Raw genomic sequence first — 144,179 nt, forward strand, 5'->3', positions numbered from 1 at the left:
AGCGCCTAAGTATCACATTTCACTTAAATAGTTCCATAGATAAAAAAGTTGGCACTGCGCATGCGCAAAACCAAATTTTGAAATTGGCGTTTGATTTTCCTTTATCCCAAGTGCCTATGTATCAAATTTCATTCAAATACTTTTATAAGTAGAAAAGTTTGCAATTCGGTTTACAAATGGTCGAGATGCGAAAAGGGCACTGTGAATTTTGAATCGATTCGATTCAACTTTTAGCATTGCGTATTATATGGCTAAATCTATGCCCATATTGAATTTCATGCAATTCAGTTCATAACTAACGGAGATGTAAAAGCGATCGAACATTCTAAACAAAGTTATCGTTCACACGGACAGATAGATGGACAGACAGACAAAGGAACAGACGGAGAGACCAACCGGCAGGCGACAGATAGCAATGCAAAATTATAAACGGGATCTAGGATCGTTAATAAACGGCAAAAGTGTAAAATTATGGAACATGTAAAAAACGGTTTTTTGTTTTTTTTACAATAACTTTTTTTGTAAGCGGTACAGAAAAATTCCTTCCTTGGTACAAGACTCGACACCATAACGAACCAAATAGCGAAAAAAGTAGAACAATAGCTCTTAAGATAAAAAACTAGTAGCGTCGCAAAGTTAGCGGACGGACGGACAAAGTGGCCACAATAGCGCATTTTTTTTTATTTTTGTGGAAATGCGCTAAAAAAATAACCGGAAACCGAAACGCTACAAACGAGGTGTTCCAAAAATAAAAACAATGTACAAAAAAGTGTAACCAAACAGGGATAAAGAGACGGAACGAATATGGAGCAGACAAAAAGGGCGTAGAAGGGAGAGATAAGAAGAAAGAAGAGGAAATGCGACAGGGAGGGGAGAGGATTCCCCTTTCTTCTACTTTCCTGCTACCTCTCTTTCCTCTTTTATTTTTCCCCCTTTTTCCTGACTTTCCACACTTTCTTTACCAATTGTCTACTGTTATCTCTTTCTCAACTCTGGTCTCCTTTCTACAATTTTCCTATATTGTATCTCAATTGTATATATATCACATCATTCTTTTTATCTCCCTCTATTCTTTTTATTTGCACTTTTCCTTTTCTTCTCTTTATGTCTTCGCCTTCCGCATACTATTACTGAACTTTTCCTCTGTTTTCCTTTTATTTTGGTCATCTTCTACTGTTATTCACGCAGATCAATTTGCACTAGTACTTGTACTTTGATATCTCGAAGCTAAAATTGTGACCTTTAGAAAACTTTTTCTTTTGCAATAATTACAGAAATGTAGGTGCCTATGTCTACGTATTTTAACCTTCTCAATAGTGTCTAAGATTAGATCAAGTTAATCAGGAACTTCAGCCCTATCAAACAATAAAGCAATTCACATTCAAAGGTATCAAGTATTTTGTTTATTTTATACTGCGTCTTTCAAAAATAGAGATGTACAGTTTCTAAACTACTTCTGTCGTCAAATAAATAATGGTACCTACTTCAAAGTACGACGTTGTGGACCCGTTCAACGGGGATGGTACTCTATCAAGAGCGTCTGGAGAATGAGGGAGAGTCTACACAAAAAACCAACTCGGTGTTTTTGATTCATCATTCCATTTTCTTGAGATTTTCCTGTTTTTCTTTTCAGATTCTGCGGGTTCATCAGTTCTAAAATTTTCCATTGCTGCACATTTCCATTTCTGAAGTTTTCCAAAATCTCCAAGCGGTAAAAAAAACGAGCGGAGAGGGCAGTCAGATTTTAAGTTGTGACCGAACCAGGAAACTGATGAGCAAAAACGAAACTAAGAATCGGGAGATGGAAACAAAAACAGGAAACGGGGATAGAACCAGAGACTGGAGGGAGGAAATGAAAACAACCAGAAAAGAAAACAGGAACAAAGAGTAGTGAACACAGCATCACTACCACTACCCATAATATGTGCTTATTAACCAACTGCCTGAGGAATGTCCACTCATTAAATCTATCCAAAATGCACTTTATCTGCACAAGAATTGTGCCACAATATTTATACTTGTTTCTTTTATTCGTTTTTCTGCATCGATCTCCATATTCATCCGGTCTATACCTACATCATATTGTCTATCGCCGTCTGGGTTTCCTTTCGGTTCCTGTTTCAGTTCCATAATCCCATTTCATGTTTGTATTTACCGTTTCCACTTCGCCGTATGTCAGTTCTCGTTACCTGTTTCTGCCACCGGTTTTGGATATATTTTCTGTTTCCTGCACACGTATCTCGTTTATCGAATTCATTTGTTTCCGTTTCTTGCTACTGGGTTCAGATTGTTCTTTTCGGTTGTATTTACTTCCACTTTTCCGTCCAAGTTTCTGTTTTCCTCACTGGTTGTTGCCATTTCCTCACTTTGATTCCCGATTTTCGTTTCTATCTCTTATTTCCACTTTTGCAGTGTTTCCCAGATCGGCCACAGCTTTAAATCTGACTACCATCCCCCACTCGTTTTTTCCTATCCCGGTCTCCCGTGTCGATTTGAAAATTTTGAAAAACTGCCTTTTTTTTTGAGCCCAAAAAAAAATTGTCTCAGATCGACCCGGAAAAAAATTTTCTTATAGAATGTGGCCTGTAGAATCCATAATTTCAAACAGTTCCAAGATTGGGCTACTAGTTCAAAAGTTACAGCCCTTTGAATTTTTTTTCGAAATTGGTTTCTAGTCTATAACTTTTGATTGAGAAGTCTGATCGAAAAAGTACGAATTGATTTGGATTCTACGCACCCAAATTAATAAGAAAAAGTGTTTTCCCGAGAAATTTTGGTGTAGTCGATTTTTGGTAAAAAAGGAAGGTTATACACTGCCTTTTTTTGAGCCCCGAAAAAAAAATTGTCTCAGATCGACCCGGAAAAAAAATTTTCTTATAGAATGTGGCCTGTAGAATCCATAATTTCAAATAGTTCCAAGATTGGGCTACTAGTTCAAAAGTTACAGCCCCTTGAATTTTTTTTTTGGAAATTGGTTTCTGGTCTATAACTTTTGATTGGGAAGTCTGATCGAAAAAGTACGAATTGATTTGTATTCTACGCACCCAAATTAATAAGAAAACGTGTTCTACCTAGAAATTTTGGTGTAGTCGATTTTTGGTAAAACAGGAAGGTTATACACTGCCTTTTTTTGAGCCCCGAAAAAAAAAATTGTCTCAGATCGACCCGGAAAGAATTTTCTTATAGAATGTGGCCTGTAGAATCCATAATTTCAAACAGTTCCAAGATTGGGCTACTAGTTCAAAAGTTACAGCCCTTTGAATTTTCTTTCGAAATTGGTTTCTAGTCTATAACCTTTGATTGAGAAGTCTGATCGAAAAAGTACGAATTGTTTTGGATTCTACGCACCAAAATTAATAAGAAAAGTGTTTTCCCGAGAAAATTTGGTGTAGTCGATTTTTGGTAAAAAAAGGAAGGTTATACACTGCCTTTTTTTGAGGCCCGCAAAAAAAATTGTCTCAGATCGACCCGGAAAAAAACATTTTCTTATAGAATGTGGCCTGTAGAATCCATAATTTCAAACAGTTCCAAGATTGGGCTACTAGTTCAAAAGTTACAGCCCTTTGAATTTTCTTTCGAAATTGGTTTCTAGTCTATAACTTTTGATTGAGAAGTCTGATCGAAAAAGTACGAATTTATTTGGATTCTACGCACCCAAATTAATAAGAAAAAGTGTTTTCCCGAGAAATTTTGGTGTAGTCGATTTTTGGTAAAAAAGGAAGGTTATACACTGCCTTTTTTTGAGCCCCGAAAAAAAAATTGTCTCTGATCGATCCGGAAAAACAATGTTCTTATAGAATGTGGCCTGTAGAATCCATAATTTCAAACAGTTCCAAGATTGGGCTACTAGTTCAAAAGTTACAGCCCTTTGAATTTTTTTTCGAAATTGGTTTCTAGTCTAACTTTTGATTGAGAAGTCCGATCGAAAAAGTACGAATTGATTTGGATTCTACGCACCAAATTAAAACGAAAAAGTGTTTTCCCGGGAAATTTTGGTGTAGTCGATTTTTGGTAAAAAAGGAAGGTTATACACTGCCTTTTTTTGAGCGCCGAAAAACAAATTCTCAGATCGACCCGGAAAAAAAATTTTCTTATAGAATGTGGCCTGTAGAATCCATAATTTCAAATAGTTCCAAGATTGGGCTACTAGTTCAAAAGTTACAGCCCTTTGAATTTTTTTTCGAAATTGGTTTCTAGTCTATAACTTTTGATTGAGAAGTCTGATCGAAAAAGTACGAATTGATTTGTATTCTACGCACCCAAATTAATAAGAAAAAGTGTTTTCCCGAGAAATTTTGGTGTAGTCGAATTTTGGTAAAAAAGGAAATATAACATTCAATCATTTATAATTAAAATAAAATACCCTGTATATTAATCTTCGCCCTTCCCCAAATGATGAACTATCCCCGACGTCAAAACTGGATAAAAAAGCTAAAAGAATTTTCCACAGCTCGCGATTCCTATATAAACGTAATAGAATTCAATGGTAATAGTATGTGAAGGCCCAGCCATCCCACCCGTCTTTTTCTGATGTCAGAGTGCTGCGCTGTGATTGGCTGCGCCATTTTGTGGCGGTAAATTTGAATTTGTGTGAAGATTTGAATTTCCGAATGTTAGGCATTTTGTCGCGGTAAGTTTGAATTTGTGTCGGAGATTTGGGTTTAAGGATGTCGGTCATTTTGTTGCTGTAAATTTAAGTTTGAATTTGTGTGGGAGATTTGAATTTTTGAATTTCAGGGTGCCTGTCAATTTGTTGTGGTAAATTTTTCTTTACCACTAATGTGTTGATGCTCATTTGTAAAACTGTTTTAGGTTGATGGATTTAAGGAATAACACAAAGAGGTCTAGTTTAGTATCATTTGCATTACGTAAAATTGACTATCAATTTCAGCACCCCTCGATTTGAAGTAAAACACACCGGACACGCTACGCCACATAACGTCCATATTTGGGGAGGCAAATGCCACATGGAAAATTATATGGGCTTGGAGGGCAAATTCAACGTTAACAACAAAATATGTAAAAATTAGTGAATCGCAACCGACAAAGAGTTTTGTGTTAGCAGAGTTCCACCCCTGTAACAGGGCCCTGGTTGGGGGAATTCCCAGTAAATAGTCGAGATCAATTACAGCATTATGTGTCGCAACTAATTTGGCTACAGTTATTTACCACCCCTGTGAACATCTCATTCAAGACGAAAATGTTAGTTTAAATACAACCCGTGTAAATTGAGCAAACATTTACACCAAAAATAAAAGCGATTTCAAAACAATAAAGGCTAACGGTATCAAATACGTGATTCTGCATTGAGGTTACATCAAGTCACTTTCAAAAACAAAGATTGAAATTATAAACAATATAAAATGTTGCAAATAAAACCGAAATAAATTAAAACGAAACGCGAAGACTACTACCTGCATTAAATAACACAAAAAAAAGTAAACTATACATGATGCTTTCTCAAGTGCTGTTAAAAATAAAATGGGCGCTACCGTACGAAGCATTCGTGCCCGAGACGGCCCAGTTCAAAGTATATATGTTTTTATTAAAGTAGAATAGTTTGAAAAAGGGTTGTTAAAATAAAACAAGTAAATTTTGATATTTTATTGAAGTCTTGAAAATCTGCGCGACCTTTTTTCTTTCTTGGTGTTCCAGAGATCCAGGCGAGATGTGCAGCAATTCCGCTACCTACAACAGAAGTCGGTTAATTTTGTTTTCTGCACAACTTATCCAAATGTTCAACAGGGAATAAGAAGTATCGTTCAAAATAAGTAAGTTTTTATTATGGAAGCCAAATTAACGGAATGAGTGCGTTACAATTGAATTTAACATACATTTTAATCAAAATACTAATAAAGGTTGATACGTGGAACCGTGTATTAGGTAACCAGCCACACAATCTTATTAGCATCTTTTAATTGCCGTGAATGGTCGCTAAAATAAAGTCAATTTAGTTATTTTATTGAAGCCCTGAAAATCTGGGTGACATTTTTTCCTTCTTGGCGTTCTGGAGATCCAAGCGATCTGTGGAGCAATTCCCGGTAAGTACCTACAACTGAAGTTTGTTAATTTCGTAATCTGCGCAACTTATTACGATAGTTAACAGGGAATAAGAAAAGTCTCGTTCAAAATAAATAAGTTTTTATTATGGACACCGAATTGACGGAATGAGTGCGTGAAAAAACGATTGCATGCAATAACATTCAACATTCATTAGTCTTAAAATAATTTAGTTGCGTGCAATCTAATAACAAATAAAAATCTAGGATAAAATTGGTACATTGTGCTCCCTACAATAAATAAATGCTTCCTTTACACAGTACTCCTTATCTTCTAATTGTTGTATTGCTCGGGTAAAACGTACGAGATGTCATCCCATGGATGTCTGTACAGTCCTTGCTTTAATCTCTTTTGATCCATGAAGTGACCTATGAAACCGATCGAACGCCCTAAAACAAACAGGGAATTTATCGCGCCGATGTTGATGTATTCCTGCGCCTCTTCTCTGTGAATCACAAAATTAGTCGGGACGTGCGGGATTGTCGAAGTTACCTTGTGAAGCTGCCGCAGTGTCTCAACATGTCTACGAAGCTGGTCGCGATAACGCCGTCAACATTTAAAATGAGGTTAGGTTTTTTGCTGGTGGTGATCTTCTCGACTTCTAAGGCGTATTTTAGCAGTGGATTGGCGGGGAAGCTCTCCAAGACGTAATCCTTGATGATCTGGACTCGTTGATCGGGATTATTGATCGATTTGACCCGATGTCCGATGCCCATAATCAACTGTCCTTTGTTTCGCATTTGATTCACGAATTCCGCCGGGTGCATCCCGGCGTCGTAGCCCTCGCTGAACTGACGCGCCGCACCGTCGAGCGCGCCGCCGAACCTGTCCCCGATAGTCAAAAGGCCGGACACCACGCTGGACACGAGGTCTTTGCCCGCACGGGCGCAGACGATCGTGTTGTGCGCGCCGGAGACGGCGGGACCGTGATCCGCAGTCACCATTAGACACATTTCGAAGAATTTGCAGACGTATTGCGGAAGACACCGTTGGAACCACAGCAGCGAGATCACCCCTCCGATTCCGACGTTTTTGTTTAGCACGTCAGAGATTGGCATGCCGGCGTAGAGCAACTCCTGGCCGCGCTCATCGCAAATGGAAGTCATGAAACTGGCGGGCTTACGAATCAGACCGAGCTCTCTGGCCCAATTGTAATCCATGGGAACCGTCGGAGGTGGAACTTCGGGTTTGGGCACGATTATGCCCTTCTTAACCAGGCCGCTGTAGACGTTCTCGATGATGTCGCCCAAAGTGTCGAACGACTCGGGCACGAACGCCCCAGCTTCCTTAAGGGCGGCGTTCTTGGCGGATGCGGTTTCCCTAGTCGATTGCGCGCAGGATCCGGCGTGCCCGAACTGCACTTCGGATGTGAACATGCCGGCGCACGTGCCTATACACCAGGCGACCAGCGGTTTCGTCAACGTCTTCGATTTCATCGCCTGGCAAACCTCGTACTCCTCCACCCCGCCGACCTCGCCCAACAGCACGATCATTTTAATATTCTCGTCCTTCTGGTACCTCATTATAAAGTCCATGAAGGTCGTACCCGGGTACCGATCGCCTCCGATCGCGACGCCTTCGTACACGCCGTCGGTCGCCTTCGAGATGATATTGTTCAGCTCGTTCGACATACCGCCCGAACGCGAGACGTAAGCGACACTTCCCGGGCGGTACAATTTGGAATGCAAAATGTTATCCATCATCCCCCCTGTATTGCCGATCTTAAAGCAGCCCGGTTTTAAACCGCCGACCGTAGCAGGCCCGATAACGTTGACGTTCTTCTCGTTCGCCAGCTTGATCAGTTTACGCGTCATGTTCTCGGGGATACCCTCGGCGATAATCGCGATCGTTCGTATCTGCGGATAGCTCATCGTCTCGATCGTACTCTGATAGGCGGAGCGGAGCGAGGCGAAATTCACCAAAACGTCCGCGTCCAAGTGCTTCTTCATAGCGTCCTCCATCTTCTTATACACTGTAAATGTAACAATGAGGCGATGATAAACCGCTAGCGGTATCTACCGGCAATGAGCACCTCCTTGTGCCCCCAGTAGAACTTCTGCTTGTGATCGCCAGTGAACGGGTAGACGATCGCGACAACGCTCGGCTCCTCTCGCCTGCAAACAAAGTCGAAATCCAGCATGCTCTGAACGGCGCGAGTCTGCATCCCCCACACGATCGCCTTGGTATTGGCGGAGAAAAGCGGAACGTGACTCGAAACGCCGTCGCCCTGCGAACATCGATTGCAACACGTGTAGAACCTCCTAAATAAAACCGATACGTACGCATGCAAGTGTCTACAATGATAATAGCACCGTAATAGCGTAAATAACAAAATTCGTTCACTTAAATTAAATGATAGGCCAATTAATAATTATTTACCTGTTCCATCGGTTCTGGAAGGATTAATTCTACTAGTCGGTTTGGTCCGGACTCCTAAACAGTGGTTGCAAATTCACTTAAGCGAATCTAAACTATTGTGAGCGAGCAGTTTGTTAAAAGAACAAAAAAAAAATTAATAGAGAAGCAGAATTTGCGAAAACGTTAAAGACAGTAAGGCAGAGGTGATGGTGTGTCGCTTGAGGCATCACAGTATGAGAGACACTCGAACACATCTCGCACCAACACGGAGCGCGCGCAAAACGGCCGACACTGACGGTATGCAATCCACAACACCCTGTATACAAAGAACATAGCTCGTTAAAAACAAACGAGAGAGAGAGAGAGAAAGAGTGAAAAAATGTGAATGTAGAGAGGAAGGAAGAGATGTCTCAAGGTCTGTGAAAAGAGTATGCCATGAATAGTTTGGAAAAACCTTTATGGTCCTTAAATGCTCTTTAAAGAATCGTAAAAAGGTTTATGGCCGAGGTAAAGATCTTTAAGCTCTTTGGAAGCCCTTAAGGAAGCTTAAAAGCTCTTAAAAGTTCGACTTTTTCAAACAGTCTGAAATACTAAAGAAATTTAAAGACTCTCTCCAAGGTCTTCTCTTAAGAGCCTGTTATGTTTCATCATGTAATTTGATGCTTCAAAGGTCTTAGAAACCGTTGGCAGCCCTTAAGGCTTTTAAAGGCCCTTAAATACACTTAGAGATCCTTAAATCTCGATTCGAATATTAAATGTTCCTTAAAAGCGTGTTACAGACTGTAGAGGCAAATTCTTCCACGAAGGAACCCCAATATCAATTCACGGAATATTGCTTTCCTGGTATGCATTTACATGGGGGGGTATTCCATGCCCCCCAGACCCTCCCGGAGTTAGACTCTCCACCAAAAATGATCAACCTTTAGAAGAGAGCAATTGAATTATTATTTTTGGACAAAATTATGGAAGGTTTAGGGGAGGGGGGGGGGGGGCCCACACAAGTATGCTCCGGGAAGGAAGGGCTTTTGAGACCAACAATTCAGGGATACATGTTTTTGAGACCAACAAAAATTTATAAACCATCAGTATTTTTGTGATCATTTTTCAAGAAAGGCCATTGAATTATTATTTTTTAAACGTTTTGGGGGACAAAATTAATACGGGGGGTCCATTTACCTGCGGTGTATTATTTCATACCCCCCAACCCCCCCTCGTATTTGACTATTCTCCAAATCGATACACCCTTAGTACTTTTGTGATCATTTTTCAAGAAAGGCCATTGAATTATTATTTTTTTTAACGTTTTGGGGGACAAAATTAATACGGGTTTAACAATTTCGAGGGGGTGGGGGGGGGGCAAAACCGGGGGGTCTGGACAGCATGGAATATCCCCCAGCCACAGCCAGGTATTCGTTCCATGAAGGAAGAGCTTTTGGGACTCCAACAACGTCTCAAGGAATATTTCTTTCCTGGAATGCATTTACCTGGGGAGTATTTCATACCCCCCCCCCTCCTCGTATTAGACTATTCCCCAAATCGATACACCCTTAGTACTTTTGTGATCATTTTTCAAGAAAGGCCATTGAATTATTATTTTTTTTAACGTTTTGGGGGACAAAATTAATACGGGTTTAACAATTTCGAGGGGGGTGGGGGGGGGGCAAAACCGAGGGGTCTGGACAGCATGGAATATCCCCCAGCCACAGTCAGGTATTCGTTCGCTGAAGGAAGAGCTTTTGGGACTCCAACAACGTTTCAAGGAATATTTATTTCCTGGAATGCATTTACCTGGGGAGTATTTCATACCCCCCCCCCCTCCTCGTATTAGACTATTCCCCAAATCGATACACCTTTAGTACTTTTGTGATCATTTTTCAAGAAAGGCCATTGAATTATTATTTTTTTTAACGTTTTGGGGGACAAAATTAATACGGGTTTAACAATTTCGAGGGGGTGGGGGGGGGGCAAAACCGGGGGGTCTGGACAGCATGGAATATCCCCCAGCCACAGCCAGGTATTCGTTAGATGAAGGAAGAGCTTTTGGGACTCCAATAACGTCTCAAGGAATATTTCTTTCCTGGAATGCATTTACCTGGGGAGTATTTCTTACCCCCCCCCCCTCCTCCTCGTATTAGACTATTCCCCAAATCGATAAACCTTTAGTACTTTTGTGATCATTTTTCAAGAAAGGCCGTTGAATTATTTTTTTTTTAACGTTTTGGGGGACAAAATTAATACGGGTTTAACAATTTCGAGGGGGGTGGGGGGGGGGGCAAAACCGGGGGGTCTGGACAGCATGGAATATCCCCCAGCCACAGCCAGGTATTCGTTCGCTGAAGGAAGAGCTTTTGGGACTCCAATAACGTTTCAAGGAATATTTCTTTCCTGGAATGCATTTACCTGGGGTGAATTATTTCATACCCCCCCCCCCTCGTATTTGACTATTCCCCAAATCGATAAACCTTTAGTACTTTTGTGATCATTTTTCAAGAAAGGCCATTGAATTATTATTTTTTTTAACGTTTTGGGGGACAAAATTAATACGGGTTTAACAATTGCGAGGGGGGGGGAGGCAAACCGGGGGGGTCTGGGCAGTATGGAATATCCCCCAGCCACAGCCAGATATTCGTTCCATGAAGGAAGAGCTTTTGGGACTCCAATAACAATTCACGGAATATTTCTTTCCTGGAATGCATTCATACCCCCCCCCCTTCAAACCCCCCGATGTTAGGCACTCCCCCAGATGGCTACGCCTTCATCACTTTTTTAATCATTTTTCCAGGAGTTCTTGATAATGACATATGGGTTATTGGAGGCATAGTTTTAAATGGTTCTAAGAAACAATGAAAAATAATGTCTCTAAAAGAAGGCCAAAGAAATCACTCTGAAATGATTTCTAGACTAAAAGTGAATGCTATAAAGAGTTCCAAGGTAATAAATTCGAATTGGATCTCAGAAATATCCAAAATATTCCAAAATTTCAAAAATAGCGTTCCATAAATATATGCCCAGATGGTTCAAAGTGAACCTAAAATAAAAATTAGATTCGAATTGTGTCAGAAACGAAGATCCAAAACAAATTTCCTCCAAAGAAATGAACTTGAGAATGCTTCCAAAACTAAAAGAGAAGATGCCATAAATTCTAAGAGTAGTTCAAAAAATTCCAAAATGACTAAGAATTTGACAAAAATAGACGGAATGATTTAGAGCCCTGGCCATTTCTAGCGAAATTCAGTGGCAAGTTAAAAAAAAGAATTAAAAACAGATTCCGGGTAGATTCCAAAATCATAGCATTCCAAAAAAATCTGAAACGTAAGTCTTCACGTTTCAAAATATTTGAAAAATTCCAGTTAAAACTTTGGAAAGAATTCCTAATTATTCCAAGAGTTTGAAGAATTCCCAAGATTTTCGAAACATTCCGTGAGATCTTGAGAAAATCTTCGGATATTTCAAAAATTTCAAAAATATTAGAAAAACTTTCTCGATGTTCATTTTGCGCATATCCAAGTGAATCACAAGCACTTCAGTAACACTGTAAGATTTAGACAAACCACAAATAAATACATATTCCAAAATTCCCTAGTGTCCTGGAAATTAAAAACAATTTTAAAAGATTGAATAGTTAATTTCAAAAACAAAGATGAAGATTCTAATTCCATAAAATTTCTACACAAAGTTCAAGACAAACTCGGAAACAAAAACAGTTTTAATCGCGCATGAGTATTTCAAGGATGCCTTTCGGCTTGAAAAATGCCCCCATGATGTTACTCGCCCAGAAGTGCTTACCTGAACACTGTCTTCGCCTTACTTTCAGTCGGTCGGCCAATATTAGTGGTTATCTTAGTGCTCACTTTCTTGCAAAGCCTAAGCAATGACACCAAACGAAATAAAACGCAAGCGTGAATGAAGAACCAATCACCAAATCAAAAAAAAAAAAAAAAAAACAAGCCCGATCGCGCACTTACCTCAGTTCGGCGATCGCACAGGTAGGTGGACGTCGTTCCGGTCATGTCGAACGCGGGAACCTTGTCTGTCTGTCCGCCTGGCAGTAGGAAGTTCGCCGTCGCAAATTCGGTGATGTTATTTTCGACGGGTATTGGTTTTTTGCCAAGTGCCATACCGCAAATGGACGTCATGTGCGTTTCCGGACCGAAAACGTACAAAGGAATACCTAGGAAATCGTTCAGATAAACAGCGGCAACACGGCGCCGACTCACCTAAGCTCTGCCCGACCTCGCGCATCCTCCTGAGACCCTCCTGGTAATTGGGGCCCGCTCTCCGCACGAAGATCGAGATTTTGTGCTCGACGAGTCTCGGCTGGAACTCCTGCAGGGCGGTAATGATGCCCCTGAAGGTGGCCGCGACGTTCGTGAAGTTGGCGATACCACCGCCCGTTATTAAAACCTTTCCGTCGGGGTGCTTCTCTTGCGTCATGAGGGATAAAATCGTCTTCGCGTACTCGTAGGTCTGCTGTTCGGAGGGGGCACCTGCAAGGTGAACAATTAGGACGCGCGTGGAAGCTGAGGGTTGTTACCGGAATATTCGCCGTAGTTCGCCAGCTCGCTCGCGCCCCCCAGATCGCAGATTGTGTCACTGTAGATGACGGAGGCGCCGCCGCCGGCGACCATCGTCCATATTCGGCCTGACTTGTTCAAGATGGTCAGCTTCAAGCTCGCGCCGGATTTCGCGTCGAGGTCGGCTATGTACGCCTCTTCGGGGTAGGCGTCGCGTCCGAAGGGAGGAGGATAGTCGATTTCGCCCCAAATCGGCTTGCATATAAAGTCCGCGGTCGCGTCGAGCTTGGCGGCTAAGTCCAGGACGTAGATCTCCCTGTCGGTCACGACGAGTGGATTAATTTCGAGGTAGGTGAAGTACAGGTCGACGTAGAGCGTGTAGAGATTGTGAATGAACTTGGCGATCATCGCCCGTTTCGTGGCGCCCACCTTGCCGAGCAGCACCTTTTCGATGGTGGCAATATCGACTCCCTCGTTGACCGGTATGTCCAACTTGACGGCTTTGGCGTCAACGTCGCCAATATCGACGCCTCCCTCGTGATGGAAGAGGATCGTGTCGGCGTGTCGATGCGAGTAAATGCAAACGTAGACCTCCTCGCTCTCCTTGTGGGGGACGAACGGTTCGATGATGAAATTGCGAAGCTTCCCGACGGCCGCCCCGATCTTTTGGTCCTTGTTCATGTGAGCGCCAATCCATTTTTGGACCTCGGCGAAATCTTTGTTGACCGCAATCAGTCCTGTGAGCAACAAAAAAATAATTCCACAAATTCGGTCGTTAATAAAAACGCGAGCGTGATTTAATATCTATTTATTATGGTAACAGAAAATCGTTATTTATTATTATTATTATCATTATTATTCGATTAAAACAACGCAGTTTCGTAAATTATCTGATACAAAAAACGCGTTAATTAATTTTATCACAGACCGGATACAATCACATTATAAAGTAACAGCCGATTGTGGCAAGGCTCTCCACCATACCCATGAAAAAGGGAAAATGGCATTTTCTATCAAAGAATTCGTTTTCATAAGATTCAATCCAACTTTAATGTACAGGGTGTCCATTTTCGGCACTTTTACAGCTCCGTAATATAGTGTGCTCTTTTTGAGTCAAACTTAAAATAGAAAAATCAAAATTTGAACATATTCGCTTGCTGAATAATCTAACCCCATTTTTTTAACGCGACACCCTGTATATTAGAATCTAAAAAGATAGCATATTAAATTCTCTTGTCCAATAATATCACACACTGGGGATGACATTCAAAAGAGATTCAAGTGGTTCCAAAAAATTCAAAGATTCAAAAAGAATTTAAAAAACAGTTCAAATGATTTCAAAAATTACAAAATAATTTTTTAGTGTTACATTTTCATTTTTTTAATGTAACACCCTGTATATCTGAATCTGAAAAATAGCATATTACTTAAATTATTTTTTCAAAACTATAAAATTATGATATTCAAAAAAGATTCAAGTGATTCAAAGAGATTAAGCGGACATCAAAAACTTGTTGTTTAAATTATTTGTAAAAAATTCAAACAAATTTTCGAATTTTTTTAAATCATTGGATCAATATTGGCGTTTTTTGAGTTTTTTTAGTGTTCTATTTTTGAAAATATACAGGGTGTTTCATTTAAAAAATGAGGTTAGGTCCGATAACTTTTTTGCCCAACCCCTTATTCTTAAGGTTGTACGTTGCGCGCAGAATCAACTGTGTACGGGGGTAAACAAATCTATTAAAGAATGGGGAAGTGGGGGGGGGGGGTTGATAAACAAGGAAACACACTGAAGAGAACGATGGAAATGAAAGGAAAAAAGATGTAACAATTTAGGAACTTAAGAAGGAAAATAAAAAATACAACAGGAGGGAGGACGAGGGGGAAGTTGGGACACTATCCTTTAAACGACCTAAATTCAACAGATTTCTTACTTGGACCAAGAGGAATAAGGACAGACAGACCCATCGAGATTTTGTTTGATTCGGATTCCTGGCGCTTCAAAACGTGTTTCCGTAAAAAAAAGGGGGGGGGGGTCGTTTTTTACCCCCAACATGTCTTAATAAATAGAAGACTTTAAAGACTCCATAAGCCGCCTAAAGACTGCTCTTGATGAATCTCAGAATTTCCGAGAATTTCTTAAAAAATTTTAAAGTTCGTTGAAACCTATTTTTAAATATCAAAAGCCTCGTTAAAAGCGAGACATAGAAGATCCTGAAATCTTTAGAGGGCTGTTGAATACCCTTAAAAACTCCTGCACGCTACTATAGACTCTAGAAAGCTGTAAAACCGTTTAAAGAAATTGACATTTTAAAAACTCTTAAAGTTTCTTTAAAATCTTTAAAACTTCTTAGCAATTAATAAGAAAAATTTAAAAACTCCAAAAGATTTGGAAGCCCTTAAAATTTAAAGATACTTGAAACCTCTTTTTAAAAAGTCAAAGCGAGACACAGAATAACTTGAAACCTTTGGAGAGCTCTGGAATCAATGAATCTTCAAAGCTCTTGACATTTTGAAGATCCTTGAAACCTGTTTTTAAGATAAGACACACTTACAAAGCTTCGAGATTTCAAAAAATCTTAAACCTCTAAAGACTCTTCTTAATGAATCTTGGAATTTCTTGAAATTATTAGTACACTCTAGGAGATCTTAGGGTTTGAGATTTTAAAAACTCTTAAAGTTTCTTAGAAAAACGTTGCTAACGATTAATACAAATTTACACCCTTCTTAATGAATCTCTTGAAATTGGAGATCCTAGAATCCACTTTTTAAAGATTAATAGCGAAAAAGAAAAGATCTTGAAAGGGGGGCTCTTGAGTACCCTTAAAGATTCTTTCACGTTAAACCTCTTTTTAAAGGTTAAAAGCGAGCCCCAGAAGATCGTGACACCTTTGGAGGGCTCTGCGATTATCTTAAAAATTCATACACGCCATTATACACTCTAGACTCTTGTAAAACATAAAAATAAGTTGCATATTTTAAAGAATAAGAAAGTTTATTAAAAAATCTTTAAAATTCCTAAACGGTAAATAAAAAAATTGTAAAGACCGAGGTAAAGACCCCAGAAGACTTCTAAAGACTGTAAAGGCTATAAACAAAATGACGGAAAAAATTAAGAAAAATTGTTTTCAAATGAAAATTGATGTAGTGGGTCTTTTGGGGGCTCCGATTATGAATCTGATGTTAAATTTTCGAAAAACAAAATGGCGGATCCAGTATAGCGGACAAAAATTTGTTATTTTCAAATGTAAGTCGGTATGGTGGGGTTTTTGGGCGCGCCAATTAAGATGCGAATCCGATATGGCGGGCAAAATTAAGAAAAATTGTTGTATGGCCTTTATTTTTGAGTGGGCTTCGGCTCAACTGCGCCACACGCGGGCAATCTTGAAACCTCTTTTTAAAGATTAAAAGAGATATACAGACGATTTTGAAACCCTCGGAGGGTTCTTGAACAACCTTAAAAATCCTTACATGGAAAGCTGTAAAACGTTTAGAAGTTTAGAGATTTTAAAGTTTCTTAAAACTCTTTAAAAGCTGAAGATCTCTCAAGACTTTTCTAGATGAATATTGGAAGCTCTTGAAATTACTCTTTGAAGAACCTCATTTAAAAGGGAGACAAGGAAGCTCTTGAAACCTTTGGAGGGCTCTTGAAAATTTGAAACAAATTCTAAAATGCAAATGCAAATGGAAATTTACCCAGTAGGCCATAACAAAACCGAGATATCAGCGCCAACTACCTACAACTAGTCAAAATAAGCTTTATTATTTTACTATTATTATTCAATTGCTCCGGATTACAAGGATCAAATCAGAAAAACAATCAAGATAACAACTGGTCTACTTGCAAAATCGCTATTAGGACAGCTATTTCTTTCAAAATATGCAAGCATATACAGCGTGACCCATTTAACAAATTTTAATTCATTGGGAACATACTGTATGCAGGTCCTCCTTTTTGGTGTCAAGAGCTACATTGTAAAGTCGAGCATTTTCCTACACATACAAAGGTCAAGGCATGTTGCATTTTGCTTGTCGAGATTACAAAGATTACGACCCTAAAGCTGACGCACCAAACGATTTCGAAACACCCGGCCTAATCTATCTTTAATCTCTAGAAGTCGAACGAACCGTCGTTATCTAAATTACGGTTAATTCCTAATTAAGCTTACCCAATTTTCCACGTCTCTTAATGAGCTGGTCCGGTTTGACGACGAGCTTCTCCGTCCTGAGCCACGGGTGCGTGTCGACGAGGTCGTCGATTTTGGTCTGGGGGCCGACGGACGCGAACCTGCACTTGCTCGTCGCGGTGCCCTCGGGCAGGTGCCTGTTGATGAGGTCCTTGCCGGTCGCCTCTCTAATCGCCTTAGCCGACATCGTATCTGGAAATTGGCGTCGGAGTTTAAAATCTGGGAACTACTGACTGGAGGCAACTTTCACGCGGCGAAAGCTGGCAACAATGTGACGCGCGTGAGAGGCGGGCGCCGCTTAAAAATCGTACGATTCCCCTTCTTTTCCGATTGCCGTTTTTTATTAATCAAAACTTGCAAATAAAGTGATAATATTTAAATGACGTTCTTTAAACCTTGTAACGACATTGGCTCAGGTCACACTTACTGATAATTGATAAACACAACGAACGTCCTTCGGAAACGGTGAAAGCCTGATTAGATTTTACAAACTCGTCGATTTACGGTCGACGGGAGGAAAATTTAAGGTTAGGTTCGACAACTTGGCGAGTTTCGTACTGAATTTTATGATTCTTACCTTAATTTCACTTGTAAAGTCGAGCGCGGTTCGCAAAACCAGTCGCAAGCGAGCCGTTTCAGTCACGATAACCGATTTTTATTAATTGATTTGTCCACTCTCATACGTGACGTTTTTATATACGTGAAGTTGGCTTAGCAAACTGCATGGTAATGTAATGGTGGGTGCGTGTCCCCGATTGTTTCCATGGTTACCGCCGTCACGCGCCAGTTTCGAAATTCTTGGGAACGACGAAGTTTATCAATTACGTCGCTATCTCCTCAATTATGTAAGTTCTAGTCTGGCCACTATCAATCTTTTTGCTTACACTCACTCGTATAGGCAACACATCAGACACATGACATCGTTACTATACGGGGTGTATCTAACAGTAGTGGTCAGGCTAAGTACGTACACTGAATCCCACCGCCGCACAAATGATTCCAAATCCCAAAAAACTATCCAGAAAATGAAGGTATTGCCCTTATTCTAAAATTGTATACATTGGGGTTTTTGGGCGTTCTGATTAAGAATCTGATGTTAAGATTTTCGAAAAACAAAATGGCGGATCCAATATGGCGAATGACGAAAATTTGATAATTTCAAATAAAAGCCGCTATTGTGACGTTTTTGGGCGCGCCAATTAAGCATCTGATTTTAAATTTTAAAAAAACAAAATGGCGGATCCAATATGGCGGCAAAATTAAGAAAACTTGTTTTCAAATGAAAGTTGGTGTAGTGGGGCTTTAGTGTGCTCTGATTAAGAATCTGATGTTAGATTTTTGAAAAAAATTGCGGATCCAATATGGCGGACCAAAATGACGAAAAGTTGTTATTTTTAAATGAAAGTCGCTGTTGTGACGTTTTTGGGCGCGCCAATTAAGCATCTGATGTTAAATTTTTAAGATACAAAAAGGTGGATCCACATAATGGCAGAAAAAAATTTTAAAAAAATTGGCGCTATATTAGATTTTCGAAAAACAAAATGGTGGGTTTCATATGGCGGACAAAAATGACGAAGTTGTTATTTTCAAATGAATGTCGGTATTGTGACTTTTTTGGGCGCGCCAATTAAGATACAAAAAGGCGGATCCACAAGGGCGGACAAAATTAAGAAAAATTGTTGTTTTGTAGTGAGGATTTTGAGGTCTCCAAATAAGAATCCGATACTAGATTTTCAAAAAACAAACTGGCGGACCCAATATGGTGGACAAAAAATTGTTATTTTCAAATGAAAGTTGGTATGGTGAGGTTTTTGAGCGCCCCAATTATGAATCTGATGTTAAAAAACAAAATGGCTGGTCAAATATGGCGGACAAAATTAAGAACAATTGTTGTTTTCAAATGAAAGTCGATGTAGTGAGGTTTTGGACCCTCCGATTAAGAATCTGATGTTAGATTTTCGAAAAAGAACATGGCGGATCCAATATGGCGGATAAAACTGAAAAAGATTTGTTATTTTTAAATAAAAGTCGGGTTAGTGAGGTTTTTGGACGCGCCAAATAAGAATCTGAGGTTATATTTGTAAGAAACAAAATGGCGGATCCAGGATGGCTGATAAAAATTACGAAAAAGTGTTGTGCTTTTTACGCTAAATTTTGGGGCAGTCCGCCCACAGCAATACATGATTGTTTTAATAGTTTATGTAGAAAAAAGTGTAAATTGTGCACAACTCATGTGCAAATAAAGCACAGGTGAAAGGCTGTAATTGGTGGAATACAGTTCCATTGGTTGAGACCTTTAATTCGAATGCCATGAACTAACCTTCACTGATCTCAAAAACGAGTCTCGGGAGCGTTATAGTTCTTTTTGATGAGACCTTTCATGAATGGTGGTAGAACGTGTTTTTTTAATCCTTAAAAAATGCGCTACAAATTTTCCTGCATAAAAAAGGGTACAAATAATGAATTTTTGCCCCCCCGCAATCAATTTCAAGAAATACAAAATTAAAAAAAAAAGCCCAAAAGCGGAGCTGTTCCTGGAAAACTTCCGACGATTTAGATGTATTCATCTGACTTACATATACGCGAGAGTAGTTCGTGGAGAGCAGCTGGAGCGTCCTTAGGGTGGAGCGACACTCCAGGCCTCGCAAAAAAAATCAAAATTTCAATAGTATAAATATAAGTATGAGTACGGAGGTCATGTCTTGCACGATCTCCAGCTCAATCAAAAGTTATAGACTAGAAACCAATTTCGAAAGAAAATTCAAAAGGCTGTAACTTTTGAACTAGTAGCCCAATCTTGGAATTGTTTGAAATTGTGGATTCTACAGGCCACATTCTATAAAATTTTTTTCCGGGTCGATCTGAGAATTTTTTTTCGGGGCTCAAAAAAAGGCAGTGTATAACCTTCCTTTTTTACCAAAAATCGACTACACCAAAATTTCTCGGGAAAACACTTTTTCTTATTAATTTTGGTGCGTAGAATCCAAACAATTCGTACTTTTTCGATCAGACTTCTCAATCAAAAGTTATAGACTAGAAACCAATTTCGAAAGAAAATTCAAAGGGCTGTAACTTTTGAACTAGTAGCCCAATCTTGGAACTGTTTGAAATTATGGATTCTACAGGCCACATTCTATAAGAAAATTTTTTTTCCGGGTCGATCTGAGACAATTTTTTTTTCGGGGGCTCAAAAAAGGCAGTGTATAACCTTCCTTTTTTACCAAAAATCGACTACACCAAAATTTCTCGGGAAAACACTTTTTCTTATTAATTTTGGTGCGTAGAATCCAAACAATTCGTACTTTTTCGATCAGACTTCTCAATCAAAAGTTATAGACTAGAAACCAATTTCGAAAAAAAATTCAAAGGGCTGTAACTATTGAACTAGTAGCCCAATCTTGGAACTGTTTGAAATTATGGATTCTACAGGCCACATTCTATAAGAAAATTTTTTTTCCGGGTCGATCTGAGACAATTTTTTTTTCGGGGCTCAAAAAAAGGCAGTGTATAACCTTCCTTTTTTACCAAAAATCGACTACACCAAAATTTCTCGGGAAAACACTTTTTCTTATTAATTTGGGTGCGTAGAATCTAAATCAATTCGTACTTTTTCGATCAGACTTTTCAATCAGAAACCAATTTCGAAAAAAAATTCAAAGGGCTGTAACTTTTGAACTAGTAGCCCAATCTTGGAACTATTTGAAATTGTGGATTCTACAGGCCACATTCTATAAGAAAAGTTTTTTTCCGGGTCGATCTGGGACAACTTTTTTTGCGGGCCTCAAAAAAGGCAGTGTATAACCTTCCTTTTTTACCAAAAATCGACTGCACCAAAATTTCTCGGGAAAACGCTTTTTCTTATTAATTTTGGTGCGTAGAATCCAAAACAATTCGTACTTTTTCGATCAGACCTCCATCTCCTCCCCTTTCCTTCGCCGCGTAACAGTCAATCAAAGTGCTTAAAACGACGACTTTGCAAATAATTTTGCAAAACTTTCCGGGCCTCCCCATCCGAGGGTATTCCATCTCCCCGGAAATCATTGTTGAAAAAGACCTCGTAAAAATGTTTCGCTCCAGACCTCGCATTTGCTATGGACGGCTCTGGCGGAGAGTAGATAGAAGAGGCCACCTATGTAAGACAGTCACGTGACACTCCACACAGTGAAGTTCAAGCACACGTGTCCGAGACACGCTTTTGGTGAGGTGAGCGCGTGACTATTACGTACCGCTGCCCGGAAGCTTGACGTCTACACTATTCGATATTGTGTAAACAAATACGACAAATTTCTAATAGGTCATCCAGTAATACATTCAGGTCGTGGCTCTAAGTAGATGTAAATTAATGCCGTAAAGAGGACGGAAACACTGTAACCAAACTAGTTACGACTTCAAATTAAGGCTGATCTCGAATCTCAACTGTAGGCTTGAATGTCCCGAAAGTGGGACAAGGTACCCGCCCAAGGGGTGGGATCTTGCTAATAAAAATTCAAGTTCTTTGTTTTTCAACTTGCTTATAACCTGTTCCTTTATAATGTTTTGCGCACACAGTTCACAGTACACCGTTCTCTGTTTAGATTCATGGTATCAGAAACCATGGAGTGAATGCGTAGATCGAATGGATGGAAGTGGCACCACATGCAATTATAACTTACCAGCAGACCGATCGAAGTACACACTATCTGCACGGGCGGACGACTCCCAAAATCCGCAAAACTTAAACGTACAGCATAACATTAAACACAGCAGCAAAGCAGTATGAGATACGGAAGAATCACAAATAAGTTTCAAGATAGGATTGAAAAAGTAGGCCTGGGTTGTAAAAGGCTAATTTGTTATTAGGTAAGTATAAGATAACAGTCTCCTTTTATTACTCAATATCACAGATTTTTTTACTATGTTACCATATAATACGGAAAAAATCATCGCCCTTTGAACACGTAATAAAAGTGGCAGAGTTTTAAGGCACTTTTGATCTAGTATATTAAACTGTTGCCAACCCTAGAAAGTTAATTCTACCCAACTTACAAGAAGTAACTCTCGATTTCCGAAAGTCGTTTCCCCAAGGTCTCCGGAAGACACCAATAAGTAAAGCCGACACCGATCAAATTAACCGCCGAAAAACCGCAAAATACCCACTTCAAGTCCACAACGCCCAACAGGCCGGGGAACAGCTTAACCACGCCGAACATGTACACGTAGGCCAATCCGATCAGAAGACTTCCCAGTTTACCTCGCACCTTAACCGGCAGCAATTCGCTGATCAGGGTCCACGGAATGACGAGGAAGCCGACGGTCCCGAAGAAAACGTATCCCAAAATGCAGACTAGACCGATGTTACCGTTGTAGTCGTCTTGGCCCGTGTTGGCGTGCATGTAGATGCCGGCCACGAACATGGTGACGCACATTCCCGCACCCGAAACGAAAAGCAGCGACCTGCGACCGACCCGCTTCGCGACGATCGACGCGACGATCGCGGTCACGAAGCGAACCACGCCGAGCAGCACGAGCGCCAAGTACTCCTCGTGATCCCCCTCGATGTTTCTGTACACCTTCCGAAAGATGTCGATGGCGTAAAATATTATGACGTACGCGCCGGTTAATTGTTGAATTACAAACAGAACGGATAGTATAATTAGGGGTTTATATACAATGGGGCTTTTGTACGTATTGATATGGAAAAGTTTGAAATGGTCTTCAGACTCGGATTTTAAGAGTGTGGAGGAAAGGCGCCGATGTTCGTCGTCAAAAATCTGAAAAAGAAATGCATTTTATTAGTGTCGTCGAAATGCAATGTTTCCAGTATAGAAAGGCGGCACAAGTTATTTGTAACCAATAAGAATAATACTGATCCCTGAGACAGTCCATAGTTCAAATGTACTCTTGAGGTAGCAATTTCTCTACCACTTCATTAAAAGGATTTATATGGAGAAATCCGTTGTATGTACTAAGGTGCGGGGTGCCTATATCTTCTCACGTATATATAATATACTTACCTTCAAATGTCTTATGTTCTCCTAACACAAATTCTTGTTCCATGACAAAAACATGTATTGATACACAAAACAATATATAATTGTAACAGAAGCGCAGATGTTCCCGGAAATCTAAATCAAACTAGAAGTATCAGGCCCTAAGAAATTGCAAGAATTTTGAAACTATCAGGATTACAGAAACACAATCGACGTGAAACCCGGAAATGAGTGTGAGATAAACTCCAAGTACACAATTTTAAAGACTAAGTTCCCTCACGGACTAAAAAGTGTCAAAAATAATCTGGCGCAACCGAGAATCGAACCTGGGTTCTCTCAGTTTGTAGCCTAGTTCCCTACCCGCAACATAAGTGTTAACGATAGGAATCCAAATTACCTTCACTAAAAAGTGGAGTGCCCCAGGAATCAGTATTGAGCCCAAAAATCACTGAGGCAACCTTTCTACCTATTGGAAACCTGAAGTGCGAGCACCTTTGCGTCCCTGTACAGCCAGCGCAACGAACGAGCGGCCCCCTCCCGATTCCGTCTAAAGCTGATCAGCCAATGGGGACTTTCGGGTACCGCGAACAGGCACAGAAACACGACGACCTCGATGGAGAAAAACACGTAGCAGATCATCCGCCACTGCAGCCAGTAACCTGAAACAGTTATTGAGAGCTGTAAGTAAGGCTGCGTTTAGACAAGGCGATAATCGCGCGATTCTCACGATGGATAATGTATATCGTTCACACACCCGCGCGATTATCGCCGCGTGTGAGCGTACCCTAATTAAACCAGAACGCTTGAGGTCGCTTGGCCAGTAAAACGAATGCGTTTCGACGTCATTTATCTTGATTATTTATTGGAATTTGGAAACGGAAGCTCATAAGAGTCTGGAGAATGAATGAGGGATATGGGTTATATAAAGGAAGGGCGGCGCCCAGAAAGACTGAAAAGGAGTTGTGGCGAGGACTAGGAAACGTGAAAGAGGCGCGAAAAAGACTTGACCAAGGCAAAAGTAAACATGAAGGAGAGGACATTAAAGCGAGAAGGTTAGAGAAATGTTAAGGAGGTGCATAAGGTGCGAAGGAGATGTAATAGAAGCATGAAGAAAGCATAAATAGAGAAGGAAAACCTACAGAAACAAGGCGAAGTTGTAAAGGAATGGTACCCCCCACCCCAGCAAAAAAGGCTTTTTCCGATAGCCCTTACTACCCTCATGGCAGTTTTTTAAACATGGGAATAGAACAGTCCAATAATATGCCCCCGGTAGCACGTAGCACCGGGGGGTGGGGGGGTTACGGACTATCCAAAAGCAAATAAAGATTTCCGGGAAATTACAGTAAAACTCAAAGAACTGTCCTGATATATGCTGGGGAGTATTCCATACCCCCCAGAAACACATTCTTCCACAAAGCCTTTACCCTAGAAGAACCTTATCGAAAATGTTGGGAAAAACATCAAATTTTCCCCTCCTAAGAAGTACAACAGCGAACGTAGCACCGGGAGGTCAGGGAGGGGGGGTATTCCATACCTCCCCCGGCAAAGCAAGATTGATTGACCATCTCCGAAAATTACAGTAAAAGGCAAGAACTGTCAAGCTGGGGGGTTCTCCTCCAGACCCCCCGTAACACATTCTTCCACAAAACCACAGCCAACAAGAATACCATGAAAGGTTTTGGGGGAAAAAACATTAGATCCTCCTCTCCTAAGCCGAACTACAGAGAACGTAGCACCTGGGAGTCCGGAATACCCCCCAGCCAAGGAAAATTGAATGAACATTTCCGAAAAATTACAGTAAAAGGCACTGTCCTACAATAAGCTGGGGGGATAAAAAACATCAGATTGTCCCCTCCTAAGAAGAACTGCAGAGAACGTAGCACCGTAGGGTCTGGAATACCACACCCCCCCCCCCCCCCCCCCCCCAGCAAAGCAAGATTGATTGACCATCTCCGAAAAATTAAATCAGAAGGAAAGAACTGTTCGACAATAAGGGGGTGTGGGGGGGATTGACGGAGGGGGTTCCATACCCCTCCATGATCCCTCGGTGCCACGTTCCCTGCTGTTTTCTTAGGAGGGGAGGATCTGATGTTTTCCCCCTCGTTTTCCCCCAAAACATCAAATCCCAAAAAGTACCTACTGCAGGGAACTTGGCACCGCCAGGAAGTCTGGGGTACCCCTCACTAAAGGAAGATTGAATGACAATTTCCGAAAAATTACAGCAAAAGCAAAGAACTGTCCTATATGGGGGGGGGGGGGATTAGTTGGGGGGGTATTCCATAGGTACCCGCCAGGGGTGGATGGAACCGGCGGGATACAGGGAACTTTCTCTCGGCGGGCCGGTAGGATCCATGAGCGCTTTGCGGCTGGAAGAACCACTCAAATAAAAACACAAAATAGAGATAGAGCCAGCCTAACGAAGTCCCCGTGTCCATCAATAAGATCTTGTTGAAGGCTGCCACATTCCCTTTGTCGATACCCACCTCCGACGTCCCGCTCACTCGCAAATCGTATTTAGGTGGATTATGCTAAAAACCCTCCACAAAATGGTACTCAATTTTAGGGGCACTTCTCATAGCTCCAGTTTCCATTGGCGACACGAGAAGGACGGGCGGGCCTTACAAAACAATCGGACCAAAACTGTAGAAGAAAATCGGAAAAATCACCACGTTAGTACAACACGCTTCGCGATGGCGCCCAGATGTCAAGCCATTGAATCGTTTAAAGGTAGAGTATACAGATTTGTGTATGGATCTTTCCTTTTTAAATTCACATAATTTCCCTGATATTAAAAATGAGCCAATAATCTAATGGAAAAACGTTGGGGAAAAATGCCAGACCTGTTCGATTACGAGAAGAAATTTGAAGATCATGTCGGGGGCAATCACAATTGAGATTTCTTGAAAAAAAATGTATAAAAATTGTCAACCGTCCACCGGCTTGCTTCCAAACGATGCAGATGAAAAACAAAATGTAGATGATTTCTCTAAAAATGCCGTTTGTGGTAGTTGTCCAAACTGTTATAGTGTGATTACCAGTAGCATTTATATCAAGAAACATTGTAGCGAATATTCCAGTAATCCCGAGCCATGAAAGAAGAAGAATCGGCGATGAAGAGCGAAGACAGATGTGACGCAATCTTTCCGGGAAATACGACGTGTTTGTTAGGGAATATTCTAGAATACTCTGGAGCCTTCGCGAAAGAGCGGCGTTTGCTATATAAACAAATCGAATTGCGTTTCGGGTCAGTTCCAATTTCAACGCCGAAGTAATAAATAGTTCGCGCTTATAATCGCTGTTATAAATTAATCGTAGGTATAAAAATTTCACTGGCATGACTGTCTGCACTGTAAGTAAAATGACAAAATTAATTAAATTAAGTTTTTGTCATTGTGCGTTACGGCTGAGCTCCTTAGAATGTAACTTACTGGTGATGATTACAATTTAAATGTGTTTACTACAAAAAATATCGATGAAGAAACAAATTCGTTTTACTTGCCATGTCTTTGAGCGTTTGCTGTACTGATTTTTTTTATATTAGAATGACGGACCTAGAAGACAAGTGAGCAGTATTCCAAGCGAGACGTAGACACTGTTGAGGCCTAGAAGCATCGGACGATAGTCGGGATGCGTAATCTCGCTAATGTAAACCAGCGAGACCGAGGTCAACCCCGACGACATACCGGCGATCGTGCGGGCTACGTAGATGACCGTCAAGTTGGAGGCGACCGCCATCACCATCCAGGCGATCGCGAACGGCACGGTCGAAATCATGCAGGTCGCCTTCCGTCCGAACCTATCCATCAGCACGCCCGTCAGCAGGCTTCCGAACGGCAGCGCGATTGTCACCAGGCTTGCTGTAACATCGACTCTTTGAAATTACTCCGAGGATGGGTGTACTCTCCCCCACACCTGAGCGAACTTTTACATCCGAATTCAAGTTAATCGAAATTTCACCAGGGGCTTCAGTGGCGCCACCGTCGCTTTTTAGTTCAACAAGATTTCACCAGGGGCTTAAATGGCGCTACCGTCGCTTTTTAGTTCATCGAGATATCACCAGGGGCTTAAGTGGCGCCACCGTCGCTTTTTGATTAATCGAGATTTCACCAGGGTCTTAAATGGCGCCACTGTGGCTTTTTAGTTCAACAAAAATTCACCAGTGGCTTAAGTGGCGCCACCGTCGCTGTTTAGTTCATCAAGATTTCACCAGGGGCTTAAGTGAGCGCCACCGTCGCCTTTTAGTTCAACAAGATTTCACCAGGAGCTTAAATGGCGCCACCGTCGCTTTTAGTTCATCGAGATTTCACCAAGGGCTTAAGTGGTGCCACCGTCGCTTTTTAGTTCAACCAGATTTCGCCAGGGGCTTAAATGGCGCCACCGTCGCTTTTTAGTTCATCAAGAATTCACCAGGGGCTTAAGTGGCGCCACCGTCGCTTATTAGTTCAACAAGATTTCACAGGGGGCTTAAATTGCGCCACCGTCGCTTTTTAGTTCATTGAGATTTCACCAGGGGCTTAAGTGGCGCCACCGTCGCTTTTTAGTTTATTGAGAATTCACCAGTGGCTTAAGTGGCGCCACCGTCGCTTTTTAGTTCAACAAGATTTCAGCAGGGGCTTAAATGGCGCCACCGTCGCTTTTTAGTTCATTGAGATTTCACCAGGGGCTTAAGTGGCGCCACCGTCGCTTTTTAGTTTATTGAGAATTCACCAGTGGCTTAAGTGGCGCCACCGTCGCTTTTTAGTTCAACAAGATTTCAGCAGGGGCTTAAATGGCGCCACCGTCGCTTTTTAGTTCATTGAGATTTCACCAGGGGCTTAAGTGGCGCCACCGTCGCTTTTTAGTTTATTGAGAATTCACCAGTGGCTTAAGTGGCGCCACCGTCGCTTTTTAGTTCAACAAGATTTCAGCAGGGGCTTAAATGGCGCCACCGTCGCTTTTTAGTTCATTGAGATTTCACCAGGGGCTTAAGTGGCGCCACCGTCGCTTTTTAGTTTATTGAGAATTCACCAGTGGCTTAAGTGGCGCCACCGTCGCTTTTTAGTTCAACAAGATTTCAGCAGGGGCTTAAATGGCGCCACCGTCGCTTTTTAGTTCATTGAGATTTCACCAGGGGCTTAAGTGGCGCCACCGTCGCTTTTTAGTTTATTGAGAATTCACCAGTGGCTTAAGTGGCGCCACCGTCGCTAGCTATTGTTTAAATTGTAGTCAGTGTAGTTGTGCGACGAATAGTAAGGCTGTTTTAAGGAATAATCGACGTAAGGGAATGTCGGCGAGTTGTTGTACGTGCGCTAGAAATTGAATGATAAATTGTAATTCGAAAATTAAGTTAATTGCGTGTTTAAGCTAATTCAAAACTGGCAACCGCTACAGCCTATACACGCCATCAGCGCCTCTAGTGTTAACCCGAATAGCGAATTGGTCCTTTCAAAAACGTATACAAAGTGTACAAATTACCACAGTCTAGCCACAGCCAGGCCACTATTGATACAGCCTGTACAATTCGCAAAAGGTGTATTGTTTTTAAAATTCAACCAATGAAAGAGTTGCATTTAAACGTCGCGCTAATTTTTGGGGCGGAGCTTAACAGTTTTCTAATGAAATTAAAAATTTTTCAGCAGCCGAGACTTGTGACACTTCAGAAATACATTTAGCCACAGACATACCAATCCAAGATGCCTCGGAATCCGTAATCGGAATATCCTTACTTGCCCGTAGCTGAGGTATTAAAATCGCCGAGAAGGCCATGTTTGCTCCGGCCGCTATGACAATGCAGTGAGCGATACAGGAGGCCATAATCTGAAAAGCTGGTTAGCAATAAGTTCGATTACACTCTCTCGGTTTACCTGTCGTAGCGAATCTCTCCATCGTACCGTAACTTTAGTAACGCTTGCGGTTGCGTACAAATGTTGAATTAAGCTGATCGATTCGGTTTTGAATGGACTTTCTGGAGCGGCGCTCATCACGACTTACTAACCCAAAGTGGAGAGATAAGATAATTTTTTAACCTTTGTCCTATTATCTATTACGTGCATTACACTCATTGTAATGGCGAAATTGAAGTGCAACATTTACACCTGTTACATAAATTATAATCATATATCGGTTATAATGCACAGAACACATTCCACAAGACAATAAGTGAGGTTATGATTTTAAAAACCCACTATCAACAGTGGCATTCAACAATCAAGCACAAGGAAACATTGTAGGTGTATGTGGATTTCGATAGTTCAAATTGTAAAACGTAGATGTCTCTGCCATCAAAAGAATTTTTCAATAGCATTGAATTGTACTTATTCAATGGCAATAGTCATTTTTTTCGCTTCCTAGTACTATACAGGAATCTGTAATGCAACCGTAACTATACACTGCCTTTTTTTGAGCCCCGAAAAAAAAATTTTCTCAGATCGACACGGGAAAAAATTTTCTTATAGAATGTGGCCTGTAGAATCCATAATTTCAAACAGTTCCAAGATTGGGCTACGAGTTCAAAAGTTACAGCCCTTTGAATTTTCTTTCGAAATTGGTTTCTAGTCTATAACTTTTGATTGAGAAGTCTGATCGAAAAAGTACGAATTGTTTTGGATTCTACGCACCAAAATTAATAAGAAAAAGTGTTTTCCCGAGAAATTTTGGTGTAGTCGATTTTTGGTAAAAAAGGAAGGTTATACACTGCCTTTTTTTGAGCCCCGAAAAAAAAATTGTCTCAGATCGACCCGGAAAAAAAATTTTCTTATAGAATGTGGCCTGTAGAATCCATAATTTCAAACAGTTCCAAGATTGGGCTACTAGTTCAAAGTTACAGCCCTTTGAATTTTCTTTCGAAATTGGTTTCTAGTCTATAACTTTTGATTGAGAAGTCTGATCGAAAAAGTACGAATTGATTTGGATTCTACGCACCAAAATTAATAAGAAAAAGTGTTTTCCCGAGAAATTTTGGTGTAGTCGATTTTTGGTAAAAAAGGAAGGTTATACACTGCCTTTTTTTGAGCCCCGAAAAAAAAATTGTCTCAGATCGACCCGGGAAAAAAATTTTCTTATAGAATGTGGCCTGTAGAATCCATAATTTCAAACAGTTCCAAGATTGGGCTACTAGTTCAAAAGTTACAGCCCTTTGAATTTTTTTTCGAAATTGGTTTCTAGTCTATAACTTTTGATTGAGAAGTCTGATCGAAAAAGTACGAATTGTTTTGGATTCTACGCACCAAAATTAATAAGAAAAAGTGTTTTCCCGAGAAATTTTGGTGTAGTCGATTTTTGGTAAAAAAGGAAGGTTATACACTGCCTTTTTTTGAGCCCCGAAAAAAAAATTGTCTCACATCGACCCGGAAAAAAAATTTTCTTATAGAATGTGGCCTGTAGAATCCATAATTTCAAACAGTTCCAAGATTGGGATACTAGTTCCAAAGTTACAGCCCTTTGAATTTTCTTTCGAAATTGGTTACTAGTCTATAACTTTTGATTGAGAAATCTGATCGAAAAAGTACGAATTGATTTGGATTCTACGCACCCAAAATAATAAGAAAAAGTGTTTTCCCGAGAAATTTGGGTGTAGTCGAATTTTGGTAAAAAAGGAAGGTTATCGTAAGCAAATTCGTACTTACTAAAAATCTCGTGGTATTTTTGAGGAAAAATCATCAGATCTTCTGCTCCTAAGAAGCACTACAAAGAACGTTGTACCTGGGGTTTGGAATACACGCACACACAATATTAAATATTAAAAACAAGGAACGACTTGATAACTCTTCCCCATAACCTTGATCCCTTTTCCATGGTTTCCTTCGTGAGGGTTTTCTGGAAATTTCAAGGTAACTGTCGTGTACTGGGGGTATTCTATACCCCGCCCAGTCCTCCCGGTCGCACTACCTTCCACAAAATGTTAAGCCTTCAGGAGTCTCATCAGGATAAAGGATGGCAAAAATGCCATCAGTTCCCTTTCTAAGAGATGTTGCAGAGAAGATGGGTAGGTCTTGGGGGTATGGAATACTCCCTAAGAAAGGAATATTATATTAAAAGCAAAGAAGGACTTTTTTTCCCGCAACCCAGATCCCTTCCCCATGGTACCATCGTGGGGGTTTACTTGTGCTGGTTCTCCCACCACAAGAACCTACAAAAATCTCATGGTTGGTTTTGTGAAACAAATCACCAGATCCCCTTCCAAGTGATATTGCAGAGAGAGAACGTACCACCGGACGGTAATTGATCTCATTACCTTCCATCCTCGCCAGCTCAAGGGTATTGCCGCTTGCTACTTGCTCTAGTGCATGGTGACCTTCGGAAACCAACCTAGAGGTAATTTTACAGTGACCACTCTGCTGTCACTAGAGGTTGTGACAGTTTTTGTTCTTTATGTTTATGTTAACTGGAATACAGTAAGAAGTTTGCCTAGTTATAATGAAGCTCAGTTCTTTGGAGACGCGTCATGGAATTCTTCTAATGGTGCCACATTATAGCTTATCGAGCTTATTATATCCTGTCATTGATAAGAAACATGTCCACTGTTTGCTGAATTGTAGGATGCGTGATTTTGAAGAGAGAAAATGTATGAATGAGCCGTCGTAGAGCTGAGTTTTTACGAGAGCGGAAAATTAAATTCGTTTTTGGGCCACGAGGCCGTCAACTGCGTGGTTCAAAATATAGTCATCTTTTCGACCATATAATTCTAAGAAGACGCGCTGTTAAATACAGAGCATTTAAGTTTAGAGGGAGATTTAGTACTCTAATTAAAAAAATGTAACTTTGTGTATTCCCATTCAATCTCCGTGGGCATGTAAAAAGGACCGACTGGTATATTTCCTCTATGATCCGATCTCCTCCTCACAAGAATGAATCATGTCCGGACTCTCCCGAACAAAGGGCAGTGGCTCAGATCGCCCTTTCCTCAAACTTGAGAGGCTTGTTTGGTATGCAGATGGCTCCCTAACGGGAAGTGTATAAGCGTTGTCCAAAAAGTCGGTCAGGGCAGACACAGTGTTTTTTATACAAAATCATGGGTTATCAATCCATATCACGCATGATTGTGCGGTATCAGTTGGTTAATTGACTTTGTTAATTCACATTAAGCTAATAGCAATGGCAGTGAAGCTGATTTCTTTACATTTGATCGATTTACTTGTGTTTTTCCTTTCATGGGGAGCGGTGGTTAGTGATAAACATCAACCAAACATTGTGCTAATTGTGGCCGATAACCTGGTAAGACTTAATCGACGAACAGATAACTAACGCAAATGATTAGGGTTGGAATGATGTAGGGTTTCATGGGTCGGACCAGATTCTGACTCCCAACATCGACGCTTTGGCGTACAATGGGATAGTGCTGAATCGATTTTACGTCCAATCGACGTGCACGCCGTCGCGTAGCGCCCTACTAACCGGCCAGTACCCAATTCGCTACGGTTAGTCAGTACCCTCGCGATAATTTTTATCGCCACTTTTCAGGTTTTCAGGGATTGTCACTTAGGAGCGACAGCAATATATATTTGCCGACGCACCTCAAGACGCTTCCAGGCCATTTGAAAGGTCTCGGGTACACGACGAGCTTGGTGGGAAAATGGCATCTCGGATTCTCATATTGGAACAGTACGCCGATTTATCGCGGGTTTGATACGCATTTCGGATATTGGACAAGCCACATCGACTACTTCAGTCATACCGCTGAAGGTGGCTTCGCAATGCGTCGAAATCGACACGTGGCGTGGGAGACCCAAAACGAGTATGCCACCCGACTATTCACCCGAGTATCCCAAGAGACGATCATGAAGCACAATTACACCAATCCTCTCTTCCTGATGGTGTCTCACTTGGCTATGCATGTGGCCAATCGGAACCAACTGTTACAGGTGCCCGACTTGGTCGAAACCAATCAAACGTTTGGCTACGTTAGGGACTACAGAAGGCGGTTGTTTGCTGGAATGCTTGCGGAACTTGACAAATCTGTCGGTGCGATCTGCAGGACGTTGCGAGACAGGGGTGTCTTCGAAGATACCATCATTCTATTTCTGTCTGATAACGGCGCCCAAAACACGGACAATGGATTTGATAATGCCGGATCCAATTGGCCTCTACGTGGTGTAAGTGTGCAGTGCGAGCCCGGTTCCATAACCTGTTCCATTTCTGTTACAGATGAAAGCGACCCAGTACGAGGGTGGTGTGCGCTCTCCTGCAGTATTATACTACGGTAAACTAAAAACAAATGCTACCATCAACAACCAACTTATGCACATAACTGACTTGTTACCAACTTTGTACGCCGCCGCTGGTATGCACCCAGTGCTATCATTATCGCTCTACAGTGAGTTTCAGGTGGAACCATCAGAGATCTGGGTACCATAGACGGCGTCAATCAATGGACCACAATCAGTGAAGGTAGCAAATCACCTCGTTCGAGTGTCCTTTTAGATATAAACGAAGTTGCCCTACATTCCGCTGTGATCTCACATGGAGGTCGTTACAAACTGGTGAACGGTAAGTGTTGACAATGACGCTGGTATTCTCACTGAGTGCAGGTTCTGTTTTGAATCCAACCTTCGGACGGGACGGGTACTACGGCAATGACACAAGTTCAACCAACAACCCTCCTTACAACCCTGACCTGGTACTGGACAGCCCGACCAATAAAGTAATTAACAAGGGATTGACGAAAAAGAAACTTCTTCAAACTCGGAAGAAAATCACGGTCACGTGTGAACACGGGGACGAACAGCCGGTCTCGTGTGAGGACTTTTGCTTGTTTGATTTGGAGAATGACCCTTGCGAGACCAAGAATTTAGCGGAAAATCTTCCAAATGCTGTCGCCGATTTAGGCGCGCAGCTATTGTCGTATTGGGAGGTGCTCCAACCTCAGTATCATCAGGAAATCGATCCGAACGCGAATCCGATTTATTACAACAATACGTGGGTTCCGTGGATGGAGCAACACTAAACTTGATATGTCTCATTGTATATTTAAAGTATTGCCGTGTGTTAATGCCCACGCGATCACTACATCTGTCCAGCTAGCTCAATACAAATCAAAATTGAAACCTAGAATTTTATAATATCTCCTCCTCCTCCTCCTTCCGGAATCTGCTAAAATTTCGGTGGCCTAGATGCTTAACTTCTTCTACAATACTAACGAAATGCGTTTTCACACACACATAGGCTGACTGCCCGAAAAATTTAGCGTAAAGAAAAATCCACGCTCTCAAACCGTCGCGAAAAAAAAGCCGCGTCTTGCCGTTAACTCCAGTATTTAAGTGAACACCACTGCCATCACAAAATAAACGGAAGCGAAATTAAATTTCGCCTAACAATAAAATTTCTTATCACAACGACCAGATCTACCCTTTTTGTAATAACGCGCATTCGACCAGGGGTATCTCACTCATCTAAATTGAATAAATTACCAAAGCTATACAATTAAAACGAAAAGTGCCTCTAAACCTACCACAAACGGTACGATATACCTTGGCGCTAACTTAGCCGAGTTTCGTTGCATCCGATTGGAGAAAATGGATTCGATAGACCTTATCATTAAGATCGGATCTAGTTGGCCTAAACATTTTACCTGACTCCAACAAAATTGACACTTTACCTCATTTAGAATTAACTTTGCAACTTTCAAGCGCTCGAACACTTTGGTCAAAACCTCAATGTGCTGGCCTAAAGTTTTAAAACAGAAAGGCTCCAAATCTACCCCCACCACTCGCTCTATTAGTCGTTTGCCAAGTATCCGGTGCTGTGTGCAAACCAAAGTCGTTTAAACTGATACAGTCTGTCAATGGTTCCTCAGTAAAAGAGATTTGCCAATAAGCTGACATTATGTCCAAACTCTAGAATGTTCGAAACAGACGGCAAAGGATAAGCATCGCGCCTAGTAAGTCTATTGAGCTGACGAAAGTTGACCCAGAATCTCCATGACCCATCCTTTTTTTTTACCATCAGAATCGGACTACTCCAAAGAGTCTTGGAGGCTTCGATGACACTCTTATCCAACATTTGATGCAACTCAACGTCTATCTCCTTCCACAAGGCAGGCGGGATTGGAACAACTTTAGTTGCCAAGCAAATTACAATTTCGCCATCTTGGCCTCTATCCGAAGGATCTCGAATCGTGTTAACGAAGACAAAGCAAACCCATACTCATACTGCGAGTAAAAATCAAACTCGACAAAATTCCTATCGCATCTTTTCTACGGGGCCCTAGGCCAAATTTATATAAAAAGAACAACAATTGACTTTTTTATGGTTCAAAATTGTTGAGACGACCTTTACGCTTGAGCTGCTGCCCTTCCACCTCGTCTTTTTCCTTTCACCTACATGCCCGCCCGAAAATCCGAAACGGAACCAAGCACTCCTTTATTCGCGCACAAACTCGAGACTCTTCGATCAATAGGTACTACTCACACGCACTGATCAAACGTTAATCGTACTCCTGATCACCATCCGCATAAGGAACTTACCAGGATTTTATTCGTCAAGTTTCTGAAAAGAAATTTGACAAGAACCCTTTAAATCTTATATAAACTAGTTTCAAAAAACTGCGCAACCCCAAAAAAATTCAGATCTATCCTAGAAGAAACCATTTCAACTACTAAAATCAATTTAAAGTCTCGCCCGTATCCATGTGACCTTTTTAGCGCATTTTTAAAAATTCAAAAGAATGTGCTATTGTCCACTTCTGCGGTTTTGAACTACTTTTAGGGGAATGGTCCTAGAGTCCTGTAATTTTTTGCAATGTGTATCCTATACCTTGAAGGTGTGTTTAAGTTTCTGCAATGGCCGCTAGGGGGCGTAACTGCAATCTGGAATCTAAAAAAGTGATTTTTCCTAACAAACAAATGTCCAGTCTTTGAAGTTGACGATAATCTGAACCGTTTCGAAGATACAGGGTGTTCTTTACAGAAACCTTTGAATACCCCCCCCCCCACTTCATTTTTAGAGATACAGGAAAAATTGTCAAACAAAAATTGTTCAGATTATCGTCAACTTCAAAGACCGGACATTTTTTTGTTAGGTTAATATAGCGGAATTCACAGAAACATCACTTTTTTAGATTCCAGATTGCAGTTACGCCCCCTAGCGGCCAATTCAGAAACTTAAAAATATTTTCCAGGTTTTGCTCGTGGCCGTTTTAGTAATAAATTTTTTTACCGCAAGCCTCTACGATGGATACATTCTCAGATACAGTACCTCGCATTCTTATTTGGCCACCCTGTACACTAAAAAAATCCCTACATCCGACGATTGAAAGAGAAAACATAAGAATGACCAAAATCACAGTCTAAACTAGTGTATCGTCGAGAAGATTCTTTCAAAGAGAGCTTTTAAGAGTGTGAGAACTCCAAAAGCCTTTTATATCCTTTATTGTTCTTTAAGAGCTCAGGTTTTAAAGAATCTTTAAGGGTGCCATTTTTTTCTCGAACTTAATTAAACCAATAAAACGGCACTGTGCGTAATAAGCGTCTCGGCCACCCCTTCCACATAATTTAATCCCAGAATAGTGACCTAATTCTTTAATGAGGCGCTTATGCAATTTTTCTGCGGTTTACACATTAATTACGCTCAACGGAGCAGTCGGTCAACGCATCTTATTTGTGGCGCGTGTATTGATCCGGTGAAGTTTCGGGATATCTCGGTGACTGTAGCAACGCACAATCTCTTCAGGGTTGATTTTCGTCTGCAATCGGACTCGGTTTGTATTTCTCGCACCTTCTTCGAGCCCGGTGGCGACAGTTGACGCATGGAAGATGGCGCTCGACTCGCCAACAGATGGCGGCGTTTACCCTTAGGGAAGCTGGCGCATTTACTAAATAGGGCAAGTAGTTCGCCGATGATGATGGGCCGCGAACGATAATGCCGGAAGAATGAATCGAATCGCAAGGTGCGTGCGAGACGGGCGCATTAAAAATTCAAAGTGGGGTATCGATTACCGTGTCATCTTATTCGCCCCTAATTCGACTGATAAACAAAGATGGCATATGCTCGTATTGATTACGAAAGAGATGGGTAAACAGAGGAGATTCTCGCTGTGAGTTTACAACGCAAAAAATCGCGACAATGTCGGAAGATCAACAAGTGAACGATGAGTGAATGTCTGAGAGTGTGCGGGCAAGGTATCAAACTGCAGAAATTTCCGCGACACGCGACACGCAATTGCAATGTAAAGGAGATCACCCTAAGCGCTCCGGCCACAGTGGCTCGAAGACAATTTGGAAAAACCGATCACTTTTCCAAGCGCGAAGTGTACAAAGTGAACGTGAAAAACTACACGAACGCCAACGTGTACAGCAAACAATTGAAGGAAATCTACGAAGCCGTAGAGTTTGATGACTTTAAGAGGTTTCTCGTGAAGGCCCCCGTTTTAAAAAAGAATGTTCCTAGCAACCAATCGTTAAGTACAATTTACCGCGAAAATTTCGAGGTGCATTACAATTTTCTAAAGCAGCTCATAAAAAATAAGTGAATTATAGTGCGCCAAATTCTAAATTGACAATTTTTGATACAGCAGAAGCCTTAAAACAGAACAGAAAAAACCACAACAACAACAACAACATACGTATCTTCATTGCCTTGCTAATAACCGCCTTAAATAGAAATTACACTGTTGCTTGCACTTACTAGAACAACAATCCCTCTGTGATATTTCAAACATACAGGGTGTGCCAAAAAAAAACGCGCGCGCGATGGACTGCAAATGCAAAACGCTTCAAAATCACCAGCAGACGAGTAAGGACGTCGACAGGAAGATGTTGCGCGAAACGCTCTACTCGGAGATCATTCAGCGGCACAGACGGTCAATTTTCGCGCTCGGCTCCTTCCTACGTATGCTCAAGACGAAGAAATCCAACTATAACGCGATCAAGCAGGATGGAGATTCCGAATGGTGAGTATTTTATCCCCTCTCGCGAGCCAAAAAAAGTAGCTTCTCGTTCGATGACTAATCGAAGAATCCTTCTTTACTTCCTTCGCCCTTACACGTCCCAACTTGTTTTTCTACTACTTTTAAATGGCGCTTGATTAATGAAATCGGCCATCTTTAACCATTAGCTAATTTTATTCTTTTGAATCCACCAATTATACGCGTTCTAGTGTCATAATTGCGAACCTACAATTACAATTTTGTTCGAAACCGACTTTTCAATTTGAACACCCCGTATACTCCCTAATACTCGATACCTAAAGCTGCGCAACCCTACCAAGATCCACACTTTCCATACTTATTTCTCTAGGCCGTGTCCAACATGCCATCTTCAGACCTACTTTAAAGCTTCATTTCACCTCCCCTTTTCAACTGCATCACATCTCTGTCACTACACTCCTCCGTACATTTCCTCGCTATTCTTTTTCATTTTCTTCATATCCGTGAAGCTATAAAAACTTCCGTCACTTACACTTCCTCTTTAAGTCTCTTTTACTCTTCCTTCCCACCTTAATTAAAAATTTCGAAAGGCGCCAAGAGTCCCAAAATTAAATTAAATGGTTTTAGAGTCTTGAAAAACCTTTTATCAAAGCCATGAATCTTCAGAGGTTTTAAAAAGACTCAAAAACGCCTTCTAGAGGCTTTAAAATTCTTTAATTTGTGTTTGGAGCCTTGGAAAATCCGTAATCAATTTTCAAAATAAAGTTAAGAGCTTTAATTTAGATTAAGATTCGCATGGGTTTAGAGTAAACAGTTCCTAACTTTGTAGAAGTTCGTAGGATTCGTTTAATTTACAATAGTTTCTTTATTTTCGCCGCTAGAGGTCGCCATTTTCTTTTCTTTTCTTGTATTACGAAACCTTTTGGGTTTTGTATTATTATTTAATTTATATTACATTGCTGTTGTATAAAAATTTAGTTATTTGCATAGTAAAGTAGTTTTCTCGTGTCCCTGGTCGCTCAAAATTTTGCTGATGTTAGTGTGAAGTCATTTATATTATTGATTCTTATTGAGTATTTTTACGGTTTTAGTATACTAGTGTCAAACGTTAGACATTGCTAGCGCAATATTATTGTACCGCACTATTCACTACTCCTCTTGTTTGTTTGTGTTGTTATCTCTTACAGATAAGGCAGAAAAGCGCCCTTCTGAGCTCAGAAGACCATTACAACCAGTGTTTTTTGCGACGACTGCATGATATTAACGTTTGGTTACATACTGCTCGAATTGTAATTACTACGTGTGTTTGATAGCCATTTAACGATTATAGCCCCGTTGTTTTCTGTGGGAGCCTGTTTGGATATTGACTCTGACTACGAGCTGATCCCCCGTTTTGCTAAAAATTGATTTAAATTTAAACTTGGACATTTCGGCGTTTAAGGGTCGCAGAGTTTTCAGGAACTGAGAATGATGTCCGGAAGCTTCCTGATATATTTTATATTTACCCTCGTACTTCATACGTTTTTGATGCGATTAATGAATTGAATTTTAATTGCAGATCGGACACTCCCCTGCATCTACGCCGATGTACAGAACGGAAAACAGTGGATTACCATTAGACTTAAGTGTCAATGTAGTTGAAAACTAGCTAGATATTTTTAGTAACCGTAAAGTGAATTATTAAGATTTGTATGTGTATTATGTTGACCGTTTCGCGTGAATTCCTCGGGAAAGGGAAAATAATGTGATGTTCACCTTACCTTTACCTACCGGTTAAATTATGATTGCACTTACGTTTTGACTTTATGTGTTCAGTATGAAGCAATAAGTGTCCGCGATCCTTTTTGTACAATTTTTATATAAAAATTGTTTTTATATGGAAATTAGCCCAAATGTTAGTAGATTTATTGAGACACGGCCATTTATAATATACTTATATGGAAAATGTTAATGCACTGCTTCTAGTACGCAATTTTTTAAAATAAAGAATTGTTATATGTATAATACGCCCCTTTCCCTTACCTATAACCATTTTTTCCGGATGCTTATTTTAACAGATGCAGTGTATGGAGGGTAATTATTGCGCATGTGATAGCAAGGCAATTTATGACTTACTTGCCGATTTCTTTAGGAAGATACTCCAATTTTTTCATTCCTTATGATCCTTTAAACCACTTATTCTTTGGATACTTCAAACTATTCCGTTTCCTTTTCAGCCTTAAGTTCATTCGTCTTCCAATTGGAAGACTTCAGAATCATAAGTTCTTCAGTTTTCGGGAATTATTCGAAATATTATGTTCCCTCGAATCCTTTAAGTTCTTCCATTTTCGAGTGCTTTCAATTCTACAATTCCTTTCTCCAGATTCTTCACATCTCACAAAGTTTTTGATTTTTTGAATAATAATATTTTCTCAATTCTTAAAATGTTTGTTTCTTCCAATTTCCCTTCTGGATTACCGCAATTATTCAACTGTTCAGATTCGTCAAATTCTTCAGGAATCAGGAAAGAAAGAATCTTAAAAGAACCTTGAACCTGCTGAACGAACCCGCCCCGTTATTTTTTTATGGAATGCGACCACTAGCTAACTTCATTCAGGAGAAATTTAAAGGTTACACGCAGTAGCTTTGAAGGTTATATCTTTAGAATGTTTTGAAATGGCTAGATTTATAGCTCAAATAATTATAACGGGCACCCAAGTCGTCGCCCGAGCGTTCGCCAGGGCCGTTAGGCAAGAAATGCAGGCGTCCCAAGAGGCGGCTCAAAGATTAGGCAACCAGAAGAGCAGAGCGGAACGGTTCGACAACCTAAAGTTGGGCCTAACGCTTGAGGAAGCCAAACAAATTTTAAACGTTAAAGACATAAATAGTGCCGATATCAAAACACAGTACGAGTTTTTGTTTAAACAGAACGAACGAGAGAAAGGTGGAACGTTTTACATTCAATCGAAGATTGTGCGTGCCAAAGAAAGACTTGAACACGAATTAACTAATGTCGAAGCAAAGCCGAAAACAGACTCTAGCAAAAACGATACTTAGATCATGTTTGTAATTATAAAATAGTTAAAATATAAAGACTACATTATATAACGTGTTTATTGGCGGACGGCGGATGTCGCATCCTGCACCACTTTCAGCTTGTGTGTGCCGTCACAAAACGGCCTTAAGCCCGTATGCTTACACTGACAGAGCCAATAATCTTTCGTCTCCTCGACTTGAAACTTAACCGGCCTACGAACTAACAATCATTTCTGTAGCGCATAGTAGCATACTACCTCAGTTTGATTTTTAAATACACATTGTTATGGGTACCGTCGCAGAAGGGCTGGCTCTTTGACTTGCCGCAGAGACACCAAAAGTACTTTTTACCTAAACACAATTGAGTAAGCGCCTAGTGGATTATCAAAACTCACCGGCTTCTAGAGTTATTTTAAACGGTTTCTTGTCGTAAACGCTTCCGTTTTCTTTCTGCTGATGTGCGCTAATCTTGTCTTCGAGGGCATTCTTCGGGATGTTACTCGATGTACTAGCAGGTGCCTGTGAAGGCAAATACTTCATTTACGGAAACATTTCAACAGAAACTCACCTTTAAAAGAATTGTTCTGTTCGTAACAGACCTTAGAAAAGCACTTTTATAAATGTTTAACATTGCAAATTGTAAGGTTAGGTGAATAGTAGTTCAAGATGTTGTCAAAGTAGTTCGTTTTGTATTTGAATGGTGGAATATACAGGGTGATGTGTCATAAGTAATTTGTCTTTTCGGCGTTCAGATTTGGTTCTTACTTCAATTCAAAGAAAATTTAATTCAATTCACAGGAAAATAAAAATGTTATATGCAATTGCATTTCAATTCATAATTTTCAAGGGTTTCGAAGAGCTTTCTACGGACTTTAATAGACATGGGCGTTTACATAATGTTGCCCAGTCAAACTAGGTTAAATTAAAAAAATTATAGTTTTCAAATTAGACCAAGATGTTCTTTGAATCTTCCTCTTGAACATATCCACAAACTACGTTTAGGGGGTACGCAACATACCACCATTTTGAATTTTTGGTTAAGAATTTAAAATACCGAATTTTAGGTTTAACGTTTTAATATTCAAGAGCCTTTAAAAGTGCAGATATGAAAAAGTATCAATAAACTCAAATAATACCACAAACTTAGCGCGCGCTCTTCCGAGTATCTGAAAACCTTTAGAAACGTTTTAAGAGTTTGACTGTGATTCCAAAGGTTTTCAAGAACCGCGAAAATACTCCTAATGTCCTCTGAAAACTGAAAAGGAACCTTTTAACTAATTTTTTACATTTTTTTTAAAGTAGTTCAATTACAACAAAAGTAGTTGCAATGTCACGTATACAACTATTCAACAACGCGAACGCCTAAATTTAAGGTTATGTCATCTGGGGCTTGTCCATATGAATTATGAGCGAAAACGTTGGTTATTGCGTGCTAATTAATAATATAGCATTAATTTAACGTTTGTAGTGCCTTTATTTTGCATAAGTTGCTTCTAAAGCAAGTTAAATGGTACGCTAAAAACCGCTTTATGTGCCCGTAGAGAATGCGCTTATCTGCTGTTTTCGCGTTTTTATATTAAAAGAGTGACCGACTTTCGTTTTTCAAGGATCACACGCTGTCGAACATACCTCCTCCCGGATTTGGGCCACCTCCGTCGACGATGCCGACCCCACCGATGATGCCACCCGTTCATATGCCACCGATGGGCGGCTTTCCGCCCATGATACCATCGTTCAGCGTACCGCCGCCCGGCTTTAACTCGTTTCCGCCTCATCCGACCCAAGGACAGGAATGGACAGAGCATAAGGCACCCGACGGTAGGACGTACTACTACAACGCGCTCACTAAGCAAAGTTCCTGGCAGAAACCTGACACGTTGAAATCCGCAACCGAGGTAAGCGAGGGCGTGGCCCAACTCTCTTCAACTGTCAATTTTAAGCTGCTACTGTCGCAATGCGCCTGGAAAGAGTACACCGCCGATAACGGCAAGGTCTACTATCACAATATCAACACAAAGGAGTCGCGCTGGGTCATTCCGCCCGAGCTGGAAGAAATAAAAAAGAAAATCTCGGATGAGGACAACAAGCGGCCATTGACTCCACCGGTCGCCGAGGTCGCCAGTCCGCTATCGGTGCACACAACTACGGGGGGAAATACGCCAACCATCAGTTCGCCGATTACCACCAATTCTGCGAGTAGGTTACGGTGTTTGACCGAGCACTTGTATACAGTTCACTTTTTAGGCATAAGTCCAGGCGGTAAGAGCGCCTTGGAGTCGGCGATGGCGGCTACGTTAGCCGCGATCAACTTGCCGACACCCCCACCCAAACAAGGTGAGCTAACTCCGGAATTTTGGAATTTTGAAACAATTTTGTAGATGAGGATTCGAATTTATCGACGCACAGCATACAACCGCCCGCCGAATCGCGTAATTCCACACCCGAACCGCGCGTCTTCAAAGACAAAAAGGAGGCGATGGAAGCCTTCAAGGACCTGCTGAAGGACTGCAACGTCGCGTCGAACGCCTCCTGGGAGCAGTGCCTGAAGGTGATCATAAACGATCCGCGCTACGAGACGTTCAAGAAGTTGAACGAGAAGAAGCAGGTGTTCAACGCGTACAAGACGCAAAAGCAGAAGGACGAAAAGGAGGAGAATCGGCTCAAGGCGAAAAAGGCGAAGGAGACGTTGGAGGATTTCCTGCTGAATTCGGATAAAATTACGTCCGCCACAAAGTACTATCGTTGCGACGAAATCTTCATTAATTTGGAGGTGAGTGGTCTGGTTTTTTTAATTTTTGAAAACAAAAATAGCCCAAATAGCCATAGGGATCACAAAGAAATTGTCCACACTGTACATATGTAGTTCAATATTTCATTTTTTGAAGATGAGTGGAGTGCTAGATGCTTAAAGAAGCATTTTTCTTAATTTTTGAACAGCTTCATATTTTTTGAAAGAAAAAACAGCCCAAATAACCTTGGGACTTAAAAAAAAATTGACCGCGCGGTAGGTTTGTAGTTCAATATTTCATTTTTTGAAGATGAGTGGAATGGTAGATGCTTAAAGAAGCATTTTTTTAAATTTTTGAACAGTTTCATATTTTTTGAAACAAAAAACAGCCCAAATAACCTTGGTACTTCGAATAAAATTGTCCGCGCGGTAGGTATGTAGTTCAATATTTCATTTTTTGAAGATGAGTGGAGTGGTAGATGCTTAAAGAAGCATTTTTCTTAATTTTTGAATAGCTTCATATTTTTTGAAAGAAAAAACAGCCCAAATAACCTTGGAACTTCAAAAAAATGGTCCGCGCGGTAGGTATGTAGTTCAATATTTCATTTTTGGAAGATGAGTGGAGTGGTAGATGCTTAAAGAAGCATTTTTAAAATTTTTTTACAATTTCATATTTTTTGAAATAAAAAACAGCCCAAATAACCTTGGGACTTCAAAAAAAAATTGTCCGCGCGGTAGGTATGTAGTTCAATATTTCATTTTTGAAGATGAGTGGAGTGGTAGATGCTTAAAGAAGCATTTTTTTAATTTTTTGAACAGTTTCTTATTTTTTGAAACAAAAAACAGCCCAAATAACCTTGGAACTTAAAAAAAAATGGTTCGCGCGGTAGGTATGTAGTTCAATATTTCCCTTTTTGAAGATGAGTGTAGTGGTAGATGCTTAAAGAAGCATTTTTTTTTTAATTTTTGAACAGTTTCATATTTTTTTAAACAAAAAGCAGCACAAATAACCTTGGGACTTCAATAATTTGTCGGCACGGTAGATATATAGTTCAATATTTCATTTTTTGAAGATGAGTGGAGTGGTAGATGCTTAAAGAAGCATTTCTTAAAGTTTTGAACAGTTTCATATTTTTTGAAACAAAAAACAGCCCAAATAACCTTGGGGCTTCAAAAAAAATTGTCCGCGCGGTAGGTATGTAGTTCAATATTTCATTTTTTGACGATGAGTGGAGTGGTAGATGCTTAAAGAAGCATTTTTCTTAATTTTTGAACAGCTTCATATTTTTTGAAAGAAAAACAGCCCAAATAACCTTGGGACTTAAAAAAAAATTGTCCGCGCGGTAGGTATGTAGTTCAATATTTCACTTTTTGAAGATGAGTGTAGTGGTAGATGCTTAAAGAAGCATTTTTTTTTAATTTTTGAACAGTTTCATATTTTTTGAAACAAAAAACAGCCCAAATAACCTTGGGACTTAAAAAAAATGGTCCGCGCGGTAGGTATGTAGTTCAATATTTCACTTTTTGAAGATGAGTGTAGTGGTAGATGCTTAAAGAAGCATTTTTTTTTAATTTTTGAACAGTTTCATATTTTTTGAAACAAAAAACAGCCCAAATAACCTTGGGACTTAAAAAAAATGGTCCGCGCGGTAGGTATGTAGTTCAATATTTCACTTTTTGAAGATGAGTGTAGTGGTAGATGCTTAAAGAAGCATTTTTTTTAAGTTTCGAACAGTTTCATATTTTTTGAAACAAAAAACAGCACAAATAACCTTGGGACTTCAAATAATTTGTCGGCACGGAAGGTATGTAGTTCAATATTTTTTATTTTTAACGTGAATATTCCCCAAATCTGTGTCACAGATGGTCATAAGAGGGTAAAGAACTACTTTCTAATTTTTTGAAAAGAAGCTCAGCGCAAATAACCTTGGAACTTAAAAAAAAATGGTCACGCGATCCGTATGTAGTTCAATATTTAATTTTTTTGAAAATGAGTGGGGTGGTAGATAATAAAGAAGAATTTTTAAAAATTTTTGAATATGAACATTCTACAAATCTTTTGCACAGAAGGAGGGTAGAGAAGTACTTTCTAATTTTTTGAAAAAAAGTACAGCGCAAATCACCATGGAACTACAAAAAAAGGTCCTCACAGCCGAGTAATGGAGGACCATTGAAAACGAATACTGCACAAATCGTGGCACAATGTTGTAAATTTTGATCCTTTGCTTCAACAGGTGTGGCAATCTGTGCCCGATTCCGATCGGAGAGAGATTTACGAGGATGTCGTTTTCGCCTTGGCCAAGCGAGAGAAAGACGAGTCTAAGGTACTGAAGAAGCGCAACATGAAAAAACTGGCGGAGGTTTTAGACAACATGGCCGACATCAACTACGATACGACGTGGAGCGAGGCGCAGGCCCTGCTGTTGGGGAACACCGCGTTTAAAAACGACGTCAACCTGCTCGGTAAGTAGTCGGGGGTTGGGTTCGTTTGCGTTTACTCGGTGTGTGCTAGCGATGGACAAGGAGGACGCGCTGATCGTGTTCGAAGAGCACATCCGTCAGTTGGAGAAGGACGAGGTCGAGGACAAGGAGAGGGAGAAGAGGCGCTTCAAGCGGCAGTGTCGGAAGAACCGCGACCAGTTCTTGGCGCTGCTCGACGCGCTTCACGAGGAGGGCAAGCTCACCTCGATGTCCCTGTGGGTCGAACTCTATCCGATTATTTCGGCGGACGTGCGGTTCTCCGCAATGCTGGGTACGTTTTTTCAATATAGTAAGTTGGCTTGTTTCGGTTAGTTTTAGATTGAAGTTTTGCGTTTCAGGACAGTGCGGATCGACGCCGCTTGATCTCTTTAAGTTTTACGTTGAAGACTTGAAGGCGCGGTTCTACGACGAGAAGAAAATCATACGTGACATACTGAAGGAGAGGGAGTTTGACGTTAAGATCGATACGTCATTCGAGCAGTTTGCCACCGTCGTCTGTGAAGATAAGAGGAGTGCCAGTTTGGATGCGGGAAATGTTAAACTTACGTATAATTCACTGTTGGAAAAGGTAAGTGACACTGAAAGGAAATTTTTCGTATTTTTTCACCGAACCAAAGACTTACTTACTCCCTTTCCTGATCATGCGCTTTTGGTTTATTTATTCGGCGTATTGGTGGAGATGCTCAATGGGAAATTTATCATATTTGTACGCTCATCAGGTAATGAGAGTTACACCTTACAGCGACAATCTTATCCTGCGAGCTGGTGAGGGTGCCCAAAGGGAAATTTTTCGTATTTGCACACCAAGCCATACGTTCGTGGGCAATTTGAAATTGATTCATAAAACGATTTAACCGAAACGAATTTAAACGGGCGTTGCATTTTAGGCGGAAGTAAAGGAGAAGGAGCGTCTTAAGGAAGAAAGTAAGCGCTTAAAAAAATTGGAGGTTAGCTTTAAAAATCTACTGCGCGAATTAAACGTCGATTACGAACTATCCTGGGAGGAGGTCAAGTCGAAGTTGGAGAACGAGGAGGAGTTTCAGGCGTTCGCGTCGGACAGCGAGAGGGAGAAGGTTTACAAGGTGAAATATTCGCTTTTGCGCGGTGACGCGTAGGTAACCGTTTGATTTAAAGGAATTCCAATACGAAATGGAAGAATCTTGCAGTCACCATCACTCACGATCGCGAAAGTCGAAGAAATCGAAGAAGAGTAAGAAGTACAAGTCGTCCAGCACCAGCGAATCGGAAGAGGAGCGCGGTAAGAAGAGCAAGCACAAGTCGAGAAGCGACACGCCCTCGTCGCCCGACAGCGGAGACGAGTACACCAAAAAGAAGAAAAAGAAGAAGCACAAGAAGAAAAGCGTATCTGTGAGTTCCTAATTTTACTTTTAAGGTTTTTTGCGGTTAAGAACTGTGTGCATGTCTCGATAATGTGTAACTGTTGCACGCTTTTATTTCTTCTTTAAACTGTGTGAGTTATTATTAAATTAAGACTGAAGATTACTGTACGTTATCTTTTAGTAATAAAGAGATCAAGTTAATCGTTTAGTAATAATAATATTTTAGAGCAGCTGCAAAGCGTTTGTAACTCTTTTTGTTTCTGTGATTGCCATAGCGGTCCCCATCTGAGGAACGTTCAAATCACAGGCCGGCCAAAACTCCTGCGACCGGTAAGGGCGAATTCTCCGAGTCCGAATTAGAAAAACAGAGGATGATGTTACTTGCTCAACTTAAGGAACCCGAGAGCGAATGATTTCCGCAATTGCCACAATGTATAATATAGATTTGGGTTTTAGTGTAAGATTTGGTCGTGTACATATAAACAGGGGTGTCGATGTCATTTCAGTGATGAAAATTAAACAAATTTTTTTAGCTGATTCAAGTTTATTTATTATAAATAAATAAATACACACACATCGTATGTACCTACTTAAAGCCTTTAGTGAATAAAATATACTCTGCTAACAACTCTCTCTAATTATAAAAAAAATTGGACCAAACTATTACGATAAATACGAACGATAGTGGAAGTTTTGCCTTAACACGCGTTAAGATCTTTTTGGATCATCAAAGGAGCCATTTATTAGACAAGACTGCCCTTTTTCATTCACTGGGAGCAGCGGTACTTCGAGTTTGGACGTCCCTGGAGATATTGGTGTTTACTTAAGGTTGTAGTGATCTTAACCGGCACTGCAATTTTGACTACCCTTACAGGTGGCAATTACTAGCAGCTCCATCTAACTGTCATGTCAAAATCTCGGCCGTTTCGCGCCCCTATGCTACGACTGAGTGGTACGTTGTGTTAAATTATGGCAATTTTGAAGATTTACTTCCAGGGGGTTTTCAATTCCGTAGGCTACTTGCGCGTCCTCAACACCTTCGGTATCGTGTAACACTGCCGTTTCAAAATTTTGGTTTTGTATTTTGCTCAAAATACAGTAATTTCCACATGTACCGCTTCATGGCGAACGTGAAAGAAGGTATGTCAGCGCCTTGTGCGATAAATAAATTTGGTATACCACGGCATACGGCAGGGAATTTAAAGACAATTATAATATCTGGTCTATACCCCCCAGAAGTAGTGCACCTTAACTTTTTCCATGATAATTGTTTAAAGGACCATAGGTTTATCCTTTTTTGCAGAAACGTTGCTTCTACAGAGCTCCGCAATGTCCTCATTTTACTCGCTTCCTCTTGTTCTTCATCTTCGATTTTGCTACGAAGATAAGAGATCGACACTTTTCCAAACGTTAACCCATTTTGTCACCTTTTTCATCAATCGTGTATAAAGTATTACGGATACAAGTACGTTATCTAGCCAAGATAACGCGATAAGAGTACAATGTAAACAGATAACCTTTAGTCGATCGCCGTCACTCGCAGCGGAATCCAAGGCGTTCCGACGCAAGCAAGATGTTTGGAAACAAAGTGAAGCGCTCGAAAACGTTTAACTCAAAATCGGACCCGGCAACTGCTGAATTGCCAGAATCGTCGCATTTTGCGCGCGCGACGCTGTCAAGCCTCAATTATTCGCGAAGCGTGTACGAAAAGTCAAATGTGTCAAGAATACGTAGGCTGTTTCGAAGCAGCAACTTGGAGAAGCGCAAATCGGTTTCTTTGGACGATGTCGAGCTGCAGAAGGGCGGATTCGATCGCGTGAGACGCGCGAGCATTCGCGGAGACGGTCACATGCAGAACGCGAAAAGTGTCTCCGAGTGCGAAATTCGTTGCGACACTATTTTAGAGTTTAATAAAGTGATCAGTGAGCTGCAGATACGGAATCGGCGGAGGAGTGATAAAGTAAGTTTTTTCAATTTTACCAGGGTGTTTACTGTTGGCGATATAGCTACGCGAAAATATCGCTCGGTTACAAATTAGTCCTTCGAGCCGAATCAAAATGATTTAGGTTTTATCATTGGTCATTTACCCGAAAAAAAACTAGATGATATCTTTCATGGTAGGTATTCTAATTAAAGGTCTCAACAAAGCAACTGGGGGTTTGAGGAGGGGGGGGGGGGAACTGGATTTATCCTTCAATGGTACTCTAATGAAATGTCTCAACGCAAGGAATTAATTTCGACCAAAGAAAAAAAAAGAAAGTAAAAGAACGGAGTATAGAGGGAAGGTAGATTAACGATGGCCATCAGACAGACAGAGACAAGAATGGGCAGATGGGAAAAGCGACCGAGAGTGTGGGATCTGATGAACCGCGCGCGGGGGAAAGATGAAAAGAAAGAGAAAAAAGGAAAAAGGAGTGCGACAAGGAATAAACGAATGCAAAAATGAGAAAGTTTCACAATATTTCTCTTTCTTTGGTCCTTGAGCTGAAGAAACGAAAGTAGGAGGGAGATAGAGAGAGGGTGTGAACAGACAGAGGAAGCGCAGAAGTGAGGGTGTGAGAGAGAAAATCCCTTTACGTTTAATGTTCCTTTTTTTATCTGCAGAAAATTTTGAGATAGGGTGAGATAGCGAAAGAAAAAGACAGAGAACGAGGAATATCTGTTTAAGAATATGTATAGGTACCAAATTTGGTTCCAATCGCTTTAGCCGAAAATGAGGGTGCAGACGTAGCGACATCATCGAGATTTTGCTTGATTCGGATTCCTGGTGCTTCTCCGTCCAAAAAGTGGGGAGGGGAGGTCATTTGAGAGAGACAGATAAGGGGGACGGTGACACGGGGACATTTATTTTTGAACGTTGTGTTTTGATTTTCTTTATTTTAGAAGAGATAGAGACAGGAACAAGAATAAAATGGAGGGACAGGTACAGAACCAGCGGTAACATCTGGGGAGATAGGGGGCGAGGAATAGAGAGAGGTGAAGAGTGAGAAAGCAAAAAGTAGTAAGCAAAGTTGAAAACATAGCGGCAGGAGATTAGAAGAGAGAGAAAGCAGAAGAGGAATGGGAGAGAATAAAAGACGAAAATCGAAAGCGTGCGCGAGAAGGGAAATCCGAAGGTAATAAGCGAGGAGAGTGGGATAGAGAAAGGAAAGGGGAGAGAGATTGGTAGTGAAACAAAGTGAAATGGGAAGCGTAAGACGGGAAAGGGAGGAGAGTTTTGAGAAAGAGAAGCAGGTAGAGAAGAGAGTGAGAGAGAAATGGACAAAGAACCAAAGAAGGAGAAATATATAGCGATTAAGAATTGTGGAGGGAGAAGTGAGAGCGCGCGAAAGTTATACAGAAGGGGAGACGGAGAGGACAAGACCGTAAGACCAACTTGGAGCAAAAGAAAGGGGAGTAGGAATGAGCATCTCTTCGAAATTTTATCAACTCTTTTGAAAATTAGGTACTTTGGAATTCCCTTTAAAATGTTCTGGAATCAATCTTAAAGGCACACGAAAGACAAGCAATACTAAAGTCTTATTTTTGCTCGCTCAGCAATTGCGGGAGGCGGTGGTTGGTATTTCCTAATTCTTATAATTAGTTAATTTTTTGAGATAGAGCAAGATAGATTAAAAAGGAAGCGAACAAAAGAAAAAGACAGCGAACAAAGAGTGAGACAGATGAGAGAGAAGGAACACGATACGAACAGAGGAAAAGTACGAAAGTGGGGAGTAGTAGGTACAGAGGGAAACTGAAAAGAAAAGAAGCGAAAGAACGTGAAATAGAGGGAAAGGTATAAAAAGAGCTAAAGAAAAGGAAGCGAGAGAAAAAATGAAAGAGTGAAAGTAACAGGCAGATGACGGTGAATGACGAAAAGAGGAAGAAAATTCGGGACAGAATTGATTACCCCTAGCACTTCCATAGTGATTTTTGGGGAAAGAGAACCAAACGTTGATAAACAGGGCGGTCACCTTCCCTTCATTCCTAGGGGTATGCCATATGTCTAGTCCATAACTTTTGATTGAGACGTCCGATCGAAAAAGTACGAAATACCGGAAGTAGCCATCAACTTTGTTATTTTAAATAGGGACCCCCTATTTTTTCTACATTTTCGGATTCTACGTCGAATTTGGAGTACAACGATACCCCATAGTTGACCCTTTGCTCCAAGGGCTTCGCCGATATTCAAGTTTTTATGTGAAAAATTGTATTTGCAGGGGTAATTTTAAAAATTTATTATTCGAAAACCGTGAGAGATATTGCAACACAGTTTTCAGTGATTTATTAAAGAAAGATCGAATTTTCTTATGGTATGCGTAACAGTCTAAAAAAGTGAGACTACGTCACTTTTTCAAAGCTCTCAACTTTTAAACTTTTAAATATCCGTAACTCCATTTTTTCAAATGGCACCCCCCATTTTGTTCTTCACCCTTGTTTTCCTTTTTCCCAGACCTTTAATTTGATGCAAAATTTCAAAAGCTGCTTCAAACGGTTTCCGAGATATTCCATGTTTTAGTTACCGTAAGACGGGGCTACTTTGGACAGTTTTTGAGGTTTTTTCTTTTTTTTGACCTTATTTTATTTCGAATAGAACCAGGTTTTTTTTCGTAGGTTACTACACCGTTCCGCTATGACTTGCTGAAAAAAATAGTTTTTTTTTCTCTGGTGTCCAAATTTACCTACATATGTGGGGTAATTTCGGACATGTATTTAAAAATGCATAAAATTGAAGTTCTACGAGTTAAAAAGTAACTTCGGACACAAATATAAGTTTTTAAAAAAAAAAGAGTTGTTTTCACATAGAAACTCAAAAAATACAAAAATTCTTCAAATTATTTAACGTGTTTTATTTAAAAAAAAAACATTACTATCAAAATATCAGTCAAAAACTTAATTATATAAATTTATATAACAAGTATGAAACTAAAAAACATTTTCTTACAATAAACAAAAATAAAAAACTCTTGATATATCACAAGTCATCACTCGTTTTTGGTTCAATAATAACGTCTTACTGTAGAACAATCTTTGGCGCGTTAGAAAATTTATATCGTTCCCTTCTTAAAGGCACTGGATTGAGGATCTCAAAAATATCATGACCCTCAATATAGCTCTGGTCAGGAACATCCGGAAAGTGAAAGTAGGTATCTTTCTCAGTCTTTTTTTTTCTTAAAAATCTTACTTGAAGAAGGGGACTTTCAGTATCTTCACCCACCTTTTCTATAACTTTGGCTGCATAATATTTTATATCTGAAGAATGTTCTATCGGAACCTTTACTATGACAAACATTCCAGGTTTAACGTTCTGAACTTCAGGTTTATCTTTCAAGTTGCTGTCGGTTAAATTTTCTTCTTCAAAGTGCTCTGTCGGAAAATCGTCATGATGAGAGGGGCCGGCCTCAAGTAAGTCAAGCCTTTTCTTTTCTAATATTTGGTCCCTCATAACACTTAATGGTTCATCATCAAAGTCTTCTAAGTCTACTTCTTGTCCCACTTGGTTTAATATCGCTTCTGGTGCACTGAAATCTCTGATCTCCACAGCTTTTCCAGCTGTAACATTTATGCGCTTTCTTTTGGTCTTTGTTTTAGGTTCGGGCATCCTCGATGTTTTTAAAAAGTCTAATAAACTGTCTGAAAGCAGTGAAGCATTTGGATCATTATTTTCATCCTGTTGTCTTGGGATTCTCTTTAAAACTTGGTCTGCATTTAGAGGCCATATTCCGGTTGCTCTGAAACCCGAAATGATATTTTTCTCAGAAGTTGCTTTGATTTCATTTAATGTTCTATTGAGTAATGTGGGAAAATCGGATTTCTGGAAAGGTCCCCTTCTTTTTAATTTCCAATCGGTTAGGATTCGCCTCCAACATTTCTTCAAAGGACCAAAGTAAGCCACATCAAGCGGTTGGCAAACATGAGTTGAATTAGCAGGAAGTAGGGCAAATGTAATATTATTTTCTTCACACTTCTGAATAACATCCAATGTTATGTGAGAGGACAAGTTGTCACCAATCATTAATTTCTTTCCTTCTTTATTCCGGTAGTAGGGTAAAACTATTTCTTGGAACCACTCTCCAAAAGCTCGGGCATCAAACCAGCCAGATGGTGTGCAGGAATATCGGCATCCTAAGGGTCCATTCTCCTCCCATTCTTGATACCTGTGCTTCGCTTTATAAACGACAAACGGTGGTAGCAATGTTCCTGAAGGAGAAGCGGCCATCATGACGGATATGCTGGTTTTCGTTGCATCAATAACTCGATCACAATTTTTTACTGCCCCTCTTGCACACTATTTTCACTCGCCCAGGATCATCACTAAAATTTGTTTCATCATAGTTTATTATGTTTTCAGGAGGCACACCTTCTAATGAAATTTTTAATTCATCAAAATATTGTTGAATAGTAGCATGGTTGACGCTAGCCCTGCTTCTTTTGATATTTTGCGCAAGCCTTACTGATTTAAGTACTTATTTCTACTTAGGAACTTCTTAACCCAATCTACTCCTGGCAAATTATCAGAAAATCGATCAATCTGGACTCCTTTTCGGTTAAGGTAGCTCTGCACAACTTTCCTTACATCATATTCCACTAGTGGAAAACCCCAGGTTGCTGCAGTTGATATTCCATGAGCCAAATTTGCTTCTTCATCAGTGTTCAGCACTGGTTGCCGTCCTGGATTTTTATCATGAGTCCCTTTAACTTTGTCACCAATTGTCGATTTTGGAATCCCATAAAATTCCGACGCCTCTCTTATGCTCTTTTTGTTAGATTTAACATCTGCTACTGCTGCTCTTAACACTTCTACCGAATAATTCTGGTAGGGGCGGCTCCCCAGTTGCCTTTTGTAACTTCGCACCATTGTCCGAAGTTACTCTTCAAAAGGTGATTTTTTTGGTTAGGACGATCTGAACAAAAACAATGGACTAATCAAAATCTACAAATTACACGAAACATTCCTAACATACAAGCTTTCCAAAAAGTGGAAAAACTACGACTCTATCATTAATAGGTTTCGGTGTACGCAAGTTACTTTTTCCACTTTTAAAAAAGTCAAAAAATTGCTTACTTACGGAAACCGACGTAAAAAATCGTTGGGTGCGAAAAAAACATCCATACTCGCCAAACGTTCAAGGGCAACTGTTTCAAACACTCTCTTCTCATCAGGTGACCCCGTGAATAATTTCACTGCCCCCCCATAATTTTTACATGTTAAACGGTCCCGTTGTCCGAATTTACCCGAGCTGTCCAAAGTAGCCCCGTCTTAACGGTACTTCTTGTGGAAAGTTGATAAAAAAATTAAATCCCTTGATGTTATTCTTTTGTTTTTATTATGATAATGTTTAAACGTCAAATTTTCGCTGCTTTTCCTGGCAGCTATTCGATTACATTCACCGTCTATTAATATTAAATTCAAAAAATCTTCATTAGTGTAACCCAAACGAGCCATTATTGACGAGAAGTATAAGTTCAAGCAGCGAAAATTTGACGTTTAAACATTATCATAATAAAAACAAAAGAATAACATCAAGCGATTTAATTTTTTTATCAAATTTCCACAAGAAATAACTAAAACATGGAATATCTCGGAAACCGTTTGAAGCAGCGTTTGAAATTTTGCATCAAATTAAAGGTCTGGGAAAAAGGAAAACAAGGGTGAAGAACAAAATGGGGGGTGCCATTTGAAAAAATGGAGTTACGGATGTTTAAAAGTTTAAAAGTTGAGAGCTTTGAAAAAGTGACGTAGTCTCACTTTTTTAGACGGTTACGTATACCATAAGAAAATTCGATCTTTCCTTAATAAAGCATTGAAAACTGTTTTGCAATATCTCTCACCGTTTTCGAATAATAAATTTTTAAAGTTATCCCTGCAAATTCAATTTTTGACACAAAAACTTGAATATCGGCGAAGCCCTTGGAGCAAAGGGTCAACTATGGGGTATCGTTGTACTCCAAATTCGACGTAGAATCCGAAAATGTAGAAAAAATAGGGGGTCCCTATTTAAAATAACAAAGTTGATGGCTACTTCCGGTATTTCCGGAAGTGGCGCCATTTTGAAAATATTTTAGTTCAATTCATCATGTGCCAAAACCCTTAAAGGGCTTATCAGTTCAGCTTAATTTTCAAAGGTTTTCCATATCTTTCTAACTGACGCTCGTCAAGAATGACCCTGTATAGTAACAGTAATCCTATTTAATATCATTCTCGTTACGTCCATAATCATTTCATAATTTTTGTACCGCACTGGTCAACAATAATTTTCATTATTTAGTTTTTATTATTTATAATTAGAAGCCATGTGTCATCCCTTTATAATGAACTTCGCCCAATTAGTTGCACGATAAATATAATTTTTTTTTCTGTTATAAATTTTGTTGCAAGATGTGTAACTAATAATAGACATTATTATTATTATTATTATTATAACTTTTTTATTTTTGAAGATATTTAAATGAAACTTTGTATGTGAACACTACGAATATAAATAAATTTAACGTTTTCAAAATATTGTTTTGCGCATGCGCAGTACCAACTTTCTTATTTATGAAAGCAGTTAAATGAAATATTATATGTAGCCACTTTGAATTAAACTAAAACTAATGCCGGTTTTAAAAATTACTGTTTACGCATGCTGCATGTTTTTTTTATGAAGGTATTTAATGAAATTTCTAATGCAGACAATGCGCAATGCTAAAAGTTTCATATGTAGACACTTCGAATAAAAGTAAAACTTGCCCATTTCAAAATTTGTTTGTATTTGTATACGCTCCACTAATTTTCATTAAATACGTATAGACTTCCACGATAGGCGGCTCATTTGAAAGAGAATGGCGTAAGGATCTCGTGCCTACCGGTATTTTTTCCTGGTCCTAGCATGAATATTGTTAGGAGGAAAATACGCTCTCGTCATTTATGTTTGCATAATGACTTTTTTAACTTGTTTAAAAGTCATGGTGTAGATGGAAGAGCAGCGTTTTGCTGAATCTATGCCATGAGGTTCTAAAAAATTTTTTTTAAAATAAATATGATTATTATTATTATTATAAAAGGTTGTGGTGGACTGCAGCGGGAGAATATATGGGAAAATTGCAGAATCAAAAATGTTCCTTTATTAAATTCATTCCAAATGTGATTGTAGGGCTTCACAGTGAACATCACACAGTTGGGTAGCAGATCGCACGAGTTTAATTCCAGTACGCCCGAAGAACAGTACATCATCGTTTTAGATTACGACTGGCAAAGCTTTCGTTTAACATTTCAAATAAAATTCTTCTACGAGGGATGCTATCACGCCACAATTTTCTATAGGAATATGGAGTTGCACAACGGAGATTTTGACATAATTGTACTTAACAGTATGTATTTTAGACTCCTTAAACTCTCTTTTAATGAATTCTGATTAGGTATCGACGCGACGCTGGTACATAAAAATATCGCCTCGAAAAATCACAACGTATGCTACGAGGCCAAACTGCTAGGGATCAACATGGAGAAATTAATCAAACCGAAGAAGGTGCTCTGTTACGTATCACCCAAACAACTTATTGTCAAAGAGATGATTTTGAAATTCATTCCAAAACGCCTCTTTACATTCAGGCTGTGTCCGTCCACAAAGGTATGACGTTACCCAAACTCTCGCACAACTTTTTCAGTCACGATCTTGCAGTTTCATTTCCTGCCAGAAAGTCCTACGAAAATGGTGGAAGGTTTGGGGGGCACCTTTCTTATTGACGACGGATGCCAACCGAAAATCGAACTGACTTCGAAAGAGCGCAACGTAATCGCGGCCACTTTCACGAACTTCCTACTGAAAAATATGGGCGGATCTGAAACCTTCCGCGACAAACAGGACTTTTTCTATCACGAGGTTCGCAAATATCACCAAAAGCATTACCACGATAAGTTATCAATGAAAGCAAACCGAGAGAAGTTACTCGAGTCCAGCATGAAAGTAACCAAAAGCTTTTCGGTATCCGATTGGTGTCGGAACTTCGAAATTACCTTCCAAGGAGAGCAGGGCGTCGATTGGGGAGGCGTCCGTCGCGAGTGGTTCGAGTTGATTTGCTCTCAGCTGTTCGACTCACGCTTCGGGCTATTCAAGAGCTTTTACGAGGGTCAACAGTCGTTGGTGCACCCAAACTCGCATCGACCGTCACATTTAAAGCTGCGTCACTTCGAATTCGCGGGCCGCATTGTCGGCAAATGCCTTTACGAAAGCGCCCTCGGTGGCTCGTACCGGCAGCTGGTCAGGGCGAGGTTCACTCGATCTTTTCTCGCTCAGGTCATCGGTTTACGTGTTCATTACAAGTACTTCGAACAGGACGATCCCGATCTGTATCTGACAAAGATAAAGTATCTTTTGGAGAATGACATCGACTGTATTGATACGGAATTATATTTCGTCGAGGAGGAGTATGACGGAGGAGGGCAGTTGTTAAAAACGGTCGAGCTCGTGCCTAGTGGAGCGAAAATAAAAGTTACTAACGTCACCAAACATCGATATTTGGATGCTTTAGCTCAATTTCGACTCGCCACAAGCGTGCGAGACGAAGTTGATGCATTTCTGAAAGGCCTTAACGAGCTGATACCCGACAATCTATTAAGTATTTTTGACGAAAATGAATTAGAGGTAAGTGCACCTCTTATTTTTTGTCTAATTTTGTATGTGAACTCCCAAATGCACCTCCCTTTAAGTGAATCTCCTCAAAATTAATAAATCTGTTAGCTATGTCGAGTTCCCAATTTGACCTGGAGGATGACAAATCCTTTTCAGGTTTAACAGGATTCATTTATTGATGACTCTGAACCTTTGTATCAATTGATCATTGACTTGGAGACTGATCTGAACCAAGATCTCTATAATTCATTGACCGACGACTTTCAATACCAATATTAATCTAATTTTAAGCATTTTCAAATTTGTCCCCCAAGGATTGATTCATTCACTGCCCCAACTTTCTAGACCCTTTCCAATGATACAATACGTAGACAGTTTTGGAGATACCTTAGGGAAAACCTTGGAAAATCCAGAACGTTCTGAAAAATAGTTAAAAAGATCTGGAAAGGACTAGGGGACTTGAAAATGAATAAAACGGTTTCGGAAAACCCTAGAGGATATTCTTAGAACCTTCGAACTTTTCCAGAGCGCCTTTCCAGGGTTTCCTGGCGTGTTTTTTTTAGAACTTTGAAACCTTGAAACTTTCTAGGTGCCCTGCAAACGTTCTCAAAACGAATTCTAGCTTCTTCCAGAGCTTTGCAGTTCATTTTATGTCATTTCTAGAACTAAAAGGCAACTAGAGGGCGATTTTCAATCAACTCATTTAAATGTTAGCCGCCTAAAGAAACTCAAAAGCTCTGGAAAGCGATAGAAACTTCTATAGAGATCATGTAAGGTTGAAAAATGCACCTAAAAGGCCTTTGAATATTTTTATGACTTTGGAAAGCTTTTCAATATTCTGGAAAGCGTTCAGAGGATGTTGGAAAGCATTTAGAAAGCTTCGTCTGATCTGGAAAGGCTTTGGGAACTTCATAGCGAGGTCTGAAAAAGATCTGGAAAAGACTGCAAGGGTGACAGGGTGCTCTGGTATGTTCTAAAAAGTGTTTCATTGCACTGTAAAGCCTTTGAATGGTCTGAAAAATTCTTGCACCATTCTAATAGGAGTTTAGAAAGGCTGCATTTTACAGTTTTCTTTTAGTCCCTTTCCATAACTCTTTAGCTCTCAGCTTGACTTTACAGTAAAGGCTCTAATGGTCAACAACGATGCCAAATGTCACCAGAATGTAATTTGTACAAAATGAGCGGCCCAGGTTCGATTCCCGGCAGATACAGAATTTTTTTATTTTACCACCACCAGCAGACTAGACTGGTGGATGGGGACTAATCCTGATCTCTTAATATTAGCCATTGACAAAATTCAATTCGTCTTTGGAAGTCCCCTGGTTACATCAAATGCAGATTATGGAAAGAACATGAGCAATCATGGTAGTTATATGATATGTGGGCATCAAAAGTAAAAAAAAATAGGGGTTCCCATTGAAAATAACGAAGCTACTAACTACTTCCGGTATTTCCGGAAGAGTCATAATTTTAAAAACATCGATTCGGCCTTCAGAGTAACTCCTAATTACAAATTTTCAAAAGCTACCCATTTCACTTTCCCAGACGTTTAACTAAATCTTCCAAAAAAATCCCCTGTATAGTTTGTGCATAAATCATAATTATAAAAATGAATGTTTATCTGTCTGTATGTCTCTAATACCTTCCTAAACCGTTCATCTGATTGCAATGAAACTTTGGGGAATGGTTGGACGTATGCCCGCGAAGGTTTCTGAATTAATAAAACACTTCCCGAAATTCTCACGGGAACGGGAGAAAACGCGATTTTGCGTTTTACAGTTGAAACTGCGGTAGATAGACTTGACATTTAGAACGTAGGTTTCCTGGGGTACTTCGAATCACTTCCCGAAATTACCACGGGAACGGGAAAAAATAGATAACATAACTTTGACTAATAGGCGGCAGGAAATCGACGGGAACGACCCTAAAAAATAGTATGAAGTAACAATAGTTTTAATACTGAAGAGTTTAATGGAATTATAATATAAAGGGTGTCCCAAAATGCACACAAGAAGCAATTTTAGTAAAAACAGGTTTTTTAAAAATAATATGGCTGTTAGTTGATTCATAAACGATAAACGATAGGATTGTGTGTGGAATACCATATCGGGTAAGTGGCCTCCACGGCTCTGCTGGCGCATATGAACTCTTGATGAAATTTCGCATAGCCGTTTGATATAAATAAGAATCCTACTAAAGAGTTTTAATTACACCTAACGTACTCCTGGGTCACACCAGCAAAATTTATCTTAACTCGCTCAGGTTCGTAATTTGGGCTGGTTTTAAAAACATTTATTTGACAAATAGAAACAATAAGGATGTAAAGTAAGAATGGCGCATTTAAGACCCGTTGACACATTCCACGCTACAAGCGTTCGATAAAACAAATCAAATAAAATCGTAATTACTTAGTGCTCAATAATCCATTAACCCGGTCACATTGCATGTGTTGTCACTGGACAGAACGATATGTGTAGTAGATGAGGCTTAAGTCAACCGAGAACTGAGATTCTTCTGTTTAATAAAGGCAATCAGAGTACCATAATTGTCTATTTTTACTTTTTCTTCCATCTGCCTTATGTTCATTGTAAAAAGAACAAGAAGCCCTTTTTACTTTTTACAGCGCAAAAACTGACCAAACCTGCAAAAAAAATTTGGATAACTGCCTTTTTTTGCCCAGAAAAAAAAATTGTCTCAGATCGACCGGAAAAAAATATTTTCTTATAGAATGTGGCCTGTAGAATCCATAATTCCAAACAGTTCCAAGATCGGACTACTAGATCAAAAGTTACAGCCCTTTGAATTTTTTGTCGAAATTGGTTTTTTGCCCATAAATATACCTATTATTCAAAGTTTTCGTTGACTAATTAAAGCAAAAGCAATAAAGGGGCCTGTCAGCAGTAAGAAATAAAATACCGTTCTAATCTAATCTTTTTCGCCTGTACAATAATAAATAGATAAATGACTACCAGCATCAGCAACCTGCAACCCAATTTCTATTTCTTAACCCCCACCCCCTCCCCCTTCTAGTACGCACTGGGTGACTGTATGTGCCACGAACTTGTTTAAGCCCCCCCCCCCCCCAGAATACATTTCTACGTACGCCACTGATATAATTGTAATAAAGCCGACAATACATTACCTGCATTTGACAGTATTTATTGATTTCAAAGTATAATTCAGGTAATGTATCGATTTTAATCTTGATCGGATATTTAAAATGGGCGCTTTATCTGAGCACAACGTTGCCAAATTGTATTCTCATAAATCTACCCCAATTAAGTTTCGGATATACCGACACATTATTTATTAAAATATAGGTAAGGTCAGTAAGAAAAGTCAACATCATAGGCGTAACCAACGTGGGGGTAAAATTTTCAATCCTTTACATTGTGAAACATCACACGTGCACTTTTTTGGGTTAGTTGGTGCGGACACAGTTCCACCTCCTTCTAATTGGAAACGGTTTCAGAAATCGATTTAAAATTCCGAGGGGGGGATAAGGTAGAAAACGCATGTTCTTGACATAAAATTGACCTTTCTAACTTCTGTGGGACTGTGCGCCATTTTGAATTTTTTTAACCGAGAGGGGATCATGTAAAACAAAAAATGTTGACAAAGCGTCATCTTAACTTAGGTTACAGTGGAGACTTGAGAAGGGAAGAGGGAGAATGGGAATCACAGACCCCCCCCCTCCATTAAAAAAAGTATCAATTCTTTACAACACCATTGTTTTTTATTACTTTGTAACTTTTTGTTTTACTGCTGTTGTACTGTCGCGCCTACTGTTGTAATTAAAAACAGTTTTGGATGCACAGGTTACTCCCATGTGATTTTTTAGCTGCTACTATGTGGAACCGGTCACTATTCCATAGCGGACTTCAAAGCGAACCACGTCATAAACGGAAATTCGGTGGAGTTTCGCCGCATCGTCGGCTGGTTCTGGGCGGCCGTCTCCAACTTCACGCAGGAGGAAATGGCGCGCCTGCTGCAATTCACAACCGGCTGCTCGCAGTTGCCTCCCGGCGGCTTCAAAGAGCTCAGTCCTCGATTTCAAATTACGGCCGCGCCCACTTTCGGCAATCTACCGACCGCCCACACTTGGTAAGCGCGCGAATTTTACGATCGCCTTCGATGCCCAACTCCCGAGTTTCAGCTTCAATCAACTGTGTCTGCCCGACTACGACAGCTACGAGCAGTTCGAAAAATGCCTCCTCTTGGCGATCAGCGAAGGGACCGAGGGATTCGGCATGGTCTGATACTCGAGCTGTCATTATCGCTTCAAATTTCTTCGAAACAATAGGTATAATGGTAGGGGACCACACTTCAATATCAAAAAAAAAAATTGTTGGGGCTATAACTTAGGTAGTAACGACAATAGATGAAAGCCTTATATAATGCCTAGCATTTACATTAAAAGACGACTAGTTCAGGCTGTTTATTTCAAAGTAGGTTAGAGTTGACAAAAAATAAGCGTGTTCCAAGAAAAACTTAATAATGCTTTACAATTTTTCTATTTTGCTTCAGAGAGCAGTCAATTATTTGTGCGTGTCAAATGAACAATTGTAAACGTTCCTTTAAGCTGTTAAATAATGTTAGTTTCTTAAATAGACTATCTATAAGACGTATAGTTTATCAGGATCATGTGTGATATTCTAGTTTTACTTTCCATTTGTATATTGTTACTAGTGAATGCAAATATTGTTAATTATTTATTGTTGCACTTTCGCATTTCACTTTATACAGTATTAACATGAAATATCTAAGTATTTTTTTATTTATTATGTACATAGGTACATATTCAATAAAGGTTAACTATTGAACAAGTTTCCATGTATCTCACCCTATCCGTCATCTATCGCATCTTTCTGCTCACCCGGGTACGGAGTTGCTGTCGAGTCTCAGTATTAATCGAATCGGTTGCGGTTGCACGTTTATTTTTAGATCGCTGCTTTAGGTCACCCTACATACCATTGGGATCTTGTGACCATACCGCATGTGGAGGTGCGAATGCGTTGTAGTGATGCTTTAATAATGGGTAATCAAAAAAGGATTGACGTCAAGTCACCTTTGGAAGTTCAAGCTAAATATGATTCCCCATATAAACAAAAATTCGAAACGTGATTTGACAGCGCCTCTTTTGATGGGATGGTATTAGTTAAGTGGCCAAATCGAAAAACGACTCTGTTTCTTAGTTCTAACGGCATTTTATGAGCCATTTTGGCCACATGGTATTTTAGATGTAAAAAAATATGCTGAATCCGATTCTGGATGTTGCCAGGCCGAATTTTGCACTAGTTCACAAATACAGCACGATGGCGCCACTATCTACTGTATTGTGTACTATTTAGTATTAAATTGTTTTCCATAATTTATTACTTACATATACGTAAGAGTTGGTTAATTAACTTCATAGCTAGTTCGGAAAATGTAGGAAAATATCATGTGGTAATATAGGTATAGGGTGTCCCAAAAAAGCTGTGAATTAATTAAATTAGTGTTTTACATTTTCCTCGACAAATTTTGTTTGTTATTAAATTTTGTGCTTTTTAATAACCGTTAGTAAGTATTTAGGTTTTTTCCAACTACATATAAATAAAAATTGCGTATTTTTTCCAATGAATTCAAATCTGCAATTAAAAAAACAAAACCACATCGCATTTTTCAGATGATAACAAAAATGTGACTTTGATATGGAACACCCTGTGTATTATTACATAATAAATTCTTTATAAAACACTATAGCAAAAATATTTTAAATAACCAACATTTTCAAATTATTGACGATCTCCTAGGACGTAGAGAGTTTATAATTTTGCGGTGCCTGTCCATCTGTTCCGAGATCTGTTCATTAGCACGATACCTCGAAAACGAATGGACCGCCGATTATGATGAAATTTTGCATTTGAATTCTTTATCAGAGTTATAGATTGGAGTTCGTGAATTGGCAATGTACCTACGTAAAAAAATAAAGAGGGCCCTTTTGACATCTCCGTTATTTATAAACCAAATTGCATGAAACTCAATATGGGCATAGTCGAGGGCATAGTTTTAGCCATATAATATGCAATGGCAAAAGTTGAGCCTAATCAATTCCACATTCACACTGCCCTTTTTGAATTGCAAACTTTTTTATATACGAAAGTATTTGAATAAAATTTGATACATAGGCACTTGGAATAAAAGCAAATCTAACACCAGGTTCAAAATTTGGTTTTTCGCATGCTATAGCCACTACCTATAGTATATCTCGAGTAGTATTAAATGTCATTAAATGTAAATTAATTACATTAACTTAGCATTAACTGAATTAACTTGAAATTAACTGCATTTACAGAACATATTAACTACATTAAAAGTTAATTTGATTATTAACTACTATTTGTACACCGAATTAACTAGGTGGTTTACCGCTCGGTTCCCGCCGACACAGTGCAGCGGCGCCACTTGCTACACTCAAATTGTTTATTTACCGCCCGCCAAGATACAGACCTTATTTACAAAAAATATGATTTCATTTTTTGGGGTAATGTTCAAAGTAACTTATTTAGAAAACTGTCGGTTTACTTTTTCCATAAATCGTCTTGATCAAGAGTAAAGCAAAAAAACAGGTTAGAGCAATAATCGGTGAAAAATATCTAATCTTTAAACAGCCGGTATTGAGTTGCTATAAACTTTTTTTAAAAAAATAGTCCGAACATTTTGTAGATAAAAGTCTAAATTTATTATTAATATAAAATTTTATTTTTCAAAAACAACTTGAGTTTTTTAGGCGGACGCTCTTATGGAAATTTACATTGGGTGCAGTGGGTACAGAAGGGCGTAGAGTTAGTTGCATCTTCTCATGATGCTGTTGCCGGGGACATTTTGTACCATACATATTGTCTCGCAAATGCGATAAGGGACACTGAAAAATCGAATAGTCAGACTAGTCCTCCCAAAAACTTGGCTTTCAATAAATTATGCTATGAACTAAAAGTGCACAAATATCTAGTGTCTTGGCGACTGCTTCAATCGTACAAAAAATGAGCAGAATGATAAAGAAATTTAAGTTCCGTTAAAATTTTTGAACGAAATATAGGTAATACATTTGCCGTCAGAATGATCTCTATATTGTTACCGTGTGGCTGTATAATGTACCCAATATATAAGATTCGCAATTTTCTGTGCCTCCTGTATGTTTTTAACACCTCAATCCGAAAAACTATGTAAAATGTGTCTGGCATAAAAATTTATATATTTGGCCGCCATTTTGAAATTAGCCAAAAATCAGCTTGGCAACATCCGAATTCGGGTTCAGCAGACATTTTTACCCTTATAAACGCACGTTTCCAAAATGGCTCATTAAATGCCGTTAGACTTGCGATTTATTAACTATGGCCACCCAACTATATAGTTGGTTGACGGGATTAGCGTCAAATTTATATGCGGTGGCTGGTGAATAGTGGCACATCTAATGAGTAAAAAATAAAATTGTGTCTTTGGTAATGGTGACGATTGATAAAACAAATGCGGTCAGTCAGATTCATTAGGAACTATATAGTTTTACTAGGAGCTGCAAATTTGTCCGTCTATCCGTTCTTCAAACTACCTATTACTGAAGAAATTGATCTGAGACTTTTATAGTGTTTTAGTAGATAGCTCCTGCACGCCAAAATATTTCTACTCGTTCGTATCTCCTTCTAACTTCGGTTGATTTTTACTGGCAAGCACATCTTCAGCCGATTTTGACTAGAAAGCGCTATTGAAATGAAATCTTGGTAATAATCATATCTAGGATTAGTCAATAAAAGAAATTAATGTTATTCAATCCTTTTGATTACAGATAGGTACTACTTTGTTTAATTCTTTTACTGTTGGGTGCAAGTTCTGATCTGACATAAAGCGTTACCTTGAATGCATGCCAGACGACCGCCAAGGACTAATATTAATCGTGAATAATCTCATGTGTCATATATATTGATTAAATGAAGCCATTGTATCTATATTTTGAAAATAAGTATCTTATCTATGGATGTCTACTGATCGATTAAGTTAATCTTACCTCACACTGCAAACAATAAACATCCCTTTAATTGCTTAAGGTAGTGGACTTTTTTTCAAGTGCATTAAAAATCTCCTATCGGTTAAATTTGCGCGCTAAGAAAATAATGGATTTGTAGGTATCTCAAAAAATTTGATATATCACTTTGTCCATTACACCACAAATGTAGACATATTAAATATGTAATCGTTAATAATACAATAGGAACTAAATAAGAGGATATAGTATCGATAGCGCATGGGGAGAGCCATCTTTAGAGGATGCCACACTTAAATTTCATTTAAGCAATGTAATAAAAAGATATCTCGTAAAAGCTCACTTAGGATTTAAATATAGGTAGGTATACTGCAGCCTTTGAATGAAAGCACTGGGACCATACCATATGTTAAGTTTTTTAAATGAAATACCCTGTATAATTTTACATATGTAGGTACATATTTTGAAAGAAAAATTCTAGAATTTTAATAGTATTTGTCCAACAGACATTCTCAGATTATCGGACACATTAGTAGAAGACAGTTACAATCATGGCCTAATAAGAGTATAGGCCATGGTTACAATTATGGTGTAGGTACTTACCTAAATAAACTTGTAACAAATATAGCGAACGAGCTCCTGAGGCACAGTCACATAAATTTCAGTCCTTCATTCTGTGATGCATAATACTGAAAACCGAATTGGAAAATTCGAAGCCGTTCGCAAGAGATCATGTACACAGACGGACGGACGGACAGAGAGTCCAAAATCATGAACTCGCTTTGGAGCTCGTTAATAAATGAAATACAATTTTAAAAAGATGTAAACTAATAACAACAACAAAATAAACAAACCAGTAGATATAGGTACTCTACTATACACTGTGTCCATGATAAGGATATTCGACCAAAAATTCTGACAGCGCCAATCGATAGCGCTGGCCGAGACCTTTCCAACATATTCCGGTTTGAAGTTTCGACCAAAAATTCTGACAAACCATAATATCTCGAGAACGGCGCGTCGTAGATATGCCTTCCAACCCCTCGTTGGAAAGGTCTCGACCAGGGCTATCGATTGGCGCTGTCAGAATTTTTGGTAAAAAAGGAAGGTTATACACTGCCTTTTTTTTGGCCCAAAAAAAAACTGTCAGATCGACCGGAAAAAAATATTTTCTTATAGAATGTGGCCTGTAGAATCCATAATTTCAAACAGTCCGAAGATCGGGCGACTAGATTTTTTGTCGAAATTGGTTTTTTGCCCATAACTTTTGATTGAGACGTCTAATCGAAAAAGTACGAATCGTTTTGGATTCTACACACCAAAATTAATAAGAAAAAGTTTTTCCCCGAGAAATTTGGGTGCAGTCGATTTTTTGTAAAATAGGAAGGTTAATAATCACTGCCTTTTTTTTGGTCCGAAAAAAAAATTGTCTCAGATCGACCGGACAAAAATATTTTCTTATAGAACGTGGCCTGTAGAATCCATAATTTCAAACAGTTCCAAGATCGAGCAACTAGATCAAAAGTTACAGCTCTTTGAATTTTTTGTCGAAATTGGTTTTTTGCCCATAACTTTTGATTGAGTCGTCTAATCGAAAAAGTACGAATCGTTTTGGATTCTACGCACCAAAATTAATAAGAAAAAGTTTTTTTCCCAAGAAATTTTGGTGCAGTCGATTTTTGGTAAAAAAGGAAGGTTATAGGTAATACACTGCCTTTTTTTTCGGAACCTCAAAAAAAATTGTCTCAGATCGACCCGGAACAAAATTTTCTTATAGAACGTGACCTGTAGAATCCATAATTTCAAACAGTTCCAAGATTGGGCTACTAGTTTAAAAGTTACAGCCCTTTGAAATTTCCTTCGAAATTTGTTTCTAGTGTATAACTTTTGATTGAGAAGTCTAATCGAAAAAGTACGAATTGTTTTGGATTCTACGCACCAAAATTAATAAGAAAAAGTGTTTTCCCGAGAAATTTTGGTGCAGTCGATTTTTGGTAAAAAAGGAAGGTTATACACTGCCTTTTTTTGAGCCCCGAAAAAAAAATTGTCTCGGATCGACCCGGAAAAAAATTTTCTTATAGAATGTGGCCTGTAGAATCCATAATTTCAAACAGTTCCAAGATTGGACTACTAGTTCAAAAGTTACAGCCCTTTGAATTTTCTTTCGAAATTGGTTTCTAGTCTATAACTTTTGATTGAGAAGTCTGATCGAAAAAGTACGAATTGTTTTGGATTCTACGCACCAACATTAATAAGAAAATGTGTTTTCCCGAGAAATTCCGGTGCAGTCGATTTTTGGAAAAAAGGAAGGTTATACACTGCCTTTTTTTGCCCCTCAAAAAAAATTGCCTCAGATCGACCGGGAAAAAAATTTTTCTTATAGAACGTGACCTGTAGAATCCATAATTTCAACAGTTCCAAGATTGGGCTAGGTACTAATTCAAAAGTTACAGCCCTTTGAATTTTCTTTCGAAATTGGTTTCTAGTTTTCTTTTGATTGAGGAGTCTGATCGAAAAAGTACGAATTGTTTTGGATTCTACGCACCAAAATTAATAAGAAAAAGTGTTTTCCCGAGAAATTCCGGTGCAGTCGATTTTTGGTAAAAAAAGGAAGGTTATACACTGCCTTTTTTGCGGCCCAAAAAAAAATTGTCTCAGATCGACCCGGAAAAAAATTTTCTTATAGAACGTGGCCTGTAGAATCCATAATTTCAAACAGTTCCAAGATTGGGCTACTAGTTCAAAAGTTACAGCCCTTTGAATTTTCTTTCGAAATTGGTTTCTAGCCTATAACTTTTGATTGTGAAGTCTGATCGAAAAAGTACGAATTGTTTTGGATTCTACGCACCAAAATTAATAAGAAAAAGTGTTTTTCCGAGAAATTTTGGTGCAGTCGATTTTTGGTAAAAAAGGAAGGTTATACACTGCCTTTTTTTGAGCCCCAAAAAAAATTGTCTCAGATCGACCCGGAAAAAAAATTTTCTTATAGAATGTGGCCTGTAGAATCCATAATTTCAAACAGTTCCAAGATTGGGCTACTAGTTCAAAAGTTACAGCCCTGTGAATTTTCTTTCGAAATTGGTTTCTAGTCTATAACTTTTGATTGAGAAGTCTGATCGAAAAAGTACGAATTGTTTTGGATTCTACACACCAAAATTATTAAGAAAAGTGTTTTCCCGAGAAATTCCGGTGCAGTCGATTTTTGGAAAAAAGGAAGGTTATACACTGCCTTTTTTTTGCCCCTAAAAAAAAATTGTCTCAGATCGACCCGGAAAAAAATTTTTATAATAGAACATGGCCTGTAGAATCCATAATTTCAAACAGTTCCAAGATTGGGCTACTAGTTCAAAAGTTACAGCCCTTTGAATTTTCCTAGATTAAGCTCTTGTGTATTTACCCCTGATTAATTTTCCCTTTTCCTTTTTTGTAGCTCTACGAGTAGCGACATTATGGCCAAAAAAAAACCGAAAACCGAAAAATGTATGTCGAAAATGCGCTGGCGTTCATTTATCTTCAAAGATATCAAAAAATAATTTTGACAATCTCTCAATTTCTCAGCTTTCTGATGGTGCTAAAAAATTCTGATATTGCATTTGAAACTCCAGTAAGAATATCTGAACTAAATCTCAAAGAATCGAAGGCATTTTCAAACTACCAGCCTTTAACCTGGGTGTTGGAGTGACTTCGTTAAAACCTTAGTTGTAGGTACGCTTTTAGAAAAAATAATCCTAGGAAGATATGTACATAACCTACTTCAGGGAAATTACTGAGAAAGTTTGAATTACGATTTGTTAGTTTTTATAAGAACGGGTTCACAGGGGAGTTCTAAGAATACTTTTACGATATTCCTCACGTGGTTTTTTAGTAACACTCCAAAGAATATTCAAGTAAGTGTTTTAAATGTGTAAGGAAGGATTTCACGATTGGACTTGTTTAAAATTATGTGAAGGGTGGCAGAATTATTATTTCAAAAAAGAAACTAGTACGAAAATAGGTGAGGCTAGTAGAATTGGTATTAGGGCCAAAAAAATTCGAACCAGAATCTAGGGAAGTGGGCGATTGAGGGTAAGTCTAAGTATGTAAAAAAGTACTTATTTAGTAGGCAGTTTTAATAGTATGGGAAATGATTCATGTGACAGTGGCTGTAGAGCAACTTTAACATGAACACAAAAATGTTATTGTATCCAACAAGCAAAACGCAACAATGTCACAAATGGGTTAAATGGTTCGACTTAACTATTGTACCATTGACTATCGTAAAATTTTTTTCTGTTAATTCAATTGTATGAATTACAAGTGCATATTAAGCATAAAATCGCTGACTGGCATTTAAGAAACAATACCTCTTACATGGTCTCTGTACTGAGATCTACACTCTGGAATTCATTGAGAATGAAAAACTAAAAAAGTTAGAATGAGAACTTACTTTGTTATTTACAGGCTCCATATATTGATACTTCTCATTATTTATTCTTCATCCGAAATATGTCTTAATTTGTAATGTGCCAATTTCAAAAATTTTATCTGTTAACTCCTTGACGGCAATTAATGTAACATTCTAAACACACTATTTAATTTAATAATTTTAGCTACGGCCTGAAGATGATAATTAATCGAAATCGATCGCCTAAAGAAAATCAATAAATACATTTTACTTGAGTACAAAAAATCCTTTACCACTTTATCAATACATAGGTACTCAAAATGGAACAATTTATAGAAAAATTAGAATGAGAAGTTTAATTCCTACTCCTAAAGCATTTTGATGGATTCCCTATTATGTTTGTTTTCATAATCAACTTTGTTTTAGCGGGCGCTAAGAAGTAAAAACGGAAAGTAATTAATCACCGGTTGCCCATACATGAATTTTTGCCTTACGATTATGTCACTAATTAGTAGACAAGATCTGAGATTGGCAAAAATTTGTTGAATATGCAGATTACGATACCTCCTCTAATTTCCACTCTGGCAGTTAGACGTTTATGTAAATTTATACAAAATATTAGCGGCTTCGAAATTCCCGATTGCTGATTAGGAACCTAATTTCTAGATTTATTACAAAACGTTACCCTATCGATATTAGTATATGCTGCAAAGTTTTAATCATATGTTGCCTTATTGACTTTAGCTGATTATAGTGATTTGATTGCAGTAATTAATTCATAGCTTCGCATCAAACTTCCACAGTTAATTATTGTAATTACATTCTCCTTAAACACGTTCAAATGCTATCGGGCGTGTGTGTATGTGTAGGATATCTCCGCAAAGCTTGAATATGAATATATAAACATCCTCCAACGTAATTTGGTTTGCTGCACCTATTTATAAAGTTTTAATTGAAGACATCTGTTTAGAAAATGCCGTTGTATTTATTTAGTGGACGAAAAAAAAGAAAAGCTTAATATTTAATTAACTCTCAAGTTGTGGACCTCCTTACCTGGTAATTTGAAATGTTTGCATGCATTGACGTTCTAATTTGCTGCTGTAATGTCTTTTTATGTTGGTATTTTTATTAGTTTCCTTAAATTCGCAGAATCTACAACGTTTAAATCCCTTCTCAGAGATTTCGTATAAAGAGAAACGGAAGTTGTCGCGACAATTAATGCAAAATTTACAGAAAATTAACAAAGGAGTGAGGAATTGTAACACTCCCTTAAAAGATTTCAGTGGCACGTAGGGACGTTATTTGAAGGATACTCAATCCTTCAACAAGATCGTTAGTTTTCAGGGGATAACTGGGGATGGACCAAGATTAAGACTAAGCTACATCCCATACGACATGCTACATGCAATTTGTGGCACGAAATGCTGAAAACGTTATGGGCTATATTTTCGTTCATGGAGCCCAGTCCCTTAAAAAAATCCGATTCGGCACAAATGTGGCATAAAACAATATAATACAGGCCATTTGTGCTCAAACGGGCATCTAACGGGAAAGTTGTGGGGTAGTTTTGATTTTTTTTATTCTATACGTTTTTTGGGGTGCTGAATCCGAATCTGAGGTTTGCCAACAAAATTTCTGGACGCAACATTGAAAAAAACACAAAAGAAGTTGAAAAAGATATTTTTTTGGCAGTTTTGTGCTTACAACTTGAAAACTATCAACTATTCGAAAATAACCTTCCTATTCAAAATGAAAGTACATAAAATTTCCTACAGACCCCACTATTTAGTTTTTTTCCTCGATGAACCGTTCGGGCTCGAGCGCCAGTTGAAAATTGGGGTATTTCAGCTGTATCCGCAAATACTCATCTTTTATTATTATTTTATTATTATTCTGTGCAAATATAAATCCGTACTTTTCATTGTCTACCGGTCTCCTCAAAAGATTTTATAACTGTTCCGTCTGGTATAAAACTCTCCCACTCCTTCACAGATGAGCCAAGGCCCATTACGTCACCGTGTACCTGCGTTTGCAGTCTGGAGACCCTCCTCCCATTCACATACATACACACCCTCACAAAGTTACACAGATGGACGGACGGACAGTCCAAAATCATGAACTCGCTTTTTGTCGCTGGTTAACATGTAAACAGAAAAGAAATAAATCGTGTTCAGTTGTTAGCAGACAAATTTAAGCTGGGGTAATTGCGTTACCCCACTCCGAGGAGTACGTGATTCTTCAGAACACCGGAGCAAGAGGGATAATGCCGTTGAATAGGAAATCAATATACCCCTTTTGCCATTTGAATTTTTTGAATTAATAATGACCACAGCGCCACTTTCCCAAATTCAACAATAATTATCCAAACATGCTACGGTAGGGTTTTGTGATTTTTTAACTTTTCATACAATTCTGGACTACAATAAACACCTTGAATGTTATAAAAATGAGAAAAAACCACCCTTACATATGAAATTCAAATAATAGTCGGTAAATGCAAGGAATTCACTTATTGACAACGCTTAATATTAATTTAGGGTTTTAGTGCGAAAAAACTATGTTTTGTGGAGATAGCCGAAATACGCCAATTTTCAACTGGCGCTTGAGCCCGAACGGTTTATCGAGGAAAAAAACTAAATAGTGGGGTCTGTAGGAAATTTTATGTACTTTAATTTTGAATAGGAAGGTTATTTTCGAAAAGTTGATAGTTTTCAAGTTGTAAGCACAACACTGCCAAAAAATATCTTTTTCAACTTCTTTTGTATTTTTTTCAATGTTGCGTCATGAAATTTTGTTAGCAAACCTCAGATTCGGATTCAGCACCCCAAAAAACATATAGAATCAAAGAAATCAAAACTACCCCAGAACTTTCCTGGTAAAAATACAATTTAACTGGATTAATATGCATCCTGTGTTTTGTTTCACTCGTAGGTAGACTGAGACCTTCACGGACCATGTAATATTACGAAAGATTGACAATTGACATGTAAGTAAGGGTAATCTAAAATGGGCGATAAGGAACTTCAGCTGAAACCACTCCAAATAAAAAAAAATTAATCTTCGAGTGAAATGCGTTTAAAAGGAGACTATACCATTTCGCAAAGGAACTTGTAAAAAAGAATTCACTGTGCTGATTGCCAATTGAAAAATAAGGTGATTACCCTGGTCTCATTTAGTTGTTTACTGAAAATTCCTTTACAGAATGGTAGACGAGGTTATTTTTAAATCGGAAACATTTAAACTGTCTCTATTGAAAGTCTTTTGCGGTTGACTAGGTAGGCATTTTCGACTTTTTACGAGGAGGATCAACGTCTGAGAGAAATTGGTGTTTAGCTCGGTGCACTCAAGCAAAACATACTCTATAAATACGCGTGTTATTGTCTTTAAATAAAATGAGGCGTTTCTGGAAGACATAATGTCCAGCCAGAGACAAAAAAATGCGGACAAGTAGTATTTTCGTCTCTTGAATTTGTATTAAGAACAGAATTCCTTGATGCCATCAACGAAATGTTTGTATACCATGCGTTGGTGGGACCAGTTTTTTTACAAGTTGGTCATTCAAATGAAGGTAATCCCACATAAAAGGCATCGATACCGAAGGCGGATAGAATGCGATGGTCAGACACAAGTAATTCTCTACAGAGACATCCGGTGCAAGTCGTCGTCCCGAGACGCAAGAAATGCATAAATATTTATGATTCGAGAACGTGAAGTGCAGGCTAAAATTCTCCGTATGATTGAACAATGTATAAAAAACCCGAGGAGCAAACTTCCCTTTATTTTATATTCAGCGCGCAAATATTTTCAATTTTGAATAACGCGCGTTCCGGAGTGTTGAAATTCTAATTAAACGTTGTTAGACGGCACATGTATTGTCACTCACTCAGTACAGGTTTACAGCTTACTGGTTGCCTTATTTCATTCAAGTGCTTATTAGCATTATTAATTTATTGCCACTGAATCTATTATACCCAACCATTTCGAAGCGAGGGAAATGTTGGTTGGATACAATTTTCTCTCGGTTTTGAGTGCACCTTTTCACCCCACACCAATTCCTATTGATTACTTATTGACATTAATTTTAATAATTGATAAAAGTCTAGGTTAAATTAAGAGGTGATTCTCCTTTCAAACAAAATCCCAGCTCAAGCCAAACTTTGATTGTACACAGAGAAACAAAAATACCCTCTTTCTAACTAATCTCATTTTCAACTGCATGTTCAGGGTATGTTTTATAAAATCGCTAAAAAATGTTAGTAATTCTGTGAAAATTAATCTTAGCGACAGATTGAAACTGAGCCAAAAATTTACAAAGAAATGTTACACATCCGAATAGACAAAGATTTGGAACAGGCATTTTTCAGAGATCATTAACATATAAAAGTCACGCTGCTATGAATAGGATATGGAAAAACAAGCAACATGCAGAGCACGTGGAAACTTTCTGTGAATTATTAAGATAATAAACATGTAATATGTAAGACATCATATAATTACAATACGGCAACATAGCAATCTTTCGTACCAAACAAAAAGTTATTATACGCTGTCTAGAAATTTATAGTTTAGCAGTGCTTTTAATACTGATATTTTTAGCTCAATTTAATTACGGCGTTATGCTTGAGGGATAAAGAAGTTAAAACTGTATCTAATTAATGATTGTGGCAAAAGTGATTTAAAAACCCAGTTGTTTAACTATGCTGTGTTAATATTAATATATTCGGACAAAAAAAGAACGGATTTACATGGAATTATAGTCGCACGCGTTGAAGCAACAATTTTAGACGCGTTAAATTTTCTGAACAATATCCTCGAAATTTCCTTTTTACTGAAGCAAAATTTCAACGCACCCTTACTTGATCATTGACTAATGCTGTTATTATGCATGGTGCCCATTCTGTCCGGAACACTAGATAAAACTTCGCGACAACATTTTGTTTAAAAGAAGGTATCCACAGTTATAAAACACGCTACTACCAATCTACATACCTACTTTAAATTTGTGGTCAGTGGCGTACATCAGCATGATCAAGGGGGGCATATTTCTTTAATCGCAACTACTATAGTTTTCATTACATGTTGTTAAAGAGTACACTTTTTTGGCCGCATAAAAAACTTATTATATTACATACTTAATCAAATTTAAGAGAAGAACTCAAATTAAGGAAAATAGTTTGTTGGAAATACGAGCCCAGACACATAATAATTGGACCACAACAAATAGATATATATTCACCTTTTTGATGGCCGTTTTGTTTATTTTATAATTATTGCAGTTGATAAAAGTATTAGATATTGTTGATGAATTGACGAGACTACATAGTATCATTGTATATAGGACGTGTGTTGTGACTGAACTCCTCCTGTACAACTAGATTTTCATAAAATTTTGTTTATGTGTCTCGGTGTCACGATGTGTCGGTGGATGGTTCAGATTCACAATTGGGTCCGATCGTATTGTAAGCTGACTTTTCGTTACCATATATCCGTCAATATTTATTTATTAGTATAATAAATTCAGAAAATAGTGTTGCTTATTTGCTTTGGTCCAATATGTGACTGGGATTCTTTTTGCTCAACTTTATTGTTCAAATTAGAGAACGTGCATTTGTGGATCCATTACCTGGATTCCAACCTCGTTTCTGGGTGCAACCGAGTTTCATCACCAATCACAATTTGTGCCAAAAAATCAGCATCCTTTTCAGCTGCCAAATGGAATTGCGAAAGGATTGTGCACAGCTTTTGCTCAGGCGTCAACAGTCGAGGAACACGCCACAATGACACCTTGCTCATGTTCAAATGGTCTTTCATTATAATTAACGCGCTCGGTTCGGTATTTGTGAGTGTCCCATTCACCACCAACTATCCCCACACAACTATTATATCTCGCAAAACCACTTTTTGTACATTGGAAGATCCGTATCACTTATTCTCTAATCCTCCATCATTTACTTCCCTATCTCTTCATTTAAAAAAAACCACACGCCATTTTATTCTTCCCCAATTCTTCATAAATGAAAAACCATAAACACTTTGTAAATGATTAATTAATCAATTCGGTGTGCCATTCAGAGGTCCGCAGCGAAGTTAAAGTCAATAACTCCGTTGTGAATATATGAAAAAGGCAACGTTTTAAGTCGATTAATAGTTATTTATTATATAAGACGATAAAGGGATATTTTAACAATTGAGTGAATTAACTTTCACTTAGATGGTTAGTTTCCCTTTATCGTCGTGTACAATACAAAATTTTATTTTATAGCAGAACCCATAAATCATTGTAAAGCTTCTGAAAATTCTGAAATGAATTTAGACGTCAAAAATAGCAAGCTAAGGATCTACCATCACGGTTGTTTTAATAGAATCAGCATTGTTATATGTTTTGAGCTGCATTTTTTTCGTGCCCCCCCCCCCTCTTCTCAGTTTTATAAATGACGATGACGGTAGTTTCCCTTCCCTTAAGTGTCAAACGGAAATACACCCTACATTTATCACATTCGCCGGATAGTCGCCGTAGACCGTAACATTTTTAAAGAAAAAGAACATTTTAAAACTAAAGACCACTATATTTTGTAGCCAATGGAAATTTAAGAACGGTAATATTGTTATGACTTCGAATGTTGCACGTCCATAACTTAATACTGCTACAGTTGATTGAATTGATGGTTTCAGATGCAATTTATTTCACCTCTTCGTCAATTTCCAAATGTATACTCGGTGCACTTAAGTGTTTTTGAATTTTTAAATGAGCTTTAATTATTTACTTGCCGGCGAGATAAAGTTTTCAAAAGGTACCATCCCGAAATGAGGCCTTCTTCCACACCCCCAACCGAGCAATTTGCTTTTAAAAGTCCTTCAAGTGGCTCTCGCGTCGCAGGCAAAAACGGGGGCGGGACACTTCGCCGAATGCCCACAACGCCGACCCGATTTTTGGATGGTCCATATCGCCGACTAGGGACACTACGCCGACAGTGCCCACATCGCCGACAAGTGGACAAGGGACACAACGCCGACCATGCCCACTTCGCCGACGGACACTACGCCGACCGTGCCCACATCGCCGACAAGTGTGCAAGGGACACTAGGCCGAACGTGCCCACAACGCCGACTATTCGGAAAAAAATTACTAGGGACACTACGCCGACAGCGACCACATCGTCGACAATGGAGAAGTTTCCAGTTTTTTGTTATTAATTAATTATGACAATTTAAGTAAAATGAAACAAAAATGTCATAGAATCAATAAAATTCCTCCACAAATGGCAAAGTTACAAGGCTTTAAAGTTGCGATTGGAAAAATAATTTCGAGACGTCACTTCATCTAGTTTGCTAAGAGCATGCCTTGACCATGCGATCAAAAAAGAGTGGAGTCGCCTATGAATCGCCTTTACAAATTTTTGTTTGTATGGGAAATCGTATTTCGTGGAATTACCTAAAATGACGTCACCGACACTGCCGTTCCGCGCTGAATACCTAAACTTAAATAATATATTTTTGTCATTTATTGCCGGATTTGGAAATTTCTTTTACTGGTTTATTAGTTTTGATCTATACTTTGATGTCATTAGGCTTAATATAGTAATATGTGGTTGAACGGTAAAAGATTAATGAGTATCGCGATTCTTAAATTTCACATTTAGTCAAACAAAGCGAACAATAACTAGGGCTGACTGTATAAAGGCTGGTTGAACTTCGCTTGTAGTTAACAACTGGATTAAGGTATAAGAATGGTTAAAATTTGACGTTTTGTCAAACTTCAACCAATTAGGTATCTTAACCCATTGATATAATCCAAACGAGGTTTAATCTGCTTTATACAACCGACCCTTATGCCCGTCAAGAATCAAGACGGGATTCATGAAACTAGATTAGCAAATACGATCTTAAATAAACAACCAGTTATAATCGATCATTTGCACATGAATCTACCATTATATCAACTATTGGTGACGTTTTCTGTCAATCCCAGAATTAATCTTCGATCTCGGATCAATCTACGAGTTAGTACGGGCATTAGTGTCCGCTTTACTAACAATGACACTTAGGTACTAAAAATCTTATATTGCTTGGCCACCTTGGATTATAAGGTACGGTGCTAATCAATGATTAACTTTGACCATAGTTTATATAATAAAGATTTATTTTTAATGTTTAATGTGTACAGAATATGCTAAACAAGATTAGTTCATATTTTATGAATTTAATATTAACATAAGCACATATTTTAACTAATGAATTACTTTTTACTCCGTATTCACATCTTCTCATAGTGGAATACATCCGTTTTTTCTCATAAAATATATTTTTATTTAATTTGCTACCCCTCTTCAGCTAATTTCTTAAAATGTACTCATTATCTATTCAATATCCATAAGGGTTTTAGAAATTGTAATCCGTTTTTCTTATTCCTCGAGCAATAATGAAATAACCTTTTCTGTAAATGTACTCTCTGCCTAATTTGCGCCTGCTATTTCCTGTCCGTCTCTGTATTCCCATTATACTCTACCATAAATTTACCAAAATGTTGTCTTAAAATCTGCATAGTTGCAGGTTTTTCTTAGAAAAACCCGTAAATACGGAATTGCGGATTAATGTTTAAAGTAGGTGCCGCTCTTAGTAAAATATTGTTTACAGGTAGAGTGAGAATTTTCACCCTTTACTATGGGAACCTTTGCTGTCGGTCTCTGTATTCCCATTATGTATATTCCATCGTGACTTTATCAAAATGTTGTCCCAACATCTGCATAGGTAATTGAAGGTTTTTCTTAGAAAAATCTGTATTAGGATCATAGGTAAATACAGAATTGCGGATTAATGTTCAAAGAAGGTGCCGCTCTTAGTAAAATATTGTTTACAGGTAGTGAGATTTTTGACCTTTTTCTGTAGATAGGAACTTATACTACGGTAATTACTAACTGCATTTTAAACCAAGAAAGAATTTCTTTTAGTACAAACAAGGTAAATGTGTATTACTGTTTGTGGGGGTAGCAAATTATTCATAAGTAGGTACTAATTTACGACCTGCTTTAATTTTGCTATGACATGACGTCAGATAATGTGACGAAACGCCAGTGAAACAAAGTTACATACTTTAGTTTTATACGCACTGAAATAACTTGCATTGGCGAAGAATAAAAATAATGAATTCTACCACCGTGCCACCCTTTGAATTTGTGTTTATCTCGATAATTTCGGTGATTTGACAATTTTTGATAACACGATACCAATGTAAGTGTAAAAATGCTTAAAATATTTACACCTAGGTAGCAAATTGAAATAAAAATATAGTTTATGAGAAAAAACGGATGTATTCCACTATGGGAAGATGTGAATATGGAGTAAAAAGTAATTCATTTGTTAAAATATGTGCTTATGAACATTAAATTCATAAAATATGAACTAATCTTGTTTAGCATATTTTGTACACATTAAACATTAAAAATAAATCGTTACTCAATTACATAAACGATGGTCAAAGTTAATCATTGATTAAAAGTACCAGAATGGGATACACCTTACCTTATAATCCAAGGTGGCCAAGCAATATAAGATTTTTAGTAAGTGTCATTGTTAGTAAAGCGGACACTAATGCCCGTACTAACTCGTAGATTGATCCGAGATCGAAGATTAATTCTGGGATTGACAGAAAACGTCACCAATAGTTGATATAATGGTAGATTCATGCGCAAATGATCGATTATAACTGGTTGTTTATTTAAGATCGTATTTGCTAATCTAGTTTCATGAATCCCGTCTTGATTCTTGACGGGCATAAGGGTCGGTTGTATAAAGCAGATTAAACCTCGTTTGGATTATATCAATGGGTTAAGATACCTAATTGGTTGAAGTTTGACAAAACGTCAAATTTTAACCATTCTTATACCTTAATCCAGTTGTTAACTACAAGCGAAGTTCAACCAGCCTTTATACAATCAGCCCTAGTTATTGTTCGCTTTGTTTGACTAAAATGTGAAATTTAAGAATCGCGATATTTTACCGTTCAACCAACCTTTTTTTTCAAATTAAAAAAAACGCGATAAATTCTTCTATACTACCGGTGTAAAGATTTACGAATTTCAGTTTATCAAAACACAGCAACTATCAAATAGGGACAATTGATATTACTATATTAAGACTAATGACATCAAAATATAGATCAAAACTAATAAACCAGTAAAAGAAATTTCAAAATCCGGAAATAAATTAATTTATTTATTTATTGTCCCTCTTGTTTTAGGCCCTCAACAGGCTTACGCCCAATTACAGAAATATATTATTTAAGTTTAGGTATTCAGCGCGGAACGGCAGTGTCGGTGACGTCATTTTACGTAATTCCAGGAAATACGATTTCCCATATAAACAAAAATTTGTAAAGGCGATTCATAGGCGATACCACTCTTTTTTGATCGCATGCTCAAGACATGCTCTTAGCAAACTAGGTGAAGTGACGTCCCGAAATTATTATTCCAATCGCAACTTTAGTCTTGTAACTTTGGGATTTGTGGAGTAATTTTATTGATTCTATCACATTTTTGTTTCATTTTACTTAAATTTTCATAATTAATTTATAACAAAAAGCTGGAAACTTCTCCATTGTCGACGATGTGGTCGCTGTCGGCGTAGTGTCCCTAGTAATTTTTTTTGCGAATAGTCGGCGTTGTGGGCACGTTCGGTCTAGTGTCCCTTGCACACTTGTCGGCGTATGTGGGCGATGTGGGCACGGTCGGCGTAGTGTCCGTCGGCGAAGTGGGCATGGTCGGCGTTGTGTCCCTTGTACACTTGTCGGCGATGTGGGCATGGTCGGCGTTGTGTCCCTTGTCCACTTGTCGGCGATGTGGGCATTGTCGGCGTAGTGTTCATCAGCGTAGTGTCCCTAGTCGGCGATATGGACCATCCAAAAATCGGGTCGGCGATGTGGGCATTCGGCGTAGTGTCCTAGACCCGCAAAAACTGCGTTTTTGTCCACTTTTGAAGAGCGATAGCGAGCAAGAATAGAGATATTTTTTCTCCTTTTTCGATATTTTGTTGGCCTACCTATGAATCTTTCGGACCCAAATCTATAGGTTCACGGGGGTAAGAAAGAACAGCCCGCTTAAGGGTTGGTCTTTGCGCACCTGAACATTTTACTTCCTTGTTCGGTTATTTGTGGTTCGATAGGGCTCCTTTGGCCTGCGGGGGAAGAGCGGCGCTTTCGGAGAATGCCGAAATCAGTGCTGTTTGGCCTTGTGAGGGGGCGAGTCGCGAGAAACTCGACGAGATAAAAACTGGCGATATCGACCCCCTCGTTTGGTATCATTCGAAAACAGATAGACAAGGATTTAAAAACAAAGGTTACTCGATGGAGGAATTTTACGTTCCTTACAAATTGGGTCAACAACCATCATGTGATTCTTGCGTATTTCACATTTCTGAACTAATCTAGCACAAGCCCTCAATGGTAACAGCCCAGTCACGTAGGTTACTTTGAACTGCGTACACTTGGGTCAATCGGAGTTCCTGTTTTTTTCTACTCCGACTCAATTCCATAGTATTAGCGGCATAATCAAAATCTTCTGTTTTTTTAACAAAACCGAAGGACACGAAAAGCTTGTACAGTCTGATCTATCTACCTTCTCTGAAAATAGAAGGTGGTTCAAAGAACCGTTCATCACTTCGGTCAGTTGCAATGTTTTGCGAATGAAAAGCTCTGGTCGGAATTTACAATTTCAATTACTTTGTTCTAAGGTCAATAATTTGTCCACAATTAAAATGCAATGTAATGCTATATTTGATTTTAAAATAAAAATTTAAATTTGTGCTTTGAAACAAAACCGACAGTAACGGTATGTATCCAGAGACTATATATCGAATATCAAATATCTTATTTTTTTCAGGGAATTGGTGGTAGATCAGAACTTGCATTTATTTGCAACGACTGAACCAATTTCCCCTGTGATTTTCACCATACAGCTTAGGTATATGATTTGTCTCCTTATTACACTCTCAGTCTTTGTTTCTAAGTTGTTATGAAGTGAAAATAAATGCATTATTATTATTATTATTAAATGCAAGATTTTACTGTAAACCTCGTAATTAATTCCTTGGGGAATTTACTATGATTTTCTTTTATTATGATGTATACTTTCAAACTACATTTCAGTGCTTCTGTAAAGTATAACAAGAGTTATTATTGCTAGATTCATTAAATATTCCTAGAGTACTGTGTATCTATTACCTACCCATAACAACACAGAGAGATTAAAAACCCATTAGGGGAGGAAAGGAATTAAATTTCAATCAACAGAACTTCTTTCATCTTAATTGCATTCGACGACGTTGGTCCTCGTCCAGACAGTACAAGATTTGTACGCATGGAAGGCGTCGTTCAATAAAATGAAATGAATCATCATTTATAATGAACGCAGACCGCCTTATGAATGAATGGAGGTTATAGCAGTAGGAACTGTAGATTTCCTCGTAAAGGAAATTCAGTACTGTAACGTGAATATAAATAAACGGAATGAGTCATTACAGGACGGTCACAACGAGACTAGCATAAAGGAAGACGAAACTACCTGCAGAGGACAAAGCCACGACGACGATCCATTGAAAAAGTAAATTGGTATAACCTGATTCGGAGTAGAATCGGTTTGACCAACTGTTTAGGCGAGACCTGAGGTGGCATAAGGGTGTTAGAATTGTAACCTTGGCTCGGATCCTTTGTAATTGGTCACTTTGTCATTCGATAATATGCCTACAAAGTGGGACAATACGCTTTTATACTTAAAACGTGTTGTATCGGGCTTTTAGGAAAATTTCCAAATCTCTTAAGTAAACTTTTGCCCGTAGATTTATGATAGAAATTTAAGGAGACACATGCATGGCTTACTTGTTTGTTTTTCGAATTAGCATCTTTTCTTAAATCGAAATTTATCGTTCGTGTAGCAGAGAAAAGGGAGGTGCACGGATAGACAAATATAGTTTATCCCTAATTGGGTGATATAAGCGGGGACCACGGCTAAGTTTTACTTAATAAACATCGGCTAACATCCAATTAGAGTCATTTAAACCCCGAATATTGTTATGTAGTTTCAACTTACCACCGCTTTCCCTGCTATAATTTAGCAAAATTAAGTTTTATCCCAAAACGTTATTGTGTAATGCGATACCGCCTAATACTCTGGGATTTAAGAATTTACTGTGCAATTCTAATTACGTTGTGCTGGAATACAACATACAAGTTGATGGCCTTTTCTGTCATATATCATAATATTGTGTATGTACCGAAAATAAAATGCCCGCAAGGTTGTAATGTTTCTTTAGGACTTCTCCCAATTAGAATTTGATCACAATCAATGGTTCTAATTTGCTCTCGGAACAAACTGAATTTTTCGTCCGAATGGCATTCCTATCGTTCCAACAGACATACCTACATGTTCAAATTACCGAAAATAAATCGCGCAAACTTTCTTCGCATTTAGGTCAATAGAAATTATACTTGTTACACTTCTGTACTTTGCAATGATTTACGGGGCTGTGTAACGAGAAGGATAAATTAAATATATCGCATACTGGATGAGCAGTATAATTGAAACTGTTGGTATAATATTCATTAGTTTCTTTTTTTTACTCGCGTGCGCCTGTGAATTGGAGCACGCCAACAAAGTAGTTCAGCCGACAATTTCATTATAGCATCTTTACAAAACACGGCTATTTTTAACTTTCTCGGCTTATTGTTGCTTAATAATTTAATAACGAAATCACGCTTAAGCATTAAGGCGGAGTTGCTACAACATTTCTATAAGACCTAAAAAATAGTTTTCAAGTAAACACTTTCACTACTAATTGTGACCAATCCTTGATCATATTAAAAAAAAATATATATATGACCGATTTTTGCTTCACAAGCTCCACTAAAATCCCAAACAGTTGACGCAAACAACTCCTCGTATACAAGAAGATTCTTTTTTACTTTTTTATACGAAGCTGGGATACTGCAAAGATAGAAAAATGATTAATGTGCAAGGGCAAAAATTGTAGATAATTGTAATAATAATATTATTGGCTTTTATTATTCAAAAAAAGAAAGAAAGATTTATGCCAAAACATCCGTTATCTACATTTTCAAGTACGCCATTTCCGAGAATTTGTGCTGCGGGCCCCTAAGCGGCAGTATAATTATTATGGTATTGTCGATAAAATGTAATATCTGAGTGATGTAATTATTGTTTGGATTTACATATTTTACATGTACATATGCGTCCGATCGCTTTCCAAATGGTAAATACAAGTTCCTAAGGCTACGCCTCCACTTGCGGTTTTTAATCTAACGTGTCTCCGACCGTGTGTTTGAATCGAATTTTGAATTTTGTGTGACTATATGTAAATTATGGACCAATCATTCGCAATATTTCATCAAAACTACTTTTTGACCTACTTATTGGAAAAACTTCTCAGGATGCCCACATAAATCTTCATGTAACTTATGAAATTGTCCTCGAAATTGTCCTTTAAATAATCTTTGATTTATTAATGGATGTATCCAATAACGACGTTTTCGCCGTTTACTTCTCGCCCGAACCCAAAGAGCAATCGCATAAGTGGTTTCGATATCATCTATTGGAAAACTGATATAATTTAGCAGTGGTTTATCTATTGCAACCCCCTAGTTTTCTATGACAGTGATAGTCGCCCCGACTAGAAATAGTAAGTGGAAGTCTAGCCTAAGGATAAGAAAGGTCTTTATCGTTTTTAGCGCATTTCCACAAAAATAAAAACTTTGTCCGTCCGTCCGTCCGCTCGTTTTGCGACGCTACTAGTTCTTTATCTTAAGAGCTATTGTTCTACTTTTTTCGCTATTTGGTTCGTTATGGTGTCGAGTCTTATGTACCAAGGAAGGATTTTTTTCTGTACCGCTTACAAAAAAGTTATTGTAAAAAAAACAAAAAACCGTTTTTTACATGTTCCATAATTTTACACTTTTGCCGTTTATTAACGATCCTAGAGATCGTTTATAATTTTGCATTGCTATCTGTCGTCTGCCTGTTGGTCTGTCCGTCTATTCCTTTGTCTATCTGTCCATCTATCTGCCCGTGTGAACGATAACTTTGTTTAGAAAAGTTCGATCGCTTTTACATCTCCGTTAGTAATGAACTGAATTGCATGAAATTCAATATGGGCATAGCTTTAGCCATATAATACGCAATGCCAAAAGTTGAATCGAATCGATTCAAAATTCACAGTGCCCTTTTTGCATCTCGACCATTTATAAACCGAATTGCAAACTTTTTTACTTATAAAAGTATTTGAATGAAATTTGATACATAGGCACTTGCAATAAAGGAAAATCAAACGCCAGTTTCAAAATTTGGTTTTGCGCATGCGCAGTGCTAACATTTTTATTGATGGAAGAATTTAAATGAAATGTGATACATAGGCACTTGGAATAAAGGAAAATCTAGCGCCAGTTTCAAAATTTTATTTTGCGCATGCGCAGTGCCAACTTTTTATCTATGGAAGCATTTAAGTGAAATTTGATACTTAGGCGCTTGGAACAAAGGAAAATCTAACATTAGTTTCAAAATGTAGGTTTGCGCATGCGCTTTCCAACTTTCTTATTTAGAAAAGCATTAAAATGAAATTCTTCTCATAAACTGAAATTGAAGTAGCACGTCAAAAATGGATTGCCCATGTGCAACGCTATCTTTCATATTTGTGGCCGGATTTTTACGATTTTAATAGAAGTTGCATCTTACAAATGGGAAATGAATGCAAGTGGAAATGCGCTTTATGTAAATCGTTCACGATTACTTTTTAACTTGTTATCATAAGCTGCTTGCCGCGCCTGCGGTTCCCGAATAGTTTCTGTCCGTTGTTTCCGGTATGTAGCATAAACTCCAGATAAAATTTGGTTAGTTTTTGCAACCTTTGATTTTTCCACATATTTTTCTCGAATTCCATACGTTCGATACTGAAGTTGTTTGGGAGTGTCGCTCCATACATTCTTGTGGAGTAGGAATCCCTAATTGTATAATTGATACGCTTCCCTCCAGTGAATTTAGCCGCCAGCGAATATAGTCTGAAAAAATGTTCAAGTTATGGAAAACAATATGTCGGTAGGTAATAACGTGCATGCATACAAGTGAAAAGGTTTTCAATTTTTCACCCTAAGGCGGGTAACTTCAGCGCATTTTCCATGCATTCATTAGTCCTTCCCAAAAGGCGCTATATTTTTCTTTACTATAGAGGCATCTCATTTCAAAGAAATATGTCCATCAATAATCAACTTGGCATTGCGCAGTATAATCTAATTTTTACTACTTATATGCGATATTTACCTTTACTAGAAATACTTATCTATGGTTAAAATTTCAACAAAATATATGGTGCCAGAGCTATAAGCTACCGAATTCAAAAAGAACCAACTAAATATATTGAAAACTGTATGAGCAGTTAAGGCCTCGGACGTACGGGCAGAGAAAGTGACTGCAATAACGTACCCGACTTCGTTGGAAAATGCGCTAAAAAGTAGGTGGTAGCAAAACAAACACATAGGTATTTATCACAATAAACAACAATTCCAAAAATGTGTATCTTTTCTAATTTTTTTCTCAACGGCTATTATAATTTAAATTTTCCTACCGTTCAGCCTGATTTGTGGTTTAGTTGTAAACCAGAACATCGCTTTTTAAAATCTTGGGATCCAAAATCCGTTTAATTTCATCAAGAATTCCACTTTCTTGTATGATGGAAATTACGTTCTCCTCGTTTTCGTTTTGTCTCTTGCAAAATGTTGGGCTAAAATGTCGATTTGTTACGAGAAAACCAGCAATCATTATGCCTTGCATTTTTCAACTCACTTCGTATGACTTCGGTACTTAGTCCCTCTAAAAAACTGCTTCGATCGCGATCCTTGCCGCTGTTACTAAACGTTGAATTTGAATGGGGAACTGTCCTTGACGTCAGAAATTTTCTACTTTCGACCTTAAATGTTGTATTTTTTTACGTGTCTCCCATAATGCAAGCATAAACGCTACTATCACCATCCCCTGAAATAATTATATATTCGTTCTTCCTTCACAAAATTTATAATTCCCATGGTGCATTTTTTCGGGTGGTTGATTACTTTTTCACTTTTACTAACAATATTTGCTATCCTTCTTCCGACAACCACGTCCTCAAGAGCAAGCTCTTTTTCTTGGCAAACCTCAACGACCAAAGGGGGAAATTCGTCTAATACCAGTTCTACATTTTCTGCAAAATCCTCTTCCATAGGAACGTTCGCAAAGTTAAGTGAAGTATATTCCAAAATTTTCACCGTAGGATACAGAGTTATGCGCTAAAAACGTTTTGCTTTCCTTAACATAAAATATTTGTTTAAGACCGAATCAAACTACTGTGATTTTTTACTTATTTTTTCCAGTACCGCTTGTTATCTAAAAAACGTAGGCGAAATTTAAATAATTTTTACTGCTGCAGAATCTTTGGGGGCGTAGCTGCTAAACGAAATGTTTTGAATCTTGGGTTTGGAAGAGATGTTTGGGCTCCCTCTAAAATCCTAATTTATACACTCTTTACTTTTCGTTACTTGAAAAGTAATTTCATTAAACCACTTTAGCTTATAAACCATCACTGAACTAATAAAGCTTAGGAGTAATCGCATTTTTGTACTAACAAAATTACCTTCTCGAAAAAACACCCTTTTTTCCGACGAGGAAAATAAAACACCATACTCCCAGCAAGTCTCCAATGAATATTGTTGGGGTGAATAAGAATTTAGATTCTTTAACCATCAGAAAGCAGCCTCACGTTCCGATGAGAGGTAGGCTTAACATATTTGTAGAGTTAATTTAAACATTTAAAAATACACAATTGGGGTCAATTATTTATGAACACAATAAGTTTTCTCCAAGAGCCCAAATTATATTTCGTATCCTAGATGCCTGTGATAATTTTAGCCTCTAGTGAAAGGAAACCGAAAAAAAGATAAGTTGGGTTTCGCATTGGGCCTGGAACATTTAAGTGCTTGTATCCAAATATGTAATAAGGCCAACGAACAAAACACCCATTAATTTTTGTAGAAGGGTTTGTTTCCGTATTGTAGTTATGTACCTAATGCGAAACGTATTGACACATTCGTGACCTGGCGTCGCCGTTTTCACGGGTTAAGTAATTCTACTGCATAAATAATGTGAAATTATGTCGGTATGCAAGGCGGCATCGGACGTGCCTGTTCCCGGCCCAGAGAACGTGGTCATATTTTTAAGCTAGGCTTGTAGGGGCGGAAAAGCTCACGCTATTGTTGCGTGGAGGCCTGCGTGTCACGCTGTTAAGTACGAGTAAAGCTTGTAGTTGGGAAAATCAACAAAAACATTTATCGATACTTCCACGACGCCGCCGATAAACCGACGCCCCGCGCCTAAAATTTTAAAGGCGAGAAGTCGCGTCCCTACACTTCTCACCTGAAGAACTTAATTTACCCAATCCGATCCTCTCCTCGTTCCATTTTTATTCCGTTTTATTCATCTTTTATTGCCAACCCCGAATGGGGATTTAGAGAGAGCGCCGATAGCTTCGGTCGTAGCAAATGTAGACGATTAATGGAGAAGCTTTGCAGTCACTACACTAAGGCCTCGTTTATTCATGTGTTACTGTTAAAGACGTTGAGCAACCGAACCCTTATAATAATCTCTTATTATTTCCAATCTAAAAATAGGATGTAGGTTTCTCTTTATCTGAGCAGCTTCTCCATTGGGACTATAATCTAAAATTACTAACACGGCACTATATAAGATCTACGCAATTTCTTCGGATTCACTTCATTTTTATGTCTACAATACGATATTTTTATACGAATTTGACAATAGAACCCGTATATTCTCTCCTACAAAATTATAAGTCAGTGTCATCATCAATTGCCTAATCCACCTTATGCCATAACCTCGTAAATCATTATTTCTAATTTTTGATTTTGTCGGCATGTATTTGTTTGTAATTTGTTGTTGTTTAAAATTGAGACAAAAGAATGCATACGTAGAAATGTGACATGGGTTCCATTTGGTTCTAATCTAATCAGAGGAAATAACAACAAAAGCCACCACCTGATAACAGTAATTTTAATCGGATTTAATTGTAATTGGAGTTAAACTAGAGCTTGACGTTGCTCTGAATAAATTATGGTTAGATCAACTACAACAGAATTCTAATTAACTCCATTTAGATAATGAGATTGAGCCATCGCGAAATCTTGTGTTATAAAGAACACAGGTCGAGCACGATAATGATAAAGGAACCCCCTGTAAACTGTCAAAACTATACAACTTAGTTGTACTCGTAATGTTTTAGTCTAATACTATGTTCTTTTAAAACGTAATTAGCCAACTTGCATGCAGAACGTGTTTAGCAGTACATAAATTCAAAGCAAACCGAGTACGAAAAATAAACGGCCGAAATTAAAGTTCTTCCACGATTCGAAGAAATTTTACTTTAAACTAGAAGCATTTCCTGCATCGTCTGTATTAACCGAGTATAAAAGTTAAAATTACGCCGTCATGTCATTAAAAATGTTTTGGTATTTCTAGCAAAAGTTTGTAATTTACATAAATGAACGTTACTTATTTTTATGGTTGTGTAATTAAATTTAAATTTCGTTAAATTCACGCTGTCTGTTTATATTTCAAACAAGTTCAAATTTACTTACAGTTTACCCTTTAACAAAAGAGTCTGCTGCATTTCTTTTGTAAATATTCCGTACAGAGATTGGCATATTTCGCTATCCTATGAAAAATAGAGGTAATATAAAACTACATCTAATTTTGTTGGGTAGATTTTGTAAGTTGTAATTCCTTTCTTATACGATTTGTGCTTTCTAAATAATAAAGGGAATGTCTGTGGTTTTGCCAAATATTTTAAAAACCCTAGACTTTAGGCGTATGGTACCTATAGTGTACGAAAAGTACCTATTCATCTTCTTAGCGTGCTTCGACCTTAAGATTGGGTATTTTTACTCACTCTGCTCCTGTTCCAGATTTATTGCTGTTTTCTGCTCCCCTCTTTTAGAACTTTCAACGTAGATGTGTGGCGATTTCCCGGTCCTCTTCTGTCTTCCACCTCCTTTTGTATAACCAACCGCGTCAACCCATATTTTCGTTTCTTAGTATGTGCAAAGAGTATCTTTGGTATGTGTCTAAAGTAGTTCGTTTTTGTTCTCTTTACAGTGTTTTTCATCTTTATTAATGTGATATTAATTGATCTAGTTATTTGAGGAAGAAAAACAATTGGCCTATTATTAACGTCGTTATTAATTTCGCGGACTTCTGAACCTTCTTATTATAATTATTATACTCTATCTCTCTTCCCAAATGGCCGCAGTCGAATTAGTTAATTAACCCACATAATTAAAGTACTCGAAAAGTGATCTTGAGAAAGAGAATAAATTGTCGCTGTCCCTGCCAAATGATACGAGATAAGAGAAAAGAGTGAGTCCCAGGCCCTGAATCAGCTAATTTCTTCCTCTACAACTGCATCAACCCCAATTCACAACGCAGCAGTCAAGTATCTCCCGATTTTAAGGCTCCCCACCGGATAGCTTGACATTTTCTTAGTTCCAGAATTGAAAGTTCCGCTGGAAAGACTACCTCCATACACAGCAAACTTATTTCCTATTGCTAGTTGCTCATTGCTTATTGCTTGCTATTGTTTGTTATTAAAAAATTACAGGATGGCTCAACGAACACAAAACAGGCTTAATAACTCGCAAGGAGAAAGTTGTTGGAAAAAACGCAAAAACATTTAATCCAGTTAAATTGTATTTTTAGTTGTGGGGTAGTTTTGATTTCTTTGATTCTTAAAAAAATTTCGAAAGAAAATTCAAAGAGCTGTAACTTTTGAACTAGTAGCTCAATCTTGGAACTGTTTGAAATTATGGATTCTACAGGCCACGTTCTATAAGAAAAAATTTTTTCCGGGACGATCTGAGACAATTTTTTTTTCGGGGCAACAAAAAAAGGCAGTGTATAGGTAACCTTCCTTATTTCCAAAAATCGACTGCACCAAAATTTTTCGGGAAAACACTTTTTCTTATTAATTTTGGTGCGTAGAATCCAAAACAATTCGTACTTTTTCGATCAGACTTCTCAATCAAAAGTTATAGACTAGAAACCAAATTCGAAAAAAAATTCAAAGGGCTGTAACTTTTGAACTAGTAGCCCAATCTTGGAACTGTTTGAAATTATGAATTCTACAGGCCACATTCTATAAGAAAAAAATTTTTCCGGGACGATCTGAGACAATTTTTTTTTGAGGGGCAAAAAAAAGGCAGTATATAACCTTCCTTTTTTACCAAAAATCGACTGCACCAAAATTTCTCGGGAAAACACTTTTTCTTATTAATTTTAGTGCGTAGAATCCAAAACAATTCGTACTTTTTCGATCAGACTTCTCAATCAAAAGTTATAGACTAGAAACCAATTTCGAAAGAAAATTCAAAGGACTGTAACTTTTGAACTGGTAGCCCAATCTTGGAACTGTTTGAAATTATGGATTCTACAGGCCACGTTCTATAAGAAAATTTTTTTTTCCGGGACGATCTGAGACAATTTTTTTTTTCGGGGCAAAAAAAGGCAGTGTATAACCTTCTTTTTTTCCAAAAATCAACTACAGCAAAATTTCTCGGGAAAACACTTTTTCTTATTAATTTTGGTGCGTAGAATCCAAAACAATTCGTACTTTTTCAATCAGACTTTTCAATCAAAAGTTATAAAATAGAAACCAATTTCGAAAGAAAATTCAAAGGGCTGTGACTTTTGAACTAGTAATCCAATCTTGGAACTGTTTGAAATTATGGATTCTACAGGCCACGTTCTATAAGAAAATTTTTTTTTCAGGGACGATCTGAGACAATTTTTTTTTCGGGGCAAAAAAAGGCAGTGTATAACCTTCTTTTTTTCCAAAAATCGACTGCACCAAAATTTCTCGGCAAAACACTTTATCTTATTAATTTTAGTGCGTAGAATCCAAAACAATTCGTACTTTTTCGATCAGAGTTCTCAATCAAAAGTTATAGACTAGAAACCAATTTCGAAAGAAAATTCAAAGGGTTGTAACTTTTGAACTAGTAGCCCAATCTTGGAACTGTTTGAAATTATGGATTCTACAGGCCACGTTCTATAAGAAATTTTTTTTCCGAGACGATCTGAGATAATTTTTTTTTAGGGGCAAAAAACAGGCAGTGAACCTTCTTTTTTTCCAAAAATCGACTGCACCAAAATTTCTCGGCAAAACACTTTATCTTATTAATTTTGGTGCGTAGAATCCAAAATAATTCGTACTTTTTCCATCAGACTTCACAATCAAAAGTTATAAACTAGAAACCAATTTCGAAAGAAAATTCAAAGGGTTGTAACTTTTGAACTAGTAGCCCAATCTTGGAACTGTTTGAAATTATGGATTCTACGGGCCACGTTCTACGACGTATCACACATGGGGGGTCACTATTTAAGATTTAAAAGTTGAGGTGACTGGGGCGCAGGGGGTGTGAGGGGGTGCGTCGCCAACTATGTCATTGTGATTCCCCCTCCGAATTACCGAAACGGATTTTGATTTTTTTTAATATCTCGTTTATTTACTAAGATATGGGGGGTGGTAAGTTTTCAAATTGTCACCCTGTATAATAAAATAATAATAGAAGATGAGTATTTACGGATACAGCCGAACTGGCGCTCGAGCCCGAACGGTTCATCGAGAAAAAAAACTAAATAGTGGGGTCTGTAGGAAATGTTATGTACTTTCATTTTGAATAGGAAGGATATTTTCGAAAAGTTGATCGTTTTCAAGTTGTAAGCACAAAACTGCCAAAAAGAATTTTTTTCAATGTTGCGTCATGAAATTTTGTTGGCAAACCTCAGATTCGGATTCAGTACCCCAAAAAACATATAGGATCAAAGAAATCAAAACTACCCCACAACTTTCCCGCTAGATGCCCGTTTGAGCACAAATGGCCTGTATTAAATGCGATTTTGGTTGAAAGGGAGACATACTTTACTTACAAATTTACACCCCTGGAGTCAACTCCCTAAGCAGAGTTGCCACCCCTTCTAATAATTTTAAATTGAATGTTAATTCGAGTGACACATCATTGGAAAGGGCTATTAATTTTCTATGTACCTGCATTGAATAATAAATTATTATTCAATGGTACCTGTTACTTAGTTTTCAAATTAGTGCGACTCTTTGGGAAGATACACTAGACTGTAGGGTTCAGGTAAATACAACATAAGTACCTCTGGTTCACTGAAATAAAATCATATTAGTATTTTACAATCAGTACCTAAAAAACCAAAATAAAACATCGGACATCAGATAATTCATCAGTTGCTCATAATAGGGGTAGCTTTAGCAGGTTTTCTGAGTCGAAATTGCTGAGGATTATTAGGCTATGTTGATCTCTCATGGTTTATGTTCTTTAGGATTGTTTTGTGTAGCTAATATATGTGTTCATTTATACGTAGAAACTTGAATATCCATTTGAATTATTTGTCATTTGACACCCTGTATCCTTCAAGGGACTCGATCAAATTTGAAAACTATACCATAGTCGTATATGAAATTAAGATCCTTTTCCATTGCTGTGTTACTCGACCCAACGTTCAATTTTAAGGCATTGAGGGAGTTGAGGCCAGGGGTTGTAAATTTTGAAGTAAACGATTTCCCTCTTCCATTCAAAATCGACCTGTTTTTGCGTTTTTTTTTCCTAAAAATTACTTCCTTTCGAATTCAATCTGTTTCGTTTTCCTCGTGAAACCCTGTATAAAGTCACGTTATTCATTTCGAGTGCCTCCGAACCTTCTCATTATAATTATAAACTATATAATCTTCCTACACTTAATACCTCCGTGTTTGTTATATGGGTCCGTCCATGATACTTTCCACGTTCTTCGGTAACACGACATCTGAAAACCAGGTCTCAACTCGCATATAAAAGGACGTAGAAAGTTCGAAAGATTATTAGTTATGCAGTTCTGGGAACTATTTTATTGTGTATGGCGTTTTATAAGATTCTTCTAACGAAGTAACACGTAATAAAGTATCTCTTCCTGTGACATACGTATCTAAAGCATTTTTATCGAATGCCACTCAGAACTGGAAATCTCAAAGAGCAATTGATTTACCGTATATGGGTTATATAAATTTTTTTCCGCTTCCTGAATAAAATAAGTCAAATTGAAGAATGATCTCATTAGAGATGTCAATTGGTACTACTTATTACTATGGCATCTGATATTATCTGATTTAATTGAATCAATTCCACTACAGTGCTATAGCTTCATTTTTGGGTTAATGAGGGGGGGCTAAGTGAACGGAACTATGTATCATGTAACATATTCGTTAACTGTACACATTATACACAAACAAATTTGTAAGTCGTCATTTAGCTCTGACCTCTCGCAAGCAAGGGGTGAAGTTACCCTCTACTGGTTCAATTTGCAGAAGCGTCCGGAATTGTTCAGATAGTCAACGAAGGATATAACAACACTATTGTATACCTACAGTAAATCTTGTTACGCAACCTTGGAAAAGATAAAAAAACTACAGAAAATGTCTTTACAGTGCTTTTGTTCGAAAACTAGCAGCTTTTTGTAAACAACCCCCATATACAAATTAGAAGCATTTCTCTAACTCTTCGGGTTCAAGTGTTACTTGAAAATTGTCGTAACCCAACATTTTTACTATAAAACTAAAATTAGACTACCAGCTACATGAATAAATCTCTCTCTCTTTAAAGTGCATAATTTATAACGCAATAACGGTCTTTTATATTTTTTATTGCCAATTCTGGATTCAGTTGACCTCCGTGAAGAACAACAGAAAGATGAGTAATATACTAAAGTTTTCATTTCATCTTTTGGATATTAAAATTTTCGTCGTGCACGAAATTGTAAATACCAAACAATAATGTTTCGCTTCAAACATCTATAAGCGATGGGGAATAAAAGCATATTTCTATTGACTGTTGAGACTGCTACTGCTATCGCCGGTAGTAAAATTGTCGTTTATGTACATTTTGCCGAAAAACCAATTTTTATGAATGTTATAACACAACGTATGGAATTTTACGTTACGCACGTGTTAACCATACGACCGGGGTGCGGAATGTGTTCAAAAATTGAATATAAGAAGCCCGCTGCAACAACGTATGTGACAGCTTACTTCTCCGCTGAGTTCTTCAATACGCTATCTTAAGCTAGGGGTTTGTGTTTTATAGAGTGCTAAATAACACGCTAGGGCGTCAGCCAATGCTGTTCTCCAAATGCCCCGAACTGAAATTCTTTTTAGGGCCAGGTTCATATATTGCTGTAAAGTTATTTATCGATTTCCTATGTCGGTTTAAATCTGACGTAAAAACCTTTTTTTTTTACAAGATTGAGCTTGTTTTATACACCCATTTTTAGGCCGTCTGCCTACATTCAGTTGATGAATTATGTATTAATAAATACGCTTAATTGAAAATCCGGATAGAATTATTTAAATACTTGCAGTAAGTACTTCATTTGTATTCACGCCGTTTAGGAATTAATATCCTGATTACTCGGGTACAATACATAAAAAACAAGGGATCATTTTATTAAGAGTATCACTCCACAAGTGTTCTACTTTCGCTTTTTGGTCCTACTCATAAGCGATATACCTCGTTAGGTAGTCATTTGAATAGGTGAAGATTTAATTACAATTTACGTTGAAAGTGAAAAATACCCCGATTCTACCTAATTATGCGGAATTGGAAAATGAATGGACGTCTGCATTAGCAATCCGAATGCCTTTAGGTGTAAACCCCTAATTACTCCACTTCCTACTTATAACTCCTTTAAATGACAATGGGCTTCCCTTTTTATTATCACTACCGGTTTTTCGATAACATATTTGGATTCCTCATAAAAAAGTATTTTAATAATGTTTAAATTTAAATCGTCCACTTTTTGTCGTTTTCGAAATAAAAGGGAAAATCGAAAATTCAAAATTTCGTTTTATTATTTAAAAAAATCATTCTCCCATAAATTATACTTTGCATATAAAAAACGGCTTTCTTGCCTTAACATGTTGCAATTAGTGAATAAATTGTCACTGTTCCACATCAAACAAAAGCAAAAACAGAAATTTAATGCGTATGCTTGAAGAAGGGCCCCAATTTTCTTATATAATTTTTGAGACTAAAATTAAAATTTGTCAATTCTGAAATTCGAATATATTGCTGCAAATAAATTTGTTATACGATGAAAATACTGTAACGTAAATCTAATTAAGTGATTTTTTTATTTGCGATTAATTAACAATAAATGTATAACAGTCTTGAAATTGATTAATTTATAACAGTTGTTAATTATCATTTATTACTCACAATTTATAAGATAACACGAGGGCATCGATGTTGGAACTAATTCGAAGCACAATTCGATTTGCTTATATAGCGAACGACATCCGTCATTCTAGAATGTTCTTAAAGTGCTCTTGAACGCTTCTGAATCGTTTCTTATCGCCGATTATTAATCTTTTATGGCGCCTCGATGTCTATTGGGATTGCTAGGATGTTAGCTACAATACCAAGGGACTAAAGTGCATGTTTTTATCTCGAGAATGCAGTTTGTTGCCGGAAACGTAGTTGCAGAAGCTATGAGGAACCAAATTCAAATAGATACAACGAAAACTAATTATAAAGTTGTGTTCAACATTTCATTGTGCACTGTCACTTTTCGTCCCATTGCCTCTTAATCCTTTACTCCACAGAGCACAACAAATTTAATTATAACGGTTTGAAATTCATGAACATTTTTAAAATAAAATCGAAATATCAAAGCCGAAGTCAACATTTTCGAGATAAAATTGGAATTTCGTAGACCAAATCTTTGAGATAAAGTCTGATTTTTTGTTTCACTTTGTTTTCACTTTTTTTGAGTGATTATTTTTTCAAAAGATTTACTAGAAGCTCAAATCAAATGTGTTACTCATGACTAAGTTTTTCTTGGAAAACGAGTGCAAACTGTCTTGTTATCCTTCTTGATCTTTGATTCTGATCTTCCAAAAACAGGTGCTTGCAAAGTGTTGAAATCAATTTTGTCGAGATGAGAATGCTAAATATTCGTGACCAGTGCCACTACAGGTGTAAACTGAAACTTAGTTTCGGCAGTGGCAGTGCTTTAATAAATTGCGTTGATAAATTTGCCAGAAGCGTAAAAGCGAATAAATCCAGTAAGTTTCGAAATAAAGTATGTTGTCTAATTTCGGCAAAGAAATCGAAGGGAAAAATCCTCTAATAAAACTTTCCCTTCAAATAAATCAGAACTGACGTCGCAGTATGCCGAAAGGGCTTCCAACTTTCAATAAACGCAGACAAGAGCTTTAGTATGTAACGTGGATTGTCCACACATGGTGCTTGGACGTTTTACATATTACATTCGAAACTATACTGCGAATTAAATGCGCAATTTAACAATTTACTTTCGCAATAACGGAAGTCATCAGGTAAGATGATGGCATGGCCGCACCCGGCATGGCGAGTAAATAACTACAAGAAACTTCGTTAATGGTTCTTGATCAGTAGATGAATGGGTAGTAACCGACAATGAAAAGAGAGATAAAAAACGTAGTAATTCGATTGAGAGAGATAATGCCACATTCTTAGCCTCCGTCTATCTATTCACTGTTGCACCTTGCCGGATGTGCAGGTAAAAAATACTTTTCTTTGCTTTGTTTGGGTGTAATCCGCTCACGAATGTTGGAAAATATTTTAAATGGCTTTATTGTACAAAAAACAACTTTAAACCGAAGGAGTAAATTGATATCAAAATCAACTGCAGGCCGAAACATTTCGCAAAAATAAAGGAATAATGCGTACCTGCTCCGAAGTGCATGTTTGTTTAATAATTTCACGATTATGGTAGGTTTGTACAACTAAATTGGAATCTGCAACTCTAATTCATGAGAGTCTTTTCAAGTTTACGCTTTAACGAAGTTGTGCGGCACGGTAGTTCTAATTCAATATTTACGTAAGCCTTCATATACACATAAAGCTGTAACGTAAAGTCTCTAGCTCGAATTAAAGACTTTCTAATTAGCAATCACAGACTGTATAACTACGACTATTTAGCTAAACGTTTCAAGACGAGTTTGTTAAACACATACCTAAGTATGTATCTTCCTTTTTGTGCGGTTGCTTAATTCCTCAGGGTATGCCCGTTTCAAAATTCGGTCAAAAATTGCAGAAAAAGATATTTGCGTGAAGGGTAATTAAGTGGGATAGTAGTAATGCTTCGGCAAGAATGGCGCAGTCGATCGTATAGCTTCGTATTTTTGCTGTTTTTCAAAAACACTTATTCATCAGATCTGTTGGTTTGTGTTTTCTCTTCATGGGGTTATTTGAAATCGCAAATATCATCCACTTCACGATCTAAAGGCTTCAATAAGTGAATAAATTGTCGCTGTTGCACATTAAACACAAGCAATCCAGAATTTTGAGTTTCTGTGTAAAAATAGATATACTCTTTCGTCGTCAATTGTTCGAAATGTAGAAAAAAAGTTATAGAATTTTGAAATTTTTGGCAAAACTATTAATTTTAGGCGAAAATGTAAGTAGTTTTTTTGCAACTAAATCCACGCGTTGAATCCGCACTACTTTAATTAAAACATCTTTCAAGATCCCCAATTTTTATTGCCAAATTATCCAAATTCAAGTAAAGCGACAAAATAATGTCCAACAAATTTGGAAACCACTGATGACTCCAGGGCAGTAAAGTAAACCTCCCAAAAGAGGGCGAATAGACCACTTAAAATTGATACAAAAAGATATGGGCAACACTTGTAGGTACACCTTAATTTTATACAAACTGGTCATGGCAATTACAACCTTTTAATATCAATTGGCTCCAAAAATTAAATCAGAGCCATTTTTTATACGCGCGATTAAATATCAATTAATATTCTTAGTAAATACGCCAATCAAAAATGTGTTCGTAATTTGTATGAAAAAAACAGATTCTTACATACGTATCTTTACAATGTACAAGATGAAACCTTGTGGATTAGAAAATTTCCCAAACTCTTGTTTTCAAACAGCTATTGTGAGCGGCCGTGGGTTACATTGATAAGCGAACTGCATTCCCGCCAAACAGATGTACGTAACGATTCTTGCCCCGTATGTTAGTTCTTGATTATGGACGAAATTAAATGGCCCAAAAACCATCCAAAGGATATAAGTTTAATTGAAATCTATATACAAATAAAAAACCATAAACTGAAAATGTATTGAAAAAACATATACCTTTGATTCAAATGTCCGTAGTTCTTTGTTGACTTTGACTTTATTCCACGATTAAATCTCAAAATTTTGGATATACAAAATGCAATTACGTAAAATAATTAATCCAGATCTTACTTCAGAGAGATATCAACAGCAATTATTTATGATTAATTATTTTTGCGAAGAAAATTTAAACTGCCAGCTCTAACTATTTAAGTAGTAATAATGTACATTACCTAAATTTTATTCGGACATGATCGTTAATGATCGTTCAAAATCGTAACTATTGAAATAAATCTGTAACACGTCTAGAAGATTGTCTTTTACTTGCAGTTGTGTAAAATGTGCAATAGGGTTTAATTGTAGCAGAATAAAATGGTAAGTAATTTTATGAAGTTTCTTAGTAGCAACAAGCTGTTAACGTAACAATTTGTGTTAATTACTTCATGGTAAATCAGGTGGTAAATATTTCAATAAATAACCTAACCTGTAACTCAATACCTCAAGTTAAAATTTCGTTTTCTCTCGTAGCATAGATCGAACGTAAAACATTACTTTTGTCAATTGCGCCTCCCGGCTTGCTATACAACATTTCATACATACAATAAGTTATTGTTAGTTCCATCATATACAGTAGGAGCACAAAAAAAAACAGTTAATCTCAAGTAATCTTAGTATTAAAACGCTCGGATCGAGGCTCGGATGTGAGTGCAAAAATAAACTGCACCGATATACGAGGGAGACTTCCGATTGACGAATATTGACCAAAATTTAATCAATTACTCTCTTGACCATTGTCTACCTATTCTAAAAATAGAATTGGAAAATCCGAAACAACCGTTAGTGAGTTATTATGTCCACAGACGGACGGACGCACGGACGTACAGAAATCACCAAAATCATAAACTCGCTTTTTTCTAACTGTTTTCGGAGTACCCGTCGAATACCATAGTAACTTTTTGACCATAGCGCTTTCGAATAAAGTTAGTAACGGGCGATCAAAAATGAGTTGCTGTCGAGTCACATTTGGAATTTTTGTTTACATCCTTTCTTCCTTTTCATCCCTCAATCGATTGGTGTACCAACCATTTACAATTTTATGAGCAGATCCACGGAAACAAGAAACTGTCGGTTTTTTTCGAGTTTTTTTTGTTGCGAAAACAACTCCATCGCCGAATTCTTTAAATAGTTTACTTCGTAGTGTCGCCATGGACTTTGATCTACCTAATGGTAGATGCTCCTCAAGTATTTTAAGTAGATTAACCATCTAAAACTGGCATTCGCCTGACTTTTCAATGAAGCTATGTACCTACCTATACAAATTATGATACTTTTTTATCTCCCAAAATTTCACTTCTGTTAGATTTTAAAAATTAAACAATTTCATAAATTTTTATATCTGTTGAAAACTAAAGATGACAGAAATTTACAATACAATATCACTTAAATTACTGCAAAAATATACTACTTTTGTTAACCTTATAACATCGAACATTCTTTTAACATCTTAAAGTATTCATTGAAATAAAAAAATTTGTTATGGTCAGATAAAAAAACCGGTAAAACGCTAAAAGCAACCCCTAACTTCAATATCTCGATGTTCGATATTCATTGGAAAAAACAAAATAAGTATAAGAAATTTTTTGTATAAAATTTTATATCAAACATTTTTGACAATAATACGAATATATATAATTTTCTGTGCGACTAATGGTTTTTCAGAAAAAACGAGATAAATCACTGCAGTGCGCATTGGGGGTGGTTTTTGGGGGTGAAGCTCGCACTTTAAACTTAAGAACTCTTTTGATTTTAAAAGGTCTCCGTTCAATGCGTATAGTCTTTATAAGTAGTAAGTATATACTAATATCAATGTACTATTACAGGTAACATGATTTTACAGTGTAAACTAGAAGTAATGAAATCAATTAAAGTATAATATGCAGTCAAAGAGGTAACGCAGTAGCATTTAAGGAACATCCCCGAACTATCAATGCTGGACGAAATTTTTAATCTTTGACACGTTCATTTAAATACTGTTTTCATTTACAAGTAATATTTTGTATAATGTTTAACAACAAATAAATAAATAAGGACTAGGTAATTGAATCATAAATTATAATTACATACCTACAGTGAGTAGGTAGGTAGCTTGCTTTCGGTTAATTATAGACGTTCTGCAAATAAAAACATTGAAAAGGCATGAATTTCACTAGATGCTCAAACTATTTGCATATTCAACAATTGCAAGTTTTTTGGGAGTGAAAATTGTTGGCATACAAAATAAATTTCTTGCTAAATAGAAAATGGTACCAGATCTTAGTGTCAATTTTCAGAGTTTAGCGAAGATTGTATGAAATTTCCAATGGATCATGCCAGAATCTAACTTTCTTGCTTATCAACTATCAAATTTCAGACTTATAACTCACCTGAATCGTCGTTTCTTAGGATTTCAGTGGATATTTGAAGGATTCAGAAGTAAACCATTTGACAAAATTAATTGGTCGCTTTTTTTCAAATTAACAGCAAATCCTTTAAACAGCACGATGGGAAATCAATGAGCAATAATTACGTTTATAACAAACTAATTTACAGTATTTCTTTGTTTTTTGGATTCATTACTTGAATCCACAAGATTTTTACTTACGATAACAAATTTGGCGTCGGAACAGATTCGTAATTTTGCGTGTGATTGCTTTACATTTTATTTACTTCAGCAGGGCCGGCTTTAGGCGTAATCGGTGTAACCCTCCGCTTACGGCGCAGACAAGAAGGGGCGCAAAATTACTCAAATTGAATGACTGCCGAATCACGGACGTAAAACACCGACGGCGTTTTCTATTTTTAAGATCAAACGATCACAATATAACATAAATTGAAAAAATTCCTAATGTAGTAAGAAATTATGTAGCGAATATTCCAGAAATCCCGATAGATATCGAGGCGCCATTAGTAATCAGCGATAAAGAACAAAGGCGGGTGTGATCTAATCTTTCCGGGAAATGCGATGTGTTTTGTTCTAGAATGTTCAAGACCATTCGGTAGCACCACTCGAGAATACTCTAGTTGGCTATACAAACAAATCGAATTGCGTTTTAGGAAAGTTCCAATTTCAACACCGAAGTAATAAATAGTTCCCACTGTTATAAATTGTGTTAATATGAGTGATAAATAATATTTGAGTGTTATTAATCAATTCAAACATTGTTATAAATGTATTGTTAATTAATTGTAAATAAATAAATCACGTAATTAAATTTACGTTACAATATGTCTTAAGTATATAGACCTCTATGTTTTTAAAATCCTGCTTGCCAAAAGTTCCCATTATTTAGGCTTTAGCGCGGCGGCCAGGGGTGCAAATTTTAGTGCTTCCTTACACGTAACTTTTGTCTTGAACCTGTAACTTCAGTTATCAGTAGCGATATTAGGTGTCCCTAGGTGAAGGGTAACCTGGGTAACTGATGGGATATCAGTTACCACTAACAGAATCGGGATGGCTGCACAACCGAAATGGTGCGTCAGAACTTTTCCACAACATTCATTAGCTTTCGCCGGGGGATGCAAAACTAAAGTAAGGGATTTAATTACAATTCCAAATGTCGAGAATTTGAACTAATAATAGCGTCGCCCAGGATTCTAAATCAAATAACCTCACCCCCTGGTCCCTCCACGCCCACAATTGTTCGCGAGTCGAAGATGTAGACAATTTTCAATGAATGCGTAACTTTATATCTCTGACAAACTTTAACAAATGTCTGCAGTAATTGTGCAGGTTATTGGTTGGCAATTGTCGCTATGATGTGTAATACGGGCGAGATATGTGAAAGTTTATTGAATTAGATGAAGAAGCAAAAAGCTTTCGCGTCCAAAATGGCACCTTTAATATTCGTCAAAAAGAATTTAATGAGAGCAGGTGGTAGGGAACGCAAGTTTTACGAAAAAAGCCAATAACTTTAAATCAATAACCGTTTCCTTCGTATAAATTGATTACAAACGCACTTATCTAATTTCTTTCCGCTTGAATAAATTCGGCGCTAATCAAGTTCCTTTCAATATTTAACTTTCGTTAAAACTTTGCCATTTTGCGACTTCCCAAAATTTTTATTTATAGCTCTGGTAGGTTTAAATTTTCTTTTAAGTTTAAAAATCCGCTATTTCCCAATTACTTATTTACAATGCACCTGCTTACATTAAAGGGGTGAAAACATTTGCGGTAACCTTCATTCCGCTGTACATAAAAGGAGGGTCGACGTAAATTTAGGTTGCGCGCAGAATACGTCTGGAGCGTTTCCTAAATATGCCCTTTAATAAATCCATTTCCAAAACAATTTTCCAACTAGAAGTTAACATGGTTTAAATTTTACGTGTATACATAAAATCGATCTGAGCAACCCGATTTCGAAGTGTTTTGTTACAAGGGAGAGGAGAATATGGAAAGCACAACAACCCCCATTTTAATAGAACGCCTAAAATATGTAGTTCGATTTATCTGTACCAAAAAACCGAATTATCCTTAAATCAAACTTCCAAACTAAACGCTCGTAAATAACAAAACTTTTCGTACGCAAAACATTTTTTTCTCCTCTACGCTGTTTACGGAAAAAGTGAGAAATAAATTCGTGAGATTTGAAAATCGAGCCACAGGTATCCCATTCCTAACAACATTAATTTGAATTTTGTTCGGGATCTCTCGCTCCCACATAAATTCTTTGTACACTTTCGAACTATTTCGTCGGTGACGTTGATTAACAGTCTTACTACATTTGTAGGTAATCGATCAATAGCGATACCCCTCAATTCGTATTCATGGGAAGTCTTGGCGCACAAAAGTGCACTGTGGAAGGAAGATTTAAGTGGAATTGTAAAAATGTAAGGATTCGTTTATGATTAGGTTGAAATGCAATTACCGTACGGTAATTGATTGAATTTTATCTTTTTTATCTCGTGTTTCAATGCAATTGTTCGAACTTGCTTGAACAGATAAATAAAAAAAGAACCAGTAATCCTCAGTTCAATTCGTAATAGAATTTCAGGTACACGTCAAAGAAATCATGTGTAATTATGACTGGTATAGCTTTGAATAGAAATTTGTTTTATATTCAAAGATTCAAAAGTCAAATGTGATTTGGAAAGAACAAAAGTTTCAAAACTGCGTTTTCTATCTTTGTATGTGAAACGCAACACATAAAAGTAGATGCCCACAGTGTTATTTAAGTTGAAGTGAAAAACTTTGACATTTCTCCTCAATGCCTTTATCGCATTCATTCTACAAGATGAGAGTACCCTATTTAATTGCGGTCTGCGGACTGGAAAACTGGAAGACAACGATATAGTTCTCTTGTACAAAAAGTCTCTAAATGCAAATTATTTGAAGTGTCCGATTTCGAATATGGTATATAAACGATGGGTCGCAAAAGGCACACCAGTACATGGAAAATTCAAACGATGATGATACCAAGAGTTAAGGTTCAAGTATCCATTCATTGGAAGATTCCTGGGAAGATTCTCGAACTCATATTGAAAGATTAATAAACGTAAAGGTTGACACGATTCATAGGATCCGCGATAATAATTGTATTCAAATATTTGAAGATCGACAAATTAACCAATACTAAAGGTTTATGTGATTTAAAATGCCCACTCATATTGAAACCCAAAAACTTGGGTTCAAATGCGAGAAATATAAAGGATTCATTCGGTTGCATTTTTGACATATAAGACATCTGAGATGCATTCCAGTGTCAAAAAACCTAGAAAATCTCGTATGGAAAAGTTGAAATGGGTTTTGAGCGACGACAGGACGCCATTTTTAAATACTAAACGACTTTCCATTGTTCTTAATATGTGACTAGCCTAGTCCGAATGGAACGCTCTCCAATGGGTTTCTCTTGACTTCACCCTCAGTCACCAATCCGCGACTACTGAGCGTCCCCATCACGACAAGGCGAGAACCAGTTCGAGGGGGGACGATTTTAAGCCCGTTCCAGAAATTTTCTTGAAATTCCACTTTGATATCCCGGCTATCGCACTAGGGAGGTGGTGGGATTTTTTTGAGCATCATCCTGGAAGCTGTCCGAACACATTCGAAAAGCTCCCGCTTAGTAATTATAAATGTCACCGTTTGGAAGAAAATAGCGGATGCGGGAGGAGAATAGTGGACTTAATGCGTAAAAAAATTTAAGACTAGTAGAAAAAGGTTCTAATTCTTATTGCCTCCATAAAGTTGTACACAAGAAAATGGTACTCACTTAGCAACCACCTAAGGGGGAGAAATCCATTTATCTAAAACCCTTAGTAACTCCAAAAATAAGTAGTGCGTAAAAAAATTAAAACTGTGCCCTTTATGTTAAAAAAAACACACATTTAACCTTTCTAGTACCCAGTGGAGTGAATCGACACCCCAGGTTAGCTTATTTTGTGTATTTATTGTATTTAAGACACTATACATATATGGGTCTTATTTTTTTTACATTGTTCTTTGAACATTTAAGTACATGGTTGAACAACAGTTTATTCCATAGCATAAGAAACGTCCAAGAAATTTTGAAAATTAAAGACAAAAATAGGATTGGGGTGAGAACTCATCCCCCGTGGTAGCGGACGTTTTAAAATTTTACAAAGTGGTTTGTGCAATTTTGTCTGGAATTGCTTTACTTGCTTACAGATTATGGAATGGAATGGGGGTCATTTTTTATCCCAATGCACTACCTCCTTTACTAACGTGCGGGTGGTGAAAATTAGAATTCACTTAGCGTTTTATTTATAAATGCTTCTTGTTTGTATTAAAAAATTGCATAATAAACGGAGGGTGGAATTTCTGTAACGTAATGTGGAATGTAGGTGCCAATGTATTGGTTGGGCCAAAAAATAATCCAGCAATATAGGATTACGCGATCATTGGAACAAAAACGTTAAGCAAAAAAGCAAAACGGCTCTTGCCGTATCCCGAAATTTGATCGAAAACCAAAGGACCTCGCAATAGTTATCGTTTTGTGCTATACAGCAACACATTATCCCAGAGGGAACTTGCACCTGCAAATAACCACTTCAGTTACGGTCGCGGTTGATCCCGAACCTCGCAGATCTGTGTCATCTCTCGCATTTCACTACGGTCATTTCATTTGCAATGAACAGTACCTACGCCGCTCTTTGAGGACGAGGAAACGTCAACAAAAAACATCCTAGAGGGAAAGTTTTGCAATTTTCACTGAAAGTTGTAGTGATTCCGAATTCGTTGAAAAAAGGACTTCAATAATTTTGTACACCCTGTAAAACACATTTAGATTGTTAAAAATTAGTAGTGCAGGGGGTTGTCTTACTGTTAGTGGCAAACTACAAACGCTTTAATAAAGGAGGAAATAAGAAATTTTCCATCGATAATGAATTGCGACCGTGAATTTAATATGTATCAGAATACGGATATAAAACTTGAATTAGAACACGACTAGGAAGTTTGTTTCTCGAACAAAATATCAATAGGGTGGAAGTTTGAGACATGAATAACGTATAGTATCAAAGTTGGTCAACCCCTTGAAGCCCGTCGACTTTTCCTTAAACTTGTTATGGACGTTTAGTCCGCTTTAAGGAATTTTGAAGCTTAAGACGATAGGATTAAAGTATAGAAGATCCGTTTCCTTAAATAGTTTAAGATTTGTATAGATTATCGAACCGAAAAGGGCCATAAGGATTAGGCTAATCGCATTCGTACCGACTTCCGCTTTTCTCTCTCTCCCACGACTTTCGTACAGTCGTTAAGTGATTCCTTTCAAGTTGAAATAACCGCAAGGACGTGTCGCGCCGCTGTCGGCTTCCCATCTTCCTTCTTACGTGTATATTTATTTACATTATTCTTCGGCGAACGTATTTTCTACAACCGGATTTGCAGTGCAGCTGGAGAGAATAATAGGCTTTACCACACAGGAAATCATTACTTATTGTTGCTTACGGCGTACAAGACTTACACGGCGTGCGAGAACAATAATCCTCTGTAACTCCGTTCGGTGTCCTATCTTTATTTATATTATTTAAGCGGTTTTTTGTGTGAAAAAGAAGAAGGATAAGAGGCAAACCGCACCTATTTTATTAATGAGTCCGTAAGAAAGAATGATCGGTTTTATAGCTTTCGAAAGGAATTCGCCCTTATTTTATAAGGTCCTTAGGAACTGTAATTGCTAAATTACTACCTGACATCGTCGGAGACAACGACGGGAAGCCGTAAATAAATCACCACCCTTTAATTAATGAAAACCGCGTTGACACGTAATAGACCTTATCGAAAATATAAATAACATTCAATTTCTAACCGTGTCGGCCGATTTAAATGCCTGACTTTTTTTTTGTTTAATAAAGTTGTTGGGCTTCCAGATTAATTATCGACCTGATGAAAAACTGGGACTGGCATTTCATGTGCGTCTCGGAATTGATCGCACCTGAGTACGTATTTTTATAATTTATGCAAATTGAGAGGTTACTTGATCGACATTTTAAAATTGAGATTGATGGTTACGGAGTATTAAATTTGTATTAAACGTCGTACTATTTTTACCCCCAATTAAAAATATAAATTAATTTCCGGTGCGATTCTTGAACCAATGGATCATCTGTTGTAGGGATCATCTCATTCATATTAGACCGTGGGTCGTTTTTGTCCCCCTTTTTTGTACCAATGCTTGCTTAATCCTATATTGATGGATTATTTATTGCTACAACCGATTCATTGGCACTGACATCTACATTACGTTACGGAAATTTTTCCTTCTAATTAGATATCGCCGCATTTGGTTTTTGGGGTGACATTTTTACTCAATTATATGAACCCCAAGAATAAAAAACAGATCCTCAAATGTTGTGTCATTTCAAATATGGCAAAAACCTTGAGTAAAACTGGCAAAAGGACACTAAGCGCTGGTCTTTTATGTTACCGATACATCTCTGACAGTTGATTTCCATGAATCAAAAGCAAAACATGAAAAACCGGTTGTAAAGAAAAGGGCTTCCATTACTCCCTGTTTCTTCCATCCACTTTTGATAAAGACGCTGAAAAACTGGTTTTGTTACGGCAGAGTCAATTAATATCACATTGGTTACGATTTAAAATAGTATATTAAGAAACAAGTGCATAATCAAGTCTTGAAACGTTGCAAGTGCTTTAAAGAACAATTATACACGCGTTTCTTATAGTATTTTTTTTATTATACCTGAAATATAATTTAAAAATAAGGGAAATAAAGTGAAATCATATTGACGTTACACTCTGAATACATTTCTGATTAGGTGGACCGATTATTTGTCATTCCATTATTGCTGTAAAATTGTCATATAAAAATCACCGTCTATGTAAATTAAACGAAGATAATACGCCCGTCCATTCAGTGGTTTGTTGCAGAAGCAGAAAAAAAGAAGGGCTTCAATCAATACTGGGATTAAAAAATTGAACAGATTGGGCAGCATACTTACTCAAAACCAAGTACGTTTGTGAAAGTTTCCGGCAAAGAATTCCAGTCAAAGATATCTTTTGAATTTGCAAAGAGCGATCTGAGAGGTTACTAGCGATAAATTGTGAATTACTAAAGATAATTAAAACCGAGCCTCTTTGTACCTTAAGGTGAATTTCGCCCCCTTAGACGAGAGGACCTACAGTTTGTGAGCAATTTACTTTAATTCTGAAGGGCGGATTGCACCCTCCTAGATAACAGCATTAGATACCAATTTGTTTCGTGACAAGATAATTCATTTCATTTACTTTATTCCCAATATACATACATAAAGGAGTATTTATGATCCTATTCTATTTACATCTGATATAAAATTGTGCAATTGACAATTCTGTTTGCTGTCGGAGTCACCATAAAGGTATGTGGTGTTTAGTCTACATATATAGTGGCAGTAACACGAAATACTATTAGGGCTCCTACTGAATAATACAGAGAAATACCAGGATTCCTGGTGTCGGCCAGGATTTGCAACCAAACCTGCCTATAATTTATATACATCATCTACAAGACGACCGTGTCACACATCAGGCATTTCAGCTAGGAGACATTGCAATTATATGAGCGTAAGGTGAACTTAAAACTACTGTGGACAGTACCCAGTACTCCCATTAGATCATGTTTTTTTGTAGAAAGAAATATTCAATCAAATGTTATTAACCAAATGAAAATACCAAATCACCCTTTGCAATCTGGGTAAGAGAGATCCTTTGAGCAGTACTATTTTATACGCGAAAATCAAAAATATTCGTAACATACAGGTTTTTGTAACTTGCAGTTTTATAAATTATTATATTAAATGCATGCAACTGCAGTAAAATTTCAGTAGTGTTTACACATAAATGTGTTCATGTCATAAATTATCCATCCAAATCTTTATTCACCATTGGTATTTAAAAGTAAATGGATGGGGGTGTTCTGTCATTTAAAATCACTGACTACGTTTGAATTGACACCTCACAATTATCGAAATATTGTACCCTCTGATCGAGCTTTATTTTGATTTAAATTCCAATACAAAACACAAAGGAAATATTGGAATCCTCTTCCCAGTGTCAAATGCAGTACATCGCCAATTAAACGCACAAAATCTAACCGCGACACTCGCGCACTTCGCTCAGCCCTAAGGGGATAAATCGAAAAAATGAATACTTCGTGTAGGTACCGGCGTTTCCCTCGTAATAGATTTAATTATAAAGTTTCCGTAACGAGGGTAGGTCAATTTTGTAATATTGGCGTATCACGAACAGAAGCGCCTAGGAACACCACAAGAGGAAAAAAGTCTTTCCCTATTATTTATAAAATTCGCGTCCTTTACTAATTTAGAGGTTATGATTTACAAATTAAATTAGGTCGCCCTTTTTTTTTTCATTACGAGAATTACTATTATATTGTCGCTCACACAATATGTGTACGTATATAACAAGGCCTGTTGGAAATAAAGTGGTAATCTGTTTATCCTCTTATTTTGTGTATGAAATACGTGACTTGTTTCTATTAACATTTTTTTTGGTACGTTATATATTTACGAGAAACTGAGAAAGAGCCGCGGACGCCCTACATTAATTCCACCAAATTCCTGCGCTAAAAACTTAATCCTTTTAAGTCCCATTGATCGATTACTAATAAAGTGAGCAATTTACGAAGATCATCGCACACTTCTATTCAATATTAACGCTCATTTCATTCCTGAACGTCTAAAGGATTGCGAGCCTATACCTATCGTGCCTTTATTAATAATAATCTCGCTTAATGAAGGCCCTTTCAGTAGTTAAAATTCTCACGTACTAGATGCGGACGGAAATATTCATAATGTGTAATTCAAATTTCTCGTATCGATAGTCAAAATGATCTTATATTCGTACATATTGTGAAAAATTACCGTCTTACACGATTTTATGCCAATTTGAATCAACTATCTTTTCCTGGTTGGTGTAGGTAATGCCCTTTTCAATCATTGACATTACACTCGGTCGTTTATTAAAATCACTATTCACTTGTTAAATTAATCCTTATTAACGCCATTTGGCAAGAACTTTTATAACAAAAACAAAAACTATTTTGCTCCTTTTTTCTAAAATGATCCTCTTCCCTTCTCCTCTAATACATACTTCCCCTTCCTAAAACTTGCTATTATCTTAATATTTTTCTTACCTCCCTTAGGTATTTAGGCAATCAGCTCCTTGTCCCTACTGTTTCCTCGTGAGTTCTCTTTTTCACCCTCTGTTGCTGTACTTGTGTACCAGAGTTTCTTTTTGTCAGTTCATCTTCCATTCTTTCCCCTATTTCTCTCCTTCATTCGACCGCAGCCCATTCATTGCATTTTTCTTTGTTCTTCTCAAATTCCTTGTGTGTTCCTTCTTGTTGACAAACATTCCTTCACTAATTCATTTTCTCCTTCACTCCTTTCCTCGAATCTTACCGCCCTGCGCTTATCTTCTCCGTTTTTATTTCCTCTTCTAATTTGTACTTTGGCGTCCCACAGATATCCGTTCCGTACTGTAAGCGCCCTTCTCGCTACTCAAAAAGGTATCTTCTTATGCTAAAATCTTTTTTGAAACTCCTCTTTCCTATTCCCCACAACTATCTCAATGCCACTTGCCTCTTTTTTCGTAGCATTGAGCATATGGCCCATAATTTCAAAGCGTATTGAACTTCTTTTCCTTCGTCTACTCTGTCCTCCTTCCATTTCCATTCTATCTCCTTTGTTCTTCCTCTCCCTTCTCAAATCTCATCATCTTCTATTTCAGAAATTTAACTCTTTCTTTGCCAATACTTCTCCATTCTTCTCAGCATTTCCTTCATGTGTTCTACCTCCTACCTTCGAGCTACCTTGTTCCCTCCACTTTGACCCTGTCTTAATGTTTTTCCATATTTCTTCTGTAGAAATTAAATAATGTTGGGTTAAGTGGGCATTCCTGTCTCAGTCCTTTACATGTCTAGAATATCCTTTCCCTCCTATTCTTACAGTTATTAATGGGTACTATTTTAATTAATGGTAAATGATGAATAGTTAATTATGTTAATATCCGAAATGCGGGAGTTCGACGAAAATCCGAGTGATCCGTAAAAGAAGAATCATTTCGCAGTTTCAGATTACTTGCGATTTTTTGAAAATTGCTCCAAATTCCTTTGCCTGGCAGAAAATGTTCTTAGATCATTATTCGGTCTGTTTCGTTTTCGTTGTACCACCCTGTATAATGCTGGATCCAAGCAGGGAATCGCTCTGCATCGACAGTTTAATTCGATTCGCTTGATGGATTCTAAATCGGTCGAAGAGTACGTACGGATTAAGTGGACCCGGCACAAAAGATGAGCGCCGAAGAGGCCACTCCAAAAAAATGGGATCACGTTTTTAAAAAAAAAAGAAGGTAAAACCTGCACATGTACAGAAATTTCTGTGATACTAGTTGATTATTATTATATCGGAGATCATAAATAGTTTAAGATTCTACAAATTTGGTTTAAAGGGAAACATTGTTAAAAAAACCACGAGCCTGAAAGAAATCACTAAAGAACCACAAAAAGATCGAATTTTTGTTGGGGACCCAGCGACCAAGAAAATTTTAATGACCCAGTTGACCTCATGACCCTGTCCAACCCTTGTCTATGGGTTTAACAATCTTAAATATATAGTCTTGTCATTAAGTTAATGGAATAGGGGTTGGTGAATCTTTGATCGAATGCAGCAATGTACATTACATCCTCATTCGAAAAAATTAGGGCTCCCAGCAAAAAATTGTTTATTAAATTTTACTCTCTTCCCTTGAGCGGAAGCTCGCATATCATGAATGCAACAATATCCTAATTAAGGCTCTAACTATAAACATTGTTCGGGAGCAAGGTTTTATCGAAAAACTCAATTATCGAATGTTTACTTAGTGTAAGTTCCACTAATACAGTACTCAACCTAGGCATTGCGAATCTAACAAGTAAAGTTACGTTGTTAGCAACTAATCAATAAACAAAACTAAAACAATAATAGTTACGAGCCAAATCTAAAATTTCGGGATTTGCATAACCTTTTTAATGCCAACTTTGTCTTATATGAAGGTTTTTGTCTAATGATGGTAGGGTGGCGGTGTTCATACAAAATCCCTTACGGAATTGGACGATCAAATGACCGAAATTCAAGAATTCACAATTGCAGTTCATTATTAATAGGAAAAGTATTTTGCAGAAATTTCTAATAAGGAAAATCAGTTCACATTTGGAAAAGCATTTGTTAAGTTTATCCCATTCGAGCAATATTGAATGATATCGAAATGAAATAAAATTTATCCCTTCTTTAGCACCTATAAAATCCATCATCGGAAATACGACGGTATTTATTTTATGTGCTACTGGCGCTACTGCTAAGAAACTGCTTTTTGTTTGCTAGACGCACAAATTTTGGATCGGCCTAATTGCTCACGCTTGCCGCATCTGCCAAGGACTACCACTTCATAACGGATGCATGAACGACGAAATAAGGAAGGCATTTTTTAAATTAAACGTTTTGTTAGCGCATTCTACCTGACGAAGTATTTTCCAGTGATATTAGAATATATTTTGAATGGGAGGGCTGCACGCTAAGAATTCCGTCAGTAATTCAGACTTCGATGGTTTAACATTCTGCCAGATCCTTTTTTTGCTTGTACACGAAATATTTGGAAACCCTACGATATGTTTAATCCCTCGAGGGTCGCAGCCCCATTTCCTACTTATAAAAGGCAGGTGTGCGCGTAATTAGATCGTGGCCGTACACACGAATTTAGTAGTTTTTGCCTTTAGAAACTCATTGGTTATAATGTCATTAAATTAAAATTGATATTGATTACCTAATGTGAATGTAGACCCGGAGAGGGGTCGAGAATCGGGTGACATTTAATATTAAATGTAATGCAAGATGACGCAGGTGTTACAAGAGATTATTAGACCATACTTCCTTACAGTTGGAGGCGGAATTTCTGGCGGCAGACCACCTTGACATGACGGCAACGATCGGTGATTGATACTGTTCATTAACCGTTCAGTATAATTAACGGATTGTACTATTAAAACGTGTTTTCATTTTGAAATTCGACTTTCAAAGTTTCTCTCGCTGTATTTTATTTCCCATTTGGAAGGGTACGTTAATCAATGATACTCACAACTTATAGCCACCAAAAACCGAAATTGTAATTAATTAAAATAGGTAGGCACTTGTACGGTAGTTACCAAAGACATCTAAGTGTAAAAGACTGCCTTTTTAGCATCAAAGAAGACAAAGTTAACATAATATCCATTTAAATCTAAACTATAATAAATTACCTAGAAGTTATTTGAGTTGTAAGGGTGGCTACGGCTACATACAGCATTTGCAAACTATACAGGCTGTTTCATGCAAACCGTTACCTGAAATTATTTAATTCAAATCTGAAAATTTGCATACCAACATAGTTTTTCATGATCTATCCAAAGAAAATATTATCATGATCGTTTCACTTCCAGTTTTACCGGATGTTGATATCAATTTTCTTATTTTAAATAGAACACCCACATTTTATTGCATTTTCGAAATCTATTATGTTTGATACCACATTTCTCTCTATACCTAGCATTAAAAGTTTTCAAGATATTTAAGATTTTTCAAAATTTTTTGCGTATGACTGCTTTTAGGGCCTTGTGCCGTTGATTTGAAATTCAAAAAGTCTTTCAAAATCAACAAAACTGACGTGGTGCTACATGCGAATTATTTAAATTTTGATCGCCCTTCTACAGGGTGGCTTTAAAATTGATGGCCAAGTTATAACTTCAAATCTTAAAAAATTTATTTTTTCAAATGAAACCTGCATTATTTTTTTGCACTTTCAAATGTCTTGAAGGACTTATAAAATATTGTTTCAATTTTTCGGAAATCCGCTAGTTATTTCCCTGCTACAATTTTCTGCATTATTCCAAAATCGTGCTAGGGACTTGCATGAATAATACAAGGAATCTCTTTACAAGCTTTCAAGAGTACTGTGGAATCGTCTTTAGTACCACAGAATATTTTCTTTTCGGAATGACATCGCTTTGGAAGCTTTTCCAACGGTTTATATCTTCGAATTTACTCGGATTCTAGAAAAACCCGGAGTTTCCGAACTGTTTCCGATCTTACATTTGTCTATCTGACAGTTAATTTCTATGGAAACGAAAATTGACTCATATATGACTTAGATAAGTTTAATTGAAAGATGAAAAACAGGTCCTTGAATACATAATTTCCGGATTAAGACCATCTCTTGGTTTAATACTTTGTTCTCTAACTCTCGACCTAAACATTAATAGTCAGGGCTACTTTCCAGTAAAAATTCTCCTTGCTCATGCAAGAAGCATTTCGTTTAACAATTGAGTTACAAGAGGTTTTCCTCTATTTCGACCCCGCTGAATCCGATTCTGCCTGTTCGAGAGGTTGGTCACGATATATTTTAGGATTTTTAAGAGACATTTCCTTTATTGCCTAAAACCATTTCCCTTGATGTCCCCAACATTTCCTCTAGATTCTCTCGGAATTTCCTCTAGATTTTTGTTAGGAATTTCCTTTTATTCCCCCAAAATTCCCCAGAATTTCGTCTAATTTTATCCATTTCCTTGATATTTGAAATTTCTTATATGAAGGATAAGATATGAGAAGGAACGAAAAATTGCCTCCATTTCCCTTAATGTTTCCAACATTTCTAGCATTGCATTAAAATTTACACATAATTTCTCCGAATTGACGTGAAATGAGTAACGTTACTTCCTTATAGAAACTTATTTCCTTAAAATGTCCTCTAGGATTTCCTCAGAGTTTCCTCTTATTCCCTTAAAATTTCCTAATATTTGCATAGAATTTCTTCATTCCTTTCACAATTCGTCTTATTTCTCCAAAATTTACTAATATTTCCCCAGAATTTTCTCTAATTTCTTCCATTTTCTACACATCCCCCAGGTATTTCCTCGAAATTTCCTATATGAGAGACAAGAATTGCGCTGGTAGTTGACCACGACTTATTTTAGGAGACAAAGATTTTATTTATTGCCTAAAAATTGCCAACATTTTCCTTAATTTTGTCCATTTCCTAGAAATTTCCTCGAAATTTCTTATACGAGGGACAAGAATTTCCCTCATTTATTTTAAGGGAGAAAGATTTTCATCATCGCTTAAAAATTGACACCACTTCCCTTAATTTTCCCAACATTTCTGAAATATTTCCTCAAATTTACACAAAATTTCTCCGAATTACCTAACGTGAAATGAGTAACGATACATCTTTATAGAAACCTTTTATTTCCTTAAAATTTCCTCTAGATTTCCTTAGAATTTCCTCTAGATTTCCTTAAAATTTCCTAATATTTACCTAGAATTTCCTCATTCCTCTGAAATTTCCGTTTATTTCCCCAAAATTCCCTATAATTTCCTCTAATGTCGTCAAAATAGATATAGAATAATGATGCAGAAAGAAAGAACAGAAGAATAGAGGACAGAGGACAAAAAAGGTGCAAAAGAAAATTTAAAGAAAGTTGGAGAAGCAGAACGAATACGAAGAACAAATCAGGGGAATAAAAACAGTGAAGATGATAAACAGGGGAATAGAGAAAAATAAAACAAGTGGGAGAGAAATACTACAAGGAAAGCAGGACAAAGACAAGGTGATAGGAAGAGAGGAGAGTGAAGGAGTCGAGATATCAAGAGAAGAAATTGAGCAGCAATTAAAGAAACTGAAAAAAGGGAAAGCGGCAGGGAGGGATGAAATAGGATGTGAGCCTAGGATTTTCGCTACGAGTATGGTCAAGGAAAAGATGAGGACAAGGCATGGAAAAGAGGGAGACTACTTGAAGAATGGAAGGCAGCGGTAATAGTTGCCACTTACAATAGAGGTGATAAAGACCGTATGGAAAATTATAGCGGAATCAGGATAATGACGAAGTCGTACAGAAAATATGCAATGGTGTTGAATGAAAGATTGGAAAGGAAAAGAGATTCAGAAAGGAGGGGTCTACTGTACTAGACAGATTGGGGGAAAAGGAATTGGAAAAAAAAGGATAGCGCTTTTCATGGATCTAAAGGCAGGGTACAAAATAGCCAAGAAGCTAAAGGACAGAATCAAGGAATCATATGCGGACCCAATAATGAGGGTAAGTATAGAATGGACGGAGACTGTTCTGGACCTGTAAAGGGCTGAGACAGAGGTGTCCACTTAGCCCAACCTGATTTAATTTCTACACGAGAAACATGGAAATAGTTATTTGTACAACTAGTTTTCAAAGTGATACTTTTTTTCATGAATTTGCAGTTTGATTAATGAGGGCGAAGCTGAAAGGAATATAGGAACTCAGAGTCAGAAAAACAAATACCTAGGCAAATACCACGCCACAAGCGATCGATAGAACAAATTAAATTTAAATAAAGTTTTAGTTACGTTAAATTACCCACTATACAGTCATAATTGAGCTTTTCAACAAACATATGCACTAACATTAAACCAAAAACCAAGCTGATGATGCTTCGGAACTTTACTTCTTTGACTGCACTTGAATCTCGATTTAGATGACACTGACTTCGTTGTAATTATAATTATAGTATTGGCCCTTTGATGTTGGACAACACCCCCTTTAACTTGAAGACCTTAAAGGAATGGTGTCAAATGTTGCTGAATTTTTTGAAAAGGGTTCGCTAACTGTTTGTAGGTACAAAGATGCCGGAGTCTTTGAATTAAAACAAATTTATTACTAGCAAGTAGCAATTAAGTAATTCTGTGTAAAACAACCAGTTAACTTTATCTGTCACTTTCGTTTCATTAGATCAAGAATTAGCAACAGCACCGAGTTTTCAAAAACGTACAGTACCTACAGGTGCATTATATGGTCTAAATGTAGTGAGAATATGTTATGTGATCATTACAATTAAAAGTGGGAGTTTACAACTAGATCCATAACTGGTTATAATTTTTTAATCAAATCTTAGGCGTGACGTTAGATCAACGCCAGCCAGAGCACAGTAGATACTAAGGGTGAATGAGTAATCAATAATTGTGCGGCAATTTAATAAAAATATCAATCCACCCTCGCCCTATTATTAAACGGATTTTGCGAAATCGCATATCTGGCATACTGAAATTTTGCGAGTGAAGTGCATCGATAGGATTCCACCCCTCCAATCAGAGATAGTTTCAAAATGAGATTAAAGACATTCGCAAGCGCAGCAGCATATACACACGCGTATATGGCTGGCTAAGCTTCAAACAGTAGGAATAATTGAACGAGCTTATGCAAGTTCCTGAGCCCTTTGCGCGAGTGCATGTAAAATACATACATACACGATGCAATCAGTGTATAATCAGCTTGACCAAACCTCTTCCAAATAAATTCCATTATTTTTAGTGCAGTACACGCTTTAACGAGATCATTATATAAACTTTAATGAATGAATTGTAACGGGAAGAGATTATCCGCCCTCTGCATTGCATAAAAACACGAATTTACAGGTACACGATATTTATAATCAACGTGTACGTAGGGATTTACGCCACGTTAAATATTTATCTTGTTAATAATTCAATAACTCCATCTATCGCATAGTTGACAATAAATAGCTTTAGGTATAACTCGAAATATCACCTTCAATTTCCTACAAGTTGAATTTATAGCGTTGGAAAGCACTAGGGAACATTTACCCATAAACCTTAACAACTTCGTATTAATCGCGGGAATAAAATTAACGACGATTTTAATAAAAAGTTAGAGCGCGGTGGAGTCGGTTAGCATTAAAGCTCCTTTTGTAGAGTTTTATATGTAAATTTTGATTTCGCAGACAATAAAAACGATCGTGAAAGTGCTCTTGTCGTGTAATTGTTTTGTAATGTTTGCACATAATTTATTTCAAGTTACGCACACTTTTCACAGTCCATGGTTTAGATAACACAGTGACCCAACACGTCAAGCTCTCGTTTTGAAAAATGTTTTGTGAGTCTATTTGTTATTAAAAAGATTCAGGTTAATGATAAAATCTCTTTTTTATTGTACGTGCACGCTAATATTGCCCATCGATGTGTTTTTGATGTAACAAAAAGCCAAACTATTGTGCCATGTAATAAGGTAACTAGCATTATACATTATAATGGAAAGTTGGATAGAATTCATTGCAACTCTTTAAAAATGGGATTCGAAGCCGAATTAATTACTTATATGACTTGTAAAATGATGGAAGTGTTACCGGAAATCTGTATAATTCAGGTATTCTATACAATTCCTAGGGAATTTATGCGATTCCGAGTCTGTTTAGGAAGTATTCATAATGGCTGGTCATTGTGATAAATTTGGGGTGCATTTTCTTTTTAAATTTACGGAAAGGGAAACTACTACTTCTCCCATCGGGAGGACATCCCTTTCCTGTCATTCACCGCTCGCTATAATGTCGTTTCTTTTAGAGACAGGCACAATCGAAACCTGGGCAGGGAGGGAGGGCAATGATATTTTCGAATTGGATGTCTTGTATAATTACAGGGCCGGCTCAAGGCAAAAGTTACGTGGAAACAAGGCACTTAAATTTGCGCCTCTACCCGCCTCGCTAAAGCCTGAATAATGGGAACTTTTCGCAAGCATGTTTTTAAAAATAAAAAAAGGTTTTCGCCTTAAGGCGAGTAACTTTAGCGCATTTTCCATGAACTCATCAGTACTTCGGGACAGGTCATACAATGGACTGTTTGTGTGTACAAAGGGGCATAACGTATGGCATAAATATTCTTATAAATAAAAAATAAGAAACTTAAGATTGCGTAGTCTGCGCATGCAAAGTATGCGATATGTTTGCCTTTACTAGAAGTGGTTAAAATTTAAAAAAAATCTCCATAATTAAGGCACACATTAATCGTTAAGATTTTTCTTGGTTGAGGTGCCAGAGCTAGTACCTACCGAATGCAAAAACAACGAACAACATATCTTGAAAACTGTAGAAGTAGTTAAGGCCTCGGACGGACAGACGACAGACATGAGAGAAAATGCGCTAAAAATACAGGTTGTTAATTAACGTCATGCAGATATTTCAGGGGGTGGTAGCGCTTATCAAAATAAGAAAAAAATGCAAATATGTGCGTGGTCTATTGGTCTAAAGGACGCCATTTTTGTTATACATGGTGGTAAAGTTTCAACTCTGTTCTCGTATTTTGCGTTTTCTTTCTTATGTTCTGGGATAATTGTTTCAAATTTGATAGATCAATTATTTTTTAGAATATCTACAATAAAGTATCAAAATAGTTGGTCGGAATATACAGGGTCTTGCATTCTTTGTCACCCTGTATAACGAAAACGACGGCTTTTAGGCATGCATATATTTGCATTTTTTTCTTATCTTGGCAAGCATGTGATAGGTGCGGCAGGAAAAGTGACAGGTGCGGCCGGAAAAGTAACAGGTAGCAGGAAGAGTAATCTGGTTTGCCTCTGTCAGGAAAACTACATTTCCTGACATAAAGTAGTCATGAAAATAAAGGATTCTTGACGATTTTGGGTAAAAAATGACCTCTTTCTATTCCATTACGTTCCATAAACAATCGATTAAGGAAAATCGGAAAACTATTTTTAATTGAATTGAGCACAAATGAATGCACCTTTACGTTTTTTAAGGGAAAATACGTGTAAATCCGAAAATTTGAAGAATTCCTACCAAATCATCCCTCGAAGCCACTACGTTCCCTATGAAAGATGTCTAAGTTTGAAAATTATTTTTATTGGACATGAATGCAAATAAGAGTTACTTTTATTGCGTTTTTTAAAGGATGATACTTGTAAATTTATAATCACTCCGACTGTTTCAGAAAATCCTAACTGAGCATCTCTAAAATGGTCTCCCTGTTTCTAGATAATTACTAATATCGTACTTCGTACAGAACGGCCTCATAGTAAGAGGTTTATTAATTTCTATTCTCATGATCCATTTTATACGAAAACCAATTTAATTTTAGCACAAAAAATTAGTTTTCCAACTTTTCTCATTCCTAATACGGACAAATGAGATAGTTTATAGTTAAAAGTGGCTTAACACAATAAGGAAGATACGAGTATATAGTACAATACACCAACAGTCGGCCATCAAACATCCCACCTGACATAATTTCCATATGAATTGAAAATAGATCATTCATCCATACAAAAAGAGTAAATATATATTTGTCTGAGGTACGGGATTTAGGACCGAAAACAAAGTTTTACGTTTCGTTTTAATTTGATTACATTCAAACCCAGTGAATTGGAGATAACTGCGACCCTTTTCAAATATATCATGTAAATACCTATTGAAGATTCATGTGCTTCGAGTACAATAAATAAATAAGTAAATATACAGCTGATTTCAAGGGAAATGGCTGGATTACGCTATGATGCGTGACTGATCACATCACTGTAATTTTCCCTACTTACTTAATACTGCCTCCTGAATTTTCATTATACAGGGATATCATAAACACTGATCGGTTCGCAACTATTTGGGAGTATAAAAAGCTGCAATAGATTTAGTTGTGCCTCACTTATTATGACAAATTTAGATATGGTCCTATAATCATAGATAAACGTGTGGGTTTTGTCAATGGTTTACAGGAAGGGTTAACAAATCAATGCTTTTATTCATAAAACATCCCTGACATTCATTCTATGCAATAAACCACATTTCTGGGGGGGGGGGCCATTCTCAACGATTTTTTATACTTTCCATTTCGTTGTAAGCCCTGCTGGTTTCATTTTTACAGTAAAAAGGATGGGTAGGTATTTTAAGATTTTTTTTCCAAAGGCTGAGTATGAATTACCAAATCTAAGCAAAAATTCTACCACTGCATTGCAATATTCTAGCAGAGAAATAAAAATTTCCCTATCCCAATTTTTTTTAGCAATTGTTTCCTCTATGAATGTTGTTGATTAAAGTTTCTCAAACAAATTGCGCAACAGATCATCGGAAATGCCTGATGTAGCACGTTGTATATAGCGTCGATTCTTGGATAGCAATGATGCCAAACATAACAATATACGAAGTAATAACATATACATAAAGTGACAGCTCTACGGCTTTGAAACAACAAAATGGATAACTCATTAGTTTAATGCGTAGTCGCACGACCAAAATCGATACACAAATCTTTTAAAAATCAGCCTAAAGTATTAACAATTTTAATGCGGTGAGATTTTACACAAACTCCGGGTCCTGTCACGGTCGCCAAATGTTGAAAATAAATTTGGGGTCGAGCGAGTCCAGTTTAGATAGGAATTTTCAAAATACTCACAATTGTTTTGTTGGATTTAGTGAAATGGTTAAACAATAATCAACTTTATCTTCCGGAATATATTAATTTAAATCAACAGCAAACTTTTCGAAATGATTGATTTGTTAATTATATGAGTTACATAATGCTCAAGAAGAAGAAACGATAAAATTAAAATACCACAATAAATCATTAATAATAATGACAAGAGTTCTACGGGTTTTATTAAGCTTTCAAATCAACTTTGCAAAAGACTGATATTAGAACTAGATATAAAAGGAAAATCAATCTCATGAAACTTGTGACTACATTGCATTAGTGCACAACTATAAAGATGTGTTAAAATCAGGTTAAGTAGAAAATAAACGGTCCTTTTTACTGGCAGAAAAATGTATTGTTTTTGTCGACATTGTAAATTTTAATTGCAATTTTAAATGCTGCGTTATAGGCTATTGTGATTTTTACTCGATTACTTATGGAAATAGGTCCCGAAGTACTTTTTTTGTCGATCGGAAAGGTTCAGGAGAGACTCGGTTTGTCCTGATAACTATTCATACCTACGACATAATTTGGAAACCCTAGCTTAGTTTATTGGACAATTTGCGAACAATATGCCAAACTTAATACCGATACATGCATCAAAACGGGCGACAAGCAGATATAACGAAGGCAGTATATCCGCTTCCGTTCAGTAATTGGAAGTGCAAAGATGAGAACAAAGACTAATTTCCATTTTATCATTCACTAGGCTTTATTAAAACGTTCCCTAAGAGAATTTTATATTTGATGTCCAAAGTCTGTATAGAATTCCCAAGACCTTTAGACATTTTTTCGGGAAGCCCAGGCTTATTAAATATTGAATTTCGGGTCGTCGCATGTACTACATGTTAAATTGAATTTGTTTTATTTTTCAGATGTGTTTTGGCAATACGTGCGCATTTTGCATAAATGTATTCAACTTCCATACTTAGTTACATCTCATCTCATGCGTTACTCTATTACGCAATTATTTAAAGATTAAAACGTAAAAGATGCGTCCGAATGTAATGGAATCGACCTTAATCACTACTAAAACAGGATGTAATTTTCGTTGTAGGTACAATGAAGATTTTCCAACTTAATTAAGGCATATTGATGTATTGTTTAACGAAATTATTTTGTATACGTGACAATTCAAGTGCATCCCGAAATTTCTCTATTATAAGATCCATTAGTGCGTGTATAACTTCTCAACATTTCATGGTCTGGTTCAAGAAAGATGGGAAGGGTCTTTTATTATTAAGGGTTCGTTTCGTCTTAAATTTCCGATGCGTATAATTGAGAGACCTTGATTGCTTGTTAGGAGAGGTTTCACCGTCATATTTATTCACTTATTTTCGTATTTTAAGGTGTATAAATTTATATAAACTAAAATTCTACTGAAATGAATTGTTCCATTTTGAGTACCTATGTATTGATAAAGTGGTAAAGAATATTTTTATTATACTTCATTGAAATCACCTTATTTACACCTGAATTAGAAATAATGGTATCTGGCCTTTTCCAGGCTAGCGCACGGAAAAACTTTTCTCTGTTTTGCGTTTATAATGACAGTATTCCGATATCAAAAATAGTGCTGGAATGAGTTTCATTCCAACACTATTTTTGGTAACTATTTTCCACAACTGACAGATTTTTAAGAACATTTCGTATTCAGTGGTTGGCATGCTCGTCTAAATCATCCAGGCTGATCATATACGCGAATGTTCAATTCAAAGTTCTGCCTGGATGATTTGGACGTTAATACGTCTTATCTCAACGGTTTAGTAAAATGTGGACTAATTTCACTTATTGTTATAACATTATGTTACAGTTATTAACGATACGGGTAATTGAAATCATTAGGTATTGAAAATTCAGTGTAGGTACTTAGAGAAATCCACATTTAATACAAATGAGGTTTTATAACCTAACAAAATTACAAAACTAATCTTTGTCACTAAATGTACAATTATTATAAACTTTTAGAATAATTGTGGAATTATTGCCTGGTAGCAAATTATGAACAGTCTCTTCTGCTAACTGTCGAAGCTCTGGAGGAGTGGAAGGAAGAATTTCTTCGCACATTATTCACTTATTGAAAAAACTAAAATATACTGCACAAATTCGTATTTGACGCGCTTGTTAAATTGAATTTTTTCAAAATGTAGCGTAGCCAACTTAATTTCTTTATTGAAAAATTGTTGGTGTCGCCAACTTAATTTCTTTACTTATTGAAATATTTATTACAGAAAATGTCAGAATTGTTAATTTTTTTAATACAATTAAAATACACAACAGAGAAAATAGTATAAAGCATATGTTGCAGAAGGCCTTTCTAGCACTCGTTCATTCGAAACTTGAACTCGTGCTAGAATATAGCGCCTTCTGCAACTTATGCTTTAATATACTATTCCCGGCCCCTTTGATTCTTTCCGTGCACTGAATATAAATACCCAAAATATTGCTTTAAAATACAAATTTACAGGGAAGTAAACTAATTTTCAGAAAATCTATATGCGTTGTAATGTTTCATATGTAAGTATTTTGCGTTTTAATTCGTAGATGTTTGAATATTTAGATAAACTTCTTTGAGAATTTGTGACATTTTTGACGTTTCGTCAACCTTATCTGAAATAAACTAATTAAACAAATCGCCTTTGAAATGATTTGAGAGTAACCATGAAAACGCATTTTCTATAACTGTCGCAAAATAAAAATGTTAGCGAGTTTGTTGTTTTTTGTTATGCCTGCTTTCCGGACTCCTAATGAAATATACTATTTCGTGTACCTACTCAAGTATAAATAATAATACTTGAGTACACGAAAATATTCTTTACCACTTTATCTACTGGAATCTTTAGGAGACCAAAATTTTGATGAAAAAGAAACGTAATCTATTCTAGTCATAACATATTGGGTCAACTGGGATCAATGATTTAATTTTTCAAATCGTTTTCAATTTTAAAAGCGTCACGTGAAAATACTTATACAGTGCTATTCATTTAGAAGTAGACATAGGGATTTCTTATCTACTTTTAAAGGACGAAAATCCTTCTGAAAGACGCCTAATTTTATGCAACCGAAGTAACATTCGCACGCATTTTGTATTGTCATTCTAGATTTTAATAAAAACTACAGTAAATAGTATTCCTTTAGGTTATGATGAAAAGATATTAAATTCGGCGGCTATTTTCCTTAAGTTTCATATGGGCTTCTCTTCCACAAAAATTAAAACATTCAGTTTTATATCTACACTATGGTAAGAAAGTCTTTAGTGAAAATTTGAAGTCTCTAGCTACTGTAATATTCAGCCAGCCAGCCAGCCATAACGGATATAATAACATTTTTTTTTTTCAAAAATGCTCTAAATATCACAATTATTATCCAACGGAAATTAGACGATTTTGTCAAGTCTCAACCAAGAGATTCTATGCGAATCATTTTAGCTTCATTTCCTTAAAGTTGAAATGCACTCATGTGTGGGAGGATAAATTAAAATCTCTTCACTTCAACAAAATCTCATAAGACCCGAAGAATCTAGTTGCATCGTACCCCTTAACCACCACTTAACAGAAAACAAAAAAAATTATTTGATGAAGTAGGTATAAAGACTGCAAAATACTGAGAGTTCAAAGTATTGCATATACAGGGCGATTTAAGTTAAAACATTGCATGCTGCTAGTGAAATTGCATAACTAAAAAAATAATTTATAAACCATACGTGACACCATCATATAATAAATTATTTAGATACTATATTCAGCCAACAAATGGCATTATTATTGTGCGAGGAATCATTTGTTATATCTACATTACAGAAAATGTACTTTAATGTAATACCTAATAGTTACAAACACAATTTTTTTTAATGTACCTATAACCTTTCATTGTCCCATTGTTTCAGAGATATTAAACTTCCGTTTGAATGATATATCATGTTCATATACCTATTAATTTAAAAGTACACTCATTATTTGAGACTTCTCAAACTTTATTTGAAATATTTGCGATTTATTATAAACTTCTTCTCATTTAATAAAATTGAAACATGATACCTTATGTTTTATTTCCAGTTGTAATGGTAATTACAATAAAAATGCCTTTCTCGAGTAAAATAAATTCCACAAAATCCCGAAAGCATGAAATTTGCTTGCCAGGGTCGCAATATTGCTACAAAGTTTTTGAAAAAACCGTTAGTAAGTGTATTTTGGTATTATTTAAAATTATAATGTAGGTATATCGAGATCATCAGGTAGGGGCGTATACCCCATTTATTAAAAAACGCATAATGACGCATAAATAAGGGAATTAAGAAAAAGAGGGAGAAATGGCGATTAGATAGGACAGAGGAATTTAAAAAATCTTTCATTAACAAAACACCTTTTGACGCAATAGTAATAGGAGTGTTTACGTGTGGAGCGGAAGTGTGGGGATGGAATGAATGGGGTGAATTAGAAATTAGAATAGTAGAGGAGGAAATATAAATTGGAGAAGGTATGAAGATATGCCTAAATAAATCTTATATAACGATAAAATGTACATACAAGCAATTCCAAGGAAATAGCATAGGATCCTCCTTGCACGGGTTTTATCCAATATTTATGTGTAGGGCTTTGAGGGAAGGTCATACATTCATCACCAATAAAATCTCAATGTTGGTATCGTTACGTGGATGATCAACAAACACCTCAACGTGTTTTTGCATCACCATTCCCATCTTTTAAAATCGTTACTCTTTCCTATCAACTTTAAATCATACAAATGAAAAGATGACTAACGTTTTACAGCAAAAATCACACACATACCTAAAATTGCGAGTAACTTAAAAATCTACAAAAAGAAACAAAATTCCTGTAAGTTTTCCATGCAGGTATAAAAGGAGTCGCCGACTTAATTGCAAGAAAACTTCCAAGGAACCCTTTTCGAACAATATTCAAATACATCTAACTTTACATCAACAATAATAAAAAAAAACTAAGAATATCGTAAAAATTTTGAAGTTTTGGAAAAATAATTCCTTCGGAATATATACCAGATATATTACAAAATAATCGGAATCTTTCAACGTGAAATAAAACCTCTTCTTTGACGAATACGCATCTGTATCTCTGCGTATATAAAATATAAATAAAAAAGATGTGTAACTATTTAATGCTTGTCAAATATTTATCTACCATAGATGCTTAAAAGTACAGCGGTGTTCCATAAGTATCCAAGGAGACCATGCAATTTACCCAATATAAATACCACCCTTAATGTAAAGAGACGAGCAAGCAAATATTCTGTTTTAAGAATCTGTAGCGTACTTTAAACTTCAACTTTTGCATGTAATATAATTTGTGGCCGTATTTCCTGAGCGAAAATGTAATTCTGTTTTTCTTTATGAAATGTGCATCCCTCTGACATGCAAGGAATTGCAGTCACGAAAGATCTTTCAAGTGTCGTAATCGTAAGACCTCGAAACATTTTTCTCATCTCTCATAACCTGAACATGTCTTCGCGTCTTTGCCGTTTGCTTAAAATACGAGTAGTTACAGAAAAAGAGCTAAATGAAATTGGAGAAGTTTTCACGCGATTATCTCGTCTTCAATTTCCTACGTTACGCCCCGGTTACCTGAGTAACGAGAGAAAATTGTATTATTACTGTTGTGACAACTGTCGTCGCAATTGACCGAAAAGCAATGGCGAGTTTTTGGGGCATGAATTTGTCACCGGGAATGCTGACCGTGAAGATGCTCGCCAAAGTGAAAAGAAATTACGCAAGTTTCGTGAAAACTCGCGTGCAGCAATTAGGTGAACGGGCACAAAGTGTGACGAAAAATCGCTATCCTTTGTTTAACTTTAAGCAAGGTTATTACCCATCCCAAGTGCGTCTAATAATAACAAGATGTTGTGTCATAACGTCGCCATTTCCTGTTTAAGATGCGCCTCTTTGGATGAATGTGCGCGTTACCTTGTTTACTTAACAGAATTGCTACTTTTACATAGTGATAAGAAACTGGAAAAGGACCTATTTCCCTAACTTATCACTTTATCGGGAAGCCCGCGACTGCACACTGTTCGTTCCCCATTGTCCCATAATCTGGCGACATTAATTTTCTTTGAAAAAGATTTATAGCCGACATTAATTTTATGGTAATTAAAAAAGGCAGTATTCCAGTCAGTGTTTTTGGAAATAAAATATTAACAGGAAGTGGTCAAACAGTAAGATAATCGTGCCACTCGCCCGGCTGCACAGGCTTTCAAGCGGCAAATAACAAAGGTACAGATTGAATACTAAAATTCTTCATTTTTTTCCTCGAAACCACATCCAGTAAGAAAATGAATAAAAAAGTGATTAGCGTGTATCTTATAATTAAAAAATGCAGACCTTTTCGATCTTACGTTTAACCTTTATTCCGGTTCATAGTAATGCCACGATTTTTTTTTCCGGACCTGGTATTTATTGGTGGTTGATTTCCACTTTTAATTGCCATGATTAATCACGTATATGGCGAAAATATTCGTGTAAAACACAAATCAATTATTAATAGCCGTGTGCAGTTCACACTTTGTAATTACTAAATAGAATGGGTTTCTAGCAAAAGTTCGTAATTAACTTTCGCTTGGTAGACGTTTCTAAGATTTGAAACCACATTTTACGAAGGTAACCTGCGAATTTTTACACAAAATTGCATTCATACGAAGCCGGCCCCTAAGGATGACACGAGTTCTTTATGACATTACTTTTATACACTCGAAATTCAAAATTTTACTATAAACTTTCGGTGTAACACTTTCTGTTACGATTAGGTACTAGCTGTATAAATTACCTTTATTGAATTTCAGAAAATAGGTAGTAGGTATATGTTGCAGAATAAAGTTACACCGATATTACATCGTATTCATTTACAAAACTAAATATTTCAAAACAACCTTATTGATTGAGTCACAGTGAGGGCAAATTTGGTCTTTTATAGGGAAATTTCCGTGTCAAAAGCAAATTTAGTATCACCCCATTTTTGAACTATTATTATCCTAGACAGCCCCCAAGTTTCATTTGAATTTTCTCATTCAAAACTGTGGACTTATGCAGCAATTTTATTGACGATAAGGGAGGTTATGTCTCGGGTTATGTATATCTATATCAAATGTTAAATGCCTGTTTGAAAGGCCTAAAGTGGAAGAGTAGCTAAATTGTGTAGTAATCAAGGAATAATACGGGGCTTGTTTAAAAATTTTGCTGACTGACGTCAGTAAGCAAATTTTACTTTAGCTCACTTCTTGGCGTCGACGTTCCGTTTCATTCAGGGTAAGCAATCAACAAACTGCCTTGTAATGAGCTGATCTGTACGAAGATGGTGATCTCCTGGAACCAATTGGGCTCGTGCATTTCAAACAGTCTACTTATTTTTTGAACAGATCTCGTACGTTGAGGCTAGAGTGCTAAGCAGCATTTTGTCGAATATTCTAAGGAAAAAGAGTAACTAAAGTTAGTGGTTATAGTCGAGTATATAATATAATCTAAACATCTAAAAATGTTAAAGCTAAAGTTACTTTGTCGCTGATTGATGTCCTTTGACTCGATAAATGGAGTTCCATACGCTGTCGATGGTTTCCATAATTAAATTTCGATTGACTATTAGTTGCAAGTAAGTAACTAAATTAACGACTGAATAAGGTAAAGTATAACGTGAAAGCTATTGCACATCAAAGACACAAGATAAGTAAAATCGTGGCACCCTGCATAACCATATTAGGGGAGTATACACTGCCTTTTTTTGCAAATTTGATTCCAATGTAATGGTTTAATTAAGCGACCTTTTGTCGCAACCGGTTTCATATGTGATAAAAAACTACTAATATAATTTAGACAAATTGCCGAATAGCGTGCCTTAATTTTGTCGGTAACAAGGCCGAAAATTTGTTTAAACAATCGATACTTGAAACGCCGGTATATTTTCGAGAGATGCAAAACTATGCGAAATATACACGCATTTCGTTTCAAAGGAAATTCCCGATGCGCATTTTATAAATCGTTATTTTTTTACGTCCCCAATACTATTTGTCGCCGCGTGTTTTGTTAGAAAGATCGGAATATCGTATATAGATGCTGCGACATTGGGCGGATTTGAGCCGGTAAGTGGGCTACGTTTTGGGGCACTTTTCATTCAGATTCCACATTCTAACAGCCCCATCGTTCGATGTTACAAGCAGCTGGGACGTGATCCGAATCACAATTGGGCACAAATATTCTATTGACAGCGTTTAGATCGCTTTGGAATTTTAATATCCGTATTGTTCCATGAGAAATATAAAATTAATAACAATCGTTCCGGTCCTATTTTGTCCTCCAATTAATTTCATATATTTTGCACGTGTATTCCGTACACGCATCGCTCTTACTACGTGAAAAATTGCTCGGGAGGTTAATAGTAAATTATCGCGTTTTGGTAATTTGTAAGGGTAGCATTATTCGGAAATATAACTTTGCGGATTTGATTTTAATGAATAAGCACAATTTACATTTATGTTTTCGATTCGAAGTTCCGTTCCGTTAACAAAAAGTTAGGTAGTACACAAAAAAAAAATACATTTTTCACCTCCAGATACCATTTCACATGATGGAAAGGTACGACTTTGTTGTAGAATAATAATGTCTTCCTTATATTAGAAACTAAGAGTAATGACAGTGATAGTTGTATGTAAGGCCATAGTTCGGGGCGGGGTAGCGGACAAAATTGGGGATGTTTATTCGGATCCACCTTTGGGCAATAGTTGCAAAGGTATAAGGGAATTTTAAAGAATACTTTGCATAATATTAACCTCGCTTATTTTTACATTCCAGGAAAATCTGAATAATCCTTATGACGTAACTATAAAGGGAAACATACATTATCATGGCATAGGTACATTATAATAAAAGGTACGTGACGTTATGTGTTGCAAGTGGCACGCGATAAGTGCTCGTTACAATTCTTATTTTATACCGATATGATACCATTACGTAGACCTTTTTAACTGTGTAAGTGTGTACCATTGACTGTGGCACGTGGAATAATGAATTCCTTTACTTCATGATACGCCGATTCATTAAATGAGTTGCATAGTAGCACTATTTCGTACTCTTTTTTGCACATTACACCACATTGTGCAAAAATTAACTAAATTTTAGCCACCCACGATATATAAAAAAATATAATAAAATAATATAATAATATATAATAAAAAAATTTTACAACTTTGCCTTGACCAACTTCTATTTCTCACCAGTTTCGAGATTTTTCATCCTTTTCGAGAAAAGTTTTGTCCTCATTCGTTTGCGTACATGATGATCTTTGTTTCTTATCAGGAATTTTTCAGATCTGTCAGGATCACTCAACTATAATTAAACTGGAAGGCGCCCTCCGTCGGCCAGCGCGATTCGAGAGAGAGGGCCACAAGAGGGATCTCTGTCCTACTCTCGCGCATGCATAGAGCAGTCTATTTGATATGTTTTAATGATCAGTTTCCCAATGGTGACAGTGACAGAAATCCCCCTTGCACTATCTCTCTCGACGCGTTACGTTTCTATGGCAGAGACCGGCAGTGCGCGTTCCAGTTCAGTGGTCAGTATCGATTTAGACATTTAGCTTCAAAAATGCCATTCGTTAAAGAAAATCTATCTCGAGAGGCAGATAATACCAAGCCACATCATTTCCATGAAGGATTTGGTAGCATTCTTTTGCTTTGGGTTCAAGATTCTTCAAAAGTATCCTGAATCTAGCGTATGCTTGGGATTGGACTTTTCAAATCTTTTCGAACAGTATTTGGGTGCGCCAGCCAGGCAGGAGTAGGAGTAGCCATTTTTCCAGAAAAATGTAGTGAACCAACCATCAATGATTGCTTTATTGTTCGAAAACTAACTGTCAAAAATGCAATTTATCCCCTATTACGGGTTACCAGGCACGAGACAAACACGACAGTGGTTGTCTGGATTGTCACTTGGAGCAGGGGTTTAAAAAGGGCCTCAAGGGGTAGCGTTGCTATCAGTCCGGGAAAATAAAATCATAATCCCAAACTTTCACTTCTCACTCCAGGGTTGACCGTATCACAAAATACCATCACTGATTCAAAAGTGATACTAAACTAATGAATGTCATGGAATTGTTAATTATGATTACATAAGCTCCAAAGACCGGAAAGAGTTGTAGTTTTCTGATCAGTAATTTTAAGATTGTGGATAATTGGTGATACGTACACTACTCAGCATTGTTTCAAAAATCTTGCTAAATGCAGTTTGAGAGCATATCGGTTTGTATTTTTGGACAAGCTTCGCATCTTTCCTTTTACGGAAATTTATCATTTTTTATCTTCGTTTAATAGCAAAGTGACAATTTACTAAACAAATTTATTTATTTATTGTTAATGTTAATTAAGCAATGCAATGGACTATAGATACTACATAATATTATTACTATCTTTTGTATTTTTATTGACAGTACCTATATCTTTAATTTCCATGCGAGTAGTCGGCTTTAAATAAACAGAATTCTAGAATTTCAGGCTCTTGGTGCAATTGTAAACGGACGTAATTAGATCTGTAGCTTCTCTTCGCAACAGAAATGGTTTGCAGTACTTTTTTTAATCTGATTACAACTAAAGTAAGGTCCGAGATATTGCACAAAAAATCATGGGAACAGTATAACGAATAGTGTCGATATTAAATTTAAATGGAACATGGAACGGGACTGCTGCACTTGATGCCGAAAATGGAAAAGTAGTTTGTAAGATTTATTGCACAATCAACTGCGCCCCAATTACCCTCGCAGTAATACAGAAGAATATCTGAATTCTCGCAGAATAAATGCCTTTAAAAATGTAATCACCTCGATTTCAGTTAGGGAAAGAAAGTCCGCACACTAAGAGTTGTCGCAATTTACTTACACCCTTATTCCGTGTAAATCTCGAATGCTATAATAACCATTCGGAGGTATACTTCCGTAAGAGATCCTTAATTGTGGACAGTAACTTTTTGCCGCTTCCACTTACTTGATGACTCGTTATCTAGACTATAACTTTTCCTCTTCTTTGCGACGCTCCGTTACTTCTTCACGTACAACATATCGTATCTTTCCTTTTATTCCATTCGCAATTTATAATTCTTAAACATGCTGCTCGGAGACTAATAAAGAACCAGATTTATTAATTACGAAAAGTTTTGCTTGTCGACTCGATGCGCTTTCCGAAACGGTTTAGGAATTTAAAGCTCCACTTTTTTTTACCGACGCTGCGTAATTTCGTTGCACACGAGTTCTTCTTATTTGTTAAATATCAGCGATATATGTTACACATCGTCTTTGGAATACAAACTAGTTGTTCCGGATAGAAATTCGCACGAATGAAATGTTTTTAAAAAGTTTTCTGTTGTGGGTAACTTGAGTGAGGAAGAGCGGTTTCGTTTTATATTGACAGTAGATAACGTTCTTTATTTCATTGCATATGCGATCATTTTCCACGTTATAACGTTGTTTGAATGAGATTTTGGTTATGGTCGTACGTGTTTAAAGTATACGGACAATGGCACAAATGTGGTGTGCGGTATCATTACGTTGTAATGAGGAAAATTGACTTTCGTGACTGATACAATATGTATTTATAGACTGAACACGTATCGTAATATTGTTACTGGAACAGAAGCGCATTTGTGGAAATTAGTTGTTCAAACAATTCCAACATAATTATTTCCTTTCGTATTCAATAACAAATTTCCAATCTGTAATAGACTGGTGGACCTCCCCACTTGAATTAAATTAAATAATTCTAATTATTAAATGCAGATGATGAATTTTCAGTTAATGAACTTGTGTATTTAATCATCAATCATTTCCAAATGAAGAGAACCTTTTCGATGGTACAAATTTACAAGGCATGTAGACGGTAACTCTGAATTCTTGTTTGGATACGGGCTCACCGTACTCAAATTTTCTTTCTAAGTATACCGAAAGAAAAATGTCTATATTTCCGGCTTCGCCTTTCTGTAAAATTTCGGCTCTGAATAGATCGATTTTTCAGTTTGTTCTGTCTGACATTGAAGAGAAATTCAACTTTTTTGAAAATATTGCTTGCCTTATATATGGATTTGTACGTCCAAGAAAAATTTGTTCTTTGATCAGCACATTTTCCTTTTAAGTAAGAAGACGAATTGTGTACTGTTCAAATCTCAAAACTTTTCCCGGAATTTTAAAGAAATTCTTGCCATTGACGGGTCCGAGGATTTTTTCGTAAATGTTTTGAGGTCCCCAAAATAGGTTTTGTTTCGTTTTCAAATGGCCATCCCCAGGGCCGCCCTGTATGCTTTCAAGACCAAGGAATGATTAAGATGGTTTATGAAGTTGCCTTAAAGCTATTCAATAAAGAAAAATAAGGTAAAATATTATTTAGCAATGCCTAAAAAAATTTAAGTTTCCTTTTAAAATTTTTTGCGATGACATCACTTTCTGAAACAATGTCGTCATGAAAACCGCCAGATTGGAGAAAATATTTAATCATTCAACTTTTATTAACAACTTTTTACCAATAGCAACGGCTCCAGCATGAATGTCCCTTACTTTTTATTCACCCTATATATTCAACCAGTTACTGTGAAGTAATAATAATTCTTATAAATAGTTTTGCAAATACTGTCATACGAACCTTTGTTAAAATTATATAAACACACTAAATAAGAAACATTGAGGGAAAATTAACACTTCTTAGTACCTTAGAACCTTTATTACATTCAATATATCGACGTGCTCTACACAAACGATAATTGTAGAGCCTTTTTCTTACTTTTAAAAGTTTTCCTCCAAATGGGCGCATTAAATTCATGAAAAGGCCGAATACCTCGTCTCCTATTATTACATATGGCATTTTGTGGTTCTTTCTTTCGAGTAAAAATTGTGGAATTTGATATTTCTAACGTTTTTCTTTGTAAACACTTATACAGAATTGATTTTTTTAAAATAACCGCATCACACTTTTTTCCGAAATCACAAACACCCACGAAAGTGATGCAATAACCAGATTCGCACATTGCAAGCAGTTGAAGGGAAAAAAATGATTTGTAATTAAAGTACTTGGAAGGCCTAGGCAAAAGTAACATTGATGAAAATTTGGTCACTTATTCTCTGAGAGACGCACTTTCTAATGCTCAAAAGAAAAGAGAGTTCCTATGTGCCGTTTCTGAAATATCTGACAGTGCAGATAGAAGAATGTATGTTCAGGAATGTTAGGTTGCGCTCTTTGCTCCTTTAATTTCTGCTAAAAAATTGGCCCCGGTAAATTCGCATCCAAAAATTTGTTCTACAGGCGAGTTTTGAAGGGAGGGAGCTCGAGAGAGAGAGAGAGAGTTTACTGAAAAGAGTAAGAAAAGGTTGTTTGGATTCCAAATTATCCAGGAATTCGCTTCCGAAAGATTTGCCTCCCGGTATTTCCTCCTGGAGCATTTACAACGGAAAGTTCGCTCGCGAATTTTCGCTCCGAAGGAGAATTCACCAAATAGTAGTTCAAGAAAATTCATGTTAGAAAGTAACTGTTGTTCTTTCCATTGCTTTTACAAAATTCCCCATTGGGAATGGTACGGCTTCAAAATATTTATTGTTTGGAGCAAATTCTACAGGCCAAAATTTAAAAGAATCGCCAATATAGGTGAAGATCGCTTCGGCACGGGTATAGTTATAGGCTTAAGTTGTAGGTAAAAATTTGAGAGGAGAGTGAATTACCGAGGGAGGAATTTTCCTATGGTTTAATTTTTCCTGAACGTAAATTTCTCTTGGACCAAGCCCCTGGCAACTCATTATTATGGTGGAAACGAATTTTTTTTGAGGTGCGACGAATTGACCTGATGGAAGCGTGAATTTACCGGAGCACAGAAATAAGATTTTCCTTGAAACAAGTTTCTTAAAAGCTTGGGGGAGGACGAGTTTACCTGCAAGCTCGTTTTTTAGGTGGACAATTTACCGGCACGAAATTTGATACCTACTTAAAAGGGTAGGGACGTACCAATCTAGTACATAGCAGTAATACCATCTCATCTCATTTAAATTGAATTGTTATAGATTTTTCTTTCTTTGTTGCAGGTACCTAAGTGATTCTTTTTGATCCCCGCCCTGGATAGGTAAGTGTAGCGCTATTAAACATTAATGTATATCAAATCCGCACCCAGTTCCGTGTAGGCGATTTCGTCTCCACTGTCATGACTTACTATTTATTAGTCATGACGGGTTTGTATAGGCACGAATCGAAAACCGTCATCTAAATATATAATGTAGGATGTGAGTAGGTGTACATAGAAATTCGGGGGAAAATCGGATAGACATTTGAGCGAAAATTGAATTACATTATACGATGTAGATTCTAAAATATGTTTATTATGATCTAAAATCTCGGAGTAACGCACTAAGTCACGAACCTCAAGCTTTCAGGGATCGCGAAGTTTATTTTAATAAAGGAGGTTCCGTGTAAAATGAGTGGAGGAGGTGCATTACGTAGTCCATGATCTGACGGCTCGCTTTGCATAACAACACTTGACAAACATATTTGCGTTTAACTGGGTTGAACTTTACCGCCCTAACAAGTACATTTAATAATACGGATAACGATACACTCTGAATAATAATAATAATATTACGAGTTCGTCGAGGCGGTTCTTTTTCTATGAGGATAATGTGGTGATAAGCCCCTTGGATATGTAGGTTACAACAATTTCGATGCGAGAATCAAGTACGTGAGCGTAGACAAAGCGTGATTGCCTCTATTAATTGCTTTCTAGGGGGGGCTAAATTGATTTCTGACAGTTGAAAGCTCCTGTTGTGCCTTGTAGTGAGAGAGGCACACACATGTTAAAAGCAGAAGTACCAACCGCAGAGTGCTATTAGGACCTAGTTTGAAGCGTGTCTGTATTACAAATTGTTCTCAGATATAAATATAGCTACGCGAAGTTTAAAGTCGATTCAAATTTTGACAACCCGCTAACTAATGGCTGTCACATTTTGAATACCGAGGGGAAGCAGGAAAGAAGAGACGATTTCTAGGGATTTATTAGAAATACGGAACTGTCTCTCAAATATTTACCGTTTTATTTTGAGGGTGCGCTTTCTTGTATTTCTCTCTTATTCCCTTTATCTTTTAATGTATTATTCAAATATCATTACTTTCAGTCTTACTTTGACGATGGTTTAGGCAGGGACTTCGCAAAATACCCGAGTGGACTTTTTTAAAACTGTTGATCATATTATCTGCAATTTAATCCCTTCAATTTATATACATAAGAAGAGATTTTCTACTCCTTGTGCTCGAACTAACTTAATTGTGATCAATTCTCTATCCTATTGAAGCGGTAAAGAAACTTTCCGTACGCTTTTAATGGTGTTAGCTAAGCTACGATTACGTAACTATTTGGTTTCCAATGGAGAATGGTAAGGACTGTTCATGTAGTCCATGTGAAATGGACGTAATTGAGAGTAAATCAATGTTGCTGAAACAGGGCAGTGACGTGTAAGAAGTGTTTATTTTACCTATAATGATACTAAATATGGCATTACATTGTCGGATGTGAGTGTGTATTTGATAGTTTTGTACTTACATACCGCCAAGTACAACTTTAGATAACTTTCAACAATTTTTTTTAACAATTAGCTCAGTTTTTATCTAATGTTCTTGTAGTTGGGGATTTTAATATTCCCAATTACGCAAGCGTGCATATTTTGGACATTATCTGTTACTATTAGGTAACAATTTTTTACATTTTCTTTATTTAAAACACTGTGGTTAGCTGTATGGACAAACTAAGTACTTGACTTAGTTGTTAGTATGAACTTCAGAACTACCTTTAAATGACAAAATCTCTTTTGAGGGGTGCCTAATTTTATGCAACCAAAACAAATCGAGATCTGGCAGTCACATTAATTAATTTGAATATTGTTGCTTTGGATTCATAGAACTTAAATCTCTTACGCTCCTTAAACAGTTACCGGCATCATACCAATTGATGATATCTCCTGTTTCTTTAATGGGGGTTTACAGTATAGTTGAATTCCGCAGTTCTAATTTAATAAGCGTGTACCTGAAACCATAAAACATTTTTTTGGACAGTAAAAGTTTATTTAAAAATAGAGGCTGATTAGCAAAAAAAAATAATGAACATGTGCGGTTTTAAAGGTTTATTCAAAACGATAAGATTGTGGCGGGCTCTGTGACGTAATAAGCCCTACCAATCAGCTCCTAGAACCATTCAGATGACATAACGACTTGGCAATATTGCAGGAGAATGGCATTTATAACTTGCGTCATCTGTCACAGGCACTTGTCACTTTCGTGCTAGATGCAGTTAAACATCCCTCTCAAAACGTCAAATGTGACAAACGTCAGACCCTCGCGTAAGGTTGCCAGCTCACTTCTACGTGATTGGTTGTAGATTTGTGACGTATTTAGTCTGAAGCGTTTCAAATTCGGACTAAAAACACAGCTTTTCAATAATTTATTTTGGGTTTATTTTACTCGCAAATAAAAATTGAGGACACACGGGTCTTTTTATTTTTAATGTACTTTGTGGATCAGAAATAAAAAATGAAGGCGGGATTGAATACATCGCACACGAACGAAAATAATCATACAGAAGCCAAGGTAACAATATTCAAGATATGACAGTCGGATCTTTATTTGTTTTAAGAAGTTATTTTGGTAGGCACCCTTCAGAAGAGATTTTGTCATTTACAAGTAGACATAGGAAAAAAGGATACAGGTAAATTCCTATGTCTACTTCTTAATACATATTACTCTACAGGGTGATTCCTATAGTACCTGCCACCGTTTGGGAGCGTGTAGGTGGTGCGTAGGGGAGTATTTTGATATAGGACACTTGGGGTCGGAAATCTAAAATAAGGGTGCCAGAGCCAAATTTACCTTCTGGAATTTCGCGCCTGTAGGTAGGCAACCCAACCGGCCGGCGGTGCACACGGAGCGATCTCAGGCGGCGATGTGTGGCTGACACTTGATCAGAATTTTGTTTAAACCCACGAAATCCCGTCTGCAACGACGCGTATCAAGTGAATAAACACTATGGCAATAGTATAATAATAGTTGGCTAGATGTAGGAAGTGCATTCAGAACAACGGTGGCCACGTTGAACACTTGTAAACGTTATTGCTTTTGACTGTCGTTTTCCCTCCTTCCCTCCCATGTCGCTTCCTCGCGCTAACTCGCTCTGCATCGCTCCGCGCGAAACGTCGGTCGGTTGGGTTGCCTACATACAGGCGTGAAATTCCAGAAGATAAATTTGGTTCTGGCGCCCTTATTTTAGATTTCCGACCCCAAGTGTCCTATATCAAAATACTCCCCTAGGCACCCCCTATACGCTCCCAAACGGTGGCAGGTACTATAGGAATCACCCTGTATATCGATTCACGAGACTGGATTTATGGAAAGCGGATCCACAACTACCAACTTAGCGTGCCTATCGCACATTTTATCTGAGAATATCGACAAACGCGGCCAAGTGGATGTCTTTTATACTGATTTTAGTACAGCCATTGATACCATTCCGCATGAGATCATTATTGCGAAGATCCAAAACTTTGGCTTCAACTATAATTTACAAATGCTTTTCAAGTCGTACTTAAGCAATAGATTCAACGTGTTTTATATAACAATTTTGCTTCTGACTTCGTGATGGATGTTTCTGGTGTTCCACAGGGTTCCATTTTGGGGTCACTTTTGTTTATTTTGTATATAAATGTTACTGAACAGTCCTAATAGTAGAATCGTGTAAAGAGGAGGTGAGATTTTTAAAAACAAATTTCTATAAAAATGTCTAAGAGATTTCCTGCGAATATTTGTTACGAAAACTACTAACAATAAGAATATTTCCGAAAATGATCCTTTAGGGATATTTGGAGGTTTAAAAAGATTTCTAATAAACCTGGATTAATGATAGGAAGTCTATTACGATTTATAAAAGTTTAAAGAGGATTTTGCTTTTTAAAGAATTTTTTCCAAAATCATACCTACTTAAAGGGGTAGTATACCCAAAATCAAAAAAATTGTAGAAGAAAATCTAAGAACAAAATTTCAAACCGGAGTTTTCTACGATGAGTAGTTTTCAAATTATTAACGATGAAAGTTTGAAAGACAGAACATGTGACGTCATCCCAACATCGTAGGTGCGGCGGCACGGATCCAAGCAGTCCGAACGCGTCGGTTCTTTCATATTCTATTTCGCTTTCCTTTGAAAATAAACAAGAAAACCTTACTGAAGTATCATCCGAACATATATCCTCATATAAATTTGAATATTTGTAATAAACGAGGTAATAAATTTCTGTACCCAGCTCAGATTGGATACCTATGTTTTCAGTAAGCGGTATTGATTCCATTTGATCCAGTTCTTCTGTTTGATTGTGGCATATGTTTGATGTTGAACTGGTTTCTCCACTACGAAATTGATCGTTTACGCACAATAAGCAATCTTACTTTCTTCGATAAGTTGACTGACGTTTTATAGCTTTATTGGGACCTTTGTTTCCTGTGAGATGTAAAGAAGGGATTGCAGTATTGTCAGCCTTCCCAAAACTTTATGCTGAGGCACAGGGTCCTTTCCCTTTTGTATCTTCCAAAAAAATTATCATCTTGAAAGTGGACACTGCAAACGACGTGACTATACTATATGTTTCAGCGGTTTTTCTGCTTTTTCAGACGTTATTCGACACGGCTCCTTCTCTTCTCGGGGAAAATTTGCAATGTAACATTGGCATTTTTCAAATTATTGTTGCAGCAGAAAACACAAAGTTAGGCATTTTTGAAAATAATGCAGATCACCGACTACCAGTCTCAAATTAACACGTCAAACGTCATCGAATCCATATATTGCTATAGCGCGCCACCGACCCCCATTTGTCGGGATGACGTCACAACGACCGTTTTTTACATTCGACACCTTGCCATTTAATAACGAAATGGCGTAGCGACTTGCGGTTTTCACCGTTACTCTTACATATTTTTAATCTATCTTTAGACGAAAACATGAAATTTGGGTATACTGCCCCTTTAACAATACTTCCTTCGCATGTTGCTAAGGTCCAAACAACATTTATGAGATATCTAAGAAGTTAAAAATATATAATACGAAATGTATCGACTGAGAAACAGAAATGATGTTATCTTGAAGGATCTTATATAGAACTTTTGAAGAATATTGCAAGGAATCTTTCTCAAAGATGTCCTTAAAGTACTGTGTAAGGTTTATTGATGTATCACCTAATGTAATATAACGGATGCATTAAAGCTGTTTTGAAAGAGCTTATGAAGAATATCAAGAATCATTTGAAGAGTCTCCTGAAGGATCTGCTGAGTTCGATTTGTCAGAGAGATAAAGGGGAAAAGGATTTTCATGTGGAGAGAAAAGTTGCACCCTTTTAAGTATTCTTTTTTGACATAAACTGAAAAGAAAAATCAAACGTAACGTATCCGCCGTCTCCATACCCTTAACTTGAAAGCCACGCCCAGGCAAAGTGTCACAGCTAATTCCTGGAAGGCTCTTCTAATGTACCTCATGAAAGACCTCCCATGAGAAATTTTGCGGAATACCCAGAGGATTTTCTTGGAGAATTTTGTGAAAAATATCTTAAAAGGAGTAACTTTTTAGGATCATCAGTTTAGAGGATATTTTAAAGGATTATAGTATCACGTAATAAATACCTTGAAAATCCTTAAGGATGGTGCTAATCTCTAAAGAAATCTCTACAATAATAGTGCAAAACGTACAGATTTCTTAAATTAAAATTGAATGGATTCCTCAAGGAATTCTTTTAGAGATTTCTTAGTAGATCCTTCATAACATTTTTGGAAAGATTCTTCTATATCTAAATCGTAAAAGCTGAAAAATTCAAAAGCACAGGAAGACTTTGGAACGCTCAAATGATATAGTCAGATTTAAAGTCAACTGATCCGAAGATACCGACGAATTCTTCAAGGAAATATCTAAAAGACTCTGTCACTATTCATACGACTTTCCAAGAAATCCTTCAAGAAATTCCCAGAATATTTTTCAAGTAACTCAACAACTATTTAAAGAGATTCTTTGTAAAGACAGATTCTTCACAAGCACTATGGAAATACGTCATTAGAGACATCTCTAACATGTTCATGGGGTTCTGCAGGAAACTCCGCAAAGTATCATTTCAGTTTCTTTAACCTTTACAAGTACGGCAAAAATTGTTTAAGATACTTTGCGGTACAATTGTAGAGAACCTCTCATTCTACAAGCGATTATCTATTACATTCAGGTTTTAAAAAGATTCCTAAAACAACAAGAAATTATTATTTAAGAGATCCTTCAAGAAATAATTTCGATCATTCAATACATTTTCCAAACAATTTATCAATAATCTCAAGACGGCGTTCTATAAAAAATCGTTCGAACTTTAGAAGATATTAGGAAAGGTATCCTTAAAAAACCGATTATTATTTCATAAACAAATTCCTAACGAGATTCATTAAAAGATATTACACAGGGGTCCCTAAAATGATTTCCTAGGGAAATGATTGTGGTTTGGATGCAGACTAATTCCAACTCTAAGCAGTGAGCAGGCCAGGTCCGGAGTAAGCTACAATACCATCAGACTTGCTGCTGGATAGTCATCAAAATGTAATATCTTTGCACGTTTTTATAACAGACCCTTACGGGGCAATACTGGTTTTACTGGAGGGGTATTAAACATACTTTAAAATTAAGTTCTTCCTTCAAGGTCCTCCAAGCACTACCACCCTCACGTGAGGATCAATCTTAACAAAAACGCTGTATAGCATAATACATTAAACTGAAAACCCTATTTTAAAAATGTTCATAATTAAATAAACGAATTCGATAACTCCATCTTACCTCTATACCACTTTACTTAGACTCACCAATAATAAATGCATAGATATGTAGCTTATAGAAAATCAACTAACCAAAGATTTACTTTACTACGGAAAGCCGTTTCAAACAAAAAGATGGGCTTAATATTACATCGTTTTTCATTTCATTTGCCTCAAAAGCTACAGAACCCAATTGTATTGTACAGTTAGGTAGAGTAAAATAGACGCACAGTGGATCCTTTTATCTTCATTTTATTCAATATACATACAAAGGATGCGAACGCTACAATATTGAGGCATACTACAGCATCATAACTACTTTTGGTTAGCATTCCGGGGTGCATTTTTTAAATAGGTCAATAACTTACAATGTATTTTAAAAAGTCTTCATGTGTCAAAGAAATGTCCGCAAAAGTGGACATGATTTAATATATGCACCGAGATATTCCTAGATTTCAACTAGATTTAAGGAAATTTCCGCGCTTTGTAACATAAACAACGGAAATTTTGCTTCTAAAAAGTTCATATTCTGAAACACGCTGAGTAGGCAATTTGCACATTACCCAATTTATTTTGTTGCCCTCTCCTTTTTGAAAACGTCCTAACAAACGCCAAATTGACTTTAACGTTAAATTAATACAATTATTACAAACCGGCCTCATTTATTTATTAAACTTAGCAAACTTTAGGCATAAATTGTATAGATGTGTATCCAGCTTTGACAGTTTTAAATAACCCATTTAAAGCGCTTATAAATCAGACGAGAATTTTATATCGCTTTAAAAATAAGCCATTGAGAAATTGGATTTGAAGTAGAAGCGAGGCA

At 37.3% G+C, this 144,179-nt stretch overlaps 7 protein-coding genes across 10 annotated transcripts; 4 read left to right on the forward strand and 3 right to left on the reverse strand.

Moving 5' to 3' along the window:
• Positions 1-6,124: 6,124 nt before the first annotated feature.
• Positions 6,125-17,852, reverse strand: LOC116167655 (ATP-citrate synthase). 2 transcript variants are annotated; one of them, XM_031483087.1, is made up of 9 exons: positions 17,697-17,852; positions 17,102-17,311; positions 12,953-13,669; positions 12,636-12,905; positions 12,384-12,589; positions 8,440-8,493; positions 8,080-8,287; positions 6,553-8,032; positions 6,125-6,505 (listed from the first exon to the last, which is right to left on the reverse strand). In XM_031483087.1, exons 2-9 carry the CDS (start codon positions 17,304-17,306, stop codon positions 6,334-6,336), a joined length of 3,312 nt encoding a protein of 1,103 aa, XP_031338947.1. In that variant the 5' UTR covers positions 17,307-17,311; positions 17,697-17,852; the 3' UTR covers positions 6,125-6,333. The 2 variants fall into 2 exon arrangements, with proteins under 2 accessions (XP_031338947.1, XP_031338948.1); XM_031483088.1 differs by lacking the exons at positions 8,440-8,493; positions 17,697-17,852 and having other exon boundaries at positions 17,102-17,474.
• A 4,113-nt stretch (positions 17,853-21,965) lies between these two features.
• LOC116168579 (facilitated trehalose transporter Tret1-like) lies at positions 21,966-29,298 on the reverse strand. The gene is made up of 5 exons (XM_031484493.1): positions 28,932-29,298; positions 28,752-28,884; positions 26,640-26,945; positions 23,581-23,747; positions 21,966-22,869 (listed from the first exon to the last, which is right to left on the reverse strand). Exons 1-5 carry the CDS (start codon positions 29,046-29,048, stop codon positions 22,141-22,143), a joined length of 1,452 nt encoding a protein of 483 aa, XP_031340353.1. The 5' UTR covers positions 29,049-29,298; the 3' UTR covers positions 21,966-22,140.
• Positions 29,299-31,914: 2,616 nt separating this feature from the next.
• On the forward strand, positions 31,915-34,088 carry LOC116167607 (arylsulfatase B-like). Its single transcript, XM_031483002.1, has 6 exons — positions 31,915-32,280; positions 32,324-32,483; positions 32,527-33,158; positions 33,211-33,346; positions 33,391-33,552; positions 33,594-34,088. The coding sequence occupies exons 1-6, from the start codon at positions 32,161-32,163 to the stop codon at positions 34,007-34,009; spliced, it is 1,626 nt and encodes a 541-aa protein (XP_031338862.1). The 5' UTR covers positions 31,915-32,160; the 3' UTR covers positions 34,010-34,088.
• A 6,431-nt stretch (positions 34,089-40,519) lies between these two features.
• Positions 40,520-41,011, forward strand: LOC116168452 (mitochondrial import inner membrane translocase subunit Tim16). Its single transcript, XM_031484292.1, has one exon. It carries the CDS (start codon positions 40,583-40,585, stop codon positions 40,961-40,963), a length of 381 nt encoding a protein of 126 aa, XP_031340152.1. The 5' UTR covers positions 40,520-40,582; the 3' UTR covers positions 40,964-41,011.
• Positions 40,952-41,620, reverse strand: LOC116168451 (CDGSH iron-sulfur domain-containing protein 3, mitochondrial). The gene is made up of 4 exons (XM_031484291.1): positions 41,511-41,620; positions 41,338-41,461; positions 41,200-41,293; positions 40,952-41,155 (listed from the first exon to the last, which is right to left on the reverse strand). Exons 1-4 carry the CDS (start codon positions 41,571-41,573, stop codon positions 41,020-41,022), a joined length of 417 nt encoding a protein of 138 aa, XP_031340151.1. The 5' UTR covers positions 41,574-41,620; the 3' UTR covers positions 40,952-41,019.
• Positions 41,621-42,278: 658 nt separating this feature from the next.
• On the forward strand, positions 42,279-48,028 carry LOC116168585 (pre-mRNA-processing factor 40 homolog A-like). 3 transcript variants are annotated; one of them, XM_031484501.1, is made up of 11 exons: positions 42,279-42,359; positions 42,550-42,837; positions 42,883-43,138; positions 43,187-43,276; positions 43,321-43,712; positions 45,905-46,133; positions 46,183-46,440; positions 46,490-46,719; positions 47,039-47,233; positions 47,286-47,519; positions 47,767-48,028. In XM_031484501.1, the coding sequence occupies exons 1-11, from the start codon at positions 42,348-42,350 to the stop codon at positions 47,902-47,904; spliced, it is 2,322 nt and encodes a 773-aa protein (XP_031340361.1). In that variant the 5' UTR covers positions 42,279-42,347; the 3' UTR covers positions 47,905-48,028. The 3 variants fall into 3 exon arrangements, with proteins under 3 accessions (XP_031340361.1, XP_031340363.1, XP_031340362.1); XM_031484503.1 differs by having other exon boundaries at positions 46,183-46,422; XM_031484502.1 differs by having other exon boundaries at positions 42,282-42,452.
• A 1,036-nt stretch (positions 48,029-49,064) lies between these two features.
• LOC116169112 (apoptosis-resistant E3 ubiquitin protein ligase 1-like) lies at positions 49,065-62,821 on the forward strand. The gene is made up of 6 exons (XM_031485140.1): positions 49,065-49,451; positions 56,608-56,824; positions 56,873-57,084; positions 57,136-58,098; positions 61,928-62,190; positions 62,243-62,821. The coding sequence occupies exons 1-6, from the start codon at positions 49,065-49,067 to the stop codon at positions 62,343-62,345; spliced, it is 2,145 nt and encodes a 714-aa protein (XP_031341000.1). The 3' UTR covers positions 62,346-62,821.
• The last annotated feature ends 81,358 nt before the right edge of the window (positions 62,822-144,179 follow it).

This window comes from Photinus pyralis, unplaced genomic scaffold, assembly GCF_008802855.1.
Source record: "Photinus pyralis isolate 1611_PpyrPB1 unplaced genomic scaffold, Ppyr1.3 Ppyr1.4_LG4, whole genome shotgun sequence".
Lineage (NCBI taxonomy): Eukaryota > Metazoa > Arthropoda > Insecta > Coleoptera > Lampyridae > Photinus > Photinus pyralis.

Coding starts and splice junctions, on each gene's coding strand:
- LOC116168451 (XM_031484291.1), bottom strand. CDS start 41,573: ATGTTAAACATTTATAAAAGTGCTTTTCTAAGGTCTGTTACGAACAGA. Junction 41,462..41,510: donor ACAGAACAATTCTTTTAAAG/GTGAGTTTCTGT, acceptor TTGCCTTCACAG/GCACCTGCTAGTACATCGAG. Junction 41,156..41,199: donor TATTTAAAAATCAAACTGAG/GTAGTATGCTAC, acceptor GTTAGTTCGTAG/GCCGGTTAAGTTTCAAGTCG.
- LOC116168585 (XM_031484501.1), top strand. Junction 43,139..43,186: donor GATTACCACCAATTCTGCGA/GTAGGTTACGGT, acceptor TTCACTTTTTAG/GCATAAGTCCAGGCGGTAAG. Junction 43,277..43,320: donor GACACCCCCACCCAAACAAG/GTGAGCTAACTC, acceptor ACAATTTTGTAG/ATGAGGATTCGAATTTATCG.
- LOC116167655 (XM_031483087.1), bottom strand. CDS start 17,306: ATGTCGGCTAAGGCGATTAGAGAGGCGACCGGCAAGGACCTCATCAAC. Junction 13,670..17,101: donor TAAGAGACGTGGAAAATTGG/GTAAGCTTAATT, acceptor TGTTGCTCACAG/GACTGATTGCGGTCAACAAA. Junction 12,590..12,635: donor CGAGGTCGGGCAGAGCTTAG/GTGAGTCGGCGC, acceptor ACGATTTCCTAG/GTATTCCTTTGTACGTTTTC.
- LOC116168579 (XM_031484493.1), bottom strand. CDS start 29,048: ATGAGCGCCGCTCCAGAAAGTCCATTCAAAACCGAATCGATCAGCTTA. Junction 28,885..28,931: donor GGAGAGATTCGCTACGACAG/GTAAACCGAGAG, acceptor CCAGCTTTTCAG/ATTATGGCCTCCTGTATCGC. Junction 22,870..23,580: donor GGCTGTACAGGGACGCAAAG/GTGCTCGCACTT, acceptor TTTCTTTTTCAG/ATTTTTGACGACGAACATCG.
- LOC116168452 (XM_031484292.1), top strand. CDS start 40,583: ATGGCTAGATTTATAGCTCAAATAATTATAACGGGCACCCAAGTCGTC.
- LOC116169112 (XM_031485140.1), top strand. CDS start 49,065: ATGTTTGGAAACAAAGTGAAGCGCTCGAAAACGTTTAACTCAAAATCG. Junction 56,825..56,872: donor TGACATAATTGTACTTAACA/GTATGTATTTTA, acceptor AATTCTGATTAG/GTATCGACGCGACGCTGGTA. Junction 57,085..57,135: donor GGCTGTGTCCGTCCACAAAG/GTATGACGTTAC, acceptor ACGATCTTGCAG/TTTCATTTCCTGCCAGAAAG.
- LOC116167607 (XM_031483002.1), top strand. CDS start 32,161: ATGGCAGTGAAGCTGATTTCTTTACATTTGATCGATTTACTTGTGTTT. Junction 33,159..33,210: donor CCAATTGGCCTCTACGTGGT/GTAAGTGTGCAG, acceptor TTTCTGTTACAG/ATGAAAGCGACCCAGTACGA. Junction 33,553..33,593: donor TCGTTACAAACTGGTGAACG/GTAAGTGTTGAC, acceptor CACTGAGTGCAG/GTTCTGTTTTGAATCCAACC.